The 144179-nt window shown below is 39.1% G+C and overlaps 1 protein-coding gene across 4 annotated transcripts; it reads right to left on the reverse strand.

Annotated features, from left to right (window-relative positions):
* Positions 1–39985: 39985 nt before the first annotated feature.
* On the reverse strand, positions 39986–116575 carry IGF1 (insulin like growth factor 1). 4 transcript variants are annotated; one of them, XM_008705695.2, is made up of 4 exons: positions 116337–116575; positions 111721–111877; positions 62050–62231; positions 39986–46763 (listed from the first exon to the last, which is right to left on the reverse strand). In XM_008705695.2, the coding sequence occupies exons 1-4, from the start codon at positions 116397–116399 to the stop codon at positions 46704–46706; spliced, it is 462 nt and encodes a 153-aa protein (XP_008703917.2). In that variant the 5' UTR covers positions 116400–116575; the 3' UTR covers positions 39986–46703. The 4 variants fall into 4 exon arrangements, with proteins under 4 accessions (XP_008703917.2, XP_008703918.2, XP_008703915.2 ...); XM_008705696.2 differs by lacking the exon at positions 116337–116575 and adding an exon at positions 114516–114571; XM_008705693.2 differs by lacking the exon at positions 39986–46763 and adding an exon at positions 58048–60556.
* Positions 116576–144179: the final 27604 nt, after the last annotated feature.

A 144179-nucleotide genomic window follows, 5' to 3' on the forward strand; every position in this document is an offset into this window, starting at 1 on the left:
TCTCCCACTCCCCCTGCTTGTGTTCCCTCTCTCACTGGCTGTCTCTCTCTCTGTCAAATAAATGAATAAAATCTTTAAAAAAATTTACATTTGAGCAGAGTTCTGATGATAAGAAGGAATTAAACATGTGGAGATTAGAGAAAAGGGAATTCTAGATAGAAGGAAAAGGAAGTGTAAGGGTCTGAATCTATATCAAGCTTAGTGGCTCTGGGAACAGCAGGCAGAGTTGAGGGGCTGGAGCAGAGTGAGTAAAGGGGAGAGATGTTGGGACTGAGGCTGAGGAAGAGGCCCGGTCAGAGGGCTGTGCTCCATGGCTTTAAGATTGGATTTTAAGGTGATAGTAGTTCTTAGAGAGTTTACATTGCCTGATTTACATTTTTGATTTTTGATTTCTAATCTGACTAAGGAGATTAGTTTTATGAGCAAGAATTGAGACGGGAATAACTAAAGGATATAAGACCTTTTTTTTAGACATTTGAGTTTGAGATAGATGTATATATCCAAGTGAGGAGTCTAATATAAATCTGGAACTTAAGGGATAGGTCCAAGTGGGAGAGATATATGTGGAATCCTTCTGTATACATATAGTATTTATTACCCAAGCTGGATCCAGGGCAAGTGGAGAAATGAGGTAATGCAAAGGAAATATATGCATCATTGCTTCATCCTAAAAGAGATTTTTAGAAAATGTTATCTTTTTTTTTTAATTTGAGTATAGTTGACACATAATGTTACATTAGCTTTAGCTGTACAGCATAGAGATAGATTCAACAAGTTTATATATTATGTTATGCTTTTTTATGATCCCTGTAATGAATAATAAGAAGTAACAGAGTATGACTTTAATACATTTTTTGTTTGTTTGTTTAATAGCAAACAGAGCAAAATTTAGATATTCAATAAATTTTATCTTTCAAAGGAGCCATTTGGGAGGGCTAGCCAATTGGCATAACAATGCTGTCATTCCTTAGAACTTTCTTGGAATGATTGGGACCCACTTTTAGATTTGCTTATGCCACATGAGAAAGTCAGCCTAACTTTTTCATAAAATTTTGTTTCGTTTTTGTTTAAAAGATAGAACTGGCTTAAAAATTCACCTGCTATTATACTTGTAACATTTTTAAAAATATAAAACCAAATACTTCACCATAGGGAGATGAGTTGACATCATTGATGATTTTAAAATGAGTTTGTCACTTGCTTTGGGGATTCTCAGAACAGCATTTGGATATGTTTTGAGCAATAAGGGGATGATTGGGATAAGTACACAACCTCCCATGTGATAACTTTGAAGGAAATGCTGTTTTTGGGTTTGAAGCTTTAATTTTAGTCATTCATTCACTTAGTCATTCATGAAAAAAAATTATTGTCTGCCACATGGCAAGTGGTTTTCTAGGCAGTGAAAAGGCAGTTATGAGCAATAAAAAGAATAAGACAATGATAATTTTCAGGACTTCATCTTTGGCCTTAAAGAGTACTACATCTAAACTTCAAAAAATCCCATTTCTGAAAATGGCTCCATTAATCAATTTATTGAAACAAAAATATTTACATGAAGGAATAACATTTAACTTTATTTTTGCCTTCCCCATCTGTTTTCCTATTCCTACCATATTTCCAGAAACCTAACTCTCAACCTCTGATTTTTAAGTTTAAAGTAATCTGTTCCTATATGTCATAAGATCCCCTTCAGACATGGAACACCTTATTATTTTTCTTCCCCCCCTCATTTTGTTACTAGGAGATGTTCACAAATTTCTGGGGTAGGATTCTAATTTATTAATTAATTCATAGTAGGGTGTAAATGACTTGATGCTGATTTACTATGGGCTGAATTTTTATTTTAACAACAGAACAAGATTTAGATCGAAGAAATACATCTGTAATGATGGAAAGTAAAGCATTTGCAAGTAGTAAAATGGTATATTTCTTGGCTGAGAGCCTTCTCCATGTCTCTGAAATCACAGCCTATACAGCTTACTTAAATTGGCAATCATAATCTCTAGGAACAAGAAACTTTCAGTTTCCCCTTGATGCTACTATTTCTTTTCCTTTTTAAGAGATATTCTGTAGCCCTCCAATGCCATATAATACATTAGCAAGCAATCCTCATAGCTTTGCTAGAGCAATGGACCAAGTTTTGCCTTGGCCTTTGTTTAGCTGGAAGGTGCCTACCCACTGAACTGGGGCTCTCCACTACCATTGCTCCTTCAGCCTTGTGCAGCATATTATTACAATCAGCTTCACTTGTTCCCAGTTCTTTCAGCATCTGTAGTGGCAGCTGGCGCATCTCCCTCTTCATCAGGAAGTGCATTCAAGGGTATCCGACTAGAAAGCTCCCCCAGCAAGCATTTCTTCATATTACAAAATGAAGAAGCAAGGTTTCAGTTGGAGGTATTCATATTTGGGGTCAAGTAAGGTAGAGTAAAGTTGGGGAGATCTTCCATCATCAAAATGTCTTCATCATGGGTGAGACCAGACCAGTAAAAAAAAAAAAAAAAAAAAAAAAATCCATTATTTTTTCTAGTGGACTGGCATTCCTTTGACCCTGGTTTAATCAGAAAAGGGATGAGCAGAATTACGCGATTGGCACTGCCCTTGTTTGTTTTCTAAATTCTCAAAGAGAATTGCTCTCATACCATGGGTTTCCCTCAAGATCTACAGTTCTGATTACTGTGGTTCACTTTTGTGTGGAGTTTTCTGTGTTTTGCCTTTGGACACCCATATCTATCTTTATTCCAGCAGTTAATAGGAAAATTCCATTGTGCCACTTGTGGTTTTGTTCTTTTTTTTCTTAAGAAAACAACCTCTATTATCCTCCACCTGCCTTTACCTCTTGTATTCTGTACTAATATGTAACTGCTTGTCAGAGAGGTGGTGACGGTGATCAGCACATGTCAGAAAACTGTCCTGGTTAATTAGAAAGAGCTATGGTTTTGGAGGTTTAGCTCATGTGAAAATAACTGTGGCCCAGAGAACTAACTTGTATATTTGCTCCCTGGGAAAGAGCTTTGGGACCACAGCTCTCAAGGTCATTCATTTTTGCCTTGTAAATTTTTAGTACATGCTGTGCATCTGGTAATGAGTGTTAGAGCCAGAAGTGTTGCTAGCCTTCAAAAGACTAATTGGAGCCTGATATGTTTAAGGAAACTAACAATTATTGAGTACTTAGTTTGTGCCAAGCAATATGCTAGGAATTTCTGCTTGTATTACATCATAAAGCCTCAGTTTTTTTGTGTATTAGTTGGAATATAGATTTTACTTAGTTTTATTTAAATCTTGTTTTTATTAATTTGGTCTGGAATGTTACCTATGTAGTTTTATACTAGAAGGAAAGTAAATTTGGTGCTCTAAAAGAGCAATGGTGGTAGTAAATAATTTGAAATTAGACCTGTTTGTGAAGTATATAAATTCAAAGTACACAAACAAATTTAAATTACAATAGGGCTAGTCAACACAACCAGACTCAAGTGAGTAATTCCAAGAATTTGGTACTGTGATAGTTAACGAGACTGTTCATCAGTATTTCCAGACATCCCCCTTGAGTGTTGCCCTGTGTCCTATAACATGTTAGTAAACAATCCTCATAGTTAGACTCTATTTTCCTACATCCTTAAAATTAGGTGTGGCCATGTAACTTACTTTGGCCAATGAAATATGAGCAGATTGACGAGTATCACCTTCAGGTAGAAGCCTTTAAAGCCAGTGCACAAATCACCATCTTCTCATCCTTCAGTTGTTATGACTAACAGCATTCCAAAGGGAGAGGCTCTGCCAACTGAGTCCTGAGTGAGGATAATATGAAGCCAAATTCACTACTGACTCAATACAGCATGAGTGAGAAGTCAAATTCTTCTAAGACATTGAGATTTGGGGATTGTTTGTTAATGGAGCACAACCTAGATTATTCTACCTAATAATGTAGGATCCATCCATCCAGAAAGTAGAAACCCCCAAAGTCCTTCCTAAATGTATCTGCTTTCCTTATCTGAGTGATATAACCAGAGGTTTGAATAGACCAGCCCCTTGTGATGACTGGATAGTATACAGGTAAAGGGGTCTGTGCCGTCAGGCTACCTCTGGTCATGTACTAGCCCTGCTATTTTCTACCTGTAAAGACTTGAATGAGTTACCCAATCTCTGAATCTCAGTTTCTTCATTTAGAAAATCAGACAAAGTTCCTACCTTACAAGGCTATTGTGAGGTGAATTAAAATAATGTATAAAAAACCCTCAGCTTAGAGGATACCCTTTTAAGATCTTGGGGAGGGAGGAAAATGGGGAGTTACTAAAAATGGGCATAAAGTTTCTGTCAAGCAAGATAAATCAGCTCTAGGATCTGCTGTATGATATTGTACCTACAGTCAAAGGGCACATATTGTACACTTAAACATTTGTTAAGAGTGAATCTCACTTTAAGTGTTCTTTCTAAAATAATTAAAAAATAAATGTTAGCTATCATTCTATTATCTGGTACCATTTGAGACTGGCTTTACGGATTCGGTCTTCTTACAGTCTAATTGTTTGGGTGAGTGATCCTCAAAGTTCCTTGCAGCTCTAAAACTCTATGGTTCTGTGGAATACCTTGCTTTCTAGTCCCCAACTTTACTTAGAGTAGCTTTAGCTGTGGTTTGAGTTTTGTGGTACATGAAAGAACAGATGCCAGCAGAGTTTCTTTGGCTTAGCAAGAAATCTTCTACCAAAAAATCAATTTATTCTGCTTCAACTTTCTCCTGTTAGTCCACTCCATCATTCCTTGAAGTTGCTCCAGAATTCTATTTAACTTCGTAGTTGCTTGCTTCTTTCTGATTCTGAAATATATTTTTATTTTTGGCCTTTGACACTGGACAACATAATTTTTCCTTTTAGTAGACTTGCTTATGTATATAGTAAATAGGACCAGGAATATGTCAAGGAGACTTCCCCAAGAGATCATGGAGGTTTTTGATGGTAAGTGTAGTGTACTAAGATCTTCTAAAAACACTGAAGTGGGGAGAGGAGAAACACTTACTGTTAGACACATATTGATTTTAACATTATACCAAAATATTTCATATGCACAAGTTTGTAGAAATATTTCTGATTTGCTGTGTATATTTGCCAGTACTCTCTCTGGGAAAGAATGCAGTGTACCCTGAAAAAGTAGTAATCATTGGCTAAAAATGTTTTGTTAAAATAAAAAAAGTGCAGTCGTTAAGTATTTCATTAGTGTGGTTGGGATCAATGACTGTGCTTTGAAATGCAGATGTGGATTGTGAAGCTGTGAACAGAATTGCACAAGGAAAATGGCATTGTCTAGGATGAGGGAAAAGGGCAGGACCTGTGTCAGATGTGAGCAGGTAGTGCCAAGGTTATATGTAGAAAAGATAATGAGGGAGGAGGATGATTGAGTTCCTGGGACAATAGCCTGAGAGCTTGGGGAACTGGAAAGAGTAGAGGGCAGGAAAAGTGACCCTGGGTGTGGGGGAGGTGAGAAAAACTCAGACAGGAAGAGGGACGAGATCAGAGAGGATGCAGAATCAAGGCAGGGCTGCAGACAAAGCCCTCAGGACCAAAAGCCAGAGAGAATCCCAGTTGTTTAGTCCAGAGACAGGAAAAAGGACATCCTCTAAAGGGACCTAGGTTAAGGGCTGGAGGGAGAAGATAGATAACAGGAAAGAACCCAGCTTCTCTGGGGACCCAAAGAGCAAAGCCTGCCCCTCCACCCACCCACCCACCCCCCCTCTCTATCCCTGCCCTAACCCTTCTCACAAGACAATAGCTTGAATCTGGAAGGTAGAAATGAAATAAACTGCCTAAAAAGGAGAGAGAACCTGAGCCCCCAAGCCAGGGGAATGCCAGGGAAGGCCTGGCAGGAAGGCCAGCATACTAATGGGGCCTGCAGTCACAGGCCTTGCCAGGAAGGGCTTATTTATACTTTGAAAGCATTCTTTTATTGAATAAGTGACTATGTGGAGTGGGAAGCATTGAACTTGAGCTGAGCTTACCAGCAGCATGGCATTTGATTCCAACTCTAGAAGCTGAGAGCCTGAAATTTCCTCACAGGTGGGAAAGTGCCTTGTCTGTAGTTGATGCCCAATAGGTATTGTGTGAGGGAGATGACTCCCTCCCAGATGTGAGTGAAGGTGGAGAGAAGGAAGAGGAGAGGTACCCTGTGCTGGAAAGCATGTGCACTGTGGCAGTTCCCTCTTTTCTACCCCCCACCCCCACCCCCACTTCTCAGATTAGGTGAGTAATGGGGAACTCAGATTGATAAATTCATCACCCTAGGGTTGCTTTCACATGATGGCATTGTATAATTTACTGTAACACTTCCATCATCTAGGCTATATAAGGGGGTCACTGAAAATCCAAAGCAGATACAGGAAGAGTTTGGAAAACAACCAATGCTAGGAAAATTTCCAGAATTCTCTGTCAATTCGGAGTTATGAATTCTTAGCTATTTTTCCTTTGCAGTCTTTATGGATCCCAGTTGACTCAAATCTGATTTAACTTTAAGGGACTTTGATTCCCCTAGTTTGGGTAACTAGTTCCTTGACTTGCATCTTTTCTTCTGAGGGGTTTTCTCAAATGTTTTTTGGGAGGATAGCCTTGGGTACTATTGCCTGAAACTCTGGTTCTCCACTCGTTAGCTATATCCTAGGGAAGTACCTTACTTCTCTGAACTTCAGTTTCCTTATCTATAAAATGGAGTACCAGCACTACCACAGGGAAATTCTATGAATGAATGACATGATATATTTGAAAAGTGCCATGGCCTGTGGCATACAGAAGGCATCCAGTAAATAGTTCCCTTCTCTCAGAAGGCCAGACATCTAGTATGTCTTACTGGGGGGTTTTGCCCCAGAAAAAAAGCAAGCCAGCATGGTGTAAGGGTGTCAAAGACTGCTCCAAGGAGACAACCTTTCTCCAAAATAGCTGAACAGGCATGGGTAATGGACAGTGTCATTGCTGCTTTCATTCTTCAGCAGTAGAGCTCTTCTGAGAACTCTGGCTGCCTGAAGAGGTCAGCCACTAACCCCTCCATGAGTATAACAGAGGACTGGGCATGAGAATAGGTGAAAATGGGCACTAGTACATGTATGTTTTACATAAGTTATACTTATCTGAGGTCAACTTAAAGGAAGTAGGTCTTAGCAAACCTGGGGATGATATCAAATAGGGTCATTTGCTAAATGTGGCTTTTCAGGAACCCACAAATCCTAACAGGAGTTACATTTAGGTGCTTTCCCGACCTTCAGCCACATCACCCTAGAACACCGTGTGGTGACCTCGTAATTGCACTAGCATTGCATTCCTGTCTTAGCCACAGTTTATAAAATAATTTACTGGATGCCACACAAATGTGACCATAGCGATGACTTATCTTTTAGCCCTAGGCCTGGGAGAGGCTGAGCACCTCCAGCCTGGCCGTGACCTCCCCAGGCCTGCAGTATTTGTGCTGAAGGCTGCTGTGATTCAGAGGGTCAGCAGTGTGCGTAATGTGGAATCCTGTACCTTCTGGTGGACCTTGAAGAGCTCATGCCATCTGCATGCAGGGAGCCACATTTACCAGGTTTCCTTGCCACCTGGTTTGCAGGTGGGTTTGGCTACTGTGACGTATTGGTGGAAGACCAGAAGGCAGGATGGACCAGAGTATTTCTCCTCCTTTTTGCTTCAAATGAGGCCTCCAGCACTAGCTGCTTTTGTTTGCTTGTTTATTTATTCAGTTTCAGCTCCTATCGGTCAATCCCATCCTCTGTGTTCACAGCTACTGTGGATTGGTCCCTACCATATTTCTAAATCTCACCCACTGGCTTCAGTTCCTTGTTCTGGTAATGCCACATCTTCCCTGTGTCCCTTCAGCCCTAGGCTAGTGTCAGCTTTCTGTTCTTGCTAATACCTGAGTTGCCTCACCTTGAATTCTTAGCTCTTTCATCACCTGTGTAACCAGTTCCTTTGACATTGATTCTGTTTGAAATGCTTCTGGCATGTCTGTTTACCTCGCTAGACACCAACTGCTACACCTCCTTCGGTCAGTGCTATTATATCTTCATGTTGGACCTGAGGCTCCCAGGCAAGGTTTGTAGTCTCCCAGGCTATACACTGGGAAACTAGGCAATGGTTCCTTGCAACAACTAGGTGTCCCTTAACATACCCTGGGTTTCATTTACCTTTGGGCTTATGACTCTGTGGGGAAGACAGAGTGCTTGTCATTTCTTAGTGAGCTATTTTATATAAACATTGGTTAAGCTTCTTGAGATTGTCCTTGTCTTCCCTCCCATTGGTTAAACTAATTTCTTTTGAGGTAAAAAAAACTGCTCTTACTTCATCATCTATTTCCCCTTTTCCTGGGTTTGTGTTACACATTCTATGTTATTTCTCTAGACTTTGATGCTAGAGAAAACCCTTAAATACAACAAATAAACACAAATGAACAAGGAAGCCAGGGATGCAGAGCATCAAGGACACACAGATCCATTAAAGTGATCAGCAGCTACATCCGATTTCCAGGGACAGCAATGGCTGCAGGGCTATCAACAAGGTACAGTGTTAGTGGTAGTGGCAATGGTGTCTCACCAACCAGGTTCTGTAGCATGAATTCGAACATGATCCGTGAATGTGTATCTTCTGAGCCTGGTTTGCTGACTTTCCTAGAGATTTTGTGAGCTACCCAACATCATTTTTTTTTTTTTTGGTAAATCATAAAAAATTTGTTTCTGATATTTATAGCTAAATAATAGATACAGAAATTGGAACCATGCACAGTGTTTTCTGATCCATAAAAACCATACATTCTGGTGTGCCCAGGTGCACTCTAATCTGATGTGCTTTCAAAATGAGTCCACAATATCTGAGTTCCATATAAAAATTCACCAAAAGGGCCTGTGTTAATTAGATGATTAATATGATCTGTCCTCTGAATGCCAGTAGGTCTTTGACCTCAGCTGTGCCAATGGTGCCCAGTGGGCTCATTAATTAATTGGCCATGGCAGCAGGAACTAACCTACTAGTTTAATTATGTGGAATTCCCTTCACTAAGGATTTCTCAGAATCACCAATTTGTCAGTATCAGCTCTGGTAACCAACCCTAACCATCTCAACTGATACCGTTCCAGTCATTCACATGGTGGCAGGTTCATCATATTTGACTTCTTTTGTGGAGGGAGAAGCAGTATGTCCTTACTAAAATAGATACTATTTGTATTTGGATTTGGATTTAGATTTGGATTTGCTTCCCTTCCTTCTGTGCTTCGGCCAAAGCCATCATCTACAGATACTCTGAATGCCTTGTTCACTGCCACAGTATCTCACCCATTGTTGTTTCTCACCACGAAACTCACATTTTAGGAAGGAAGCCAATGGGCTGATGCTCATGGAAATTTGTAGTCTCACCATAAACTCTGTCCTGGAAACACCTGGCTTTTTACATTAATAGGATTGAGATAAGACTCAGTTAATGTGCCAACATAAAGTCAACATCTTGAAATGTTGGGGTGTCATCTTAGAGGTGAGACTTATGTTTACTTGTGTTTGACTTATGGTGCAGACCCTTATAGAAAACAAGGATCCAGCGACCAAGGTGAAGAAATGGGAGTGCCACTTCCCACAATTACATTTAATATTATGGTCATTATACTATGACTTCTGGACAATAGTTGTATAGAAGCTTTAGTACTTGGAGGAGACATGCCTCTCCCAGAGGAAACAACAGAGACTGCCACTCTGCCATCCCCGGCTCCTTTTACCACTGGGCCAGGAAAATACAGGCCATAGTATTGGCTGGGGTGACTGATGTGATTGATCCTGGTCATCAAAGCTTTCTGATACAGTGGGGTCAGAGAGGAGTATGAATGAAATCCAGAGGAAACTCCTTGGACTTCCCTGTTCAGTCATAGGTTAAGGGAAGCTATTTCAATTCCCTCTAAGCGGGAACCAATGAAAGCTCAGATCCTTCAGGAATAAAGTTTTGGGTCATTCCACAGTACGAACACTGGCCACCTGAAGAGAAAGTAAAGGGATAAATAGTGGAGGGTAGAAACAATAAATATCTACTATGGTCTTCTTACCAGGGGAGTCATGCTTTAAGAGTAAACATGAAAAAAGTCGGAAGTTATCCTCATTTTCAGGAACATAAAGGAAATCCTCCGAATGTTTGCTTTTGCAACAAGAATAAAATCCAAAGTTTACTCTGATTTACAAAAGCCTGTGTGAGTTGGTCACTGCCTACCTCTCTTACTTCATTTCATTCTATGCATTGCCTGCCCTGTTAAAGCTTACCAGCAAAGTTCATTCTAGTCTTAAGGATTTGAACCAGCTGTTCCCCCAACCTGGAACTTCCCCCCAGATATCCACATGATCTCATCTCTCACTTTATTTGGATTTCTGCTCAAATGCCCCTCATCAGTGAAACTTTCCTTCCACCCCATATGAACTCTCCACCTCCTCAATCATGCTTTAGTTCTAACAACTATATTGCATGTTAGATAATAGACTTATATATGTTTATTGTCTGTCCCTCTCCAATGGAATGTGATCTCTATGAGGACAGAAACTTTTTGTTTATTATTATATCCATATAGCCTAGAATAATGGAGGTATTGAGATATTAATTGAATAAGTGATTAATTAATTAATTGGATAAATTATTATCTAATTTAGATAAAATGTATTACCAGATAATGGAAAACAGATGAGATGCCTGTATCTCTCAAAGTTCAGACAACTTAATAAGCATAACATAGAAGATGTTTGAAATTGCTCAGGGTCCTTTGCTATCGTCCAAGTTCTTTAGCCATTCAGAATTGGGCTGATGGCTTATTCTACTCTGAAAATGCTTTTATATTGATCCCTATTCTTCCCAAACTACTCCCAAATTTCCCTTCTGAGCACCCTCATTTCCTTTTCCAGCAACTATTGACTTCTGGGTGGTTTTTTTTTTTCCCCAATATTTTCTCCTCCAATATATCTTGCTTATCTGGCAGCTGCTTCATAAAGATGTTGGAGAGGGCCTTATATCTTTGTTATCACCCAGCATCCTGACTAATGTGACTGTTTGCTTCTGTGTATCAGCTTTTGAAGCTATTCTGAAGCTTTTGTTTGGTATTTTCATTATCAGAATGTCCACACTGCCACTCAGATGGCTGGCTCTCATGAAATATAGTATGGAGTTAACTCTTTACTGTCCCATCAGGACAGTCAAGGTGGTCTTCTTTTCCACTTGTTCTGTCCACATTATCCTGCTGCTTCAAGATTTGTCCAGAAATTTCTGCTGCTCTTCCATGCCTCACTGCTTTTCCCTTTGAGCTCATTTCACATATACAATTTCTACCTCACATTTAAACCCTTAATTACATACTGTTTGGCATTCTATTTCAGTAGTGGGGGTTCAAACTCTTTTCTGCCTCAAGAGAGTTACCGGTTCCCACATTCTCATTACCAAGATCTATCTCCCGTTAGTGATCATCAGTAGTGGAGAATTTGACATACCCTGCTGCATTCTATTTGAAAACTTCTGCCTATTTCATTTGTCTCAATTCTTTCTCAACTAGTTTGTAACTTCTAGGATCCTTGATTGTATCTCATGTTTCTACAGTATTTCCTCCAAATAGTGGCTTAACATCTGGGATAGTGCTAGGCACATAGCAAGTACTCTTTTCAACAAAAAGTAATTGATTGATAGATTTTTTTATTGATTACTAACTGAGGGTTATACTGAAATTTAGATGAGTCATTATGTGTGTGCGTTTATATATTTATATATATATATGCACACGTATATATAAAATGACATATATGTTATATATAATGACATATATATTATATATATAATGACAAATATATATATTTGAATACCTTTACCTCAATTCCAAACTTTCAGTAAGGCTGTTCTTGGATTGATACAATGATTATGTTTGTGGATGGGGGTCCTACAGCTCCATGTAAAGTCCAGTTTTAGTTCTGCAAGCATTAACTCCCATTTCAAATATGGCAAAGACCAGACACCCTGTTACCCTCAGGCCTTTTAGCCCAGCCTCTGGGGAAGTGTGAAGTGCCACTGGAGACTGAGTTCAACAATGTGGGCAATCAATCAAATCAATCAATTATAACTATGTAATAAAACCCCAGTAAAAACTCTGGACACTGAAGCTGAGTTTCCCCAATTGTCGATTACTGTATTTGTATTGTCACACATTGATGCTGGGAGGGTAATATGTCCTGAGGATGGCACAAGCTTTGCATTTGGAGCTCTCTGAAATGCTGTCCTATGTGAATTTTCCTTTTGTTGGTTTTAATCCCTGTAATAAATTATGACTGCATATATAATAGCTTTGAATGAGTTCTGTGAATCTTTCTAGTGAATGATCTAAACTGAGGGGGTGTTGGGAATCCCCCAAACTTGCATTTAGTGTCAGACATGAGTGAATTTTGAGAGACTGTGCCCTGAGACTTTGCAGTTTGGCTAACTGTGGTAATGACACCCCCATATTCCCCTCCTTTCTCAGAGTTTGAAACATGACCAGAATCACAAATTTACATTGTTGTAGTTTGGGAGAAACAGGGCTGACCTTTGCTTTTGTTCTGATTTATTTTTCCACCCACTCAGTCTGTGCTGGATTTATTTCTACAGCCTTTCTCAGCTTCTGTTTTCCTTTTCCACAATGTCCATTACCTTATACTCAGCCTTGCCCAGCTCTACACTTCATAGAGGTTGGACGGATAGGAAGAGCTGCCTCTCAGCTGTGCAATTCACTACACGTTCTCTAAAAGTTAGACATGGTGTTCTGGGACCTAGGGATGACCCATGCCCAGTGTTCACCAGACTTCAAACTTACCTCACTTCCCACCAGATATAGACTTAGTACCACCAAAGCAGGTCATCAGGTGCCTGGGGATGCTGGCTTTCCTTTGCATTAAAAACTTTTTCTACCCATTCTCAGCACTTCATAAAATTGCTTAGCCGGGTGTTTCATAAACCTGACTGATTATAAGGATCACTTGAGGGCTCTTGTTAAACTTTCAGATTCTCAGCGTATCTCATGAAGATTTTGTTTGTAGGTCTGGGCTTTGACTTGAAAGTCTGCATTATTTAAATTTAAATAATAAGTATACCAGTTATTCTTATGATTACTAACCATATCCATGAGCCTGGACTTCTGCTTCATATCTACTTCTAACTTTCAGTTACCATCCTATGTATTTTCCTTGTCCCTGCTCGTGTTAGGACACAAACCTGAATCTGTTTTGTATGCCCTCTGTGTTGAAGGAGTCATGCCCTAGCCTTGGTTCTGGGGCTGGCAGTCCTCCTACCCCACCTTGTTATGGCCAACACTCCTCTCTGGCACTAGGATCTTTCCTGTGCCTTATCCCAGCGTCTGTAGTCTTGCCACACATGGATGGATGGATATCAAATATGATGACCAACTCCACAAACAACTTCATTTAATTCAATAAACATTTACTGACTTGAGTTATGTCCCAGGCACTGTGCTAGGTGCTGGCGAGATGAAAAAAGGTAAATACTCATAGTTTAAAGGGTGTGACAGGCACATAAAGAAACATCCATAATACCATATGATAAATGCTTTAGCAGCAGCATGTACAAAGTGCTATGGAAACTCAGATGGGGAAGTGATTAATTCCTCCTGGGAAGGGTCAGGAAAAGTCACAGAGAAGAGTTTACATTTGGAAGGTGACCGAAAGTTCTCTCAGAGGTCAGGGTGAGGGGAAGGCATTCCAAGGAGAGAGCAAATCCGAATCAGAGCCAAGGAGAGTGAGAGTGCTCTCTGTGCTCAGGCAACTTGGACTGAGTAGCCTGGTGGACAAAGAGCAGTGTTTTTTCCAAGTGTGGTCCTCACGCCATCTGCACCATGATTCCCTGGGGAGTCTGTTGAAAATGCACATTTCAAGGCTTCCACCTCTTACTCACTGATTTAGAATCTCAAGGGTGGGGGCTAAGCCATCTTTATTCTTAATAAGCCTCCTAGATGATTCTTAAACCAATTAAGGCAGTGATTCTCTACTTCAGTATGCTATAATCACCATGGGGGCTTTACAAAATATTAATGCCTGAGTCTCACCTTCAGAGATTCTCTTTTATTGGATCTTGGGTGTGGCATGGGCATCAGGGCAAGCTCCCTTGGTGATTCGAATGTGGAGAACCATTCCACCCCACATTGAAAACCACAGGACCACAGCGTCAGATTCAAGAAGTTGAAATAGGCACACAGAGAGCTGCTACAAATATAATGGAGATGTAAGAAGTTAATGAAAGGGTTTGGGGAGTTTGGTTTTGATTTTATGGGGGATAGAATGTGGGGGTGGCTCCTACAAGCTCACATTTTCTGTAGATCTCATTAAATGGTGGTGGTAGGAAACAAGATCCAAACTGGTTTGTACACACTTTGTGCTGGGGGAAGGGATGTTCTCATGGGAGCTTGTCTCTATGAAGTGGCTCAGCTGTGTGTGACTGTGCTTTCCTAGAAACTGGGCACTGAGTATTCCTGTTACTATCTTCAGAGATGCATTGGGTATCTATACTGTGCCCACTGTTGAAAAATCCCTGTCTGTATCCCAGGTGAATTCTGAGCCATGCTAAGCTTCAAGGAGGGAAGGCTGCAAAGAGATTGATAGTGGGGGTTACACATTTTACATAGTCTTCTTTAAGCTCAGAGGTTAGAGGTCTATGCTTCAACCAAGTCCTTGAGATTCATGAGTAGAAAGAAATGTGTTGTGTGGATTATGGTGCCTTTGGAACACAGAGGAGAAGTTTTGGGGTGAACCAAAATAGCATAGATGAGGGAGAGGTAGGAGATAAGGGAGAAAGTACAGGAAAACAGCCAGTAACCATCTGAGACTGAGGTCCAGGAACCTTAGTGATCAACTTGATCAAGATAGAATGAGAAATTTTATGGGTACAGGTGTGAAGGGAAAGGAAAGGAGGTCAGAGGCCCAGTGCAGGAGCCACCTGAAGGCTCTACCTAGCAGCTAGTCAAGCAGACCTCAGTGACATCTCTTCTTCTTAGAGTTGGCTCCAGTTACCCCCTTTCCCTCTTATGTGTTCTCCATTCTTTTTCCTCTTCATTAACCCTCTGCATCCTCATTACCCATAGGGCTCCCAGGAATAACAAGCAAAGCCCACCAGACTCAGAAGTTTTTAAATGAGTCCACGAGTCATAGCCTTTGTTGAATCTTAGGGGTGAGACAAATGTGGACAATTCTTGGTCCAACTCATTTAATTTATGAAAGAAGAAAAGACCAGCGAGCAGAAGATCACACAACTAGTCAGTGATAGAAGCGAGACAGACCACTCGGTGTTGTATGTAAGTGATGAATCACTAAATTCTACACCTGAAACTAGTATTATACTGTATGTTAACCAATTGGAATTTAAATAGAAACTTGAAAAAGAAACCAACCAAACAACAAATAAACAAGACAGACCCATGTCTTCTGACTTTCTCTCTGAGTCTATGTCTGCTGTACTAAGCTGTTGTCATAATGGCGAGTTCTTAGGTTTTGCATGCTTTGAGTGAGAAATTTTGTATTCATCAGCTTGGTTCCTACAGCCACTTTATAAGAAGGCTACAGCAATTAGTTCCTCATGTTTGCTAAGTCAACTGAAGAAGAAATCTACTTTGCTTAAAAACACAAGTTTCTCCAGAAAGGAAGTACACATTTACAAAACAGGGAATTTCAGGCTCATATAATTTTAGGCCATATGATCAGATTTTTCATATAGTAGATTCTAGAATTATAGTTTGCCATTATCACTATGTAGAGTCCCAGAACCACTATCCTGGGACAAGGAAAGACTTTTATGATTCTGTGATTGAGTGTAGGAAAGGACATTATGTGGTTACATTACTTTGGTGCTGTGACCTTTGTTTTACTTCCTTTTGAAGTCTTCTGACCTTATCTGCTGCTGCTCTTACACTAGGATGTGGGAAACGAGCTCATTGCTTCTCTCACAAAGCAACACAGTGGTGCCTTTTGCTGTGGCTTTATGAAACTTGGGAACCCAACATAGTGTCTGACTCAGTGCCTGACACATAACAGGTACTCAGGTTATTTGATGAACCGAGTTGAGATGACATCTGCAGAGCTGCACTGAATTACTATGAGGGCAACCTTGGACAAGTCATTTCCATTCTCCAAGTTTACTCTTTGCTCCTACAAAATAATAGACAAGAACCAGACGCTTTCTGATGTTCCTTCCCACTCAGAGATTATATATATATTGGCATCTCTTTCAAAAAATCCCAGAAATTTGGACCAGGAGTGACTTTGAAGGTCAATTAGCCCAACCCACAGCTTGTTCAAGGCAGAGCCAGACTATTCAAAAAAGTGGAGATTTGGCAACTTTGTGGTTTGTGTAATAGTGAAAGTCAGCCAAAAAGAATAATTCAGATTAAAAATCATTTGAGGGCCAGAATTATTCCTTTTTTGCTCAATATCCATCAAGTCAGTGAGAAATAGTTATGTCTCTGTTTTGGTTTTCTTCTTTGTTTTCTATGAATGTATACCTTACGTACAGTAAAATGCACTAATCTTAAATGTACAGCTTGGTGAATCTTTACATATGTATTCATCCATGCAACTACTTTCCACATCAAAATATAGAACATTTCAACACCAGGGGAATGCTCTCTCATGCTCTTTCTTAGTCTTTGTCCTCTCTCAAGGAATAGAGATCTAATTTCTACCACCACAGGCTGGTTTTGCCTAGTTTTGAACTTTACATGAATGGAATCACACAGCATATAACCTATTATGTCTGACTTTTTCACTCAGCAGTGTGTCTGAGATTTATCCATGTTGTTTCACATGTCAGTTTGAGTTTTATTTTTACTTGCTATATGTGAATTGTATGACTATATCACATTGTGTGACAGTCATACAACTTAAGTATTTACCAGTGCAGAATATTAGCTACAGCCCAGGAGGAAAAGTCAGAAGACTTGGGTTCTAATCTTAATTTTACCAGTGAGTAGCTTTATAAACTTCTCTCTGGGACCATTTTCCTCATTTGTAAGTGAAGAGATTGGGCTAAAGAATCACTAGTAATTTTTCTAACTCCAAAGTTCAACAAATATTATGAGTCACAGACTCAATAAGGAATTGGTAGATAGTCATAATCATATATCTGACTCATATTGAGAACTCATATCAAAAAACCCATATCAAGAATGTGTAAGGGACTCCTATAAATCAATAAGCAAAAAAGAGAGCACAACTAAAAACAGGAAATATGCTTATATGCTGTGTGTGTGTGTGTGTGTGTGTGTGTGTGTTACTGTTGTTATGATGGAGGAGAAATTTGTTGAGTGGGAGATCTTGGGGTGCAATGACCATGTAATGAATATACTTAGACACTCAGAACCATTTGCTCATCTAGATACATGCTGTAGAAACTGATTTTTTAAAAAGTATCCCTTTGTACTATTTTCTGTAAGGGAGGCACCATATTTAAATGAATGCATGAAATGTACATAAAAGGGCTTTATAAACTGTAAAGCTCTCTGCAAATGAAAGGCATTATTATTATTCCAGATATAATATGAATGCAGCTGACATCAACCTCCATTCATCCCATTTGCAGGTGTAACAACCAACAAGGGTATTTTCCTTTGTTCCTTTGCCATGGCCATGGGAGACTTTCTAAACCCAATGCACAAATAACAGCTGTGATTTTAATTGAGACTTTTGAGTGGATAAGCAAGGTGTATACTGAATGCATAGCAACAGATAGGCTTTCACTTGGGCAGCCACATTATTATTTCCTCAGACTTTGAAAAGGGAAAGTTTTAACAGACCTCTTGGAAGTGACCCTTGTTTTTCACCCCACCTGTTCGCAGTTACTGTCACAGAATGCGTCATCTCTCTCCCACGCACACAGTGGGAAAACAACTTTGCCATGCAGAGCAAAGAGAGTATTCTGCTGTGTCAGGGACAGGAGAATCTGTATATGGTTCACTGTCCATTTCCCAATTAAGTTCCCTCCCTAGGCACTGGAGTTTCCTGCCCAGAAAGCCTGTCTGGTATCCTTATCATTTCAGCAGAAATAAGTCATCATTAGAGGCCACTGCAAACCAGAATTTTGCCAGAATGCTTGTGGTCTCTGCCTTGCCCTTTCTAAAGATTTTGCAACTCTGGTCTCGCCTTGGAAGGGTGAGAAATTGTCCCAACAATGTAATCAACCCAGATTGGTCAACCAAAGGGAATTTGCTTGTTCACTCACATTTGCTGTCTGTATCTTCTTGGATGAGGATATCCCCATGGCTCTGCCCCTTGACTAGGGTGACTAACTATTGGGTGTTCTCTTTCCAGAATTGGGCATAGATATGTTTTAGAATGTGTATTTGCCCATTAATGTCCCCGCTGTGGTGGATTTAGGAGCCCTATGATAACACACACACACACACACACACACACACACACACACACACACACACCACACAATAATAGATGTAGAGTGAAAAGGGTTTCAGAGTCCAGAAAACCTGGGTTTGGATCTTGGATTTATCACCACACCTGGATGATAAGCTTCAGTTGCCTCATCTGTAAAATAGAGATGAAAATACCTTCCTTGCTCTCAGGATTCTTGTGAAGTCAAGAGAGGCAATGCCTGTACCCCTTCCCAGAGAGGTCTGGCCCATGGTAATTGCCTCATAAATGGTGGATTGTTCCCTAGGTTGTGCAACTGGGACAGATTACCCAGTAGTGCAGGGAGCCCAAGTTCTGCAGTAAGTTAATGGCAGTCTTAGGCAAAAGTTAAGGCCCAGAGCTGTTTTCCACTCTGGAGCAAATCAGGCCATGTACAAGAATTTCTTCTGCAGGTTTTGGGAGGGGGCAAAATGAAACAAAAGAAAATGAAACAACATACTTCAATGAAGTAAATTATTAGGCTTTGATAATTTCTTAAATTGAGTAGACTCTGGTTGGCTGGCATGAAAGGGAAGTTTTTATTTTTATTTTTGTTTTTGAAACACTAACCTCTCTCTATGTTTCAGCGTTTCTTCCATGTTTAGCCACAGGCATCTATATTGCTTTGAGGAGAGTTAGGATCGTTAGATAAGGAAAGCAGAAAGAAAGAAACTAATAAAATATGTTTGTGCAGCCTACAACAGAAGCATAGATTCGAATGCCAGAACTTTTGATTTATAAGAGACAGGTTTTGTTGATAGAGGGAAAAACAAAAAAACAAAAAAACCTTGAGAATCCAAACGAAAGGTCCTTAAGGAAGCAGGCTATAGAATCCATGGCATAAAATTAGGTGCCATTTAGGGGACAGTCATATTAGCTGTGTTAGCCTTTTTTTGTCCAGGACCTTCTATAAACAGCAGCCTGAATGTCACCTTCACATGGGCTCTCAGAGGAGGTGAAACACCACAATGTCCCAAGATTTTGCTAAGCTCCTCCATAAGAGCTACCTATTTGTTTTTTTAAAAGATTTTATTTATTTATTTGAGAAAAAGAACATGAGCAAGAGAGCACAAGCAGGGGGAGCAGCAGAGGGAGAGGGAGAAGCAGACTCCCCACTGATGTGGGAGGGAGTCTGATGTGGGGCTCAATCCCAGGACCCTGGGATCATGACCAGAGCCAAAGGCAGCTGCTTAACCAACTGAGCCACCCAGGCACCCCAGAGCTACCTATTTGGATATTTCTCCTTTAGTGGCCAACGACACTAACAAGTTACCCCAAAACACAGCCACACTTCTCAGAAGGTGGGTGGAGATGTGGAGGGTGAGCCCCTAGCACAATTATCCTGAGTCACCAGTCATCTTCCTTACTTAGGTTTAATGTCAATTTGGAGAGTTAACAGAGCATAGTGATTAAGAGTGTGTGCCTAATATACTGGTTCTCTCCCCTTTTTAGATGGGAAACTTTGAGAAAATTTATGAGACTCTCAACCCATTAGTTTCCTCATCTGCCAGATGGCATAATCAGTGTCTGCCCCATAGGTTTGTTTTGGTTAAAATGAATTAATACATATGAAGAACTTAGTTAGAACAGTGCCTGATACATAGAAAAGTCCACTAATTGTTATTTCTAGTTGTTCTTACCATCTGTGTTCAGCCACACCAGAGCAAATTTCTGTGTGTGTGGTATAGATCCAACAAACTGGCAGTTTTTTACAATAACCAGGAGGTAAGTTACATTTCACTGTCTCAACTTTATAGATTTGTTCATTTGATTTTTTATTTATTCATTTATGCGTGCTTTCAAGAAATATTTATCTAGCCCCTTCTATCTGTCTGCCAGGCATTGTGGAAGGTGGTGAGGGTAAAATGACATAAGAGAGACATATTTCCACCCTCATGTAGTTTACAACCCAGCTAGTCTTTTCAAATGACTTTTTTTCCCTTTATCTGATCTGGGGACACAGGACAATCTCCTGAGCATATTCCCTAGTGCTGGCAATCTGGGGTCCTGGAGCAGGCCATAAAATGCATGGTATATGGGTTTAATAATGTCAGGGGAAATTTTCAGTTAATCCCTTGGACTGTGGGTACACTCAGGATTCAAAGGCCAGACCAAAATGGCATGAAGAGAAACAGAGAACTGGTAATTATCTGGTGAATTTGGGTCATGTGGAAAGCCAAACCAAATTACTTTAGCCAAGGAAAAAATGATTTTTTTTTCTCTTCACATGAATTGGTAGTTTTGGTAAGATTTTGCAGGGGTCTCCCTTCCTCTCTTTGCTTTATTCCACCAGGTATTTCCTAGAAACCAGCATATCGTGGGAAAGATCTGAAGACAAGGGCTTTGAGGGAAATGACAACTGTCCATTATGGGGTATTATTTTGGGAGTGCTGGTCTTCTTTCCAGTACATATATGGAAAATCAAAGCAAGGTTTTCAGTCACACTAGGTCGGCAGTGCTATCAAAAATCCAATCAACTCTCAGGTGCTCTAACTTTGAACTAAATCTGACAACTTTTCTTCATTTGTGAAACAAATGTTTTGAGTTAGATGCTTTATTTTAGTTCTAAATTGTATTATGAATTTGTATTTCTAAGGCAAAAAAGCAAATGAAGGGAACATGCTTTAATTTTTATGTTTTGAGTCATTTATTATCCTTTTAATAGAAGATTTCAATGTATTCCCCATCCAGGAAATGGTAATGGAAATCTCCTACTTCAACGTGTAATCTATAAAATCTTGTTAAATAGTGTAATGAGACTTTGTCACTTTGTCACCTAGCTGAACTTTTACAACTCTGAGACCCAAAGTGGAATGACACCTTCCCCAAATCAGATGAAATGCCCACATATTTTACTGTGTTCTTACCAAGAAAACCCTGCAGCCAAAATCCAGCTAGTCCAAGTCGATTTTTAAGCAAAGTGCATAACCAGAAATTGGCACAAACATTTGTGTATCATCCTTTCCATATTCAAAAGCTGTCTGAGACTCATTTGATTAAGCATAAAAATAACTCTGCGAATGTCATTAGAAAGGCTGATGAACATTCCATGTCTGGTCCCTTGAATTTGTATTCTGAAGACGCATTATTAAGTCACTGCTAAATAGTTTCTCTTGTAAGAACCTGATCGTGCTCTCTAGAGTCTGAAGGAATTATTTTTATATTGAGTTTAGGAGGTTTAATTTTTCTATTTCCATTCAACAGAAAGGAAACAGCTGGTAAATTAGGGAAGGCCGTTACAGTTTATTTGACTACGTAACCTCCACTGGCTTCTTTGGTTAATAGAACATCTTTATTCCAACCAGGGCCCCCTCCCTGCCAAATCTCCTCATTAAACTGAGTTGTGATTAGAAAAGAATAAATGACATTTTGTTTCATATGTGGCTCCTTCCAAGCTTCATCCTCCTCTTTAAGTTTTCCTTTTACACGACTTTTCCTTGGCCTTAAGCATTTCTTCTTCCTGGCAGCTCTTCAACACAGGAGGTGCAAAAGTTCTTGTGCAGTCTTATAGACTACTACTGAATGTAACATCTCCTTGCCCCCTCCTTGGACTCAACTGTTATCCATTCATTTATTCATTCCGCAAACAATTCTTACACACAAAATGGCCTTATGTACTTTAGATTCAAGCAGTCATCTCTGAGGATGATTTATTGGTTCAGACATGGAAGTCCTCTTTCACTTTATCAGATTTTTTTCTCTATTAGGTGGGGCAGTGGTGTGTGTGTGTGTGTGTGTGTGTGTGTGTGTGTGTGCTTCTTTCCAGAGTCAAGAAAGACCAAAATCTACCTTGCATGTGGTAGAGTGTGTTTCAGATGTGGACAGATGTTGACTGAAAAAGTATCACTTGAGTTTGTTAAAAATGGAGATTTTGGGAGGTTAGCCTGAAGATAGTGTAGGAAGATCCTGAACTCACCTCCCACAGACACAACAAATCTACAGCTACCTATGTAATGATTCCCTCTGAAAAAACCTAAAAACTTGTGTAATAGCATCTCCAAAGCAAAGGATAAAAGGACCATATCGAGATAAGAAGGAGAGGCAGAGATACAGTCTTGCTAAAAACCCCACCTCTGGCATGATGACCCACAGTTGTGAGGGATCTTACAAATATGGAGCTTGTCCCTAAGGAGCCAAGTGTTTGTGCTCCACATCAGGCACCCCAGCCCTTGGGATGTGTCCTGGAGAGAAAAGTCCCCAAAACATCTGACTCTGAAAACCCATATGGCTCATGTCCAGGAGAACCAGAGGGCTGTAAGGAATGAAGATTCCACTTTTAAAGGGCTCATATGCAGACTCATTTAGCCTGGGACTCAGTGAAAAACCAGCAGTTTGAAAAGCACCTAAACCATGTGATAAGATTAATTTGCTAGTCTCGAAGCATCTATTAGAAGGGCAGGAGCTTGTTAAAACTCTCTGGGGACTGAGGCACTGGCAGGTGCCATTTTTTTTCATTCTCCCTCTAACAGTGTAGCAGGGGGCCCACCTCTGTGCTGCTCCCATGGCCCTGCCAAAACCACACATGCAGCTCATACAGGGGATGCCCCTTGAGCACTTAGGTCTGGTGGCCAGGGGGTTTCTCTTTCTGGGCCCTATGGATCTGAAACAATCAGAGAGATTGTTCCTGGTGGGCTACCACTCCAAGGCACTGCACAAACAGCAGACCAAGAAATGCCTCAGTCCTCCTGTGAAAAAGGCCTATCAACCTGTCTTGGAGCTTCAGTCTGAGGGGCAGGCTCTAGGCTTACCACACATCTAGAGGCTCTTAAGGAACACAGGCCAGGGGATGCCATTTTTGTGCTCTCTCTTGACCACACTACAGCTCACGATTACTTCCCAGAAAGGAACTCGTACACTTGTCTGGAACCCTGATTTTTGCAACTGTTGCTGAGGGGACACCTCCAGATCACATGGTTTGAAGGCCAACAGTGTTTACAATTGCAACCCCACAGGACTGGATATGTTCACATATCTTAAAAGCTGTTTCCTGAAGTTCTAGCTTCCAATCAGCCTGAAATTAGGTGCTGACTAAGATCCTGCCTTCTGGAACACTTGACATAATAGTAATAATAGAGTTAGTAATAGAGTTCTATCAAGAATAAATCAGGCTGTTTAGACAATCACAAAAGTTCAGGAGACAACCAAGAGCTAGGGCAATGTTAAATGATAAGTTTCATCTTCTATATGAGGCTCCTCCTTCAAGACTGGGAGAGATGTTTCACCTAATACATTAAAAAACAAACAAACAAACAAACAAACAACCACAGAGAGTCAAGCAAAACGAGGAAACAGAGGAATATGTTATACACATAAGAAAAATAAACTCCAGAAAAAGACCCTAATAAAATATGGATAAGTAATTTATCTGGTAAAGAGTTCAAGTGGTCATAAATATACTCACTGAGCTTGAGAGAATGGATGAACACAGAGAGAACTTCAACAAAGTGATAGAAAGTATAAGAAAGTACCAAACAAAGGTCATACAGCTGAAGAATACAATAATTACATAAAAAGCAGCAAGAGAAAAACAACTTGTTGTATACAAGGGAAATTTATCTGTCAGCAAATTTATCAGGAGAAACTTTACAGGCTGGAAAGGAGTGATATATGTGATATATTCAAAGTTCTGGAAAGAAAAATCTCCCAACTAAGAATACTCTACCTGGCAAAGTGATCAATCAGAATTGAAGAAGATAAGCAAAGCTATGGCAGTTCATCACCTACAACTGGCCTTATAAGAAATTATATAAGTAAAGGCAATGGATCAATCAATTATAAAGCTGGTATGAAGGTTGAAAGACAAAAGTAGTAAAAATAACTATAACTATAATACTTAAGAGATATACAAAATAAGATGTAAAATGTGACATCAAAATCATAAAACAGGGGGTGCAGAGTAAAAATGTAGAATTTTAGAATGTGTTCAAACTTAATGCACTATCAACTCAAAATAGGCATATATATTTATATGTGATCTTCATGGTAACCACAAAACAGAAACCTATAGTAGATACACAGAAGATAATGAGAAAGGAATCTAAGCATTAACATTACATAAAACCACAAGGGAAGAAAGCAAGAGAAAAAGAAAGGAACAGAGAGGAACTACAAACAACCAGAAAAGAGTCAACAAAATGGCAGTAAGTACATACCTACAATAATTACTCTAAATATAAATGGATGAAACTCTCTAATCAAGACATAGAGGGATTGAATGGAAAAAAAGACCCATATATGTGCTACCTACAAGAGACCTACTTCAGATGTAAGAACACACACAGATTGTGAAAGTGAAGGAATGGAGAAAAGATGTTTCATGCAAATGGAAACCAAGGGAAGCTGAGGTAGTTATACTTCTATCAGACAAAATAGACTTTAAAACAAAGAGTGTAATAGAAGACAAAATGGACATTACAGAATGATAAAGGGGTCAATCCAGTAAGAAGTTATAACACTTATAAATTTTTATGCACTCAACTTGGGAGCACCTAAATATATAAAACACATATTAACAGACTTAAAGAGAGAAATTAACAGGGATACAATAATAATAGGGGACTTTAATATCCCATTTACACCAATGGATAGATTACCCAGACAGAAAATCACCATCAGCCTTAAATGACACATTAGACCAGATGGACTTAATAGATATATACAGAACATTTCATCCAAAAGCAGCAGAATACGCATTCTTCTCAGGTGCACATAGAACGTTCTCCAGGATTGAACATATATTAGGCCACGAAATAAGTCTCAAAAAATTTAAAAAGATTGAAATCGTATACATTATTTCTGACTACACTGGTAGGAAACTTGAAAAGAATTACAAGAATAAAATGGGAAAAAACCTCACAAATATGTGGAGGTTAAGCAACATGTTACCAAACAATCAATGGGTCAATGAAGAAATCAAAGAAGAAATAAAAATACCTTGAGACAAATGAAAATGGAAATACAAGATGCCAAAATATATGGTATGCAACAAAAGCAGTTCTAAGAGAGAAGTTCATGGTGATAAGGCCTACCTCAAAAACAAGAAAAATGTCAGATAAACAACCTAACTTTACACCTAAAGGAACTAGAAAAAGAGGAATTAATGAAGTCCAAAGTTAGTAAAAGGAAATAATAAAGATCAGAGCAGAAATAAATTAAACGGAGACTAAAAAGACAATAGAAAAGACCAATGAGACTAATAGCTGTTTCTTTGAAAAGGTAAACAAAATTGATTAATCTTTAGCTAGACTCACTAAGAAAAAAAGAGCAGAGCAAGGGTTCAAATAAAATCAGAACTGAAAGAGAAGTTACAACTGATACCAAAGAAATACAAAGGATCTATAAACAAGTATGTGCGAATACATTGGACAACCTAGAAGAAATGGATAAATTCCTAGAAGCATAGAGTTTTCCAAGACTGAATCAGGAAGAAATAGAAAATCTGAATAGACCAATTATTAGTTAGGAGATTGAATCAGTAATCAAAAACTCCCAACAAACAAAAGTCCAGGACCAGACAGCTTAACCAGTGAATTTCACCAAACATTTAAAGAAGATTTAATACCTATCCTCAGACTCTTCCAAAAAGATGAGAGAACACATCCAAACTCATTTTATATGGCCAGCATTATCCTGATACCAAAACCAGTCAAAGATACCACAAAAAGAAAATTACAGCCCAATATCCCTGATGAATATAGATGTAAAAAAATCCCCAAACTCAACAAAATATTAGCAAACCAAATTCAGCAATGCTTTAAAGGATTATTCATTATGATCAAGCAGGATATATTCCAGGGATGTGAAGATGGTTCAACATTCACAAATCAATCTATGTGATATACCACATTAATACAATAAAGGATAAAAACCATATGATCATCTCAGTGGATGCAGAAAAAGCATTTGGCAAAAGTCAACATCCATTTATGATAAAAACTTTCAATGAAGTGAATATAGACAAAATGTCTCAACATAATAAAGGTCATATATGACAAGTCCAAAGCTAACATCAAATTCGGCAGTGCAAACTGAATGCTTTTCCTTTAAGATTAGGAACAAGACAAAGAGGCCCTCTCTCACAATTTTTATTTAGCATAATATTGAAGTAGTAGAACAATTAGAAAATTAGGGGAAAGAAACAAAAGGTATTTAAATTTAAAATGGAAGAAGTATAACTGTTACTATCTGTGAATGACATGATTTTACATACAATTGATCCTTCAACAACATAGGGTTTAAAGATGCTGACCCTCTGAACAGTCGAACATCTGTGTATAACTTTTGACTCCCTCAAAACTTACTTACTAATAGCCTACTCTTGACCAGAAGCCTTTCCAATAACATAAACAGTTGATTAGCACATATTTTGTATGTCATATGTACTGTGTACTGTATTCTTACAATAAAATAAGCTAGAGAAAACATGTTATTAAGAAAATCATAGGGAAGAGAAAATGTATTTATAGTACTGTACTATATTTATTGAAAAAAATCCATGTACAAGTGGACCCACACAGTTCAAACCCATTTTATTCAAGGGTCGACTCTATAGAAAACCCTAAAGGCACTACCAAAAACTTTTAGAGCGAATAAACAAATTCAGTAACATTGCAGGGCACAAAATTAGTATAGAAAAATCTGTTATGTTTTTATACACTAACTACAAACTACCCGTAGGAGAAACTAAGAAAAAATTCCATTTATAATCAAAACAAAATGAATAAAATACCTAGGAATAAATTTAACCAAGGAAGTGAAAAACCCATACACTGAAAACTATGACATTGATAAAAGAAATTGAAGAAGACAAATAAATGAAAAGATATTCCATGCTCATGGACTGGAAGAATTAATATTGTTAAAATACCTGTATTACCCAAAACAATCTATAGATTCAATACGACCCTTATCAAAATTTCAATGGCCTTTTCACAGAAATATAACAAATCTAAAATTTGTATGGAATCACAAAAGATCCCAAAAAGCCAAACCAATCTTTAGAAAGAACAAAGCTGGAGGCATCACACTCCCTGATTTCAGAATATATTACAAAACGATAGTAATCAAAACAGTGTGGTGTCGAGATAAAAGCAGACACTATCTGTCAATAGAACAGAATAGAAAGCCTAGAAATAACCTATGCATATATGGTCAATTAATTTATGATAAGGAAACAAGAATATTCAATGGGGAAAGGGCGGTCTGTTTGATGAATGGTGTTGGAAAAAAAAAAACCAGCCACATGCAAAGAATGAAACTATATCCCTATCTTATATCACACACAAAAATCAACTCAAAATGGATTAAGGATTTCAGCATAAGACCTGAAACCATAGGGGCACCTGGGTGACTCAGTTGGTTAAGTGTACGACTCCTGATTTCAGCTCAGGTCATGATTTCAAAGTTGTGAGATCAAGCCCTGCATCGGTCTCCATACTGTGCGTGAAGCTTGCTTAAGATTCTCTCTCTCCCTCTCCCTCTGCCCTTTCCCCCGCCAAAACCAAAACCAAACAAAATAAAATAAAAACAAAAACAAAAAACAAAACCCGAAACCATAGAACTCCTACAAGACATAGGAGATAATTTCCTTGACATCAGTCTTGGAAATAATTTTTTTGGATTTGATTCCCAAGGCAAGGGCAACAAAAGCAAAAATAAATGACACCACACCAAACTGAAAAGCTTTTGCACAGTAAAGGAAACCATCAACAAAATGAAAAGGCAACCTACTAAATGGAGGAATGTATTTACAAATCATGTCCAATAAGGGCTTAGTATCCAAAATATTTAAGAGCTCATACAATTCAATAACAAAACAAACAAACCAACAATCTGATTAAGAAGTGGGCAGAAGATTTGATTAGATAGGCACATGAAAAGATGCTCAACATCACTAATCGTCAGGGAAATGCAGATCAACCTCACAACTGTCAGAATGGCTATTATCAAAACACCAAAAAATAACCAGTATTGACAAGATGTGGAGAAAAGGGAACCCTTGTGTACTGTTGGTGACAATGCAAATGGGTGCAACCACTACAGAAAACAGTATGGAATTACCTCAAAAAATTAAAATTAGCTGGCATTTGGTATCAAATGATACCATATGATCCAGCAATTCCATTCTGGGTATTTATCTTAAGAAAATGAAAACACTAATTTGAAAATATACATACACTTCTATGTTCATTGCAGCATTATTTAGAATAGCCAAGATATGGAGGCACCCTAAGGCCCATGGATAGATGAATGGATAAAAAAGATGTGTTATATATGTATACAATAGAATACAGCTCAGTCACACAAAAGAATGAGATCCTGCCATTTGTGACAACATGGATGGACCTTGAGGGTATTCTGTTAAGTGAAATACATAAGACAGAGAAAGATTTCACTATATGTGGAATCTAAAAAACAAAACAAATGAAAAAATAAAACTCATAGACACAGAGAACAGACCGGTAATTGCCAGAGGGTGGGGGTTGGTGGGGTAGGCAAAATGGGTGAAGCGGATCAGGAGGTATAAACTTCCAGCTATAAAATAAGTAAGTCATGGGAATATCATGTACAGCAGGGTGACTATAGTCAATAGTATTGTATTGTATATTGGAAAGGTGCTGAAAGAGTTTTAAAATGTCCTCATCACAAGAAAATAATTTTTTGTTAACTTTGCATAGTGACAGATGGTAACTAGACTTATTGTGGTGATGATTTTGCAGTGTACAGAAATAGTGAATTAGTATGTTGCACACCTGAAATGAATATATGTCAATTACACTTTTATTTCTTTATTTACATGGGAGAGAACACATATGTGAGCAGAGGGAGGGACAGAGGGAGAGTAAGAGGGAGAATCCCAAGCAGACTCCACACTGAGCACGGAGCCCGATGGGGGGCTCGATCTCATGACCCTGAGCTCATGACCAGAGCCCAAACAAAGAGTGGGATGCTTAACCCATTGTGCCACCCAGGAGCTCCATACACGTCAATTAAAAAAATGGAGACTTTAGAGTCCCAGTCTCTAGAAGTTTTGAACCAGTTTGGATAGAGCTTGAGGATTCTTATGTGAAACTAGCTTTTGCCCCATTGATGTACTTCCAATAGCAGTAACTATGGAACACATTAAAGAAACACCCAGAAGGCAGAATGGGAGGGCTTGACGGCTATAGGTGGCTACACGAAGGAAGGAAAGAAAATGATCAAAGATCACTCATTTATACCTATTGTTTCTCAGTTCATGTATTTACAAAAACAAAATAATACTACTCATTTAATTGATGGAGAAGCTTTCGGAATAGCTTTAATTAAGCAACACCAAACAATATTATCCAAATAATTCTTTGATTTCAAAAAATAAATGCCCAATAGAATGCACACTTTTTGATTGACCGTAAGTTTACTGAAAGTTGAATGAAAGTAAAAATGCTGTACATTTCTCTAGAATATTTAACCTATAGCCACAGACAAATGATCATATTGTCATATATATTTGTAATCCTCAATCTTAAATAGATATTGTCTGCTAATACATTTCCCTACTAAGATTGTTCTCCTACCTACCACAATAAATGTATTTTAGACCTTTCACTCCCACCTCAAACTTTTATTTCCCCCACACCCTATATTGTCCTCACTTTTTAAAAATTATATGTTTCAGGTATATAGCATTATAATTCAACATCTGTATACACTAAAGAGTGATCCTCCCAAAAACATCTAGTTATCACCCATCACCTTACAGTTGGCTGCCTTTGCCTCTTTTGCCCATCCTTAACCCCTTCCTCTCTTGTAACCACTGATCTGTTCTGTGTATCTATGGGTTTTGTTTGTTTATTTGTTTGGTTTTGGTTTTTATTTTAGATTCCATTCCATATGGGTGAAATCATATGGTATTTGTCTTATTCTTCTGGCTCATGTCATTTAGTATAATACCATCAAGTTCCATCCATGTTGTTGCAGATGGAAAGATTTCATTCTTTTTTTTTTTTATTTTTTTTTTTTAAAGATTTTATTTATTTTATGTGACAGAGAGACAGCCAGCGAGAGAGGGAACACAGCAGGGGGAGTGGGAGAGGAAGAAGCAGGCTCACAGTGGAGGAGCCTGATGTGGGACTCGATCCCGGCACGCCGGGATCACGCCCTGAGCCGAAGGCAGACGCTTTAACGACTGCGCTACCCAGGCGCCCCGGAAAGATTTCATTCTTTTTATGATGACCTTGAATTCTACTACTTCACAGAAAATGTAGACATCATCAAATATGCACACCTCATTTTTTTTTGCTATCAAATTTATAAGCCTATCTGCAGCTACATTTCTTTTTTCCACCTTCCCTCCTGTTATCATTGAGGAAGTACCCCCTCTCTTATCAAAAACCACTTTTTCTTCCCCCTGTAAGGGTCTCGATCTTATCCCTTCTCATCTTTGCGAGGACTTTGTTCTTCATGTTTCCCCTTTTCTCTCACTTTCATCTTTGATCTTTACCTTTTTACTGGGTCATTTCTGTTAACATACATACCTTCTGTAGTATCTTCCATTAAAAATAACTCTTGGGCTCACAGCCCCTTGTGTCTCTGACACGTTCTTGATCAAAAGTTCTCTATATCTTTTTCCTCATTTCCTCACCTCTCATTGATTCTTTGCTTTCACCTTAATGTGTATTCTCTCCTTATCCACCAAAATTACTCAAGAAAAGACACTGATATCTGCTACAAAAGTAACCTGCTAATCATTTTTATCACCTTTCAATTTAGTGGAACACTGACGGTCTCCTTGTAACATTTTGTTGACCTCGCTCAGTGGCACCTCAGTGTTCTGGTTCTCTTCCTATCTTTGTGATTGCAGCTTCTCAGAACCCCCTTCCTTTACCCAAACTCTGAGTAATATAGCTCCTTGGGGTTTAGTCCTGGGCCCTTCACTCTTCTGCATATTCTTTCCTTAGGTGTTTCTATCCATTTTCTTATTCTAAATGATCTTCTTTTCTTCCTCCCTCCTTTCCCTTACCCCTCTTCCACCCTCTTTTTCTTCCATCTATCTATCTATCTATCTATCTATCTATCTATCTAGTTTACTGCTATGGTCTGAATGTTTGTGTCTGCCCCAAATTTGTATGTTGAAAACCTAATGCTCAATGTGTTGATATTGGTAGGTGTGGGCTTTGGGAGAGGCTTGGGTCGTGAAGGTAGAGCCTCATGGATGGGATTAGGGCTTTTATAAAAAGAGACTCCACAGAGCTCCTTACTCCCTTTTGTCATGTGAGGATACAATGAAAAGTCGGCAGTCCAGAAGAAATCCCTAACCTGGTCATGTTGGCACCCTGACTTTGGAACTCCAGTTTCCAGGACTGTGAGAAATAAATTTCAGTTGTTTATAAACCACCCAGTCTGTGCTACTTTGTTATAGCAACTTGGATGGACTAAGATATTTATCAACTATCTATCTATCTATCTATCTATCTATCTATCTATCTATCTATCATCTATTTCCATAGAAAAATGTGTTGTTTTGCTTTCTATTGCACATATTATGCAACCATAAATATCATTCTAAATCTTCCTTTAGGCATCTATTCATGTAGTTTATAGAGATACACCCCATTTTTTAAAACTACGTTATAGTGTTCATTATCATGAATTCAATCACAGTTATTTGATCATTTCCCCGCTGTTGACATTGATATTATTTACGGGTCTTTATTTTAACAAATAATGCTGCAACAGATATCCTCGTGCTTTCCTTTATGCACACACTTGTCAGGGCTTCTCTAGGGTAGTAAGTTGAATTGATGGAGGATACAGACATTTTAAATTTTAATAATTACTGCCCACTCACCCTCCAATGAACTAGGATATACATCCACAAGCAGAATATGAGAATACCTGTTTTTCCATACTCTTGTCAATACTTGATATTACCAAGCTTTAAAATTTTGTTTCAATACAGGTTTCAGGGGTTTTTTATTTTGGATTAAATATACATTGAATGGTCAAATGTGTTGCTAAGGACAACTCCAAGGTTCTGAACTTGGTTGACTGAGTGATGGTGCCATAGACAGAAGTTCCAAATGGTAAATTCCTTTCAGGGGTGGGGGCTAAGAGAGGAAAATGGGTTGAAGTCAAAGTGATGGAAGATATCCAAGTGGAAATTTCCAGTAAGCCTTCAGATGACTAAGGGATTCAGAGAATGTAGTCTCTTTCCAAATCTTCTTTTCTTTTTGCCTATATAGAAAGTGTTTACTTTATGTGTTTCCCTGTGGCTCTGTTGATTACATTCTTATGTGTGGTTTCGAGCTTCTCTGGCTTCAAACCTGTATTTGTTTTGGGCATGGTTGGAGTAGAGTGCTAATGAGCCCAAGGTCATGGGTTTGATCCCCAGAAAGGCCAGGGAGTTTCATGGAGAGGAAAACTGTGTTCTGTGGTTCACAGACTTCACCCCTAATCTTGTCTACTTGTCTCTAAACTATGTAGCATTGGTCCCAAGGGGGCCCATGAGAAAGTGTGAGTGATTGTGTACAATCCATTCAAACTATTTAAAGAGTGGTTTCAAGTGGGTTTATCTGGGTTGCTTCTTCAAGAAATTTTGCCTGCCTTCCTCCTTCATCTTGTGGACAGTGATCATATTTTCAGAGACAATGTCATGACCAAAGGCACATGGAACTGTATTGTTTATGGCCACCCACATCTGTTTTCCCACATTTTTTTTTAAAAGATTTTATTTATTTATTAGACAGAGATAGAGACAGCCAGCGAGAGAGGGAACACAAGCTGGGGGAGTGGGAGAGGAAGAAACAGGCTCATAGCGGAGGAGCCTGACGTGGGGCTCGATCCCATAACACCGGGATCACGCCCTGAGCCGAAGGCAGACGCTTAACCGCTGTGCCACCCAGGCGCCCCTGTTTTCCCACATTTATTTACTTCTCAGGTAAAAGGCAGTGTGATGATCTAAGACTGTGTTGATCCAAGACTGTGCAAGCGTCTTCTTGGAAATATTTGAATATTATCAGTCTGACTTTGGGAATTGGCTTACGAATATTGTACAAATAAACCCTGGAGAGCATGAACATGCCCAAAAGACTCTCTTAGCAAACCTTTCACTGACAGATTTTCCTTATCTTATCAGGCTGTTCTAGCCTGCTGCATACTCTTACTGGGAAATACAAGTCTACACTCAGAATTCTTGCGAAATGGTCATACATGGATACAGCATAGAATGTGCTGTTTAAACGAGTGACAATGTCCATAGAACAACCTTTGGAAAAACCCACAGTAGACATCTTCTACACAAGCACAGAGTTGCCAGGATTTGCTGGGATGGCATCTGAAGTCTGTTTCTGTTGATACTTCATTTTCAAAAATCAATCCTAGAGTTTCTCAAATTGCTTTTCCAGTTGCCTGATACATCCCTGGGTCCTGCAGGAGCAATCTCAAAGAGGATTTGGAATAATGTTACAAACATATTGAAAGTTTCAAAGAAAATCCTCACAGCTTAAGAAGGACTTGAAAATAGGTTCACTTTTCTTTCAGGGACTCTATGTTTGCCACATCAGGGATATTTCTATTTGACATTATGGAAAATTTGAAAGGCTGAGGAGTAAGAGACCAGACCATCAAATACCATTTAATAGATTGCCAAGAATTACAGTGATGACTTAGAAGAATATGGTGTGGAACAAATATGACTAAAAGTAAAAGGTAGAGTAATTAAAGTTATATGCTCTTGAATACAAGAAAAGTGGTTAAAAAATTAATGGACTTTAGGTTGTACATAATGACACACAAGGGACTTACTTAGATTGTTTTCTTGAATTGATTATGGTAACAAGAGCATTATTTTGGTACTATATAGGGACAACCTGAAAATACCATATAAGTAGTTAAAAATCATTATATGGGGGGCGCCTGGGTGGCACAGCGATTAAGCGTTTGCCTTCGGCTCAGGGCGTGATCCCGGCGTTATGGGATCGAGCCCCATGTCAGGCTCCTCCGCTATGAGCCTGCTTCTTCCTCTCCCACTCCCCCTGCTTGTGTTCCCTCTCTCGCTGGCTGTCTCTATCTGGCTGTCTCTATCTCTGTCGAATAAATAAATAAAAATCTTTAAAAAAAAATCATTATATGGAAAGTTTGTAGCCCTGATGGCTGGGCTGGGCTGGGGTGAATAAAGAGAAAGGATCAGGGATACAGCAAGAAAATGCTAGCTTTGAGATTTTACATTTGCCTTTGTGGTGCAAGGAATTTTAGATTCAAACAGTACTTTCTACCTGATTTTGCTAAGTCAGACTCAAATTAGGGAAAAAATCTCTTGGTAAGTGTCAGAAAAGTTGAGGCTATGAACCAGAATGTACAGAGAAAAGAGTATGACAAGGCGCATCTGGGTGGCTCAGTCAGTTAAGTGTCCAACTCTTGATTTCAGCACTGGTCATGATCTCAGGGTTGTGAGATTGAGTCCCACCCCCACTCCCCTCTCAGACTCTGCACTCAGCATGGAGTCTGCTTGAGATGCTCTCTCTCGACTATGTAACCTGGGAAACAAACTGAGGGCTTCAGAGGGGAGGGGGGTGGGGGATTGGGACAGGCTGGGGATGGGTATTAAGGAGGGCACATATTGCATGGTGCACTGGGTGTTATACACAAATAATGAATCATGGAACACTACATCAAAAACTAAGGATGTACTGTACGGTGACTGACATAATAAAAAATTATTAAAAAAAAAAGAGATGCTCTCTCTCCCTCTCTGTCTGCCCTTCCCCCTGCTCTCTCTCTCAAAATAAATAAATAAAGAAAGAAATAAATTATTTAATAATAATTTAAAAAGAGTGTGACAAGCCAATGGAGATGTTCTACTTTGGATATCTTAGATCTTTAATTAATTCTCTTATAACTAATAATAACAATGAAAGTAGTGATACCGAAGGTAACTGTACAAACTGTACAAACGTTAGGAACCACACCACACAAGAACTGATGAGCAGACCAATGCAGGACTGTGCCAGTGTTTTAATCTAGCCATAGAGAAACTGAAAAGATGAAAAAAACAAGTTAACACAAAGTGATGAGTTTCCCTAAAGGTTAAGGTATTAAACTTAAGACACTTCCCTTTATTCTAAGATTATATCCATGTTATTTAAATAAATTCTCTTGTAGTGACATAATGATCAATGTTTCTTTAAAAAAAGTCCTTATTTTAGCCAAATATATTTTTCCACCTTAAGTCAATTTATACTTTTATTTTTGGAAATTTCACTCTTTTGAGAAATCTAGAAGTTTAGGGACTTGCATGATAATGTTTAATCCTCAAATAATATGAGGTAGATTATATTGTTATTATTACTATCACTTTGCAAAAGAGGAAACTGAGCCTCACGGAAGTTGTTTTAATTTGTTCAAAGCATCCAACTAGAAGTGTCAGAACGACAACACAACCCATGTCTGCCTGATTTCAGTGCTCCTGCTTCTTACCACTATGTTATTCCTTTGGGTGTTAGGGTCCAGTGAAGGAAGGAGAAACCATTCTAGGTATTGTAAACAGGGCATATTTAATACAGGTGATGGAAAAGATGAGTAGCCAAATAAGAGAGGGGAGTCAACCCAGAGATCAATATCAGGAAGTCACTACCATCCCTAGGACTAGGAGAGGAGGTGGTGTTCCCATCTGAGAAAAACTATCTGGATGGGTCTAGATCCCCTCCAGCAACAGGGTGCTACTCAGGATGGGGGCAGGGACCATGGAGGGAGGAACTGCCATGGCTGCCAACAATGCTACTTGAAGCAGAGAGAGAAAATGGAGTGTGTGGGGGGGAATACCTTGGCTTCTTCCCTCCTCCTGCCCTGTTTCTTTTGTTAGTGCCTCTTATTATTAGGCAAACCTATTCAGAAACCAGAGAACACAGGGACTGGGAAATGTTCCTTGTGAAACAGAGTCAATGAAGGGAATATTGGGAAATGGATATGAGAGCAAACAGATAAACAACCAGTATATTATAGCCTAAATATGTAAATTATTTCAGTGTACTTTTTACTATGGCAGTGAGGTCTAGAGATACCAGAAGAGACTTTTCAATATTAACAGTGTAAGAGAATTTATTTGGCTATGGGAGAGGGGGTGCGCATGTTTCCATTTCCAAATGACCTTTAAAGCAGAGAGAGGCAAAAGAAATGAGAGAATTTTGGTCTTGGGGTAACCCTGCCTTTGAGTATTTTAGGTTCTATAAGGGTGGCTGAATTAGAAGTTCTGGGCCAAATAAGGTGGCAGAGCCCAACCCTGACTATCATTTCTGCCCCTGTCATTGTGTCTCTTTTCCTCTTTAGAGGAACAATCACTTTCTCCTCACTCTCTCTCCCTGTCTCAGAGACTTGGAGTGGGAAGGACAGTTCCATATTTGTGGAGTAGAATGATGGATTCAGCCACTGCACTTATATAGAGACTTGTCATGAATAGAGACGAGGACCTCCTCACCCCCCACTCTCCAATTTCCATTTAGAGAGAGAGACTATTACTAGTGTTTCCCCTGGAGGAGGTTGGGGGCTAAGCAGGAGCCACTGAGTTAAATAAACAAAGTAGAATTAGGAAATTATAGGGCAGGTACTCCAGTTTTAACTTTCCTGGTAGTAGCCATTAAAAAGGGAAACCTCCAGGGGTGCCTGGGTGGCTCAGCTGGATAAGTGTCTGACTCTTAGTTTCAGCTCATGTTGTGATCTCAGGGTCCTGAGGTTGAGTCCTGCCTCCGGCTCCATGCTCAGTGTGGAGTCTGTTTGGGATTCTCTCTCTCCCTCTCCGTTTGAATCTCCCTCTGCTCTCTCTCTCACTCAAATAAATAAATAAATAAAATCATTAAAGAGAGAGAGAGAGGGAGAGAGAGAGAGAGAGAGAGAGAGAGAGAGAGAGAGAGAGAAACCTCCTTTCTAGGCCACATTTCGTACTTTGCTTGAAATCCAAGGTCGAATTTTACTTCTAATGTACTGCTGCAATTGTCTCAAATCCAATTTACATCTGTTCCTGTTTTTACTGATTGCTTTATTCTTTTCAAAATCACCTCATCCCATCACACGGTGAAGGAAAAGAACATTTAGAAACCAGATGTTATATTAACCATAACCATTATCCTTTATTGGATCCCCCAAAGATTTAATCTCTATCCATAAACAGGTGAGGAAGACACCAGCTTTCAGCTCAGCTCTACACTTTAAAGATGCCTCACTGAGAAGAGGGCAAAGGCTCTGTCATCCACCTGCCATTATGACCCAGAGAGGATTGTAATTGGTATGTATAGCCCAGTAGTTCAGTTCTATCAAACCCAAAGCTCTCCTTTACGGAACAAATTTTATGATATACCCTTTGGTGTCCCAAAGAGAAATTTATAGATAATGCTGACATATGCAATTTAAATAAAAATCTAAATGATGCCTGAACCATAATATAAAGGAGAACTAAAATGAAAACAGTTTATAATAAGTTAACACGCATTACAAGATAGAAAGGCTCAGGCACAACTGTATTAGAACGTGTAGTGAAGTGGTGAGATGTTTACACTTATGTGGAGAATCATGAATGTGACAGCTGCAAGCAGACTGATCCGCTCAGAGAATGGAGAGATTCAAACAGCACAATTAGCATTGTCATCAATGATATTTTTTCTAAAATAGTGGACAACACTTGGTAAAAGTTCCAAATGAAATAAAGTACCACCTTCCTCTTAATTTACATGGTAATTGCATTCCTGGAAAATTCAGTTTCTATTAAAATCATGCAAAAGTACTTTGATTTTGTAAGTAAATTGGAGTTATAGCCTAGGCTTAGATGATTACAAATAGGTTTGTCATCTACATGAAATGTCTGAAGCCCTAACCCCTTGCCCAATTAAATGCCAATAATACCTTCCTCACTCATGAATGATAACCTCAAATGATCCCACACATTTCCAAAATGCCATCTAGGACTAGCATTATGCCCTTTGGAACTCCCGAGAGTGGTGTAACGAAGGCCCTTTCAAAGGGCAGAGATATAAGAACATGGGTCTCATGAAACTCACTCCCCAAATCCACATTTTTGTCTGTGGAAGCCCTGATTCAACCATGTCCCTTGACAAACTGTCAAGAGAGCAACAGGCATATTGTTGCCAAAGCTCTTGGCGGGGTTCTTCCTCATCAGCTTCTAGTTTACTTATGTGGAAGTGGTTTATTTCTGGATTGATAAGGACCCAAATCACATGCCCTTACTGAGGAATCCTGAGATTGGTTTAACATCAGTTATTACATACACCATGTGAAGGCTATCAAGAACCGACACTGCAGTGTGAATGAGCAGAGAAATGGCAGCAGGTAAGGTTGAAAGCCCAGTTAGATACATTGGTTATTGAGCAAAAATGCTTATTTATCCTGATAATATAATATTGATAAATAGTTTATCACTCAAAGGTGCAATTAGCTTTATTTCTGCCTGTAGTATGTAAACCAAATTTTAATAGGAACATATCTGTCACCGTTTGGAACTGTCCTTGTGCCTGGATTGGGGCATGAATTGCAAAGTAGTAAAAACACAGGTTTTGGTGTCCTCAGACACAGACTCAAGCCCATCCTGCCTGTATGTGACCTTTAGTAAGTTACATAATGTCTTTGAGTCTCCATTTCCCCACCTGTAAAATAGGGTTCATAATAGTGCCTGACGCATAGAATTTTTGTAAAGACTAATGAGATAATAAAGGTAAACCACTTGACATAGTGACTGACCCATAGTAAGTGCTCAACAAATATGAATATTATTTTTATTTTATTTTATTTGTTTTTTGGGGGGAAGGGGCAGAAGGAGAAGGAGAGAGATTCTTAAGCAGGATCCATGCCCAGCATGAAGCCGGACGTGGGCTCAATCTCACAACCCTGAGATCAGGACTTGAGCTGAAACCAAGAGTCAGATGCTTAACTGCCTGAGCCATCCAGGTGTCCCCCTCCACCTCCGCAAGTTCTTTCTAAGGGAGACGATGAAGTGTTGGATAGGAAGTGATTCCAGGGAGAGTTTGCTGAAGAGAGGAAGGAGTCTTACTAAAATGACAAGAGGCACATGAACAGCCAGAAATTCCTTAATGGATTTTAGTTAACAGTGATGTTTGACATTAACAGCCAATTTCTGCCATGTGCTTACTTGCCTCCCACTTCATCATCCCCAAAACCTTTAGTGAGAGCCTGTACCCAGTTTAGCCTAGTGTGAATGAAGGGGGAAAAGTATTGTCTAAGGAGAGATGCAATGCAGTTAGAAGCTCATGGCCATAGGCAGCAAGATGTTGAGCACAAATAGGACAAGGAGGTTGGGAGCATAGGGTTAAAGAGAGCTGGGGAAACTCTGAGGGAGTGAGGGGAGTCAGGGTGAACTGCACATGGGAAAATAATAAACTGGTATTGCTAGTAGTTCCTTAAAATCAAGTACAACCCTCCTGAGCCTTTTTTTTTTTTTTATATTTAGGTAACTTTCCAAATAGTTTATGGAAGTTTTAAGAAAAGGAAAATAGAATGAGATACTTTCAAACAACAAGAGGGAAATTACTTATCTTTCCACCTTGTGCTTCTAGAAATGCTGCTGTGAGTTTGATATGCAATAAAGATTTAGAAAGATTTATTGAAATAAAAACTCAATGCTAAGAGACCACAATTTTAATCTCACAATATGGGTGAATATTGAATGCTACTTGTATATTATGTACCCTATTTGATAGAAGATCTTGTCCCAGACCCTTTGTGTCATGGATTATAACTCACTGTTGGGTTACAGTGAGTGGGGTCAGTTAATTACACCTGCTTTATTTTTAATGCATATATCGTACAATTCATACATCTTTTACATAGTTTGTACAAGCTCTTTGAAACATTTATTTTTAAATATAATCTGTAAATTCTATAAGATATCTCCATTCTGGTGTATGATTAGTTTTATTTTTCTGGGTAAGTTTTCTTGTTTATTTGTTGCAGTGACCTTAATTAATAAAAATGCTACATAACAATAGAATTCTTAAGGAATGACACATTACACCAACATTGTCCAAAAGAACTAATTAATCAAACATTAATTTTAATGTAATTACTAAAGAAAGATATATCATTTTATTATGACGCTCTAGCCATACATTTTTCCAAATATGCTTACTTAACAGTAAATGTAAGATAATGATTCAGTTAGTTACAGTTTTAGAAGTCATTGATATTCCTCTGCCATAAATGAATAATGATTTCAAATACAATCAGAGTTAATTTAATAAAAAATATGCTTTTGAACTAAGACAGATATAACGAATGACCAATCATTATTTCCCGGTTTCAAAGTAGCAGGGAAAAATTCAGTGTCTGTAAGTGCACTTATCACACTTGGCCTGTAAGTGTGATAAAACCATACGAAGCAAAACACATGATGTAATCCCAGTTCTCATAGTTCATTAACTCTCTCAGTAACAAGAGATCTGACATGGTATTTGGGGCCTTTATGTAAACTGAATACAAGCTGCATGGTGTTTGAAAGTTTTTAATATTTTGAATAGACATTATAATGATACACAGACACAGATAAGAGATGTGAGTAGACAGTTCAAGGTTTCAGAGTCCCTCCTGCAGTGTGTTTAGCAGCAGGTACAAGATAAATATCCAAACAAAATCAGAGTAAGGGATTAAAAGAAGTGACTTTGCTCTGGGTAGGTAAATGGAAGGGATTTTTGACTTTTGTTTTTATTTTTCCTACTTTTACATCAGTGCATTTTGGGCAAAAGAAAATGAATAATGTTTACTTTTAGGATGCGGTAGGCCTGGGCAATTAAACAAAAGGCAGATTCTAAGGCTTGCAAAAGGTCATTCTGAAGGTGTCAGGTGATTCAGCAGGGATTAAGTAGGAGAAGCTATCTCCATCTTAACTCACATTTCAATTGGGCAGTAACATTTGGACTTTTGTGTTCCCCTTTTAAAATTAACACTTTTTTTTCTTCAAAGACCCTATCAATGACAGCTGAAGAATGGGGAGATAGAGGGACCATGTTTAAGATCAATGTATAATAAATTAGGAGGGACATTGTGGAATTTTTTTTTAAAAAAGGTCCCTTTAGTTCTAGGGTGTCAGCTTGGTCACCCTCTATAAAATTTTGAGGCAAATACCAAATGAATAAGGACTGGGAGGAATGGAGACAGTTTCAAAAATTCCCTGGGCCTCTGTCTTATCTATGAGAGGTTTCCCAAAAAAAGTATTGTTCTAGATAGGACTTGGTTATTTCAATTGGTATCTTTATCCTGTACCATATGCACTTTAAAGCTTCAGACAGTCCTCTCATCTCCTTTTTTTTTTCAATAGAAATCACACAAAGAAGATATCTATGTATCAGTTTCTAACACCTAACAGGAAAGTCTTTTAGAATATTAAAATAGCAATAAGCAAATATGTACTATAGGATTAAACACTAGCATTGAAACAAACAAAAAACAAAGAATCAACAAAATTTTCTTCTTGTTTTTGCCCCTTCATATTCTGAACTTCATGATCATTGCAAGAGAGGGGCATAAAGAATTACAATTCTTCTATTAAAAATTTTTTAAATAAATGATGCCATAATGGATAAATCAGATTTATCTTTTGAAAACATTGGTGCGAAAGCCCAGGTGATTTGAGTGGGAATGCTCTTTCTTATGAAGAAAGCCAAACAGGATCTGTCTCTAATAAATTAGTACACTCTTTTAAGATTAAAAAATAGCAAAAACATTTTAAATAGTCTGATTATAGCTTCAACAAGTCAAACATACACTTCTATCTAGCCTATAGTTTTAAAGAGTCTATGTGGGTTTAACTTATCATCCCTCATTCCAATATAAAAAAGAAGAAAGAACCAAGTCATTTTGAACATTAAGATATTCATAAAGACTGTATAAAGTAAAAAACAAAAACAAAACAAAACCCAAAAACAAAAACAAACAAAAAAATCTTCACAGATTGTTAGCCATCTCTTTCAACGATTTCTCATAAATTCTTCTCTTTCCTTATCAGTAGATAACCCCCATCTCATAAGGAAATACTTTCCAACACTTCCCAATGAGATCAGTGATTGCTTTTTATGAGAGCTACTGCTCGTTGAGATGTTTAAATGAAGGAAGAGTATCTTCTATAAACCAGTAAATGCCAAAGAATGACTTAAGGGGGATGTGGCAGAAGCTATTTTTAGCAGATTTAATCTATGCATTTTTTTTCTCTTTGTTTTTATTTTCTCCCCTTGCTGAATATCTGTTTTAGAGCAGAGGGCACAAAAATCAATAAGTAACTTTATCATGTTTTGTTCTGCCATTTGCCTATAAGGTCTTTTTTTTCCCCCATGTATACTCTATGCTCTTGATAGAGGTGTTCCGATTGGATAAGGTATTGCTAATTTTGCCGAGTTTGAGAGCCAGCGAATAACAGAGCCTTCTAACTTTACAAACATTCCATCTTCTGTCCCTACACCCCCAAACTCACAATTTGGTGAACAGTACACTACTTGTGAGTGATAAAAAGTTGAAAGGTGGTGGTGACTAGACCTCATGCTATTTTATTAAGCCATCTATCTATAGAATTGTTGTTTTCATACTTTAAAAAAATATGTCTATGCTTTCTTTTTTTTTCTTTTTTTTCTTTTTTTTTTTTTTTTTAGTCAAGTACTTTCTTAAAGAAACAATAGCACCACATTGGCATAGCCGGCCAAACAATAAATGGGAAAGCAAAATGTGCTACATCTTTCATTTAAGCAGTCTCCCAAGTGCATAAACTAGGAACAGAAACCCTGGAGCCACAGTGCATGAGATGGTTTCATCTATACAAACATTGACATTCCAAGGAGGGGATGGATTCTCAAGGGAGGCCAGGCATTTTTTTTTTTTTCCCCCGATAAGCTTTTTCAAGGAAGTGATTTCTTCTCAGTATTCCACTGGACTCTCAGATCGAGTGTGTGCATGTGTGCACGTGCGCATGCATGCGTGGGGGAGTGTTACAAGTTTTTCTTTATTTCTAGAAGAGTAGATTCTGATGGAAGGATACCTTAACTTTTTCAGTGGAGCCTCCTCATCTTAAAGTGTTCAAATGATACTGTTAAATTATTTGGGGGAACTGGGAACAGAAATTTGATCCAGGTATTCAGTATTGTCAGTTAAAATAGAACTAAGCTTGAAAGCTGAAAGCTCATGCTTACTGATATTTACAAGCTATTTCATAAACATTTTGAAATTGCCTCATTTGAAAAATCCAAAACAAAGCTTATAAAAGTTTTGAGATGTGAAGTTTTAGGTGCTCCTTTCTATCGATCCCGGGTCATTCTGCGGCAGTGTGGAGATCAACTGACTTGAAGTTTTACATTGATTTGTCTTCTAGTTTTATTTTATTTAAAAGTAGGACAGTGAGTTAGTGAAATTAGTTAATTTTTAATTCATTGACTTATGATACAGTTGGAGAGGATTATGTGTCAGAAAAAATTAAGAAAGATATGGCATTGCATATTTAAGCTTTCCTCACTAGGGTAGTTTTGGCTGTGAATAGAATTATTAAGTGAATCAAATAAGTCATAGACACTCTTAGAATTGCCATATCCAACTGCATCTGGAAGCCCATAGGTCTGCAGAGGATTGCATGTAAAGTGTTGCTGGGAGACAGTAATTTTAAAAGGTATACACAAAGAACAAGAAATAAGAACCAGAAGTGCCATTTTGGGAAGAGAGGTCCAGCATCTAAATCCATAGAACACGTCTGTTTGAAAACAGATAAAGGGTAAAAATGACTTTCAGTTTCTTTTGCATTTGTCTATAGTGATCACAGCATTGCTCAGCATGTCAGAGGTGCTCAATTCAAGTAATGCTGAGGGTCTGAGGACTTAAGCACTTATTGGCTTAGCAGGGGTACCCACTATATAGGGCTTCTTTTTGCATATGTTTGAAGATCCAGGAAGTCTTAGACTTTTTCTGGTTTCTGAACCTTGAGGTGAACCAGTGGGAAGAAAACTAGTGGGAAGAAAAAAGATTCTATTTTTGTTTTCCATGTACAATTTTCAAGAATAAAGAAATACCATTTGCATGAAGTAATCAAGCCTTGTTGCTTTTCACCAAAAAGTTTGAAGGCAGATAAAAACATCTGAATGATGGATGATTCATTTTTCTAATAGAAAATCTTAATATGTAGATGGGAAACGTTTTCTAGGTCACCATGGGCCTGTCCTTACTGTTGGATTTTCCTGATATCAGTTGAATGGATAAGACGCACCTGCAGAGGGCCAGAGGTCACTCTCGTAAGCAGACATGAAGGAAAATTTCTAGTTCTAAAGGAAAATTTTGCCTCTCCACTAGCAACTCTAGTCAAATATATTTTAACAAAAAATTTTTTAAAAAATGTGTATGTAAATATAGCTAAGGATGAGAGCAAAATTTATTGAAGAAAGTGATTTTGTGATTTTTTTAGAATTAGATATTATTTCAATATTTGAAATCTTAGGCCATTTTTTTTAGATTGCCCAAAGAGAAGGAATAGCTAGCTATATTGTTCAAAATGAATAGAGTATCATTTATAATATTACAAGAAGTATTACTAGATTACTAGTAACTGCCTGGAAGAGTCAATGAGTGCTAAGATGGAGTAGTCGCTCTTTCACTGGTGGAAGTCTTTTCGTTTTTCTTTTCCTTTCTCTCTTTGCACTTTGTATTCATAAATCCAAATGCAGAATTCAGATCAAATTGTAAATCAGATATTTCTAACTTATTTTGAAAGGGTTTTAAAAGAGATGGAGTTGGCAGCTTTTAACAACCAGAATAGTTGGATAGTTTGTGGGGTAGCTTCATTGACAAGAATTAGCATGTCAGAAACATTCAGCTGATCAATTTCCTAGCTATGCCGTGAATGGGTTGTTTCTACAATTTGTTGCATCCCAGCAACTGAAGGACTCTGACCTTGTGCCCTTATAGCAACCCAGGATAAAATCTGGAGCTTTATCTTTGTAATCTTCATACCACCCCTGTGAGGTAGGTAGATGGCGTATTACCCCCATTTTGTAGATGAGGAAACTGAGGCACAGAGAGGTGAAGTGACTTGCCCAAAGTCACACAGTGGTGAGTCCATGACAGAGTCGGCAGATGTTTGTTTCTTCAGTGAGAAATAGAAGCCAGGACTGTTAAATTCCTAGCCTTCTGTTTTTTCCACTCCTCTCTGGACTCCCCAATCAAATTTACATTAGCGGACTTTGTGTCTTAAGTTTTTCTTGGAAGGCATAATTGGGGAATTTTGCCTTCTTTCCCAAATGGATGGATTTTTAGTACCCTTCCCCTTTGTGTCATCTTCGGCTCCAGGTTTCTTTTGTTTTGCTTTCACCTTTTACCGTTTTGGCCAGACTCTTTCATATAACAAACTACAAAATAGCACCATTGTACTAAAAAACAGAGTTTTACATACTGTTTGTGATATATCCTGTATTCTTGATATGCTAAATTTACATAGTGCTCTATATGGAAAAAATAAAAAGAAAGAAGTTACTAATCAGGTTGCACACTAACTCATCATTTGAAGAAACTGTTGGGAGTTTGAGACTTTCTATGCTTAAAACACATGCCTAAAAATGATTGGCCTCAAAATTGAAACTACTTGCATTTTTTTAGCAAGATGTGGAAAAATAAAGCTTTGTGTCTAAAATAAATGCATCCAACTTATATTTGGTACAAATGCCACAGATGGAACTTTTGGGTTAAAATCTTTTGGGTGTGCTACTTGACTGCTTGTTGCTGCTCTTGAGGAGGCCAAATTTGGCAAATATAAAGATGATGAAGTGGGGGAGGGGTGGTGATAGACAAACAAGATTATCAGACACTGTAAAACAAATGGCCTGTGTTGGCGTAGAAAGAAGTGCAAATTAAAAAAAAAAAAAAAAGAAGAATAAACCACTTAGACAAGACTGCTGAATGAATGGCTCCAGCAGCCAAGACTCAGAAACAAATTTAGTGCAACTGGATCTATACAACGCCCATGCATTTGTGGCTCTTGAGAGGCAGGGACTAAGATATATTTATATATATATATTTTTCTCTATAGAACATTATTGATAAAGGATCAACAGCAATCTACCAACTCCAGGACCATTTTTGCAAGGTGCAAAGCTTTTAACAATTACTCCTAAAGACAATGTTGGAATGTTTACTTGCGTATTTCATTGGGGGTGAATGCCCATCTTTTGAAATGTTATCAAACTTATTTTTTTTGGTAGGTCTTCTGGTGTTTATCAGGTAACTCCTACAGAGCAAACGATCCTGCCGGTGACATGTCATTCTTCACAATTCAGGAAGGTCTTCCTACATTCTGTAGTTCTTGTTTCCTGCACTCCCTCTACTTGCATTCTTCAAATGTACTTCCTAAAAATAAGGGAGAAAAAGTGACATTAACTTAATGAAGTTTTACATACCCTACCCATCTATTTCTAACACTGGGTCTCAACCTTTCATATTTGATGTCTCATCAGTCAACCTCACAGAGAGCTTGGGCCCATTTTTTTCTAAGAAAGAAGTACGTAACTAGGTAGGCCTTTAGTTTTTAGTTTAGTCAAACTTTACTCAGGCTACTTTTATGTGTCCCTGGTGTCATGGGGACTACAAATTGTTTTATAATCACATAGAAATGTGTTTCTATTCATCTGCCGCTATCACGGATTTGTTGACTGGAAGGAGACTCTGAAAAATCCAGAATTCTGGCCTGTGGCATCTTTTCCTATAAGAGGAAAAAAAAAAAAAAAGGAACACATTCTGGGATCATCCTCTGCTGTTTTATTGCATTTTATTCTGGTTTAATTTTTGTAAAAAGGAGACGTTTTTATTTTTTTTCTTTTTCTCCTATGGAGAGACGGAGAGTTTTAGAAGTAGAAGATTGGGAAGTTTTATAATTGACTTAGAATCTGTAAAATCACAGATGTACTGAGCTGGGTTCAAATCCCGACTCAGTTTTAGTTACGTGAACTTGTGCAAGTGGCAATCTCTTGTGTCTCAATTTCATCTATAAACTAGCGTAATAATAGTTCCTACCTTGTAGGATTAAGAATTAAAGAATTAGTATGTAAAAAGACTTATAATAGGTCTGGCACATGGTAAACACTACATAAATATTAGCTATTTATTATTATTATTATTATTTACTCACAATTATTTCATCTTCATTGGAAACCATTCCTGGACTAAAAACCCTGGGTTCCTTGCTTTGGTGCTACCATTCACTTATTAGCAAACAATACTGTTATCCAAGGTATACTGAGTTTTGCTTAGAATAGAAGCCTTATACATTAGAGACCCGTCTGTCTGTTCACTGTTATATCCTTGTGTCCAAAACAATGCCTGGAATATTGCAGTTGCTCAATAAATAGCTATAGAATGAATTAAATGACTATAATGGGCCCTCTAATAATGTGTAGAATCAAGTCATTATACTTTTCCTATAGTTATTATTTTATCCTTGAATATATTTAAATAGTAAAGTTTATTATACAAATAAGAAGATGTGGATTAAATCTGGGAGGAAATGGCATCTGCACACATAAACATAAGGTGCTTTTTCTCTTGGTTTCACCTCTAGCCAGGAGGACCTTAGAGGAGGACATAATGAATCATTATTGGTACAGAATGAGGTTCAAGAATCCATAATACCCCTTTTTCCCAGAACATGTTTTCATCATGACGAAAAAGAAGAGTTCTCTCTATGGTCTCTGGAATCTCCAAATTCTTTCTTCTGGCTAAGGTAATGAACTCTTAATCCAGTCATTCTTAGGAACTTATAGGTCATTGTAAGGGACTTTGGAAATTGTTCAGATGTGAGACCTCCAGTGCGTGAGAAGCTGGGACAGAATTGACTACCATCCCTGGAAATAATACCTATTGGCTAAGGCCCATGGGGATTTGGTAATTTTTCTTACACATAATTTTCAGCTCTACCTGGAATGTTAGAGTTATCATCAAGTCCTTCAAAAAAGCTAGTTAGCACTTTGTAAGTTGATGGTCAATATCCTGTACTGACTAAATAGAAGGAAGATAGTGTCATTGTATAAATATGTTTATTAAAATAACTAGCTCAGTGACCATTGAAAACTTGTGGGAAGAAGTTTGGCATTTGTATAGGATAGCTTGAAATGCGTCTGTTAAAAATCCTGGCACTTTTTCCCCAGATACCATACAACTTTACCAAGTCCACTTAACATGCATTTGTTGTTATACAAAGCATCCACTGTTAAGTTACCAGTAAATTTAAATTCCTAATCTTACACGTTATTCTGCATTCTTAAAGGGGTTCTCCCGAGAGATGGAAGAAAAACAAATGGTTTTACAGAGTTGGATCACTGTTGTCCCGAACTCCTTGAAACATTTCTGTTTAGTATGCAATGGACACTGCAGATGGTATGTGGCTCATCAAAACCCTCAAATGGCTATTATTAAGGATGCCACCTCTCTACCAAACTACTAATCAAATTAAATAACAGATCTAAAAATATGCTAATTTGAGTTTGCCCTGTTTTCTCTTTAACAGGCATACCAGCTTAGAAAAAGAAGATTTTAAGAATCTGGATAATGAGCACACTAGGAAATATGCTCAAGAATGAAATAGTAACAAATCAAAAGATGAGGTGTTTAATCTCCAGTCTTTCTCTCAAGCCAAATTAATCCCAGATTTACAGAAGAAAAATTTCAGGTATCTTCTATATGTCTGTCCCTCTTCAAATTCGTTAGGGCTGTAGCAAAAAGGATTGAGGTTAGCTTGGTCAACCATATGGATCTTATCCTTTTCCCCAGCAGAGAGATTCTTCTTCTTTTCTCTCATAGCAGAGGTGTAAAGTGTCAGTCTGAGCCCAGGGATCCTCTGGCCTATTTCTTCTGGATCTGTTTCGGCCTTGCAGCAAAGCCATGGGCAGAAACTCACTTGAGTAGAGCAGACACTGCTCCAAGTAGCATGGTTCCCAAGCACACTCGCGTAAGGTGGAGGCCATTCAAAACCAGCTGGGATGTTGTCTGGTTTGCATTTGGCTCTCTTCCCAGGCTCTCACATGTGACTTCTTTGTTGCAGACAATGACAGTGACAAAACAAAAGCACTCAGGGATTTGGTCTCAGTCGCATCTGTTGCTTTGCTCATTGTCTTAATTTAATTATGCTAGCCACCCTTGACAATGGGCAGCAAGTGGAGGCATGTTAGAAGCAGCCGGAGCTGGCACCCACCTTCAATGCACTTCTTGAAGGGTTATGAAACTGTCCCACATGCAGCCAAGCAAAAACTTTTCACTTCAACAGCTTGTCCAAGACAAACAAACCAGCTGAAACTGTTTCTAGTATGCAACTAGACAGATTTTTGAAAGGAAAGCAGTAGTGAGTAAATACTGTTTCCTATTGACACCAGGGAAGGTAAGATGATTAAAAGAAAAAAGAATGTTGTTCCTTTAGCTCACTCAGGTTGGTTGAGAAAATTTATCACTCTGAAGGAAATGTTAACCAACTCATCATGGAATAAGTTTCAGAACATCTTAATATGTGATATACATTATAAAACATTGTGTGCCATACACAGATATTTAGGAAGCTGGAAAATGCCTGAAGTATTACATGACATTCACATTCTGCCATTGTCTCTTGGCTCTTATCCTAGCTCCTGGCTTTACAGAGGAAAGAAATCCACAAACTTTTTGATTAAAAAGATCACTGAGAGCTAATAACAATGGCAGTAACAATAACCTTGATTAACATTTGCAGACACTTTATAGTTTACATGTTAATCTCCAGTAAGGTGATATTATTTGTATCAGTCTTATTTATAACCTAAGGCTTGCTAAGATTTGGTGACTTGCTTGAGGTCACATAAGAACAAACTGATAGACCAAGGACTAATAATTAGAAAATTTATTATTTTAATAAACTACTTCTATCCCTCAGGGCTGGGCACTATATTATATATGTTAATTGGACGTATTTTTCTTATTTAATTCTCCTAGTTCTCTTGGGGATGGATACTATGTCTTGCTCATTTTACCTTTAAAGAATCTGAAGCTTAGAAAAGCTAAACAACATGCCTAATTTCTTATAAGGAAGATGTGACTATAGTTGGGATTTGTGCCAGTTTCTTCTGATTCTTGAGCTCACCAGTTAGCCAATCTACCATATTGCTTCCCCAAAAGATAAAACATTATTGGGTGCTTCACAGTCCAAATATATTTCCAATAATAATAATCGACAATGTAATAAACTGCCCATAATCCCAGATGGTGGTATATGCTTGTTTAGAGGGTAAGGCAAGACTAAACTACGGAGGGGTACCGTCGCTTACCACAAGAGTGAGCTGGGCCCCATTTATATTATTATTGATAGGAATCTAGTAGCACAGTATTCATTTAGCAAAAGCTAACTCTGTGGATATTCTAAGCCCTTCTTTTTGCCCCACCTATCTTAATGAGATTTTGCCTGAGAAACAGTATCTAAAAGAAGGATGATAATAGTCTCTTTAAATTTCAGAAAGGAAGCAGTGATGTTTTCAATAGACTATGTTTCCATCTCAACTACTCCAAACAAGTAAGTATTGTATGACATAAAGTCTAAGAAAAGCCTGGCATCCTATAAGAAATACTGAGAAAATACTGTCCAGCATGGAATATTAGCAGCCTATTGTATAGCATAAAGTCCTAACGCAGCATTGACCTTCTCCTAAAAACGGCAAGATGGGGGGAAAAAGAGGAACAGATAACTGGAAAGATCGCCCAGATATCAGCTCTTTACCTGTTGAAAAGGATGTGCTCTAGCTATTTTCCTGGTTTGGCCTGGAGACATATGAAATTGTGGAGGACAATTTAGATGTTTCTGTATCAACTTTGATATCTCTTTACTTCAGGGAATCACAAGTTCAAATTCCAAGAGAGTTGGGTCAGCCTTTCATCTCTGGGAGCCAAGAGAGTAAGTGTCATGTGATCTACTCAGTGCTTTGGGATGTGACTTTTAAAACCAAAGGACAAAGGTGCACATTTCAAGAGACTTGTGCTCCTGGTGGGATGGTTGCCTTTGTAACAAAGTAAAAGGTATATAGATTGGGCATAATGTCAGTCTGCTCAGCCTCTTCTTTTTTTTTCTGGAAATTACCTCATCCTACCTTTTCTGTCATTATGGTGGGAATGGTCATTTTTTCCAATATTACCCTTTTCTCTGGCCATGTTCAATGGCCCAGAGCTGGCACCTTCCCCAATGCCAAGACTGACTATGGTGGGAATACAAGGTAGACCCATTCCTGGGAAATACAAGATTCTTTTATTGGCAAACTTTTGGTTCAAGGACTCCCCAGTGGCTTTTCTGAACATTTCCTTAGACTCTACAGCAGTCCAAGACATTTCCACCCAACACTCTCTCCCCCTGCCCTTCTCCTTCACTTAGGGTCAGACTTGCATTGTGTTCTGATGGTTTGCCCAGGCTTTCTGGTTCCTCCCCTATTTCACACAGGTATTTCCCCTAATAAAATCCTGCTTATTTAACCCAGTTTCATCTCTGTTTCCCCAAAGACCTGGGCTTACAAACCTGATTTGGATCCCACCTCCCCACACAGGAATTAAGGGACCTTGAGAATGATCACTACATTGTTCTCTCCTCTGTTTCTTCTGTGAAATGAAAGGTTTGGGTAAGAGCACCCACCTCATAAAGTTGTTATGAGTGCAGGTGATCACCCTCACACATTTACCTGCCACAGCTGTGTGTGAGAGAGCCTATTCTTTCAAGGGCCCTTGATTTTGATCCATTTTATGAACTCATTTATTAGCAACATCAGTCTGCTCAGGCTTCGGTGCTATCAGAGTCCACTCTGCCTCTATCTTTGTTAAAGCATTGATGTGCTGTAGAGTAAATTATGTCTGTGTTTATTTCCCCACTAAAAAGTAAGCTCCTTGAGGGCAGGCAACATGTTTCCTTCACCTCTGTTTCCTCCCCAGAGGCATGGTGCTTCGAGCAAACATAGCAAACCAGGAAAAGCTTGCAGAATTGTTTAAATTTTCTATAGAAGTAGTAGAATAGAGTTTAAATAGCAACCCTGGCATGGCTTCCTACTTCCTGCTGTGCTCTCTATGGGGACAAATAGCACAGAGCCCCCTCCTGTTTTGGAACTTAAAATTGGTGGGTTGTGGTACAAGAAGTATCAATGAAAAAATGCAGAAGAGTGAGGGCAGTGCATGGTTAACACACTGGAGTCCATCTTGAGTTTAGATTCTGGTCTGGCCACTTGTTAGAGCAAGACCTTGGTAAGACATTTAGCCGTACTCAGCCCAAGTTTTAAAATCTGTATAATGGGGATAATTTTAGTATTTACCCTATAGACTAATGGTAAAGATTAACTGAAATAATTCACTATAATCTTTTCCACAGGGCATGTGCTTAATAAATACCACCTATTCTTACTGGCCACTGCCCTTTTTATAGTTACTCTTGTCAAAGCACATCCCATAGGTGGGTGTTGCCTTTCCCTGGCTGGAGAAAGGGAATCTACTTACTAAGTGCTCAGAGCTCCCTTGAATGCTGGGATAGCAGATATATACCTTTTTTTTCTAGAGACTGGTGCATCCCTAGGAATCCCTAGGATTTAGGGAATTTATATTTGTCCCATAATTATTCATGGATTATCCAGATTTAGCAACTTTCTTACTCTTCAAAGGATACCACCTGACTCTATTTCAAATATTTCTGTCTGTGATGTAAGAAATCACTACCAAAATTGTTTAAAAGCCTGGAAAAAAAAAAAAAGAAAAGGAAAAAAGTGCTGAAGGGTATTTTCCCTTGTTGGCAAGAAGTATTTACGTTGCCTTTAATAGTCTTGAAGGATGTTGTAAAACACTTCAGGGTTCAGACTGCTTAGACTGTTGATTTTATGGGCAGCTTGTTTAGTTAGCTGTTTGTGTTTGTGTTACATTTTTAAATTAAAAAAAAAGTTTAAGCACACTATCTTTCCCAGAGGGAGTTGATTTTGGAATTGCTGAAAGTTTCAAATGTTGTGGTATTTTAAAAAGTGAAACACCACATTCTAGCAATTTCACTGATATGTGCTAAAGATTCAGCACATTTTTACCTAAAAACTGGATTTGATTATTTTTTTTTCCTCAAGCCTCCAAAATGCCATACATCTGACATACAACTTATGCTGGAGTACTTAAAGTAGTGTATGAAGTGATTTATATTGCCATGTTCTGAGGAGATGTGAGGCCCAGGGTTGTACCTTTTGGTGTCATTTCAACACCATAGTGATGAGTTCACAGGATTGGTAGGAAAGGGTGTTGCCCTCCTCCACTCATTCTTTGTGTGTGTGACACATCTGGGCAGAACACTCAAATGCTGTGTTCTAAATTTTCCTCCTCGCTGAATTGAGAGAAATTTTGGAAGTTTGGAAGGCTTGTCTGAACTTTTAGGATGAACAAAATAACACTATGACAAGTTAAAGTGATTTGCATCTGTTTGAGGTTGATGGGAGCCTTTCAGCATATAAAAGTAAACACGCATGGTGCCAGCAGAGCTTTTCCAAGACAGAAAATGGCGCAAGAACAATTCATGCGTGTATACAGTTTTTAGAAATCAGAATTGCTTCATTGTGCCAAAATCACTTCTACCCTTATCCTAATATTCATTTGAAGAAGGAAATAAATGTCATTATTTACAGAAAGACAAACCAGAGCACCCAACAGTGGCCTAAGTCAACTGATACTGACAAAGTAACAGTAATAATGCTATGTATCTATTGATTCATCTGTAGTTTTCTTATTTTCTAGTCCTGCAATGCCTCATAGAACTATTCAAGCATGCCACATTCACACCATGATATAAATATTGCATATTCCCAACTCTACAACAGTCAACTGATTAGGAATCCTTACCCAACCCTCAACCTGCCACGGTCTTGCACCTAATCATTTGGAATTTTTGTCTTGCCATAATTGTTATTTATAGCTGTGAAAAGAGCACATCATATTTTCACAGATGGCAGGGATGGTTGGTCTTTGATTACTTGACATCCTGGAGCTGACCAGACAGAAAGCCCCATACAAGCATTTATATATTTTACACAGAATTTTATAAAAACTTTTGGCATAAGAATCCCATCTTAGAAGACTGGGCCACTTGGTCAGTTTGGGTTTGATGTAAAATCTCTTGGTCTCTCAGTGGGAACTTTGGGGTTATTTTACCAGACAGGAGAATTGCCATCATGCTCAGTCTTTCATAGGTCTTGCTCTTAACATCCCAACTTCCTATGGAAATCCTGACCCTACTAGTTAGAGAAGCCAGGGACGATGGTATAAAACATTGCCACCTTCTTTCCAGAATGACAGTGATACATGCCTACTCAAATAAATGTATGTACATTTATCTGATCCAATGGGAACAAAAGTGTATGCCAGAATGAATTGAGGAAGTTAGAGGTTTACAGTTATGGAAAGGGAAAGTGGTGGAAAAGGCATTAGATAGTTTTTTACCAATAACCCCAATTTCTAATAGAAGTAAGTATAGGGGATGCTGGAATGAAGACAGTCTGGATGCACTGAACTTTGATTGTGCTGGGTCAAGAAAGTTTCTAAAGTTGCAAATTGGTTCTATGTGAAAGTTTCTGTTTTCTGATCTACAGAGCCATTCTCTTTCTCTGTAGATCAGATTAGAAGTAGTTGAAATCCATGGATCCTTAGAAGATACAATAGAAAGAGAACCAAAATCTTTCTGCCTCTTCAATAATGTTTCCTTTATTTCCTGAATAATATTTAAGACTAAACCTGGGCCTTGGGGAAGACAAAGGAATAATGTGATTTCTCTTGAATGATGATTAGTTTTCACGTAAGAATTTGCCTTCACTGAAAGAAAAGCCAAGAAACTGTATTTACCTATAATTTTGGAAAGTGATTCACCCCAAATCCCTAGTGGTTGCAACAATGCTAAAACATAAAACTATATAAACACACACACACACACACACACATACACACACACACACACACAGGGAGAAAGTAGAGAAAAGAATCCCTTTTTCCTCAAAACTGTTTTCTGTAGTTAATTACAGATTGTAAATTACCAGCAAGGACATTTAGAATTAAAATTAGTTGGATGGATTCTTATTTCTATCAAACTTCCTCTTTTCAAAAGAGTTATTTTCCTGACCAATGGGTCTTAGAACTGTAACCACATTAGCTAATAAAATAAAGATAGGTATTTTCCAAAATGTTTTCTAGCTCTTGTTACTTATCTAGCAGTAGCCCATCAGATCTGTAATTGAGCTTCTTGTATATGGTGAGAACTTTCCTGGCTGCTCGCTGGAAGTATGAGATACGGACTCACAGGTCCATTGTCCCACATCTCGCATAATTTCCCTGACGTCCTCAATTTCTATTTCTCTCTTTTTGAGTTTAAACATAAGTCAGTATTTCTAAATAATATCTTTTGGTTGCTGGGTAAAAGTGAGGTAGCACTAAAGGCATTAAGGAGTCCCATCAAAGATGAACCCCAAACATGTGGACATCAGGGAAAGGTGCTCAGATTTCATTTAGAGCCCTGAGGATGGAGAAACTGATTTTGACCTGGAAATTTAGTGGTCACTGAAGAACATTTGCTAACCTCTCCTGTTCCTTCTTTAAAAGTGTACTTGTCTTGCTGAGGTCAATAAATACTGTCACTGATTTTCATAGCAATTAGTAGCTAGGCTTTTAATCATTTTGATGAGCATATAACCTGAGGAATTCTTCACTGAAAGAAAAGCCAAGAAATTGTATTTACCTATGATTTTGGAAAATGATTCACCCCAAATCCCTAACCTCATAAAAGGGCATTCTGCTTTGTCTAAAACAACTGACCTTCTTATTGCTACCAAAGACATCAACTTTAACTTCAAACTATCAACTTTGCCCTTGGATTAAAAGTCAGCTCCCTGTTACCTATTAAATAGTGAAAAAGTCTTATTCCCTTCAGACAGACAAGTAAGAGAATAGACCTCATCTTTCCCCATGGATGCTAATGGACTTGAGAAATTGCAAAATGTATTACTTAGGAAAACATTATTTCTTGTTGGTGGTTGGTGGGAGGGTGGTCAAGGCTTGAGGGGAGGGGGGAAGGGCTCTTGGAGGACTCCTTTTTTTGCCTCTTTTTCCACCCTTACATCCTAACAACACGCACATTCGAAGCTGTATGAGGTTTTGTTTGTTTTCAAGAGATGTTTGAAAGAAGATCAAATGCTTGTGAAAGGCACTGGATCGGCAGCCCTAGAAACTGAAATGTCCCGGAAGCTGTGTGAGCCCGGAAATATCCCACATTTCTATTTATTTTGGCAATTTTACTTAAAACTAGTAAGAGCTGGAGTTCATGCTACAATTAAATTTTCCTCAGGCACCATGAAATGAAAACACATATTACATTTGATTTTAACTGGTTGAGAAAAATGGTGGTTTTCTGAAAGTTCATTCTGTGACCTTGAAATAAAAGTTAACGGTTCCTCACATGGGAGAGTTGAGCTTCCGCTTACGTTGGAATTATTCATAGAACTGGGGTTCTCTGGGTTGGAAGGGCTCTTAGGTCACTGAGTTCCCTTCTATCATCTGCTCAAAACCCTGCTACCACCTCACCAAAAAGTGCTGGCAAGCTTGGCTTTGAAGGTTTTAGTGATACAAGACTCACTTCCACTTAGAGATCTATTTATTTTTCAAATGGCTCTAATTTTCAGAACTAGATAAAATAATATTAACTAAAACTCTAATAGTGATTACTATGTGCCAGGAACTATTTTAAGCAATATAATATGTATTTGTACATACACGCTCACATACACATTTATATAGATATTATCTCAGTAAATCCTCACAACCATAGGAGGTAGATTCAAATAGTACCCTTGTTGGACAGATGAGAAAACCAAGGCACAGGTAAATGACATGATTTGCTCAAGGCCACACAACCAGTAAGTGAAAGTCAGGATTTGAACCCAGGCAGCGTGACTCTAGAGTCTGTATTCTTAACTGCTATGTTTTACTGCCTCTTCAGTCTTTATAATTCTCCTATATAATCTGCCTAGTACAGAGGTTGGCACATTGTAGGTGCTCAATCAAAATATCTTTTGACAATTTTATTTCAGGATCATGATTCCTTCCATCTTCCCATTAGTTTTACATACAGTCATCAATTTGCCTCAAGAAATGGTAGAAACAGAATTTTGAATGATTATTAATACTCTGCCCACTTCAAAAAAGCATCAAGGAGAGCAATAGTGCATAACATTCACTATAAAGTACTACTCAACCAGTTACCACCTTTAGCAGTGGGTCCTTGAACCATTTCAGTTTAAGCTCTAAAAGGAAGTTCCAAACATGCAATGCAAGGCTTGTGTCAGTGCAACTCCTTTGCCCTCCTCCATTTTTTTTTTTCGCTGTCCTTGCCTCACCGTCCTATGCAAGGACGAGAGGAATCATTTCATCTCAGCAATGCTACTTATTTTTATGGTCTGTCTTTCTCTACCGCTATTCAGCTACCTGTCTCACTTATTTGTCCATCTGTTTCCTCCATCTATCCATCCATCCATCCATCCATCCACCCACCCACCCACCCATCCATCTGGCATTATATGCCATGTATCACTAGGTACTTGGTATTGACACTAGGAAGGAGGAGATGGAACGACAATAATAGGTTCTTCCTGTTTACTTAGTTCATATTACTCAGAAATCATATGTAGGCATTCAAGATGACTGCTTTAGAGTTGATAAAACCCATTCCAAAAAGAAGTGTATTTTAATCCACAGTGTGAGAGTTAAGCATTTTTTAACTAGAAAGTTCCGTTTGTTTTTTTTCTTTTAAAGTCTTTGCCTCCCTTCTTTTGAATGAAGTTTATCGTAGAGTATAATTATAGTTTATCCAAAGCCTTGAGTCATAATTGACATTTACTTAGTCAACAATGAAACAGGGAAGAGATAATCCCCTAAGGAAACTTTCCATAGGACATGAATTGTTAATTCTTCCGTGGAACTTGAAGAACCATCTGTATTTGCAGGCTACTCTTAGGTGGTGGTCACGATAAACATCAGCTTATGCCTGAGGCTGGTCTCAAAGCATGGATGTCTTAGTGGAAGAACTCAGCAACTCCTCAGTAAGGTGGCTGACTAGATGGGCTTTGGCACCAGCCTACCCTTGTCTATTCAGATAGGCCAGGCTTTTGCAACCATAGCAGGAGTGGCTTAGCTCCCATCTGGGGCTTGACATGTTTCTGACTGGACCTTTTCTTCCTGGGTTGAGCCTTGGGCATGGCCTTATATGTTTTATTATGCTATATTTATTATATATCCTGGGTTTTCACTGCACCATAGAGGAAGGATGATCCTGAAGTAGAAGCAGCAGGGGCATGGAGGGCCAGGCGGAAAGGAGGTTCCTTTATACCATGACATCTTCAAAGTAGGTTACTTGGATGAAATGCTTCGCTTCTTGGTTTAGTCATCTTCTTACCCCAAGTGTCATCATTTGCTTGGCTGACCACTTCTCTCCTACACCCTCTCTCAGCTCTTATAATTCACAATTTGGATGATCTTGAGACTTTTTGTTTTATATCTATGAAGACTCTAAGCCTACTAGTTAAATCAAAGAAGCTGAAGGAGAAGATTTACAAGACCTAAATTCTATATTCTACTTAGCTTTTTTTTTTTTACCTTCAGGGAAATCCAGCCCCTTGCTGTCACTCATGCCCTTCCTTCTGGTGGAAAACTATTAAGTTAACGGAAGATTTCATGTGCCATCTATTTCTGTCCTGTCTTTTCCTTTCAAAATGGTTTCTTAGTCCATGTTGATTATGTGCTCTTCTCTGCTAGCCAGAAGGAGGGCAGCTTAGAACTCAAGCATGCTTTTACCCTTTTATGGATCTCAGTATTCTTGTCTTTAAAATGAAGGGATTGAACCAATCAACTTCAGAGGCCTTTGTCCTACTGTGTCCATGGAACAAAAACTCGCAGGATTTCACATCTGAAAACCTAGATTTGTGTGTTGTGTGTGTGTGTGTGTGTGTGTGTGTGTGACAGAGATAGACATACACACAGAGTTTTATAGGAGATAGAATTAGAAGGCAGTAATCAGACATCATAAATCTTCTGTTATGGGCTAAATTGTGTCTCTCCTCGGCCATTCATATGTTAAGGTCCTGTCTGTCAGTACCTAAAATGCAGTCCTATTTGGAGCTAGGGTATTTGTCGAGGTAATTATGTTAAAATGAGGTCAACACCTTCATCTGAACTTCCAGCTTCCAGAAATGTGTGAAAATATCTGTTGCTTAAGCCACCCAGTCTGTGGTACATTGTTATGGAAGCCCAAGTAGACTAATACAACTAATATATCTTTTATATCTGATTCCAAAGTGCAAAAAAAGAAGGCAAGGTTCAATGACTCCTCTTGTAGGTTACCTCACTGGCCTCACAGGTCTTTAGGCAAATATTGAGTGCCCTTTGGCCTGAACCTGGACTTGACTAAGAAACCCAGCCTCCAATGACACTGCAGGAAAGGACATCTGGGAACTTCTATGACACAATTCAGTCTTGCTGAGAATTTTGGGCTAATATTTAACTCTGGACATATATTGACATGGGCAATTTTTCTATAATAGCTTCACACAAAATTTTAAAATACATATAAAAGCCTTGATTTTTATCTTAATTCTTTTACTCTTATTTAATTGGTTTTTTTGGGAGGGAGGGTAATGTGTCTTATTTGCCTCTTTTATAATTTGTGTTCTTTTTTTCATTCTTGCCACTGTATTTCTTTGGACTTCCTTGGGCATTACATTTCTCTTTTCCATTCTCTCCATGTTTGTTATCCACATTCTACAACAGGTTCCTTCTCCTTCCATCACATGCATTATCTAGCTCCACCAGGCCTACTGTTCTTCATTCCTCTATAGCACTTCCCACTTTTCTTTATCGCTGTCTGCTTCTCTCTCATCGTCCTTGCCTCTGTCTGCTTAGTCCTTCTCTCCTCCAGTTTCCTTTTTTTGCCTCTGTGTTCAGTTTCTAGCTCCAGTCTCCCTTCTCTGCTCTTTCTTCTTTCCTTTCATCTGCTGACTTGTTTCCGTCCCCACCTTCTGTTCCCCTCCTGGGCGTTTCTTTGGCCCACCTTTCCTTCTCCTCTGAGACTTCGTTTTCTTGGTGGTAGATGGGGGACGATACTGTAAACATCACAAAAATAATTGCATTGAGAACAGGTGGTTCCCTTGATGTGTCCCAGAAGACAGAGCCTTTGAGTCAGCCCAGAACGCCTGGGCTCCATGTGGTACAGGAGATAGCATTGGTGCTGGAGGGATGTCTAGGCCTCAGTCACAAGACCCAAACTTTTAGAACTCTGGGACTCATCTCTGACCCCCACCCCCTCCCCAGCTAGAAATTGTGAGGCACTGGGTCACCTGGGAAGAGAAAGAATTAACCTGCCTTTGTCCCCTCAAGCATACTTCTCAGCCATATTCACCTAAGTTACTTCTATGATGTTTTCTCCTTGACTTACCCACTGGCTACTATGTTCTCTGTGCACCAGATTGTGCCCAAGCCCTTTCCATCATTCATGGTGGCTCCCTGGGGTCACCTCTCTGCTAAGCTCCCTGGTCTTCCTCCAGCCTTGGCTGCAAGTGTAGGACCAGGAAGCAGCACATGTGTCACTGTGAACTTCTTGGTTTTTCTTCTTATGCTTTCTGCACGATGCTAGTTTTGGCTCCAAAGAGTAAAACCACGGTTTTTTGTTTTTGTTTTTTGGTTTTGGTTTTTTTAACAGTGTCCCCAAGGAGACCTACTTGGGCTTTACTCTCCTTACCCACCCTTCCTCACTTTCTTTTTTCTCCTTTACTTACCCCCTATTCTTCAGTTCTTATTCTTTCTACTTCAGGACTAAAATTTAATTACTTTTCATTTGTTCACTCATTTATTCACTCATTCAACAAAATTTATCAAGTGACTCATGCATTAGATCATTTATGTACTTTTGATTGCATAGACAGTAGTTCTAAGGTTTGTTTGAAGTCTAGGTCATAGAAAAAGACACCTACAGATTTTGATCATTAGAAATTTCTAGGTATTCTTAGAGCCAAACAGCAATTACTATGTTTAATGGGGTTTTTTAAAAGTTAAGCTTGCCATTGAATGTGAATTTCAAATAGTTCCCATTTTAGCATATTTTCTTTCCTTGCACCTTTGCAGAATACCAGGACTTGAAAAGTTACATGCTTTTTTTATTAATTACAATTATGGAAGGCATTAGCACTTGCCCAACAGTTACTTTGTGCAGGTTATGAAAAGAATTGCATGTGTATTTATTAATTCTTGAAATTACTTGATGTGGTAGGTATTATTATCCCAATTTTACTGATGAAACTAAGGTTTGGATAGGTTATGTTATTTGGCCAAAGGCTCTCAGTGAAGCTAGGACTTCAGTTTTGTCTAATACCAAAGCTCACATTTAGTGACTCTTCTCCATTCAGGTCATCCAGAGCAGCAGAAAGAAGAATTTGCAATGTGGAGTGACTAAAGGGATGGACATCTGAGGTGAGAATGGTGGTTTTTTGACCTGTAAGCCAGGAGACTGTGAGACATAATTTCTGTTTGGCCTACCCACCAGGGATAAGATACCTCAATATCTTGAGGATGGTGGATCCCTCCCCACCAGCTGGTTTACCTTCTGAGCCTTGGGCATGTCAGTGTGGCGCTGGGCACGGACTGAGCGGGCAGACTTGGCAGGCTTGAGGGGTGCGCAGTACATCTCTAGCCTCCTCAGATCACAGCTCCGGAAGCAGCACTCATCCACGATGCCTGTCTGAGGTGCCCTCCGACTGCTGGAGCCATACCCCGTGGGCTTGTCTATGCAAATCAAACACAGAGTGGCCTGGCTTTAGTGGGGAATCTGCTATCTTCACAGTTCCACCCAGCCCCTGAAGCCTCTCTTCTCCCCACACCTGGTCAACCTACACATCTCAGACTCTTACTGAAGCTTCCCCAACAATTCCTGACCCTACATATCCTTCTAGATTCTAGTGTGTCTCTGGACTCAGCCCCACACTCCTTAGCACTAACTCATGCACCATGTATTTTATTTCTGTTAATTCTCTAGTTCTCAGAAACCTGTAGTCAAGGAACTTGTCTATGCTCAAGCCTAGTTTTTCTTTATATATTCACTTCATTTGGAGGCTGCTAGGAATATTAATTAAAAGAAGATCATGTTTTAAGTTTTCTTCATCTTTTTAGCAAATTTGCATAGTTTTCATGTGCAGGATGGCTCAAGTTTTTGCTCTTTTGCTTAACTGCTTCCATTGTGACATCAGGTTGAGTACCAAAGGGGTTTTAAGTCTGGAAAGGGCTCCTCATTTTACTGATGTGGAAATTGAGACTCAGTCATTCATGCAGTAAGGAGTTGAATCAGGATTCGAACTCACATCTTTCCCTGCAGAGTTCAAGTGCCTCAGAGAGCCCAGGAGACCTGTTGTGTAACTATGGATAAGATATTTAAGCCTCCTGGGCCCAGTTTGCCCATCTGTAAAGTAGGTTTAATAATATCTTCCTTTTAAGGATTCTTTGAGGATTACATGAGATAATGTATGAAATGTGCTTAGAACATCACCTGACAAAAGGAGATCCTAAATAAATGTTGGTTCACTTTCTCTGAGTACCCTTTTCCAGGATCTTATATAATCTGTGAAGAAACAGCTTTAGTATTAAGTGCATCCAGAAGCCTTGGAACTTGGGATTGATAACAATACTAGTATGATGGGGCTTCCTCTCCTATCACCCTGGAGAGACCAGAACAATCAATTCTGTTTTCTTATAGAATAACTACTACACTGAGACAGAATGAACTAAACGTCCATCTTTCATGTGATTCTAATTGCCCAGAGGGCACATCATGAATCAAATTTCTTTTGATATTTGCAAATCAGTTAGACATCTTTTCTTCGCAGGTAGGTTTTGGTTTAGTTTTATTTTGCATTGTTTTGATTCGGGCACACTTTTTCGGCTCTAGAATTGAAAGAGAGGGCAAAACAAGCTTACATGAACTTGCCACAGGAACTTAAATGTACCTGAGTTCTTTGTAAACTTTTTGTTAAAGTAGAACTTCTGTTAAACCAAATCTTGCTTATATACCAATGGATAAAGCAGACAAAAGTGAAACTGCTCTGGCTCAGGCAAAGGCAGGGGGAACTGGATCTTGGCTTTCTCTCATCTCCCTTACCTCCCTTGAGAAGTGGGGGGCTTGGCCTTCTGCACTGATATCTAGTCTTCATGGAGGACAATTTGTGAACCACTGAGCTTGAAGAATCCAGCTAATCAATCTGGCATATGTTCATTCTTTATTCCCAACACAGAAGACAATGTTATATTTTAAATAAGATCTTATATTTGTGTAATAATGACACCATTCTTCAGGATGGCATTTTGAAAGTCAAAATCCCCATGTATGTTTTGAACTCCCTAGTTAGGGAAGATCAGACCCATGGTAATGGCCTGCTACCAAACTAGTATGGCTGCCTTGCTGCTTGAAGGGCCAACTGTTCATGGCATCTTCTACAAACCCAAATGTTTTCCTGATGTTTGGCACAGGAGCCTGGGGATGCTTCCTCCCCATAAGGCAGGTTTATTGTCATTCTTAGGGCAGCTGGGGGTAGTAACTCAGTGAGGGTTCATTTGTGGTCTCTTTGGGTGGGGTCTGCTTCCTCACTTAGGGGCAAACCCTGTGGGCACCTCATGGTTGAGGGGTTTGGGAGGGACCAGGCAGCTGGCCCCAATCGAAGCCTCAGTAGTGCTTTCACTTGCCATTGGAGAATCCACTAGTGCAGAAGACTCTCTGGTTCTACTCGCCAGCCAGGCCCTGGCAAGCTGAGACTCGGTCAGTCCCCTGGGCAATGTAAACAATGTCTTTTGGTTTTTTTTTATAATCTTTTCCTGGGACTATAATTAGAGGAAAGACGCAAATGGGCTTACATGGTTCTTTGTAATCCACAAAAGACTTCTACATACTTTTTGCTAAGTGGTTATTTCAAGAGGTTGAAGGGGTCAGCCAGTTAAGAGTAGCTGATATACTGGTTTTCCTCTTGGGGTGGGAAGGAGAAGGTGACTTGACTTACTTGAGGTATCCCTGTTGTTCACCATAGGTAACAGTTGCTCTTTGTCGAAACTATACATTTCTTAATGGGACATACCTGGGACTTTTTGTTGTTGTGTAGTATAGAACAGTAATTTGATGTTTAAAGGTGGGGTGGTAAAGGTGGTTCCAAAAACCTTCAATCTTGGCTAACTCAGAAACAACTGATTTCAAAATTTATGCTTATGGGTTGAAGATGGAGAGGGATAGGGTTTGCAATTCCAGGACCTCTTTAGCATTTCCATTTCATGCATCCCTAATGTAATCTTCCTTCTGGAGGAAGACACCACTCTTAGTCTTGGGAATGCAGAAAACACTGTATGTATTGCATATTCCCTTCTTGGCAACTATCAATAGCCATGAAACTCACCACAGGTCTATTTCCTTTTATGAAGTAGAAAGTAATCATCAGCACAGCAAAAAAAATAATAACACACACACCCAAAGTTGCTTTGTCACCTTTCTGAGATGAGCTCAGAGTTTTACATGGCTCAGTCTATAAAATAGCTGTGCTTTTTCAGTCCATAGATCAATGAATTTAGGAACAGAAGTTTAGGACTTTCCTGCAATGCCCCATAAAAAAAGTTTACCTTATGTCCATATCTTTTAAAAAAATATTGTTGAAATAGTGGTATACAGACTTGGATTTTACCATAAATGTAACTACTGGTTATCTTTAGTTACTGCAGTTCTAGAGAGATGTTTTTCTTTGTCTATTCATAATATCTGCAATGGACTAATTGTACTTCATTGGGAATATATGAATATAACAAGTTTTACCTATTGCCTTTTAAAGTTTAATTCATCCTTTGAAGTGTCCTATAGGCTTGGTTTCTGGTTCTACATCAAGATATGTAAGTAAAAAAAATTATTTCTGACTAATTGAGAGGCCGCAGTTGAGGGTCAAAGTTTTGTCCTTTATCTTCAGATGCCTCATATTACTTCTTTTTTTTTTTTAAATTGAAGTATAGTTGACATACAGTATTATATTAGTTTTAGTTGCATAACATAGTGATTCAACATTTATAAACGTTATGAAGTGATCAACATGATAAATCTAGCTACCATCTGTCACCATACAAAGTTATTACGATGTTATTAACTATTCCCTGTGTTGCACATTGCATTCTTGTTTTTCATTTGTTTTATAACTGGAAGTTTATACTTTTTAATCCCCTTCCCTTATTTTGCCCACTTCCCACCCCTTCCCCTCTGGCAACCACAGGACTGTTTTCTGTATCTATGAGTCTGTTTCTGTTTTGTTTGTTCCTTTGTGTTGTTTTTTAGATTCCACATATAAGCGAAATCATATGGTATCTGTCTTTATCCATCTGATTTGTTTCACTTAGTATGATACCTCTAAGTCCATCCATATTGCTACAAATCACAAAATTTCATTGTTTTTTATGGTTGAGTAATATTCCATTGTATATACTATATACCACATCTTTTTTATTCATTCATCTACTGATGGACACATAGGTTGCTTCCATATCTTGACTATTATAATTAATGTTGCAATGAACATAGAGGTAGACATATCTTTTCAAATTAGTGTTTCATTTTTTTCAGATAAATACCCAGAAGTGGAATTGCTGGATTATATGTTCTATTTTTAATTTTTTGAGGAACCTCTATACTATTTTCCATAGTGGCTGAATCATTTTGCATTCCCACCACCAGTACACTCATATTACTTTTTTCTAGAACCAAAATAAAGACATTTGTTGCTATGGGCTAAAATCAGAAGTCTGAAACAATATGGTTTATTAGAAAGGCTGTAAAATCATTTGTTCCAGTATCAATTTTGAGAAAAATGGAGATTTTTAATCACCTGTAAATTATAGCTGTTGTCAATATGATTAATTTTTAAATGAGGTGGAATGAACTTTTCTATCCTTGCCTTTAGGAACTCCTCATTAGGAACTATGTAATTCTGCTCCTGCATGCAGAGTCAGAATTGGTGGGTGAATGGGAAACAAATATTGCTACTCAAAAGTGTTAAATATGGGACAAACTTCTTTTAAAGGTAATGTATTTCCCATTGCTAGAAACAGTTAAGTAAAGGCTGTATGAACACCTGCCAGAGATCTTAGGAGCATATTCCTGTATTGTACACAGTGTATGACTGCCATGATCCCGTCTACTTCAGATATTCTGAAGCAAGTAAAGAAATGGAGGAGAAAACCCATCTAGGCCAAATACTCAGTATGGTTGGGAGCTACTTACACTGTCTTCAAGAAAGAAGTTCAAATATATATATATATTTAAAGATTTTATTTATTTATTCGACAGAGATAGAGATAGCCAGCGAGAGAGGGAACACAAGCAGAGGGAGTGGGAGAGGAAGAAGCAGGCTCCTAGCAGAGGAACCTGATGTGGGGTTCGATCCCATAACGCCGGGATCACACCCTGAGCCGAAGGCAGATGCTCAACCGCTGTGCCACCCAGGTGCCCCTCAAATATTTTTTAACTTAGAAAGTGAAAATATTTTTTCTATTTATTACTTGAGTTCCCCAAGAGGCTTAAAATATTTTTCCTCACTTGAGACTACCACAAAAGAAATAGAATAGAAAAAGAACAGTCCTTTCTACAAGTAGGTACAGTCCCAGAGTTCTGTGGTACTGGCATTATGAAGTGACCATATACTCACTCAACCATTAGCATGAACAGATAGACATGTATAAAATTTCACAGACTTTTTCTTGCTGACAGAGTCTTGACATTGAAAATTTATATATTTATTTATTTATTTTGTCAGTAGTTTTGCTCCAAAGCTTGCACACCAAATATTGCTTAGCAGACAAGTTGGCCACCACCTAACCTAGGCTTTGACTCCACTATGAGTAGACATAATGCGTAGTCACAGTGCACTGCTATATCTTGAAAGTTGGCCAACAGACAGAATTCCAATGGTTAAGCAGCTGGCTTCTATAATAATAGCACTTCCCTTTAAATAATGCATGGTCAGTGGAGTAATTCAATAATCTTCAGGGCAAACTTGCTAGTTACAAGGGTTTTGGGCAGAATTGTGGCATCATCAAAACCACACCAATTAGCTGAGTCTCACATTTTGTCATGGATGCAAGCAACTTGCTTCCCTCCATCTCTGAAGGAGAAGGTGTAATGCTGAGATTAAACTGGGGTCATCACTTCTAGAACAAAGAGCTCTAGTCATTCATTACTGGTAGAAATGGTACTACCTCTACTGTGCTATGCATGCATGTGTTTCTTATAGGTTTCTTGGGATGCAGTTGGAATGCTGTACTCAATTTTAATTTGCTTTGAAACTTCCCCTCTTATTGAGAAAGCTTTACTTTAATTATTTTAACCCTATCAATGGAAAGAGGAGACATTGATTTGAAGAATCAGTATTTAAACAACGAAAAATGCTAACATTTTGCAAACAGGGAAATATCCAGTTCTGAAGACACAACTTGCTACTCTTTGGGTTCTGAGGAATAAACCTAGTCTTTAGAAATTGCTAACAGGAGTAGGTTCTAAAGTCAATCATATTTTGAAGGCAGAAAAAAAGAAGTAAGACAATTCAAGTTGGCTATTTTAAAAAAATTCACAATTATGTGTTTGATGGAAAACACACATGAGGTTATTAAGTAATAAGAAACTACTTCCATTTAACTTTGATTAACTGAGGATTGATTTCAAAATTAACTACTACAATAAGAATCCACAGAAGCCAGAAAATTAAGTTTCTTACACCATTTATCCAAAACCTCCAGACATGTTGACAATTTAGAGTAACTCAGAATAACTAATTTCTTAGGGCAACGTTTCCCCATGGGCCACCTTGTCTAATAAAAAAATCATTCAGTTGACATAATTTTGCATGGTATTCTTAGGAAAGTTGGGTAAAATATGAGTAATCTTGAAGTTGTCTCTACTTTAGCATTTTAATTGCTATTTTCATTGGTGGAAAAGTGAGAATCACTTCTCAATCCTTCCTACACATTTTATGGCTTTATATGGAAAACTAGGCTCCTTTCATGAATTCCAACATAAGGAAAATTGAGATAAGACTATTTATCCAAACACAAAATATGATACATTGATGGTTAATATTTTCTGAATTCATAAGATTTGCATTTAGCTTAAAGCCTTTTGATGAGTCAATATTTTACCTTTAAAAAAATTCTATGGTAATCACACTTGAATGAAAACAATTATTGAGATACATGTTGTCATGTGCTTAGTAAAGATACAGAAAGAGGCTTTCACTTCTGTAAACTAGGCACATCATTATGTACCTAGAATAACATACACACACACACACACACACACACACATGTATCAGGGAGTAAAGTGACTTACCATCAGTATCAAGGCTACTGCCAAACACTTTGAAATTAGGACTATTTTTGAAGAAGTTTTTTAAAAAATGTATACCTATTGCCTGCCTTATATGTTGCTAGTGGACTCTATACATTTCTGCTTTTCTGCAGAAGGATCTTTCCAAGTAGGACTGACCTTTGGCATCTGTAAAAGTGAACACTGAGAAAATGTCCACTTTTCTATGAACTACATGTCATGAACTTTTCTGGAAAACCTATCACATTTAGGCATTGATTTCATTTTGGCCTATGTTAATTTTTAACTGCTGGTATTTGCTGGTCGCACTACTTCTCAGTTGGACGAGGCCATCTTTTCTAGGAATCTTGGCCCTATTTGACCCACCCCCCACCCCCACCACTCAGCAACTCTTTCTCAGCTACTAAATCCCCACAACCCCAAAAGACAAAAATCATCTCATTACCCAATCAAGTCAATGTTTGTGTATCTGTGGGTCTGAAAGGAATGAAGCAGAGATCTATGGGGCTTTCCCTTTCTTTAAACCCTCCTTTCTTTTGGAAGCCTCAACTCAAGGGCAGGTGTAAAAATAGTGCTATTTAGCCCACCTCTATCTCTAAGACCAGGAAGCTAAAGCACAAGGCCCAGGAACAAGAAAACTAGCGATTCAGAGCAGAAACATTACCGTTTTAGGACTCTGGAGAAATGGGCCAACAGAGTGGGAAGCAACATGATGTATTACTTTAGCCTGATACAATGCCCTGGAGGACGAGCGTCTTGCCAGGACAGCACAATTTACTAGCTTAGGTCTGATTCCAGGGCTTGGAGGAGATAGATGTAGCCAACAAAATTATACTTTGGCAAGAGAAATGCTTTGCTGGACAGAAATGTTGTCCTAAGGGAATGGTTTGGTTTATCAACGTCTAAGGTAAAAGATAATCAGATGCCAAGAGGTCATTTTTATGTTTGAATGACTTCATTCGGGCCTGCTATATAAGTTAGCTACCATTTTCTAGTTACATAGTTTCAGTTATTTAGAATATATTACAGGATTTGGTATGATCTGCCTGTGACATCAGTCATACCAATGAAGGAGGCAATATGTGGAATGGCTAAAAACACAGGCTTTGGAGTCAGACAGACCTGGATTCTGCCACTTATTCACTGTTCACCTTGGGCAAGGCACCAAATATTGTAAGACGCAGAGGCTATCTAAATTGGACATATGTAAAAGAGTACCTCCCAGGATAGATGGGAAGATTAAGTGATAATGTATGTAAAGTATTTTGTACAATGTCTGATATGCAGTAAAGTCTAAGTGAATGTTAGCTATTTTAAGTAGTATTATTATGGAGTTGAGTTGGATAACATAGCTAACTAGGCAGGTATCCTCTTCCCCCTACTCTTAAAAATGCATCCTTTCCAATGTTTGGTTGTAAAAGATCCTTTCTAGATAAAGGAGGACTGTTTGCCATTAAAATAAATGAATAACTGTTCCTTTGAAAGGACACCCAAACTATATGTTGTATAGATTGTTCTAAATAGTTGTAATCTAGAATAGACACTCTGACAATGGATGCTCCTATCAAGTCAAACAAGTTAAAGTCATATGGGCTTATCTTGACCTCTTGCTACCTTTGATTTCTCCCCAATAATTATTCAGAGTTACCATCCCCATCCATCCACTTATTTCAAAACAGTGTTTCAAGGCATGAGATGGGTGTGGGCAAAATAGATGGTTAGAAGTGGTTTCCCAATCACTTTCAACCAGCATATGTGTTTTTCTCCTCTCTCTTCGCTTCATGCCTCAGCTCTTTCTCTTCTCTTCTTCCTCTATATCTTCTTCTCTCCTGCTATTGACAGCCACTGATGTTTTTACTCACTGATGAATTTTAGGACAAAAGTTGATGCTATGCAGACTCCATAGTAGGCTAGGAATTAAAGTTTAGTTCCCTCCTTGGAATAACTGAAAACTAGGGCTCCCTCTCCTGCCAACCTCACTTTGGGAATAAGCAGTCACCAAGTATACAGTGTCACCAGGCCCACTTAGTCACTACTCCATCTTGGTCCCATGCCTGAATGAGATGAAAACAGACAGCAAGAGAAAGAACACGAAGGGATATTGAGGAATTATGTATATGGACTTTACTTATCTCATTTTTTTGAGAAAGACTATGACGGAAATTGTAAGATGAGTCTGGCTCCAACCTGGAGATTGTAGCTATGCTACCAACATTATCTCCTATACTTGCATTGTTATTGTTCGTTTACTCTTTCAAATGTGGTAAGAGAGGCCTTGTAGGCAAAACATAAGGCACTGGTGAATAGAGGGTAACACCCCTCTCTCTGGTGCCACAGAAAGATGAATCAGCCAAAAGGGTATTAAAACACATTCTCTTTATTTTTAGTTTCACTCTGAAGTCTATCATTTCTCTTTTCTTTGCAACTTGGCACCTGCTCTGCGTTCTCAGGGGCCCTGTTCCCTGTCAGTCTCCTCACTCAGGCCTCTGTGTTTTGCTCAGGGCACATCTGGAGATTTTCCCAGGGGTGGGTGTGACATGGTCAGGATGGAAGGTGAAGGGGTGACAGCTGCCAGGGCAGTCTGGCGTGTCTGAAGGGAGAGTTTTGGGAGGTGGAGGCCCCGTAAGGAGAGGCACTGGGCCTGCATCAGGGAGTGAGCTGTTGGAAGGCAGCCTCCACAGCAGCAGAGACAGCCTTTGGCATTACCGCAGAGAAGGAACAGCCAGAGTCAGCGACAGACTGAACACAGGGAGAAAAGGAGGAGGAGGGAGGGAAAAGGTGGTTAGGGCGTTACATGATATAAATAACCACATGGTGTGCACTTCAGTGCCAGTTGGGTTGTGTGTGATGTCCTTTTCATGCCGGTGTGTGTTCAACAAGGCTGTTCCTGAATTGAAAGGTCCTATAAAATGTTTCTGTAGCACCTACAAGAGTGCCGTATGCAGAGAGGGAATAAAAAGAAGGCAATGCGGTATGATGAAAACAACATTGGATTTTAGCCCCAGATCCTTTGTGTAAATTCACAAATCACCCAAACTCTCTGAGATTCAGTTTCCTTATGTTGATAACCAAAGTACTGGATAGTATCAAGCACTCCTTCTAACAATATGACCCTAAGGATTATCTGGATGGTTATGTTACCCACTTTCTAATCAATAATGTACATATGGCATATCAGTGCTTCTCCCTAATAATAGGGAAATATATAGTGAAGAGAAGTTTGATGAGAGAACCAGGAGTTTCCATTTTGTCAGGTTTAATTTTAGATGAAAACAGGATTCATATGCCGAATTTAAGGAAATCAGGGATCAGTGTTGGATTTGATGGAGGAAAATAGGGAAAGTCCAATATGGAGGGGGGTGTGAGTAAGAGGAGGGAACAAGACCATCTATAGGGATTGAAGAAACCAGTTCAAGGAGGATACAGGTGTGAATTAGATGCAAACAATGAATCATGGAACACTACATCAAAAACTAATGAAGTATTGTATGGTGACTAACATCATAATAAAAAAAAAGGGTAAGAAAGGGAGTCATTTATTGGAGCTGTTGAAATAGTAGAGAGAATCAAACTACGTTCTGGAAATCAGGGTCCTGAAGGCTTTGAGGAATAAGTGAGGGATGGCCTTCACTTATGTGGACACTTGGAAATGAGAATTAGTGTGAAATAGTGGGTATAGTCTTTTACCATTACTCTTTACAAAGCTGCATCTTGAAAAAATGAATAAGTGACAAGCCCTGGGAGGGTTGCTAATATTGTTGACCAGAATGCTAATAAACTTTGTAGCACTCAGAGTGGCCAATTTTTTATTTCACTAGTTTCCTTGGTGTCTGTGAATGGTATATGAATCCTCTGTGAGATATTCAGTTCCTTCCAGGGGGACACATGCATAGTTTCCCTGGAAAATTCCAGCTACAACCATATGCTGTATCATCTCTGATAAAGTGAATGAGCTTCCAGACAGGTCGTCATCTCCGCTATTGGTACCTAACATCTGCCCAGGGGACAAAATTAGAAGACGACCATTAAAAACATGGTTTTTCAAACATCACCCCCTTTTTTGGTAAAATAAACTAATGTTAAAGTTATTAAAATTTTAAAATCTGTACAAGGAGTTCTCAAGCAAGGTGTAATATTATTTATCAAAATACCAAGCAGGTATGCAGACTGAGGCTGAAAGGTTTATTTAGAGTGTTTATGTTATTTCAGGAAATTTCAGCTAAAGTCTGGACTCATGAGACCATCTTTTATTTCTTTTTTTTCAATGGAACTTTGCTGCTACAATTTTTCTCCCTTTTCTCTTAATATTTGATAGCTTAAACATGACCAAAAGACTTGAAGTGCTTTCCTCAAATTATTGTATTTTAGAATTTCAAACATCTTTGGACATGATAGCAAACTTAAGGTCAACTAAAGAGATTTCTTAGTAATCTGGCAATCGCTAAGCCTGTTAGCTTTTAACCACCCACTCATCCCAACCTCCTTCCCCCAAATATTATTTTTCTGAATTGAAGAAGTAAATTATGAATAAGGAGAGAGAGAGGTGTGGTTAAATTGTGGCCTGTCTCCATGATAAACACTGTTCTTAATTTTATTTCATCTAAGACTGATGGCATGCCTACCTCTTCAAAACTTATGAATGCTATTTAGCAAATATTATTCTCAATTAAGAAAAATCTCTGATTCTCTTATTTATTTTACTAAATTCAACAAAGAAACATACTTTCATCTTGTGATATTGGGAAATCACAAAAGAGAAACCAAACTCTTTTATTTTTATTTTTTCTCACATAGTCAAACATGCTGTGAATAACCACATTGCTCCGCTCTGGGACCCCACTCTGAAGCAGTGGCCTCTTGACCTTCTAGCCAGTCACTCACTTCCATGAATTTACTTTCTGAGAACTAGAGACAGTTGCCCCATAAATTGTTTTTCAGTTTATCACATAAACCAGTTTATCCATGGTTGGGGAATTAATTAGCCTCATTAGGAACAAGCAACCTGAGGACTAATATGTCATATTGGGACAGGATACTGCTTGTGGGACATTTTATTTCCCTTAACACTTGTCTTCTATCTGCTCTCTTTGGCTCAGATCTGATTTGAGAAGGTTGCATGGAGGCACTGCTTATGCTAATACTTAGGCAAATTAGCTCTGTCTTAACTCCAGCAGGAAGTGAGGGCCCAAGTTCAGAGGCTAACAGATCTCTTCTGATGCATAGTCTTTTAGCAGGGCAGCCTCTATTTTCTCTTCCCAGCTTTCCAGAAAGTATCTTCTTCCCTGTAACCCCACACCCAAGCCTCTCACACTTGTGAGAAAGGAGATATCAAATCCATTGACCTCTTGATGGGTATGGTCTCCATAATCTCCACTATGTCAATTAGATGCATATTTGTATAAAAACTACATATAGAAACCTTCAGGCTGATGAGAAGAAATGATCCTCAAGGTCTTGTAGCAACTTCTATATACTTGGTATGAGAGGAGAGTAGTAAAGCTTTTTAACCGAGTAGTGTGTGTTCTGATAAGAGAATGTGGCGAGAGCTGCATACATCCTCATTTCTGAACTGTGAGTTCAAGTCATTGATGATGACTTCTTAAAAGAATGATAGGAAAAAGGGGGCTGTTGGTCTAGAAACATTTTAATAACTTCTAAAGACTTGCTAACATTTATTTTTCTTCTCAAACAACTTCTTGTCCTCCTCCTCCTCCTCCTCCTCCTTTGCTTCTGGTTCAAGATGATACTCTGGTAAAGGTCACTTGTGAAGTCCTAGTCTTCACATATCTTCTCACTGAACCAGTGCTCCCACGGTCCACTGAGATCTGCCCTTGGCAGGCATTTCCCGCAGTCAGACTACGAATCGTCATAAATTCCTTGCATTCTTCACAACATCTGTGCCTTCTTTTGCCACATCTTTTTTCCTGGTACTCAACAGGCCACAAATTACCCTGGACTTCTCTTTCCAGGCTGTTGATGTCTTAACACTCTCTTTTCAAACCAAATTCCTCTCTTGTCCTTGGCTGTGGCTCTTGGCTTCCCAGACTTCTCATCTCCCTCATCTGGGTTAGTCATCTGTAGCATCACCAGCAGTGTCTCTTTCTCCTAGCCTTCTATCTGGCCTAAAATTAAGCGTTTCTTCAAATGTCAGAGTTACTACACCCAACCATGCTACCTGGTTGGATGCTGAGTTAAACTCCCTAATATGATTGAAACACTATAGTGCAGACAGTACCTCCATACAGCAAGAACACTCAAACCCAGAGGATGCTGATTAGCCAGTGGAAGGGAAAGAACTATAATAAGACCCAAAGATACAATCAAATGAGGTTGCAAACTTTTCCATTAAAAACAAGTTTCTCTTGAGAGTGAAAGGCAGCATTTCATTCTTTCGTTCGTTTTATATTTAGACTTATTTCTTTGACATTTAGAACAATGGGGGCCTTTGCAATAAAAACATTACCCATAGCTTCCTTTTGTTGAGTGCTTTCTATTAAACTACTATCGTAAATATTACTTTTCCTGTTTTTTTTTTCCACTTACATCCTACAGCACTACATGGAGTAAGCATTATTACTATATCCATTTTACATATGAGGAAACTGACACTTAGCAAGGTTAAGTAACTTGACCCAAATCATACAGCTAGAGAGTTGTAGAGCCATTTCCCTTCAGCTGAGGACACCTTGAAAATGGGAGAAATCCCAGGTGAGGAAAAACTCTGAAGTTGATACTGTTACTGGGATTCTCGAAGGCATGTGATGTTAATATCCATGAAGGATGTGGGTAAGGCCGTTTATGTCCGTCAACCCCAGGGTTTGAGCACATGCAGTAGATAGTTTTACACTAGCTATTCTAGAGAGTGTCAGAGGGAATGCCATGGCTTTTGCCCTTGAGAGAGAAGTCTATGCAATCCTACAGTTTGGGGTGCAGCTGGGTATGTGATGCTCACATCTCACTCAGTATACTGTGATTCTTTCCAGTTCCAGAAGGGGCAGCAGCCAGACCATCTTGTTTCCAATTCTTTTGAATTGCCAAAGTTATAACAACTTTAGCAGAAATTGAAATAAAGAAATTTTACCCATAATCTTGGTATCTCAACAAATAATATTATCTTTGCTAAATTTTTTTTCTAGTTCTCATCCAGATGCACACATCACTTTGACATAGCTTCAGTCACAGCCTAAAGTTAATGCAGTATTGTGTTTTCTTTGCTTAACATTATATTGCAAGCGTTTTCCATATTGCTAATAATCTTCATAATTATAATTTTAAAGCAGCACAATTTTTTATTGAGTAGATTTTTCATCATTTATTTCTTTAACTATTTTCTTGTTACTAGACATTTAGGCTATTTCCAGTTATATCATTATTTTAACTAACATAACACTGTTTTTGTGCACATAACTTTCTACTCTCTGAGGTAATTTATAAGATTAAATTCCCAGTTGGGACACCTGGGTGGCTCAGTCAGTGAAGCATCTGCCTTCGGCTCAGGTCATGATCCCAGGGTCCTGGGATCGAGTCCCACATCGGGCTCCTTTCTCAGTGAGGAGTCTGCATCCCCCTCTGCCTGCAGCTTCCCCTGCTTGTGCCCTCCCTTCTTTGACAAATAAATAAAATCTTTCAAAAAAAAAAAAAGATTAAATTCCCAGGAATGGAATTGTTAAGTCTCAAAGGATGTTGTCAGACAATCCAATTTTGATGAAAGACCTTGATTTTGCATAAAGACCAGAAGAGAGGACCAAAGGACTAAAACAGAGAATTATATCCACATATTTTCTCGGGATTAGAAAAGACACAGCCAAGGTGGAGCACAAACAGGAATCTTACCTGCATCCCATGAATTAGAATAAAAGAACTGATTTCTGTTTTCAATTACTAGTGCAGTTTCCTCTGAAGGAAACATGGGGTGTAACCAAGACTTGGGCTTGGCATCCAAAGGTTTGCTAAGTAGAAATAAAACCAGGGAAAATGAAATTGATGACAAGAGACCCTGGTTCTCAACTTTCAAAATTACCAAGTACCTATGAGGTTTCTTCTCAAGGTGGGGAGAGTGGGAGCTCAAGGAGCCAAGACAGCACCACACCCCACTGTATGGAGTAGGGAAATTTGTATTGTAAGTAACAAAAGTCTCTGTTCTTGTTCTCCTTCTAAACCCAAGTTCTCCATGGAATACCAGGCTCTTGCCCAATCCACTTTGGGGATATCCCTGACCATCCATCCCAAAATTTGGCAAACTATACCTGTCCTTCTTCTCCCACATTATTCTTCTCCTGCTTATTATCATTTAATCACAGATGTTTATGGAGCACCTAAAATGTTCTAGATACTGCTCTCAGTACTGAGGATAAGTGAACAAAACAGACAAAAATGGGGTAACGGGTCACCATTCCCTTTATAATCCTGATTACTGTTATAGCCCTGAAGGAGACTGTGTGCAGGGATCCTGAACTCAACAATTCAATGACAGTTGCCCAGAGCAATCGAAGTCTGAGTCTAGCAATAGGAGTTTCCTTCCGGCCCTTGTGAAAATTCCTGTTTGAGGACTTCATTCCCACCAACCTCCCTGAAGGTGTAAAATGATTACTTTATATGTCATAACCAGCACTTAACTACCTATTAGCCTTTATTTTCTGTTTTATGAAGACTGGCAATTTTTGCCAACTTGATTTGAAGCATCTTAAGAGCAGAAACTGTCTCATATTTCTGTGTCTAGAAGGACAGCACTGGGCACTAATCAGGAACTTCATAGATGCTTATTGATTAGTTGATTGGTAAGTCAAGTGCACAAACAGTACACACAGAGGTGCAATATGAAGACATTTTTACCTTGGTAAGAAGAAATCCAACATCAGGACTAGTCTCTGTGTCTCTGTTTATCTTAACTAATGTAGCAGTAAATATCTTCATTGAAATAACTTTCTACTCCTTGAGATCATTTATAAAAATAAATTATATTAATAATGGGATGATAATAGTATGTACCTCTATCAGGTTGTGATGAGGTAAGGCACAAAGAGAGCTTGGAACAGTGAGCAGCACAGAGCAAACATGAAATGTCCCCTCCCATCACCATCCTTAGCACCACTACTCATAGATTAGTTGTGAGGCTGTGCAGGGAAGTTAGAGCTCCGGAGCCGGTTTGCCTGAATTCAGATGCTGGCTCCACCATTTCTAACTATGTGGGCATGGGTAAGGTACTTAACATCTCAGTTTTCATCCACAAAAGGGGATACAAATAGTACCCACATCAAAGGGTGTTTGACGAGTGCATGAGTAAACATTTACCAAATGTTAGTTATAATTATTCAGCAAAAAGTCAACGAATATTGCCTGGATTCAGGGTTTAGAATACTGATGAGGACAAAAGAGACACAGTCCCTGCCTACACCCTGCCGCCCCCCCCTACTCCCAAGGAGCCTGCAGTTCATAATACACTTCAGCATTATTGATTTGTATAGCTAACTCCAGAGCTAACTGCATAGAGTGCCTTGCAGTTCAGGAATCACATTCACACATATTCTGTCCTTCAGCCATTTCAACAACCCTATGAAACAGAGCTGGGAGCTACAAAATGGGAATAACTCCCATTCCCATTTTGTAGATAAGAAAACTGAAGAGTTCAAGTGACTTATGAATCTGGAAGTTCCTTTGATTTCAAATGGTAAAATCTCCCCACCCACAACTTATCTCCACTAACCTCCATGCAAGGATGGATTTCAGATTTATAAATCTGTGGGGATTCCTGAAGCAGCCAGTGTACAACATGACTAACAAACCAGGAGGTGGGTGGTTACACAATGATGCACATCAAGGCTTCTCCTGCATCAGTATCTTCTGGAGGGCTTGTTAAAACAACATCACTGGGCCCCACCCTCAGAGTTTCTGTTTCAGTAGGTCTGAGGTGGAGCCTGAGAATGTGCATTTCCAACTAGTTCTCAGGTAACACTAAGGCCAATGCCTATGTGTGATGTAGACTTCCAACATGTGTATATAATATATGATTTAATAGAACACTAGCAAGAAGGAAAAGGCCAATGAGGACAGGAGTTCTGGGAAAGACCTCTTATGCTTTAAAAACTCCAGAAATACTTAATATCTCTTTTGATAATTGCCTAATAAAGGTATCCACATGTTAGTCTGGTAGCAGGAACAGTTTTATTGCAAAAAGGAAAAAAAAAAAAAACCCTCCAAAGTAAGAAACTAAACTGAAACGAAAAACACATGTTGACCTTTTCCCCTTCCCTGCATTTTTTATTTGCACAGTCTGTGTCATTCTGACTTTCAGCTAGCACCTGAAGACAAGCCAGGTCGCAGGGAGGGAAATTAGAGCCTTAACAAATTCCCCGACCACATGGAAAGCTAGAAACACAGGGACGTCCTCTGATATTGAAAGCCACCTTTTCTAAGTACCAGGTTCAATTTATTTTTAGGCTTTCAAAATTGTCAGGTGGGTATTCAAGCCAATCTGCTCAATTGTAAAACTTACTTCAGAAGACAGACTTCCCAAGGACCCAAATCTACCTTTTCTATGCCTTCACCCTTTATAACCACCCGGGGTAATGTAGAGAAGCCAAAAAGGTGGGGTGGGGTTTTGGCACACCTTCAGGACGCACATTATCAAAACATCCTTTCATGGATCATTCAAAACTCATGGCGAAAGAGAGTGAAAGGGAAGTATGCCACTGATGATTGCCTATAGAATCAAGGTGGTTATATAAACCAGAGGACATTCAGTTTTGCAAAAAAGAAAAAAAATCATAATTTGTTATTTGTCAGTCAGGCTACACATAATCATCAAAATTTTTCAAGCAAGTGTCAGGATCAATCCTGCTGAGGAAACAGGGTTAATTAATCTAACTGCCTTCATACAGAAGTGGCAGGAAGAGGGCAAATGCTGCTCTATTTCTTTTCCAAGCTCTTCTCATGAGAGTGTGTGTGAGGCTCCCATAGCTCTAAATCAAACGGTACCCTGCAGGCAGGAAATCCATATTGAGAGCATGGGGAGGAAAGCAGGAGCCACTGCTGGCTTGGCAGTTATAACCCTCCTCCAGGTCCCTGTTTCCATTTCCCTTTTAAAGAAGAAGTTGGGTTTTTAATAATTCCCCTTCTAGTCACTTCCTTCTCATTGCCTTGCTAGGTCATTTCAGTGCACGCCTTCTTCACAGATCTATTTCTGGAAAAGATCAGAAGGAAAATGATCTCATTCACTAATTGGGAAGCCAACTGGGTATCCCCAGGGTTGGTTGGTACTTCTTTGTTGGGGGGGTCTCTCCACTCTCTCTGGCTGTTTCTCAGGCAGCAGCCACCATAGGACCCTCTGGGGAGGTGACCACAGGCACATGGATACTTATTAGCATCCTTTGTGGGCTAAGCACTCCACCAAGGCTGAACGAGCTTGGGAAAAGGTAGAACACCCAGTCTCAAGAAATCCACAGGCTAATAAAAAACATGAACTGAGAAGATCATAATCTGAGAGCAGAAACTTAGAAGTTTAACACTGACCAGGTCCTTAGAAATCTTCTAGTCCATACATGTGTTTTTGTAGGAGACCTGTGAACCCTCTGCATGATGTGTAATTATGTATGTTTGCATATTTTCCTGGAAAGAGGAAATTCAAGATACTCAAAAGACTCTCAAAATGCTCCATGATCTGTAGAAACAAGAGGAGTACAGGCCCAGGCTCATGGAGAAGCTCATTTTGTTTCTGTCATACCATTCAGAAACATCCAAGGCTATCCTGCATACTGGGTGCTTATGATTTGGAATCATATCCCCAATGCCAAATCCAGTGTCAAAAGACACCAAAGGATCCAAGACATCTCCTCAGCCCAGCTTTCATCACAGAATATTCTTTCACAGATTCCATGCCAAAAGCTTAGGGAATAGCTGTAAACATCCCATTTGGTGGAGTCCTAAAGTTTATCAACCTATTCAAGGCTGTAAGAAACCCTGGAGTGAAGAAATCTATGTGATGGTATTGAAGTCCACTCTCTCCACACCTAAGGGACCACCAGTAGATCCTTCCGATGGAACTAAGACACCTGTATCCTGAAACTCATCATTCCTTTTGATTAAAGAACATGAAAGAGTCCTTTGGAAGTGTAAATAATTTACTAAGGTACAGAATTTTCAGCCATTAACTTTTGCATCCCAGCAAAAGTTAGTTCTGGGTCTGAGAGAAGAGACCATGAGGAAGGTTTGGTTTGCTAAGGAGGATTGGTTCAGAATAGCAGAACCCTGCTAGGCTGTAAGGTCTTCAGAGCCCCCTCCTTGGGGAGGTCTCTCCTGTATACCCTCTAAGATAGCCACCACTATGATGTCTATCATCCCACTGTTTCTTTTAGAACACTTACCAGGATTTCACGTAGTACTATTTATTGGTTGACTTGTACTCTGTCTCCTTCCCCTCTACTTCCCTTAGAATGTGAGATCCATAAAGGCAAGAGCCTTATATGTCCTGTTCACTGTTACAGTCCCTATACCCACCACAGGTTTGCAAAGAGTAAGTACTTCAGGAATACATTTTGTATACACTATATGTATATGTTACTGGATGGATAAAGAAATTATGATTTATCCATCACTATCCCCAGTGCCTATCATTTGTGCTTGAAAAGATATTTGTTGAATAGATGACTGGAGAAGGGTGGTCTGTGGTGCTTTTCCTGCTCAAACCATGCTTGTGGATATTGGGAGAAAATTGAGACTACTTCCTTGATAAAATAATAGACTAGAATGTTTTTCAGATTGCACTAAGCCAGGAAAAGATCTTCAAATATTAGAAGGTAGGATTAGAATTTAAAGTAACCTTTAACAATGTAGAAAGGGGGAGGTCATTAAAAGCAGGAAGATGTTTAAAATGGACAAAAACGAGCTCCAATTGGCAGAGACAAGTACTATAGCAAAATAGCTGTGGGCCCCAACTCAGCGGGAAAGTGCTACAACAAAATTGTAATATGAGGCAGGCGTATGTCAAGAATTATGAAATGAAAGCCTAGAGAGTAATCCTTCTACAAAACTTGGCATTGCTGAGGTTTTAATTAGAGTGGGAACTCAGATTTCATCCTCCTATTTTAAGACTCATTTGGAGAAGCTGGAAAGAATCCAGCTAGGAGTAAAAAAAAAAAGAAAGAAAGAAAAAGAAAAAGAAAAAAAGAAAAAGAAAAAAAGATTAACTGAGTGGAAAATGGAGTTAAGATTTAGCCCCCAGAAAAGGCTAATAGTTGACTGACACGACTGCCAGGTGTAAGAAGGATTATTATCACACAGAATATTCTTCCTCATCTCCACTGAGGACTAGACTAGTGCTATATTGAAAGTGTTTCCACTTAAATACCAGGAAGAATTTCTTGATTGTAAGAGGGAAACATGCTGACCCAGGGCGCTGTGGGAAGTTGCCCTGGAGATCTTTAAATGTAGAATGACAACCATCTGCCTTGGAAGGCTTAGATAGACAGGGGACTGGACCTAAGGACCTCTTGGATTTCCTTCCATCTTTGATTTTGTGTTCAGAATCACAGCCACTAAGCACCCCCATTCTACAGTAATCCTCCATTCCCGTCATGAGACAGACCCCGCACTGTCAAAATCCGAATGGCTTCCCCTGAGAGGAGCTCGATTGTTCTCTTCTGAATGGGAAGGAAACTGATAGTGTTGCTTCAGCTGCTTCCCTTCTCCAGCCCCCACAGAGAGAGGCCAGTTCTTGTCCTGATGGGCCTCCCCAAATACTGGAATGGGCCTGTTCTCCATCTTGTGTGGGATTAGAAAATGTGGATCCAGTTGGAGACAGCTGATACCTCCAAGAATCAAGGAACATCAGAGCTGCAAGGCATTTCAGAGCTAATTCAGACCGATCTCCTTGCTACTCAAGTGAGAAAATGGATATCTTGAAAGATTAAATGACTGTCTCCAGGTCACATAGCCAGTTCTTTCCGTATGGGACTAAAATCAGGCCCTCTGGCTCCTTATTCTACACTGTCTCCTCACTATCTGTTTTTTTTTTTTTTAATAAAGATTTTATTTATTTATTTGACAGAGAGAGAGACAGCCAGCGAGAGAAGGAACACAAGCAGAGGGAGTGGGAGAGGAAGAAGCAGGGTCCCAGTGGAGCAGGGAGCCCGACACAGGGCTCGATCCGAGGACCCTGGGATCACGCCCTGAGCCGAAGGCAGACGCTTAACGACTGAGCCACCCAGGCGCCCCTCCTCACTATCTGTTTGTACTTCAGTTGGAAAGAACATTTTTAATCAGGTAAAATCTCTAAAAACATATCTGGCAGCTGAACTGTAGCTGAAAAAAATGAACAAGGAAGAAGAGAAATTCTACTAGTACATTATAGTTACCTGGCATCACTATTTAGCTTGAGTGAACAATGATAGTCACCTGGACTCTCTAGAAGATCAATTTCCCATATGTAAGTGAGGCATTTGGACCAGGAACATTTTAGGGCTTATTCCAACTGTAGCATGTTTTGATAATAATGAGTAAAAACACAGTTGCTGTCTAAAGAAATGAGTTTTTGGGGAGATCATTTGTGATGTAATTGGATGATGCTCAGTTCTTTTGAGACTCCAAAATGGCAATTTTATTTCTTCCTTCTTATTTTAAAAAAATAACTTAAAATTGAAATCCTGGGGTGAGGGGGAATCATGCTTTGGCTGTCATGTGTACAAGGAAACTTCCAAACCTATTTCTTTGGGCTGGTGTCTCTCTGAGCTTTGAACCAGCACCAATAATGAGCCATGGGAATTGTCTCCTGAATGCACCATTATGATTCAGTATCTCTAAAACCAAAGTCAACATCTTTGCCATTGACTAAAATCAACCAAAGTCAAATCTTCCTCTGGACTTGTCTACGTCTGCACCATCATCCTCTTGTTTATCCAGACTCAAAATAGTCACCTTTGTTTTCTTGTTATTCCATTCCCCCTTTATCCAAGCAGGCAAAATATTGCATCAAGTCTTATTTATCATAGCTCTCAGGGCTTCTGCAAAATTCCAGGCACTCACAACTCTCTTGCCTCTAGTTTTTTCCTACCCTTGATTCATCTTTTGATGGGCTAGAGCAAAGGGGGAAGGTGACAGAAGAAGGCAGTTTCAGGAGTCAAGAGTGACAACTAGGAGAAGGAAACTGTGGCATGAACTAACTAGGGAGAAGCCTGGTCCCCCAAATATTCAGAGCTTTTGGGCAGTGCATGGACTTCTCATGGAATGTAGAAAGGGGTCACAAGCCATTTTATGTAGGTAGTGGATAAAAGTATGACCCAAGCAGACAAGAAAACCTGGGCACATCTAGTTTATACATATGCTATTTCATTTAATTCTTAAAATAATCCTATGACATGAAGGCCATTATTATCCTCATCTTACAGTTGAAAACACCAAGGCTTAGAAAAGTCTATTAATATGTCTTAAGATCACCCAGCTATTAAGTGGCCAAGCCAGGATTTAAACTCATGTCTGCCCAAGTACCAAATCATTCTACTACAGTACTTTTCAGTCAGAATAGTAACTTCCTGACTAGATAGAAGACAATGGGAGGATCTTAATGCATCTTAGAGCATTTTCTAAGAGGAACTTAGTATGAAACAGTGGAAAATAAAGCCAGGTATACCTCTCAACCCATTTACTTGATTTGGCATAGTGGGCAATGCCAGGTGGTATATATATTTCTTTACCCTTTTCCAGAGTGACTTTCCACAGTAGTTTGCTTGACCTGATAGAGTGAAGTGGAATGAATACTCTTTGTATTCTAAAAAGCCTACTATCTCCTTCATCATTTTAGGCTCCTTTTTGAGCATTGCTGATTCTAATTGCCATCTCTTGCAGTGCTGAGTAGTTTATTAATTGCTTTTGCCTTGTTTGACACCATCCAACAAAGACAGAAAGGAAAGGACAACTAAGGATAAAGACATTCTCTTGAGCAGGCATTCATTTGCTCTAACACATCTGGCTAATGGATAGGATGTGAAATTATTCAAGAAACATGGCCACCAGGAGCTTTGTTAATGTTTTCGTGCCCAACTTGGTCTAAAGCCTGGAACAGAGCAGATCAGTCTCTCATATGTGGGCAGAATGATAATAATAAATGTTGGCCGAGGATCTACTCTGTGCCAGGTACTGTGCTATGCACCACCAGCCATCTTACATCATCCTATAGAAACCTAAGTGGGAGGTGTTATTCCCATGTGTGATAGCGTGGGAAAAGGTTCAGAGATCACACAGCTGATTATGTGATACTGCCAGAATTGGCATCTGGATCTGGCTGACCCAAGATCAACCTTTGATTTTTGCAGTGCATATGTGAGCACCTAAGTGATATGACTTAAAGATTTCTGGGATGGTCCTTCTGGCAGGGATTCCTTTTCATTGCCCAATATCCATTCTCCCTCTTTCTGTGATAATGGAAACATTAATTTTCAGCTGACTATATTTCCCAGCATCCCTTGAAGCTATGTGTGATCATTCGCTCAAATTCTCGACAATAGAATATAAGTGAAAGTTTCACAAGACAACTTCTGGGATCCTTCCTAAAAAGACAACCAGCATGTATCCTTTCCTTTTTAAAAATCTTCCTGCTGACAGGAATGTTGTTCTAAGATGCTCCAGCAGCTATCTTGGGCCATGTAGATGAGGGCCACACTATAAGCATGGTGAAACAGAAAATTAGAAGGAGCTTGGATACCTGAGCTGCTCTGTTCAGCTGATAGTTCAGCAGCTCTGAACTATGTATCTTGGGACTTCTATGTGAGAGAGAAATAAACTTCTATGTTGCTTAAGTCAATCTAATCCTGAAACTGTTACTTGCACAGAATCTTAATGATAACCACTTCTTGAAAGAGCAAAGTTTATTGAAGGTCACTGGCTTATTATTGGTTCCTCAAATGACCCCATTATGGCTTTTTCCCATTGGATTAGGATATATTTATACAGAGCTTCTGGGAAGGAAGGTAACAGATCACTCAGGGTGCATGAATGGAGTAGGACGATGTATAAAATAGGCAAGCCTGAGGTTCCTATAATTCTGTGGCAGGGCTTACTAGGTGCTGCTGCAGAGGGTGGGGCTCAGGATGAAAGAGGCAGAGCAGAGTTAGGACCTCCCTTGCTCTTGACAATATGGAAGAGGCCCAATTTATACTTTGTCTACTTAACAGTTTAGTTCAGGGACTGTTCTTTTCTAAGAAATTCACCCAGATCTGTGATTACACAGAACGAAAGTTCAGGTTACATCAGTATTGGATTAACGGTGATGATGACACCTTTTTATCAGCAATACTAGACTGAAACAGGAGAGTGAGGGTCAGATAGATAAAGTATTCTCCCAATGCTGCCTCAGCTTCACAGGGGAAATGGGGAGCACCCTCCATGAGTAGTTGTTCATTGATTTATTCACTCATAAATTCATTTAACAAACTTATTCATTGTCTACTATGTGTTGGGCATACTTTCTATGGATTAAATGTTAAGAGAATATTAAGGAAATTTAAATCTATGGTGACAAAATAATTTCTAATCTGAATAGTCTTCCTGTAGAACTAAGATGAAATTCAATTTAAAAATAAGTTACTTTAAAAAGGAAACAAAACTTTTTTGTCACCTGCCATTTTTAAGATGCACCATCCTAAATGTTTTAGGGTATATGAAAATAGTTGGGTATGGCAAAACGCTTGTTTTGCAGGAGTTTATGACCCAGCAAGGGATGAAACAACCCATAAATAACCATAATAAAAAGCAGAATAAGGCTAAGTGTCTGAGCAGGTACAAGGTACAATGGAGGTTCAGAGAAAGAACCCTGCTGAATCACTAAGGGGTGACCTCTATTCATAAGAGATGACCATCTCATGGATTGGTATAACACCCCATTGCTATGCTTTTCTGCTCGCAGACTGGGGGGGCAGTAAAGTTGGGGGGGTTCAGCAGAGTTCTTCTGTCAAGATGTTGAAGAGCAGAGGGATTTTATGAGTTTGAAGTTTTTTTGCAACCCTGTAATTCTACAGTCCCTCTATCTCCATCCTTTTTTTTTTTTTTTAAAGATTTTATTTGTTTGAGAGAGAGAGAGAGAGAGACAGAGCACAAGCAGGGGAGGAGGGGCAGAGGGAGAGGAAGAAGCCAACTTCCCACTGAGCAGGGAGCCTGACTTGGGGCTCGATCCCAGGACCCTGAGATCATGACCTGAGACAAGGTCAGATGCTTAACTGACTAAGCCACCCAGGTGCCCCCCTCTATCTCCATTCTTGACAGAAACTCTTACCCTCTGGTCTACCAAGGGTTTCTAAGTCTTGTCATATTTCTAAGTCTTGTCACTATGGTAGAAATGAAGCACAAACATGGGTAGGCATAGAGACCTCTGAGGGACTACACCTCATGTGTTCTTCTTTTCATCTCTAGTAGATGTAGGGTAGAGAGAAGAGAGAGAACAAAAGGAAGTGTTCAACCACATTAAATGACAAGTCACAAGATGAAGACTTAAAAAGCATTTAGTAAAGTGATAAATTTTTCTGAACTGAGAAAATCCATCCAGAGTGTATCTGTTTTACAAGTGTGGATTTTCACATAGTAGATTCTTTAAAGAGGAAGTACTCTTTTCCAGGGCTTTTATATTATTTCCCTATCACTCTTTCCCTCACTGAATTTCATGCTTTTCTTGCCCAATTCACTCATTTGCTGCTTAAAGCTAAAAATCTCCTTACTTTTACACAACTCTCATAGAAATTGCTCCATTACAGAGTAAAAGAGCAACACAAAGAGCTAAGTGAACTATTTTGGCTGTGACAGGAACCGTATTTGCCTGTTGGCACTGTTTTCTGACTTTCTTTGTGAAGTCTCTCTTGCTCTGATGGCCCCAGCACCTTTCTGCATGAACAGAAACACAGACACCAGGCAATGCTCCACTTGGAGACAAATGGACTCCCAATAGCTCTAGGACTAAATTAGACCTGATAAAACACTGCTTTTCTGGACTTCTCAATCTCTTTCACCTCCCATTTGAAGGCCAGGGTTTTCAACCATCTCATTTAGAGATTATGATTTTTACTTTATTTTGGCAAACACAGATAAAGGACACATTGGCTCTTCTTTCAAGTTCATTTGGTGCACTTGAAAAGTTCTCTCCTATTCCTGATTTTATTTTATCAAGTTCTACATGCTGTTTATCAGTATTCTATCCTTCTATCTATGCATCTAATTTTGATTCATTCTTTCCATTCTAATAAGACTCCAGTAAGACCTTGGGTAGATTTTCAGAAGAAAAGTCTTGGGTCATTTCTTCTAAACTTTTGTTAATTACAGGATTTGGGGTCTAGGGATACAGAATCACAGAGGTTTAGCCTTGAATGAAGCTTCAGATGATCTTACTACAGCAGGTTAGTCTGTGATAGTGTCAGAGAACAAAGAAAAGGATTTTGGAAAACCAGATAGTCTACTGGTGAGAAAAATAAACAAGGTCAAAATATACATTCTTATATCTTATCAAGTGAGTCAGTTTCATATCTAATTTGATATGATTTGATCAATGATTCCCCATATTAAATCTGGCTTTTCTATTCCCAGAACTCTTCTAGGTAAATCAGTTGGCTCCTAGATTGGGATTGAGTTCATCAATGAAGTTGTATTAAAACCTGTGACTTCCTTATAGATTCAATCAAGGACCAGAGACCATTGCTTTCTCTTGCACAAGGCACTTGGGTATTTATCAGACAAGTAATTTGAGACCTACCCAGTGTTTCCTACTATTCTCTATTTTGTTTGTTTACACAGAGTAGGTAATAAATTTCCAGGAAGCTGGCACTTCTAAAAGCTTGAGATCAAGGTGCCAAGACATAGGCCCATTGACATTTTATGGTTTCCTTTACTTAACACCTCAGGAACTGTGGCTTTCCCAGGACAAGAGACTCCAGTGTATATGGAATATCCCAGTATGTGTAGAAAAACAGAGGGGAACAATGAGTCTGACTCCTGTTAGAAACAAACTAGTCACACAATTTAACCTGCCTCCTTTGTCTGGGATAAGAAAAGGAAACAGCAAGAGCCCAAACTGAACCTAACATCGAGGTTTCCTTGCCACAATGCATCTAAACCAATGCCTTTAACAGTGGGTATGCCCGCTGTAGAGGGCAACAAAAATAAGAGAGGGTAAGAAGAAGATGGGAGATTGATTAGAAAAATATTCCAACAGTTAAAAAGAAAAGAAAGCTTGGGGAATGTACTGTATAGTTCTCCCCCCAGACAAATGCAGGACATAAGAGTCTCACAATTCCTTGTTCACCCTTAGCACTGGACTTTAGCACATTTGTGGCTAAACTCTAAGCACCTAAGGCAGGAAACCTGTCAGTTTGGTTCAGCACTAAATCCCCAACACCTGCTTCAGAGCCTGGCATATAATAGATGCTCAGTAAATAACTGTGCACTCATCCATCGCATTTCAGCACTCAACTTTACCTATCTCAATTTGTGTAGTGTTGGCCTTGACAATTAGATAATTGTAGGCCATTCCACATGCTTGTCTGACATCCTTCCAAAGGCATCACATTGTGCTTACTTGCTGTTATTGACTCTCTGAGCTTGGAGGTAACTCACGACAAACATTAAAAGGATACTTTTTAAAAAAGATAAGACCTTCTCTTCCTATTGAGTAACCTCACCTGTGGGAGAAAGAAATCACGCCAGAAAAGAGTTGGGTGAAAGAGGAAGAGATTGGGGCTGGAATCTGCCTGAGTTACCTGGCCCGCAGTTATATCTAAGCAGCAAAGCAATTTAAGGACGTGGGCCGTAAAAAGAAAACAGCACCTGCCTTGCTGAGCAGTCTAGTCTGGAAATTGCTGGGTTAGCAACACGTTGCACCCTGTGAAAACTTGCAACTTCAATGTGAAAAAAGAGAGGTTTTAATTAAATTGGGTGTTTTTGAGTCTCCTGCAGAGAGTTGGGATTTGGGGGTTGAGAAACTGAGAACTTTTTTAGGATAAAGGGAGACTTCTCAGAAATCCTGGAACCCCACAGCCCTTGGTAAGATACTTCTTCATCCACGTGTGGCCACGTTTTAGCCTGTAAAAGCACTTTTAGAGTTAGCATTCTTTTGCAGCCAAGCAGGGTAACCCTGGAATGGTATTCTTGGTCTGTGGCCTGGGATTGTCCACACTGTGCTTTTCCAAATGGTTTTTGATGGACCGTAGGATATCAGGGGTGGGAGAGTTCCCTGTAGGGCTCAAGATATCTTAGTCTTTTGTTGTTTTTGTTGTTTTGAATTTGGAAAGATGGTATAAACGATATAAACGAGGTATGGTAGGATTAGGGGACATTTCTCCAGGCTTCAATCAGTGGACTCTGATACTCAATTCAGCTATGTTGATTGAGCACTTCCTACTTGTAAAGCACTATCCCAGGGTCTGTGTATATAAAGGGGGATATGTTGACAAGTCTGGCCTATAGAAGTTTGTAAATGAGCACATACTTAACTCTAATATAAGTAAGATTGGAAAAATTACTGCAAATACAAATAAAGAGGAACTTGGAGTAGGGAATGATAAATTCTTACCAAGGGAGTTGGAAGAGATCTCACTGAGGATGAAATATATGAGCTTGCCCTTAGAGGTTACCCAGTATTTCCATAGCTAGGGAAGATGGGATGGAAGAAAAAGCAAAGAATAAAGGCATGCTATGGGCAGTATGCTGAAAGGCTACCAGGTACAATGGATGCTGGGGTCAGTTGCCTGAGTTAAAACCATGGTTTTGTCTCACTTAGAAGCTGTGTGCCTTTATACACATTATATCCTTCTCTGTGCCTCAGTAGTCTCATGCTAAAGTGAGGATACTGATAGTATACACTTCACAGTTTTGTTGTGAGGATTTAAAGAACTAACACATATTAGTGCTTAGAATAGTACCATGCATATAATAAACACTTAGAAAGTGCTAGTTATTATTATTCTTCAATACAAATGTTTCTCTAACCTATCCCTTTGGGCTTATTTTACACTATTCTCCACTAGCCTACTACCCCAACAACTGGCTGGATGGTTTATGCACGTGCAAAGATGCCCTATATTTTGCTGTTCACGGCTTTTCCACTAAGTTGTTTTCTCTGCCCAGAATTTCTCCATCTAGCAAAATCCTCTCTATTCAAAACCTCTCTTAAACACCAGATGTAACTTCTAGACAAATATGAGTATCCTTATTCCACTTCGCAGGCATCATAGCAAATTTTTGGAAGCTTCCTTTCTGAAACTTCCCATTAACCAAAGCTACTACTGACCTTCTGGAGTGATTTATGAGGTCTGGGGAATATCAGGGTTTTCCCTTCCTTTTCCCTTGGGGGAGTAAAGGGTAGATTCATCTCCCTGCTATTTCTAGATTTCCCTGAAAGATGACAGCAACACAAAAAGAACAAGGTAAACCTGGTCTCTTGAATGTGCTAATGTTTTACTTAACCCAATCTGAAGGCCATTGTCACCTTTGTGAATCAAACAGGACTCAGAGAGAGCTCTTCATGAAGTTCCCAAGAACATTCTGGACCAGCCTATTTTAGAATGGAGAAGGGTCTCATCTCCTCAATTTGAAAAAAGCATTTCATAGATTGAGCTAGAGGAGTGATCCATGTGGATGAGGATGGAAGATTCCCCCATCAAAGAATCAGCAGGTTCAATGGCCAACATTGGAAGGAGAGTTGGGGTGTTGGACAGAATCCCAAAGACTTGATTGGGAATGCAAGGCTGAGTGGAAAGAAGCCTTTCCTATTTTCTGTTTACCTATCTGTTTGGGAGCAAATGGACAATCTCAGTCTCATGTTTTCATATCCTACTCTGTCAGAGTCCACCATAATGTAGTGCTCAGTGGAGAAGTTCAGAACTGAACCTGCAAGGCCTGCAGCTTCGTTCCCATTCAGCTCTCTCAAGCCTGGAGAATTTTGGCTGGGAGTGTGGGGGAAGGGAATAAGAAAAAGGGAGGACATGGCCCCAACCACCCACTGTGCCATTCCTGGGTTTTGATTAAAGAAGAAAATATTGGCTCTGACATTCTTGATTTGCAAGATCCAAATGTATTTTGACTTTTTAGAAGAACCAAGGGCTCATGTTTCACGGGAATGATCCTGCTCAGAACTTCTGACTCAAAACCTAAAGCTGCTTCTCGGTAGTTGAATGTACAGCAAGTGCAGTTAGCAAAGTGACATTGCAATGGCTGTGAGTTGCACAACAGCATGATGTCAGCCTTCTGATGAGAGCTGGGCTGTTGAGCAATGCCATTTGGAAGAGAGAGGTCACACACAGAAACCTGTCCAACAGTTCTAAGAATTTTATATCTTTAAAAATATTCAATATATTTCTTTATGTGTTGGGGCCCAGGCTTTCCAAATCCCTGATTAGTGTTTTTCCAGAAATCTCCCTTGAATCTTGGGTCAGGCAGTGAATTTCCAGTTGACAAGCTAAGTTCATTTTAAAATATCCTACAGTGAAATCAGGGTAGGGCATTTAAAGTGTGTGTGTGGGGGGGAATTCCCCAGAAAGGTCCCTGCTCATTGCATCTCCCCTCTCCTCCCAATTACTCTCACCTACAGCCTCTTTCTTCATGCTGAGTCTGGGATAACTGAGATCAAGAGTCTCCAAGAGGCAAGGTAGTTTAGACTCAGGTAAGGTTTTCCATCCCTTCATGCTAGCAGGCAGGAGACATGCATTCCATTGCATTCCATCATGCCTGGTACGGCAGCACCCTGCTGCTCCATCCACAAACCCTCGTCCCAGGATGAACCTAGCAGACAGCTTGGATAGGAAGCTGCCACTTCTCTCCCTGGCTCTGGGAAGAGATGAGTCATGAACATGAGCAGAGGATGAGGAGTTGGCTAACCAGACCTAAAGAGTTGGGATCCCTCTGGATATTGCTCCCTGTAGAATGAAAGGAAAATGGCTGCATATCTGACAAGTGCTCAGTGGCAACAGCCTATGATATATGACCCTTCCTCTACTGATCGTTTACTTTGGCCCTTCAGTCATTATGCTAATATGTGTTTACTAAGGACATGTGATTTGGTAAAGAATTTCCTTCATGAAAAGGCAAACTTTTGTGATAGGGTATGGTGACCATCTTGGGAGCCTCTGAGGAGAGTTTTACCTCTTTTGAATTCCTAACACTGATAATCAATTTGTTCAATTTTTCAATTTAAAAAGTGGTGTGTGTGTGTGTGTGTGTGTGTGTGTGTGTGTGTATTCTAATCTAGACGATAAGGAGAGATCCTGAGGAGGTGATGAAGTATGAATAAATGTACTTCAAAGACTAAAAGTGGATTCTAAACACAAATGTCTTCATTTAGGGAAAATCAGAGAAAATACCTCAGGGAGGAAAAGGTATCAAATCTAACTGTTAGCATGTAATAATATTTTGTCAGGAGTTTTTCCCTCATTTCAGTTCAACTATAGACTTTCAGCTAGAACTAATCTTCTAATCAAAAGGGAACAAATCTATTTATAATTGACATAAATGATAGTCCTATTTATAGTTCTCTTTGGTGTTCCATGTTTCTCTGTGGGAGATTTTCCCTGAAACAAAAGCCTACTTTTTGAAGCAACTGTGTTCCAGGGACAGCATTGATCATTTCTGTTGCCCAAGAGATATATTTAATTAACCTCTTATCACTACTCATGGGATGGTGGAATATGGGAAGCACTGACCAATAATACAGCTACTCCTACTTTTGCCCTTGTAATTCCAGCAAAAAAGCATACACGACCCAAAAAGGAATGGCTGTCCCAACCTCTAGAGGAAGGTGTCTGGATGTCATCTTGGCTAACCCAGTTGCAACTTTAGAATGCACTCTAGCCTAGCACTCCATCAATTCAAACAACACCTCATTCAAGTTATCTCTAGAAACCTGTAGCTGGCTTTGATTCCCTAGAAACTTTGTGATGACTCCAGAGGTATTATCTTGACTGATACTCACAAATGCCCCCCCCTTTTGAAGGCAGAACAGGGCTGACAGTACCCCATTTACAAGCAAGAGAACTGCCTAAAGTCACTCAGCTTATAACTAGCAAAGCCAAGTCTCCTTAGGGTGTTCAGGTCCTCACCTCACAATCAGAGTCCATTTTGACACCTAACATCATCACTTTGATAAAAAAAAATATATGTATTATTCAAATATGTCCAGATACACATAGTTAGATTTCTGTTTAATTTGGAAAAATACCTGTTTTGAGGAATACTTGTGCTGAAAGAAAAGGAGTGAATGATGCCCATGTTCTCTGTGTCAGATCCTGTCTGACCTGGGAGATACAGAGAATCAGGTGGACGGGGAACCTCATGACTCCAGGTAGGATTTGAATACATCATTGAACTTGAGTTGGAAAGATTGGCCTGGCAACTTCACAAAGGGAGAGATTTTTTCATGTACTTCCCATCAATTCAAAGTCAAAGCAGCTTGTTCACCCAGTATTTCTTGCCTCTCTCAAGCACCAGAGCACATCCATACCTCTACCTAGTTAAGGACCCAGGCAGAGAGAAGGTACATGAAGGTGACAAATTCCATCTTCCTTTTAAACATCAATGGAAAACCTCACAAGACTATATGTATAGAGAGAAGAATGAAAATTCTCAGTATTCATCTGGAAATTTAGTAAACATGTTTTGACATCTGCCATGTCCAGGAGGAATAGAAAAAAAGAATGCCATTTTTATATTTTATTAATTATTTTAATGCTGTCAGTTTACCTTGATGATAATTCCTACACATGGGTAGAGGTTGCATTCTTAACCAGACTGAAGGCAACTTAAGGCAGGCTTTTACGTTGTATCTGGAGAACATGGTGTGTGCTTGTTAATATATTAGTTGTCTCCACTTGCATTCTTGTTTTAACTTTCTCTTGATTTCTAGCATTATCCTGGGTACATATTAGTCCATAAAACATTGTTTAATTGAATTACATTTTAGAAGAATGACTTTCTTCCTTCTAGTTCATATTTTACAACCAGTTATTCTGATCAAAATCTGTTAAGTTGGAACCATTTCTGGAGCCACTAAGTTCTGACTCCATAACCTTGCATCTTGTTGATGGGTTCTTCCTTCTGCCAGGGAAAACAGAAATGAGAGTGCCTTTCTGGGTGTTCAATAACTCTGGAAATGGATACCTTTGAATGCAGTGTGCAAAATTCTTTCTGTTTCATTTTTTCAAGGGTATTTGTGCTCTACCTGGCACTGGCTCAACTCACTGTTTCAGGCCTCCTCCCCCAGCCCCCTTCCCCCCCGTCCCCCGCCCCCTGCTGGAATAGACTGACTCCTGTAATTCTGACAAAGCTGAGCATACCAAAGGGTTTGCTGATGCTCCTTGTGAGACATGCAATAGGGATTTAATCAGAAGATCACAGCCAGCTTCCAACAAAAAGGATCATGTTCTGTTTACCTAAATTCCCTCAGTAGTTTCCTTTAGATACAGCATTTCTCACTCCCTACTTGAAAATGCTTAAAAGTCCATGGAGACCTTTCGACTCAGCCATGTCTGCATTTCAAATGAGTTACTACCTTCTTATGGGCACACACAACTAATCTGGGCTGGAAGGCCAAAGAAAAATGGATAGCTTAATTAATTCCATGCGGGCATGGACTGTGTTGTATATAAGGGGGTATGTGGGATTTTACAGAAGATTAATAAAACAGCCCTCACCTTCGAGGAGCTTATAGCCAACCAGATGGTATAAAGCATGAACATTACCAAAAAACACAATATAGAATAGATTATAAATGTTGTAAGAGTAATAGTATTGTTATATAGCGGAAAGAGAGTTGACATCTGGCAGAAGGTTTTTCAGAGGAGGTAACATTTGAAAGAAGAACAGGAGGAAAGCCCAGGGAAATAATATATATAGTAGGAAATCACCTAGGTTAGATGTTGAATATGTAGGGAGCATTTGTAAACTCAAATGCCTATAAAAGCCAAGCAAATCATGTAAAGGAATGAGTGGACCACGGCAATGCAATAGAAAGTGGTGAAGATTTTGGTGCTAATGTAGAAGTAACAGTCATTTATATTGACAGATAATTCAAAGTTTTGTAAAAACACTGCATTTGCCAAACAAAATACTTCTGAAGATTGGATACAATTTACAGACTGCCAGTTTGTGAGCTTTGCTGTAGGGAAATGTGAGGAAATACAGTTGAAAAGTTAGATAGAGGTCTTATATAAAATGCCTTACTGTCAAATTGTGGAGTTTGGATTCAATTTACTTAGCCATGGATGGTCACTGAAGTTGTTTAAAAAGGAATAAAGTGATTAGAACTGTGCTTTAGAAAGATTAATTTCATGGGTGGGATGGCTGGTGTCAAGCAATATTGGACACAGAGTGATCATTGAAGAGGCTGTTGCAATAGTTTTGGTGAGTGATGAGGAGGACCTAAATAGTGATGGGAATGGAAGGAAGGACACATGTGTAATCTTCCAGTGAATTGGTAACAGCTGTTCTGGATCTCGGTGCAAAACAAACTACAATGCTACAACTCACTTTGTCTGAAGAGTTGGGTTTGATGGTCTTCATTGTCCTAAACACTTGGAGTGATTGCGTAACTTGTCCATTGCATTGGCTGGGAACCTGGTCTTTCTTGCTTTACAGGGTCACTGGCCAAAAGTTCCACTTACTCTTGAAGAAATCTCCTTTTGATGATCTCTAAATTATTGAATGTTCAGTTTTTCAGATTTGGGCTCTTCCTTCACCAGGAAGACTTGATCGTCTTTTAAATTTTACCTGAGCTATGTACCCTTGCTAAGTTTGAGGAGAGCAATGAAACACCTTAAAGAAAAGTTTTGTGTCGTATTTACATGAATCAGAAGTGGCTAGTCTAATGTGTGGGTGATAGTGCAAAGGCAATAAATGAGTGTTGTGTTGAATAAAGAAGAAAGGTGTATGGTTAATATCCAAAGAGATCTTGCGTATCTGGGGAAGGGGTGGCACAGGTCCATGTATGCTGAGGCCCGATGGGTATATAGATGAATAAAGCAAGCCTGTAAGGCACTGTGGTTAGCTGGAGGGTCATATATCCCACCTAACAATCTCTAGCCAATGGCTGCTATTCAGGAATGCTGGCCAGTAATTCTAGATCACCTAACTTTTCAAGAGAAGCTGTTAATCTTTTTTCAAATTTAAGATCTCTTGGTTTTTATAATTCCAAAATTTAAAAAGTATATTTGCTGGTGCAAACAAAACATGTTTGTGGGCTAGATTCAGGTGGGGTGGGAATAGGGCACCATTTTGTGACATCTACTCTAAAGTAACTCCATGAGGGTAGTTAGTGTCTTTACTCATTCCTTTCATTATTAGTGTTTTGCTAAGCAGAGGGCACTCAATGAATGGTGTAGGTTGAAATACTATAGGGAGGGAACACTTCTATCTTATCCAAGCTTGGGGTTCATGAGTGCTATTTAATGGGTCCTCACACACAAATGAGAAATCTCTTTGAAGGCATGGGTTCGTCCTCTCTTGGGTAGTGCTTAGCACAGAATAGGTGCCCAGTCAATGCTATAATTAAATAAGTTAGTGCCATAATTTTACTTCCATACATTTTACTAAAGCTCTGAATAAAAGTAATGAAAGAAGAATTCTAATAAAGAAACAATAGCTCTATATCCAGTTGGATTTCTTAAAGGATTTTAGAGATTTCCATGAAACAACAGTAAATGTTAGTTTTGGAAAAGGTCTTAGAGAGTATCTTGTCAACATTCTTTCAGTGGGTAGAGTGCCAAGGAGTAAGGGATGTTGCATTAAAATTCTGTGGATTAAGTCTAAATAAATTAAATATATAATTGTGAGCTAAGTCTAATACCACCAGTTGAACTGAATATAATCAAGAGGTGACAGATACTTAAAGTTTAAGGAAAATGTATATGAAAAAAATGTGAAAACTATATCTATGACTTATTTTTTTCCCTCTGGAGAACTGTGAAAAGAGATCATAGTGACCCCATTTCAGAAGTGGAATGTCATGGTTCAACTTATTATTGTTCCAATGGAAATAGGTTTTGAGACTCATGGGACTATTCACCAAATTTACCAAGTCATTTAGTGGTAAACCTCTGAGTAAATCCAAGATACCCAAAGTACCTCATTCAAAGCCCTCCCTCTTTTTTCTAGTGTCATTCAAGGAAAAGAAGTTATAAACTGTCCCTCTCTTACTTTTACCTGCCTTGCTGTGGGATGAGCTCTTTCTGAACAAGCATGTCCTTTAGCTATCTGAACTTTCAGTGATGGGTTCAGGTTAGGGAACTTGCCAAGTTCCAGAAAGGGTCTAGTGAAGGCTTTCAACTGGGGACCCAGCTGCATCTTTGCAAAGCAGTTTTAAAGTTTTCCCTTCATCTTCCAATAGGAAACAGAAATCCACTTAACTCAAAACCATTTCTTTTAAATTCCAATAGCAAACCTAATGGAACTAATCAACTGAGAGTCATAAGAAATAATACTAGAACCTGGCTAAGCATGACAAAGGAAGCAATTTGATATGAGTAAAACACACATTTGTCCACTCAATGCAATTAGAAATATTTTTTTTAAGGACACTTGCTTGGCTGTTCTTATAAAATGTAACTATTGAAAAAGAAGCTGGCAAGATCTGAAGGATTGGATCTCAGTTCCTGGCCCCAGTGATGGGTTTGGAAATTGCAGCCACAGCAATTAGGAGTTCCAATTTCCAGTTCACAGAAGGTCAGGCCTTGGGGTTATCCTTGGAGCAGTTCTATACTTCCTCCCAGGAAAGGTTCTACCAACCTGAAGGAACTGGGGACTTGATACGGTTGAATCAGCATATATATTGTTAATGATCACAAGCATGTTTGGCCCCAATAACACTTTTCAAATATTCAGTGGAAGTTCAGCTCTGACTAGCTTGTGTTCTCTTTCTTAACAGACGAGTCACCAATCAACATGTACCTGTTATTCCCTATGATTCCCTAGACCAGGGCTCCTCAAATCCCGATGTGCATATGAATCCTCTGGGTATCTGTTTTAAAATGCAGATTTTGTTTTAATTGGTCTGGAGTAGAGCCCCTGATTTTGCATTTCCAGCAAGCTATCAGGTTGTTTTGAGTAACAAGGCCTTAGTCTTCACATACTAAACTCTATTTTTACTATGTGACATGTGTGACCCTTAGAATGTTTGTTAATCAAACCAAATTTTCCTATCATAAACAAGAGACTATTTCTTGCCACTTTCCATGGTCTTCAATAACTTCTGGTTTCTTCTAAGAGACTTCTCTGTTCTTTATTATTGCCATTGTTTTTTTGTTGGGGGAGCATATCGATATCATTTATATTGATTGAAATCAATTACCTGGTAAATGACTTTAAGACACTAAGTGATCAGTGCCTACTTCAGAACCAGCCAGAAGTGAGTCCTTCTGTGTCTTTAGCTTACACAGCATAGTGTTTTCTTGAAGTGTTACTGAACACTTGTCTGGCTTTTCTGGTAAGGGAGATTTCCATAATTGCATGCAAAGCACTAGTAATCTACAGAAATGCCAGCCAGATTTGTGGCACTAATACCTTTTACAAACCTTATGATTCAAATGACTCAGGGCCCACAGACTGTCTATCTTAAGGTAAGCCTGAAATGATGCTTATTGTATGAGTATGTCATTGATCTTCGTAGAATCTATCCCCAAATATCTGTTCCATAGTGGGAGGCAAGAATCAGCAAAAAAGAAGGAATCTTTGGAAAGCCAAAAACATCTCTACACAAAATTGAGAGAGCGGAATTATAAGGTGAATGCAATTAACTGGCAGTCGTGTCTATGCCGAAAACAGAATCATCCCTTTAATAAGGAACATTTGCTGTCCTTGACAAACTCACAGTGAAATGGTTGGATCCATAGGAAGGAACATGCTGAAAATGGTTTCAATATGATTCTGTTTTTTCACTCAATAACCATTGATTGAGGATGTCCAGCCAAAAACAATGAGAAAATGAGCCAACAATAGTCTTACCCTTTGACCATATTAGATATAGTTGCAGCTGAAATTTGTTATATGTTTCAGTAATAACAAAGCATCCATATGGAACAAATATTTGGCAGTATGGCAGCTGATGAAACCAGGAAAAATTAGACAAATTATCAATCACTCGCTCCCAAATTACCCCAAAAAGAAATTAGATCAATTTTCAGTAGCTTTGCTTTCAAATTTCTTCATTCCATGAGTCACCACTACCTTCTGCCAAACTAAATATGTCTATGAACGGCTGGAAACTTTAATGGAAAGAAACATAAAACTCAAAATACGTAGGAAAATTTAAGCTTCTTCATGGAAGACCTTCATGGAAGACTAGCAAGTCAGGAATGCGTGGAGACAGAAATAATGCATCGACAATACCTTTTGTTTTGGGTGGCTTCTGAGTTAACAAGCAATACAAAATGCATAAACTAGGCAACCGGCTGACATGACCTAAAATTAAAGGTATCTCTAAAAAGAAATTAGCTCTTTACTATTTTCTTTTAAACCTCTAATCAATCAAACTACTAGAATCTATGAAGATCCATAATCCTATAGTCATGTTCATCAGATTTGGAATAAAGAGACTTGATGATGGGTGATAGAAGTTGGGAAAAAAAAGTTTTCTGGTTGGTTAAGGGCTCAGATTTTCAAACACTATTCTAATGCATTACACCAGAAGTGACTGACATAGCAGTTCTGAGTTGCTAGTACTACCTTTATGTGAATTAATCAAGGTTAAGTTTAAAGTGTCCTCTTGTGCCTTAAAGAGCCCTGGTCTAAGCGAGGTGACAGAATTGCAGTTCTGGCTTTCCCACTAGTATACTTTGTGACCTCATGCCCATTATGTTATTTCTGGACCTCGCTTCCTTTATCTGAGAAGTGAGTGTACTGAACCAGATTGCTCTATATGGTTCTTTCTAGATCTGCAATTCTTCAATTATGTTGTGGCAAACAAAAATTACTTATTCTCTGAGGGCTGGTGCTCCAGCTGTTATACCTACCTTGGGGGCTTATTTGCCAAGGATACCATTTGTTATGTGCCTTCCCTTGACTACCATCACTCCTTTTAGTCTGAATATCTCAGATGAGATAGAGAAGAACTGAGTGGAGGTTCTGTTTGTAAAACCATTTCCACAGATGGAACCTCTTTGTGAAGGCTCTTTTGGTAGACCTTGAAAATTCTCTGTTGACTAGAATTAGCTCACTGTTGAGCTAGGAGAAATTTTTACTGGGGCAATAGTGAAGGGGTCCCAAGAAATGATATCTCAAATAGGCTTTTTTATTCTATACCTTAAATCTCAGATCCTTAATGGTAGCAGTAGCAGATGGAACGTCATGGAGGTATATTCTGGGGACTGATAGAAAGAAATAGCTATTGGAATGACTTTGTCAACGTCAAGTCAAGCAGTTTTATTAAGTGCCCAACACTGGAGGCTATGGAGGACAGAAAAAAAAAAAACAAAACCTTAAAACTTTATTTTTCTGAAAGAGCTCAAAATAGAATGAAAATTCATGGCAGCAGTGACCAGTATTTGATTGTGAGGTTCAAAAGTGTCTTTGCTAAGTCAAATATTGTGTCTCTAAGAGCTGTTGGATGTGAGCCTCTGAGATAGAAGAACCACATGCCACATGGTCACTGGACCATATGGTGATAAAACTCAATTTTTATTTCATCAAAGCCATGCCTCCCCCCCCCAAAAAAAAATTCAATTCCCCTAAGTCAGGGTGAGATAAGGAAGCAGTTACACTGGGCAACCTGAGAGTGCACAGATACTTTTCTGATTAGTGAGTACATTCCCTCTGCTGAACGCTGCATTTTGAGGCTGAGCAGAAATCACCAATAGCTGACTTGGGAGAATGGAAATCTTTTGCCTACATGTGAAACCTCAGTGACTACCTAAACACTTTGAGGAGACAGACTCTTTAAGCAAGCTTAGTGTGTTAACATGATAGGCTCTGTCTTTTTTTCCTGCTTCCTGCAATGAGGGCATGAATAGTAATACTGGGTGAGCTGAAAATCCATTAGTTAACTCTTGGGCAGTCTAAATGCAAAATGATATGTTAATAGAAGTTACCAATATACTTTTCATTCTAATTAATAATTTTGAGATGATACACTGCTAAATTAACTTTTCTAGGTTATAATTATTAAAGAACAATTGAACTAATAGGTTAATGTCATTAATAACTGAAGTCGAACCACTGAACTAATTTGTGGTGATGATTAGAGGGACAAGGCAAAGCATTCAACTCAATCAATTACCAGTAACATATTTGATGGCCCCTTAGGTTTTCTAAGCCTTCTATAGTTGAGCCTCAAAGCAAGTCTGAGGTGTAATATTTTAACTCCCACTTTACTAATAAGGAGAATGTAAGACCCAAGGATATTAACTAACTGTGCCAAGGGGGAAAGGTGCTATTAAGTAGGGGAACTGGGTGAGGCTCAAATGTGGAACTTCTGGTTTCCAATGTAATACTTCATTGATCTTCTTTCTGTTTTCTGCGGGGGTTGTTTCTGGGCAATAAAATGCCTCTAATGATATTTAGATAAGGAAGACACAGAAGGTATGAGAAAAATTGTGGCCACCATACCTGAGCCAGGCCTTTCACTTATGGGATATTGACAGCTATTTATTATATGATTAAGAAGGAAACGACCGTAAGTATTGAGGTCATAGATAACGGGCTTCTTTTTCATTTGCTCCAAGTGGTCATAATCATATTTCTAAGCACAAAGTTTTGCTTTACACCACTTCTGCCTTCCTTTACTGCTGTTACTAAAATGAGTTCCATAGCTATAACATAAAATGGAGTGCCGACAAATACCTTCTAGGTAGCCTATAGGAAGAGCTTTTTATTTTCAGAGAAAAGTTTTTAAGACCACAGTGAATCTTCTCATTGTTTACTCAGGGCAATGGAACATAGACTCCTGATTAACCAGTGACTGATAATTAGTTTCTCTGTTACTTTCATTCATGGCTTTCCCATCCCTCTAGTGGCTTCTCTTTTGGAAACCTCTAGTGCAGTAGTTCTCAACGAGGGTGATTCCACATCCTCACCCTGGGGGCATCGGGCAATGTCGAGATGCTTTTGATTGTCATGACCCAGAGGGAGGTTACTGGCATCCAGAGGGTAGTAGTCAAGTATGGTGTTTAACATTCACAATGCAAAGAAGAGCCCCCCCCCCCCCAATAAAAAATTATCTGGCCCAAAATGTCAATAGTGCTGAGGTTGAGAAACTGTTGCCAATGGCACTCTGGGGGAGGTGAGTCGGGAGTATGAGAATGAAGTAGGATTTAAAAACATCCACTTGGTCTCACAAAGGGGCTGGGGCTGGGGCTGGGGGCAGTGAGGAAGGAGAAGTGAAGAGGCCAAAATCTATAGTATCCTCAAATCAGTTTAATACAGAATTCTAACTGTTGGTGCTCCTTTCCCCAGTTTCATAGATAATCAGGAGTTGTTGGCTGCAAGTGGGTTGGCTCAGTGCAGACTTTCTTAATCACTTGCCTCTGATGAAAGAGCCATTTCACCAGGGTAAATGGCACAGAGGTAGTACCATCTTCCCAGCAATATTCACAGAATTGACTCTATGACTAACCTGATTTCAAAGTTTAAAAAGACCCTCCAATAGCCTTTTTAGTACCTCATAAAGACCACAGATGAAAGAAGAAAGTCTGAAGAGATTCATAGAGTATTTGCTTGGAAGGCTGCAAAAAAATCAGGTGTAAATTTCTTTTGGCCTGGGGCCGTGAGAGAAATCTCCAGAAAAAAAGCTGATCCAACAACTCGTCAGACTGTTTCAGATTTTCCAGGATCACAGCTTTGCTAAGTCATTCCAAAGCAGCTCTACCCAAGTTGACATTGGAGAGAGTGACCAAAGAGTCAGAATAATATAATATACAATAATAGTCTAAATTATGACCTTAAGTGGACTTGGAATGTCTAAAGCACATCTGAAGGTTTTGTGTAATGTATAAGAAAGAGGCAAGGAATTACTTTGGTTTGTGCAAATTTCTACAGGAAGGGAAAAACATTAAACTTAAGTTTCAGGTGAGTTTATTGGAATGAGAAAGCCACCAAGATCTATATTCATTTGGGTGAGCTTGATTGGAGGCCTCTCCCAGGCCATTTTAACTTATCTGGTAACTTTGACATAGACATGGTTCATTGCTGCCAAAGGCCAAACACTGCATTGGAATCAGAAGAGAGAATCAACAGTATCTTTTTCTATTTCTGACACTAAGTAGCAGTGTGACCTTGGACACATTACCTGTTTGTGAGTTTCATTCTTGATGTTTGACTATTTTTCAAGGGTTTCCAGGCTTGCAGCAGTCTTTATTTTTACTTCCTTTGAATAATCAGGTTTTTTTCAGAAGGAGATATTAGAGAGATGTATACTTGATCAATAATCAGGTTCTTGGGTGTCTTTCCAGGGGCTTCAGCGTGTTTTTTGTTTTTGTTTTTGTTTTGCATGGAAACCCTATCCTGTAGTCCTGTAGTATGCATGAGCATTAAATGCAAAAGGTTTTAATTTAAGAGACTGTGTGGTCTCTACTGGTTGCACAATTTCTCTTTGTGTCTGTGCCGCTGCTGATCAAATATTGCAAAGCCATTAATTACCTTAGGACAAATGCAGAGAGCCACGTGCAAAAGTTCTGGCCAATTGCATAAAGCAATATTGCCAGATATAAAGTAAGTGAAGGGTTTTTCTTGGTATTTAAGGTTCAGTGAAAAAGTAAGAGGGGCAGTTATGCCAAGAATGAAAAGCCAGAGCTTGCCAAGTGCTTCTTTAAGTGGCTTTAGCCAATATGAGACTAAACAATGCATTAAATAGGCATACAACTTACTGCAGTTAAGGAATTGCACGTCAAATAACAGCTCTTTGCTGTTTTAAACATGATCTCACATATAGATAAAGACAAACAAAATGCTATGTTGTCATCTTCTTAGTCTAACAGCTAATAAGTCCTGAGGATTTGAACTTTCCAGGCAACCAAAAGTAATTCTTTGTGATGTAAGAGCTTGCTGATGTTTCACAGAGAGGTGTAGGATGGAACTCTGCCAGGGCAGCAGCTCAGTGCAAGAATGATTTTTTGCCACCATGGTTGTCAAAGACATCTGGCTGAATAAAAGAGCAAAGGCTTTGTGGCCCATTATTGAGAACAATGAGAAATCTACTTGAGAGAGATCTTGTTGTACCTGTTTTCAGTGTCTGATTCTTTGTTATAGGCTGTGAAATGGGAAGGAAGCCTGCTAGAGGGATGAGGTCGACTCTTAACAGAGGCCCTGAGGAAGGCCGGCATGGTACGTGACGTCTGAAAAAGGTATATGGTGGCCCAGGGAATTTGAAGAATACCAAAACTCTCTTCTGGATCCAAAATGCCTAACTTACCAGCCACGTAAGATACGAGACATCCAAAACCAAAAGTGTCAAACAACTGCTTGAGTGATACCTGCACAGGTGGAAGCCTTATATCCAGACACCTGACTACTCTCATAACTCCTTCCATGGTTAAGCTGGAGAAGCCTCTTCCTCCTGGCACACTATCTGGATTATGGAACCTGTGACCACCTCTCCTTTACCACCTCTCTCCCATAACACCCAGAGAAAGATTCCTGGTCCAAATAAACAGCCCTTCTTCAGTTGGTCTTTGAGAAATAATAGCTGTAAGAAATGAGGTACTTGAAGGTTGCTGGCAGAGAAGGAAAAAAACTTGAAGTTGGCTAGAAGAGGAGCTCCCCCAGATCATACTGCATATCTTGGTGCTCACAGGTGACCTGCAGTGTTTGGTCTGAGTAGGGTCCAGTCTCTTGAACAGCAGCAGCCCATAATCAAAGACTTTTCTTGTGTGCCCTGAAGAAATTCAATTAGTATTTCCTAAATTTTTCTGGAAGATAAAATGTAGGGTCATCACATGAATATCTCCCTCATGCCTCCTTTCAAGGAAGTGTTCAGAATCAACTGGGTTACTCTCTCTCAGAAGAGGACTGGGATTTTTGGAAGCATCTCCCTATGCCATAACATTTTGGACCTCTAAACAATGTAAATGGCCAAATGAACATGCTTCTTGGAGACAAGAGACCTTAACTTTGGTTCTAGATCCATCCAGTGAGGTAAGTCACAAAATCTCAGTGTCTCACGTTTCTCATTTGTCCTGAGAAGCAATAATTCTTGCTTTCCAGGGGGTAAAACCAAAGTGAGAGAGCTGATGCAAGTGGATTTTGAAAAAGTAAATATAGTAGTCAAACGTAAGACATTCTTCTTCTTACTGATATTGCTATATGCCTATTACTATTAATAATAGGTTTTATCAGCTACCCTTAAGGAGAGAAAATGAGTATATAACTAATTGGGCTGTTCAGATACCTCAACCTTTGCAATAGACTGCGACTGGCCCCACAAGAGAGTAAATAAGTATTGCTAACATGCATATGGTGCTTACTATGTGCCAGGCACTATTCTAAGTTAATATGTTCTAATACATTAACTCATTTAATCCTAATACCAGTTCTATGAGGTAGGCCCCACTTTACAGATGAGGAAATTGAGGAACAAGGAGGTTAAGTAATTTGCTCAAGGCCACCCACCAAATAAGCTAGAATTCAAACTCTGAATTATTGGCAACAGAGACCATGCTCTTGGTCTTGAACCATTCACTCTTCTGCTGCTTATAATTCTCCATCAGGGAGATGGTCTTAAAGAATATGAAAATGTCAGGAAAATGCAAATTATTTTCTAGTTTTGCACAGAAACTATCACTTTTTTAAGTTGTCCTTTGGTTGCATAGACTGTTCCTCTTGGGCATATTTAAAGAGTAGTAGCAAGCATTTAGGATCAATATAAAAACTCATTACTTTTCTTTAAGAGTATCTGTGGCCTATTAGCTTAGTGGTGCTAATGAGGCTGGGGCCATAAGGTCAAACCCCACATGTGCCAATTAATTTCAAAGAGAAAAGCTTTTCCACAGCCAGAGACTGTACCCTTAACTTTGACCAGCTGTCATACAAATGCATGGCTGGGGGTGTAAGGGGTACCAAGCTATGGAATATGAATGGTGTAGCTCAAACCCAGCCCCACTCAAAGCTAATGATGTATATCTTTGAATGCCCTGAACTATAGGCTGGCAAAAGGCGGTTGGCCAAGGTTTAGAAGCCTACAGATTCTTATTTGTCCCATCTGATTCAATAAATGGCAACTAAAAACTGACCTACCCACTTGTTCTCACATCCAAGAGAGTGAGAAAATGTAAAGATGAGAACTGTCAGCTGGTCCTTCCTCACAAAGAAACATGGCAATCTGCTTGCATGAGACATGTGCTCCTTTGGCCAGATGACCTTCGTATATTTGGTCCTGTCTGAGCTTCTATTCCATTCCTGAGGGGTTGGAACCCAGCTTAAAACAAAACAAAACAAAATAAAACAGAAGCTGGCTACACTTTCTTTAAGTAGGTGGAATCTTCTATCTTTGGGGGCAAATGGAAACTCTTTAGGGAAGATAAAGGACACTAAATGTTCTTGGGTCACTACTTAAATCTAAGGTTCCCCTTTCTTGAATAGCACCAAATCCTTGTTCATTACAACCTGGACTACGAGTCTGTTAAAGTTAGAAGTCATTTACTTTAACAAAATCCCCTTGTTTTATGGACAAGGACATTTTGACCCAGGAAGTTTAAACGCCTGCCAAAGTCATACAACTAATGAGTGACAGATCTGGGAGCAGTTTTCTGAGGACTATATTTCAAATGAAAGAAGCCTGAGTTAATAATAATACCTAGATCTAGGAAGGTTGTTGCAATCAATAACAAATTCATTGCAAAGTTTCACTTAGCCTCCATAAAGCAGTATGTTTTAACACTGAAGAATGCCCTTAGTTTACTCAGACCTGTTCTTAATAACTATGCATTGGAAGTATGTTTTACAAAAGCTATAAATCTGTGATAGCTGAAAGGGTATCCAACTTTCTTTTCTAATTGATTTACTTCTCCTTTTTCCCAGACCGCTGAGGTAAAGCATACACAGTTTATTTAAGAGACTGTTTATAGACTCTTAAAACTAAAAAGGACCCCAGAAACTTGCTTTCTTTTGGTTGCTCTTAATTGAAACCATCCAAGATGGTTGGTTGTCTGTCAATTTTTTAAGTATCTCCAAAGAGAGAAATTCCACAAGCCCCTAAAGTACATGTTAAAACGGTTAATCACTATGACTGTCAAAAAATTATATCTATGGCAAGCTCAACTTCTTCTTTTTCACTCGCAGCTCTTTTCCTCTTGCTATGTCTCATGCAAAATGAGGTTATAACAAGCCCTTCTCTATGAGGGCTCCATCAATCTGGTGAGATAATAGCTAGCTCTTTCCCACTGTGCCACTTCATTACGCCACCATTTTTCTCACAGGACTGTGAGAGCACAAGACTGGCTGATACCTTCTCTTACTATGATGCATAGGGAAGAATTAGTAATTAGCTCTTCATTGGAACTTTCATTTCATAAAATGTCTGGGGAAGCTGCATTAATTATAGAGGAACTGTTCCACTTATGCTGGAAAATTTGTTCACAAAACAGATAATCTAGAAGTTTGCTTCCACTGTGTTGTAGTGAAGCTTGTGCTTATAGAGAAATATGAGCTCATTCACACGCTGGGTCAGTCTATACAAAGTAAACATTAAAATTTTTTTTATTCAGAACTGTTCTGTTTCTGATGGGGTAAGAAAACTCCCCTTGTTAAACATTCTGACCTGACAGAAAAGATAAATATGGAGGCAATTTTCTTTTAGATGTTTGAATTTCAAATGAAGATCAGAAACTGCTTTTCACTATTAAAAAGAGAAAACAACAATGAAACTATACTTTCAAAATGGATTTGAAGCAGCTTAAAATAAAAGGCACGGCCGCAATAAAACTTTGAAAATAAGGGTAAAAACAATGAAAAGAGTTAACTGACTGGGGATAGAGGTGAGGAAGACTGCTTTCCTCTAAATAGTATTTCAAAGACCCATAAATGCTTAGAACTGACTTCTCCACACACACTAAATCTCAGGGGACAAAAAGGAAACTCAATAAAATTTGTTGACAACAGTTAATGCCTGTTAGAATAGTTGGCTCAGACACAAAACAGACCGTCAGTGTAGCTTGGGGATGATGACCAAAATGTAGCCTTTAAGTCATTGTTAGTATATGCCATATTCAGTTGAATAAAAGAAAAACAATTTTATTCAATAGCTGGGTAAATAGGAGATAAGAATTATCCAAAGTACTTGACAAACCTAATTCTTTATGGTTTAGAAGACTAAGATCCCAAATAAGTAATTCCACTCCATTCAATTGGATTCAATTCAATTCAAGCTTGTCAGTTCAATGATCAAATATGAGCCTCTACTATTTCAGTCATTGAGCTAGTTACTGGGATTCAACGGTAAATAAAAATAGTCTTTGGCATCAAGGAGCCCATTGAGAGGGTAGATCCTGGTTAGATGATTTTAAATGGGACAAAATATTCAGGAAAAGCATAAAAGACTATAATCTATTCTCCTATGATTATTTTTCTCTTATGACACTTGATAATACTTATGTGTATTTTTTTAATCTCCTAACTAGACTATGAGTTCTTTGAAAGCAAAGTCAATTTCTCATTCATTTCTAGGCATCTCATTCATGCCTAGTACAGTGTCTGACATATAGCAGATGCTCCATTGAAGTTTTAAATTAAAAAATTTAAAGAGGCTAACTTCTCTTGGGCAAAAAGTACTGTCCAGTTGACTAGAAAGTTAACGAGAATACTTTTGGTCTATGTCAGACAAAGAATTTACATAAGGCATGGAATTCTACAAGGCAGAATTTATGAAACATAGTCTCAATGACAATACTGACAATAGTCACAATCTTTGAAACCACTTTCTATCCAAAGTCATAATCTAAACATCAAAAGTTGCTATATATAACCTTTCCCTTTCAAGTTATTAGAATGGAGTTGAAAAATATTTGCTAAAATTTGATCATTGTAGTAACAATAAAAGAACCTTTTTGGTGCCTTGAAATTGGTTTCCATCATAGTTGCTCAATACTATTGGCTGTCTGTTTGCACATATATCAGTATTATATGGTTACTTGGGACCAAATCATTATTTACATTCCTGTTTTTCATTATCTAATGCAAACATCACAGGCACAGAATGATCCAGTTTCCTTGCACTGTACATGGAAATTTGGAGCACATCAAGTTGAACAAGACAATTCACCCTGGCACATAACAGAAGACATAACATAATTGTGGGCTTGGCAATCACCTTGATCCTTGGATCAAAGGAAATTGCACAAATGGATTATCAAGGCAAAAAAAATCCTCTTGGGCATAATATGTGAGAATTACTTTTTCATTTTTTTACATGTGCATCAGTAGCAGTAAAGCAAAGAATAATGACAACCCATCATTGGGTGATGTTGATGTAACACATTTGCCTTTCACTATATATTTCAAAGGTAAAACAAATCTGCTATTTGAAAAGTACCCACCCAATGAACTTATTCATCTGCACTACAACAGAGAACTGGATAAAACTGCTTTATTGCCAGAAAAATGAATTCACTCTATTAAAGCATTAGCTGGAAAAAGAGGGTTGTTTGCCCATTCAAGTAGTAAAAAGCACTTCTCATTCTGTCACATGTTGTTTAAAGACTATTTGTTGCCAAATCTCTGGTGAATACAGATCATCAATCCCCATCAGCCTCTCTCTTCCCATCTCCCAGACTCATCCCAGACTGCTATATTCAGGCCCCTCCCCCCAGCCTCTCTCCCTCTCTCTCTGTCTCTCTCTCTCTCTCTCTCACACACACACACACACACACACACACACACGCACACGCACAGGCACACAGGCAGACACCACCTTCCCTGGGAAGAAGATGAGAAAGACTTGAAGTGTGTGAGTCATCAGAGGAGCTATTCAAAGCTTAGTGGGCAACTGAGGTAAGCTGTCTACACTCGAGTGATAATGAACCTCTAAGAATGATTCATGCTCACTGCGGACCTGAACATCAGTTTCCTGGAACCCTCTAAAATTCCAAATAATTATATAGAATGAGCAATTGGCTTTAAATCTTTCACTGTCCTATAATATACAAGGAGACAGATGCCTCCGAGGTAGATTCTGTAAGTGCTCAGTTCCCCCAGGCAACATCGACTTATGTTTGTGTTTATTATTTGCAAACATTGACTGGGCTATCTATTTTTTATTGACTGTCAGCTTTTTAATCACCTGAGACCTACTTATGGGATAAGTAACCCCACACTTGTCAGAAACTCTTTTCCAGATGGAGATATCACTGGAGAGTCCCAGAGAAAAGCTAAGTCAAAGGAAGGCAATAACAAAACATCAAGGTCAATTTGCATAGAGGACAAATTAATATGGCATTTCAGTTTGCATTCAGAGAGTACCTGTGTTTTTGCAAATGTGCCTTTGAGCAAAGTTCACCTTCTGTCCCTGGTGATTTCATATCACAGGGAGACATCTGGGATGTGCCCCCTTAATTCTTTTTCCAAGTTCACCTTACTGTTCTATTCCAAATTACCTAGCTTTTAAAATAGGCCTCCATATCTCCATATGTTTATATGGGCACCCACGGATCTAGAAAACAAAAACCTCAATTCCCCAGGGTCATTCTGTCCTTTCCTTTCACTGAAAGGAAAGGAATAGTGAGGGTAGAACACAATAATTTTGGGAAAGCTCAGCAGGAAGTAGTTAAAAGACAAACTGCTAAGGAGGAAAATTCCATCCTAAATCTGCAAAACCTGCCACAGCCCCGCTGAAACACTAGGCTTACTTTAAGGTGAGGAATCTCAGAGGCTGAGGAGGGCTGCCAGCCACGGGCAGTCATTCAGTTATTCACACACTCCCTGCGGTTGTAAATCCACAGAGCAGTGAGAGGGAGGGCTACTTACTGAAATAAAAACCCCTGTCTCCACACACGAACTGAAGAGCGTCCACCAATTCAGCCCCACAGAGCGTCTCCGGTCCAGCTGTGGCAGAGCTGGTGAAGGTGAGCAAGCACAGGGCCAGGTAGAAGAGATGCGAGGAGGACATGATGTGCATCTTTACCTGCCAAAAAAATAGAAGGATGGTCATATTTCCTCCTTGGTCCTTGCAAGGGCCGTGGGGGTGAGTCAAAGGTGCATCACCCCTAGCATTCCATTACTGCCATTAGTCAGAACCACCCTGCACAGAAGTGCAACAGAGTGCATGACGGACCACAGGGTGTTGTGGACTGAGCATGTCTTGGCATCAAACAACCTGTGTTTAATCCCCTTGCCACGTTGGACTTCACTGAACCCCTTCTTTGCAGATTCCTATTGCAATTCAATGAGATAAAATATCTAGAAACATTTACTATGTAAATGAAAAATGCTATTATTGCAGTAGAATCCCACACCACCCAGAGATCCTGGTAAACCTTTTGAATTATCAAAGGTTAAACTATGCTCAGTCCAGATTTGGGGCCAAATACGTTTTATTAATTTAAATTCTCTAAAGATTGGCCATCTACAGATGGCATATGTGTTCATTATGGACCAGAATATTAAGTTAACTAGGACATCATTCCCCAGCTACTGATTAAAGATAATTTACTGTGGATAAAAAAGGATTTGTGAAAATACTATATGTCATTACAGGGTTTTTGTTTTTGTTTTCACTTGAGAGAAACAGAGAAACAGAGACAGAGAGGAAGACAGAGAGAGAAAGAAACTTCTTACCTGGGGAATATCGGCGGTTAACACAACCACAAGTGGAAGTGAAAAAAAACCCCAGAAACAGGAAAAATAGGATTTAGGAATGAAATTGGCTCATGCTAAGTAGACCCTACATCTTCTGTATTCTAATGCCCTCTGTGTCGAGTGCAATATCAAATCAACATATGTGGGGAGATTGCCTTCCATGAACAGGGCATTGGGCTCAAAACCTGCAAAAGATTTTTTTTTTCCTGTCACAGGAATTCTGACTTTATGTCTTGGAGGGACTTATCTGTCTCTGTATCCATTTTATAGCAAAATATATTGAAGGAGCCCCAGTGATAGCCAAATGGCAGCCTGGCCGAAAGCAGGATTTCTGTGGCTCAGGACTCCATCGTCTCTCAAAGTAGTAGAAACAACGCTAACGTGATCACTAACTTTTCCGTATCGCTACTTATGGCACAAAGATGTGGTTTCTTCCAGGAAGCCTCCCAAGGTGAGTAGCTTCACAACTCTCTCAGATGCATTTACTTTCAGTGGCCTTGGTAGAGTCACTGGTAGGATGTAAGTGAAGGACCTTATCAAAAGTGTCATGGAGTTACACTGGAAGTGATCATTGTAAAAAGAGGCTTTTCTGAACCTCACAGTAGTGGCAGGCCCATTCAACCCCATCCCTTTTGGAGAAACAGACTCAGTCATTTGCCTTCCCTGCCCCCCATGAACTCTCAACTTTATGGCTCTCTAAAACAGTGGCAGAGTTTGCTCCATCATTTTAATTAAGATTTCCATTTTTGTGGCCAGACCTTCAGCTCAGCAACTGGGAAAAAAAACCTTAAGCCCCTAACTCTCGTTAACACAACGTAAATATGTAGTTAATGCTTGTAAAACAGTTGAAGATGAAAAGTGCCCTCTATTTGCAAATTATCATAAATAACGGGCATAAAATAGAAGAGGAGGAGAAAGCTCCACTGAATACTTCTTCCTTTTCTCAATAGGACCTCCACCCCCACATAGCCAAAGCCACCAGGACTGCTGGAAACAGGTTCTCATCCAATCTACCTTTTTGTTAGTTATAAAATAATTGGTGGGGGTTTTCCCCTTCAATATTTCCAGTGGAAATCTCAATAGTTCCAACCTATCTGGACTTCATTGCCTTTTTCAAAAGAGCAAACTCTGAATTGATCTTACAGAACATACTCCACACTCTGGCAATGGGCCAGTTCTAGAATGCATACTATTCTTCCAATCTTATTTCTCCATCCCTCCCTTCTTTGTTGAGTTTATAGTAATGCTGAAGGCCAAGCACCTGCAACTGTAGATGGCTTGAAGTTCTTCAGTTCTCGTGAAATCCATGGGAAGAGGTAGCCTTAGTGAATTAAGAACTTCGTGAGATGTTAAAACTATATTTTTAATAGTTATTTCTGGCATAACACATATAAATTCAACAATACATATAGACCACTAGCATTTCAGAATATAAGATTTATTTTTTATAGCTTTTTTTCCCCTTTTCTTTCTTTTTTTTGCTGAGTTGTGTTGTTAGATAAATATCAGCACTTGCAGTTCTAGGACAAGAGAGAACCTCCATTGCATTTTCCTTTAGTTCAGGGAGCAGTCCAGTACACCCAGAGAGAACCAGAGAATTCTATCACATTATGTTCCCCCCAAAGAAAACAATAACAAACTTGCTTAGGGGTTAAAAGTTTGAAACAAGTGGTCCCATATGTCCGTCCTTTTCTTGGTCTTTTATTTTGCCAAACACAAAAGAAACAAAGAGAGAGAAAGGAAAGATATAGAGAGAAAGGAAGCAAGAACCAGAAAGAGAAGAGAAAAAAAGAAAGAAAAAGAATTCAGAGCACTATTTCTCAAAAATCATTTGCAAATTCAAAATTTAAAAGACCTTTCTTTTTTATCTTAAATAAATGGAATATCAATTGATTCCAGATTTCTGGGCTACAATGAAAATGCCCAGCAAAATTTGAGGGCAATAGTCATAAGAAAATACTCACTGTAGGTGTAACCATTTTTTGTTTGTTCCAGATCTTTTACAGCAGGTCAGGGTGGGTATTATGAGGCTGATGTGAATAGAAAACTGAGGACTTAAAAACATGTGCTGCTTTGTGGGTGGGGTTTGTGAAAGCGTCTAGTTACATTTGGACACCCAGGCAGGTATGCCATTAGCCTGGGTAAACTGCCTTTTGTCCATTCAGACAATGAACAGATTGCACAGCTGGGATTTGAGTCCATCTTTCCCCCCCGCAATCAAGGCACCAATTTCCATTGTGTGCCTATTGTAGCCGCTCTGAACAGGGATCCCAAGCTCTTGTCCTCTGCCTTACCCCCTTCCCTCTGACTCGAACGCTTACAAATATCTTGACACTCACAGTACAATCAGCTTGTGAGTTCTGCCTCTAGGCAGGACACCTTTACTTATCGAATTACATCTGAAGGACCACACAGCCCTCTCAAGCTCCAGGTACAGGGGAAAAGTAACAACATTGCTAGCTCCACTTCTGAAAAGTTCATTTTGGAGACAGTTTTCCAAACTTGTAATTAATACAGAGATAACACTCAACAACCCCTTTTATGATCATCTAAGTAGGGAGACAAAAACCTTAGCTGTCAGACCACATAGTATATTATTTATACTATGTATATAGTATATAGAGAGACCCCTATTTATTTTAAAAGCAAAGTAGCCAGCATGTGTCTTGGCACCTGGAAGGTAGCAGGATCAGGTGCCTGACAGAGATGTATCTTAACTCCTAAGCCACTTACTTGACTAAGAAAAATCCTAGTGGTGGAGTATTTGAAAGCAGCGAATGAATGCTGCACTAAGTGGCAGGGACGTTTTATGAATTGAGCTCTTAGGCAATTGCATTGAGGAGCCAGTGACAGCGGCTTAAAAATGCTTGCAAATTGGAAAAACACAAGTCTTGAAGGATATAATTTTGCTGAGAATGGAAACTTGAACTAGGGCCAGTGATTGGAAACGAGAAGTTGGCATTAACAGCGGCAGCCAAATTTACCTAAAGAGACTTTACAACACCGAGTATAAAATCAGAGTTTTACAACCCGAAATCCCAAGTCCAAACTTCACCCATGAAAGTCCTTTTCCAAAGGGAAAACTTGGACATGCAGTTGCTAGAAAGTTTCCGCTTTCCATATATACAGTATGCATTTGTTTAAATTATACGAATATGCAGGGTCAGCAAGAGTTGTCAGGTTCTTTTTCAGAAGAGCAAATTAAACTTTGCTCTAACTTTGACTCTCTGGGCATAAGTGCAGAGAGTTTTGGGACCTTAGCTCCAAAGATCATATTTAAAAGCTTTAATATCACCTAAAAGGTAACTCTTCATATGCGGCATACCTTGTAATAAAAAGTCCTAACAAGTTTTACACACACACACACACACACACATACACGCACACACGCACACATGCACACACATGAACATGGTCTTAAAAATAAAACATCTGCACCTGCAAAAAAAAAATCTAAAAGTTCATATCCATGCTCTATAGCCCTTAACCATAGACAGGATTTAAAGGAATCTTCTATAATGATACCACTGAAGCCCTGCAGAAGTGGAGGATTTAGCATAAGTACCTTGCAATAGTTTCTACTCATACAGATATCTGTGCAAAGGCATCCATCTCCCGGAGCTAGTTTTTCAGATCCCACAGAATTGCATATTCAGCAATTTATAAATAACTCCCAGTTCCGAAACAATGAAAATTCTAAAGTGAATAACATTTCTAAGCAGAAGCAAACAGTAAACAATTTAAAGAAAATTCCCCAATGACTTCAAAGAGTAAGAAATATTTACCTTCAAGAAATCACAAAAGCAGCACTTAAATAATTGAGTTGGAAGACTGCTGATTTTTCCCATTGCTTCTGAAGTGCAAAGTCTGGAAATGAATTGGTTAGCAGGAATAATGAGGCAAAAAGAAATCCAGAGAGATGGGAGATGTTGAGAGCAATGTCACATTTCAATTTTGAGGACTTTATTCCATTGCGCAGGCTCTATCTGCTCTGAATTTAGCAGTGACAGTGAGATTTAGCAAACAGAAGAGGGATTTAGAGAAAATCCTCACATTTATCTACAAAACACAGACACTGTAGACAGGAAACAGCTGGGGGAACATTTGCCTTCTCTCTCTCTCCCTCTTCTGGCAAAGTTATCGAGTAAGGACTTTTTTGGGCATGGTGACAAATAACATCATACCTTTGCATTTTAAAACTAGAGCACAGAAGCATTTTTTTCCCTTAAAAGAATGTGTGTTAGTGACAGGGTTAGCAGACGTTAATATACTGATGCTGCCATAGAAAATAAGGATCTGTTCTCTGATTAACTTTCTACTGGGCATGGAGACACACACATCTGCTAATACACCTTACCGGTATTAAAGGAACATACAATGGAGGATGGGCGAGCATTTTTATATTCTAGAGCAAATGCAAAATTAAAAAACAGAAATGAAGAAAAAACCATCTCGAGCAAATCCTACAATTTTAACCCTGAAATGACTGGGGTAAAGTAGGTTGGAAGACAGCACTGGGGTGACCCCTTGTCCTAGTTGCCAAGCAAGGGGAATGATCTCATTTCCTAGAACCTAGAAAAGGGGCAGGCAGCATTGCAATTGGCTCCCTTTAGGACACTGTCTCATGCTTTTTGCCCGCGACAGGGCAAAGACTTTGCTGAGCTATAAAGCCAACTGAAAAAATAAAATCTTGTTCTTCCTTTCTCTACTAGGCTTCCTATCACCACCCCCAGGCGAAGGGCACCTGAGGGGCAAACTATTTTTCCATTGTTCGTGTTTTTCTGCATAACTTGAACCTGTGTGTGTGTGTGTGTATGTGTGTGTGTGTGTGTTTTCTTTCTCCAATTTTTGTGTATTCTAAATAACACCAGCTGGCTAGCAATACCCTCTCAAGGGTTATGATGTCATTCAAATCCCTTAACTGGATGAGTGGCCGGCAACATGGTCCAAGCCAGCTGTTTTGCTATTTATAATGTATACTTGTCTTTGCCATTGAGAATCAAGTTCTGATCTTTTGTCAATACAGTTTGTACCGATTCCTCTTTGGTTTTGCGAGTTAGTAGATAAGAAAGTGGATTATGAAATAAGGTTGCAAAAGCCCAGATCAGACATAACACTTTGCCTAGATGTCTATCCAAGCTTGGTTTCCCAGGGTTGGTGGAAATAACCTGGACCTTGCATTTCTCTCTGGTGATTCTCAGGGGACTTGATGAGACTGACGCAACAACTAAAAACAGAGGTCTGCTGGATACCTTAGTCTGGACCTTTATGTTGTCCTGTGGGCAGAAAATTGTTAGCAGAGGTGAGTGCCCTCAAAGGAAAACCTGGTTGGTTTTGAAAGGGAGCTGGGTTTGGTGAAGTCTTCCATGTAGCTAATAACCTGTGGCAATGTTTACCTTCCAAAAAGAAGAATTAGAAATCTGGAGTTATGCTGTTTTGATGGCGCATTATATTCAGCATTATGTCTGCTATGTGCCCAACACACGCATCATAGTCAAGGTCCTGCCAAGTCTTTCAGCTGAGTGGCAGAGCTAGAGAGGAAAATGTCACTGTCATGTGGTGGGTATGTACTCTTAAAAATACGGACGATGCACAATGAAAGGGAATAAGACATTCTCTAGAAAGACAGGGAAGTGAAACTCTTTTGAAAATCCAGAATGAGGGATGTGTCACGAGAGGGTTTGGGGTACAAGGCTGGGAATTCGGTGGATATGATTTGACCTGAAGAGTATATACACACACACATCATCAAGAGGTGGCCTGGTAGGCAGCCACAGGCATGCGGGCAATTCCTGTCCTTAAAGAATAATCCAAATCTTCCTTTAATGAGCTCCCCTTCCTGCAGGGGAATTTATGACTTGTTATCAAAAATCTTTTCTGCAGCCTTTGTGGATCATGCCCTTTGTGAAAAACAAAGTCCATTCGGTCGTGGACTATAATGATGTAGATTGTGTTAAACCAAAGAACTGTACCTATTGCCCAAGTAGAAAGAACTGCATTTTCCAAGTGTGCATTCAGGTGTTGGCTGGAGTCTTGGCGCTGAGTGCCTTGCTCCACCAGTGGGCACCTTCACAGTGAAGGCCAGGACGTGCCTCTTGCAGTTTTAGCATATTGTAATCTTTCCAAGATGTCCTAGAAGCTCACTGCACTTCTCCAAGGCTGTCACCCGGTCTGATGTACTCTCTCGGTATGCACTGTGCACAGATCACCTTATCCCCAACCATTTCGTGTGAAAGGCTGTTTGGGATACAGAACACATACTGTTCCATCAGACACTGTGCTCCTGCGATATCGACACACTGACTCACAGTCTCTTGGTTTTATAACCCCAATTACCCTTAAAGGATAATTGGGTTTTAATTTATGTCCCAGTTTTTATGTCACAATCAAAGAAAACTGAAATTTCAGTGAGTCGTAATTATCATCAGCTGTGCTGTGGAAACATTCCGATGTGAGCTCTCAGTTTCCAATAGGGAAAGCAATTTCCTGAAGTGATTATTGTAGACTTCGATGTGGAGAATGGTCTGTATTTCTGGGTAGGGTGAACCAGCGACAGAACAGGGCAATAATTCCTAGAGACACGGCCATTTTCTTTGCTAATTCCAGGAGTCAATCTGAAAGGAAAAGGGGCAATAAATGTGCCACATGATTACCTTTTAATAACTGAGAGCTGTACTTGTTTAGGAGAAAAAGAAATGAAATGTGTCTACTACTAGACAGACTAAGGTGGTAGTAAATCTAATCCCAGGAAAAGTTCAGGTCATGCAGTCCCACTGGGAGAGAAGCATACAGGGTCAGTCTAAAATTACTGAATGATTATGTAGTCTCCTGCCTAGAATAATCTGACAGTTAGGTATGGGAATTGTGTGCCACCAAAATAGCTAACTGCAAGGATGCGCTCATCATGAGAACATCCACTCCTGGAAATTCAGAGATTCACAGTTTCACCTTTTGCATGTGTAATGCCTGTGGGATATAAATAACTCTCCCCTAAAGCCGTCTTCTTGAGTAGTGTATTTGCATAAAGCTGCAGCCTCAGAAGACTTCTGACACCTCTCTTAAAAAAAAAAAAAAGAAAGAAAGAAAGTTGTTCATCTCCTTAAAGAACAGGCTGACTGAGATTCACAGAAAGGGGTGGGCAAGGCCCACTCTTCACTCTTTTTGCTCAGGCCCTGTTCCCAGTGTTCCCCATGTCAACTTCAGAGGAGCTCATCCAAAAGGCAATCTCATATCCATGTGCAATAGGGCATATTAACAGTTTATTTCATTAATGTCATTGCTGACTCCCAAGAAAAGCTCAGAGTGGATATTTAAAGGGAAGGGGAATTTAGGATCAGATAAAGGGTGAGGTCTAAGATTCTAGGGCCACCCACCAGGCGAACAACTTAGGCAGCTCCTGGATGTATGTCTTGGATCATGAGTTGTAGGGACAGTTGGTCTGGGAGTGTATTCTGCAGTGTTTGAAAGCGAGGGCTTGTCAATTCAGAATGTAAAATTCAGAGAAAAAGGCCGGACCTCAAAAATACAACATGCTGCTGACAAGGGCACCAATGTCAGCTCCAAAAGATCTGCTGAGAAAGATCTGTTACTCCTCCGAAAGATCTTTAGCTCAAAGGAGCTGCTTTAAATCCTTAGAGGAGCATTTTCTCCACAGCTAGGGAAAACAGTAACAGGGAGAAGAAATCTTCTCACTAAATAAATCAGTGCTTTCTTTTCAACATTAAACTTGGATCTTATTTCTTCTAAAATGTCAAAAGGGCAAATGCTGAAAACAGTCAGAAGCAAAACTATTGTGGTTTGGGGAGCAAAAGAATTCTTCGTAATGGCAGACAAGGAGTCACTGCATGGGTCGAGGATGGCTTAGTGGAGTGAGAGAACCTGAGGGCTCGCCACAATTGCCCCAAGTTGAATAGAAAGCGGGGAAAGGAGACACCAATTCCAAAGTTCAGGGGTAGTATCCACATACGCACTTTCTTTCAGAATCGAAAAATGTGCGCGCCGCCTAGTGGCCTGCGGGGAAACTGCCACGGCAATCTTCACGGTTAATGGGTGTTCGGGAGGATTGGGGAGTTCTGAAAACCTCTGGATTCAAATATTCTTTAAACTGCACTGATCTTTAATCTTTTCATCTGTTTGAAATAAATAAGCTGAGTATTTGATTCGCTGTAATTTTAAAAAGGGGAAGAGAGCTAAGGGGAGAAAGAAAGACGATAACTCTCAGCTAGGGCGCGAGTGTCTTCCCTGTGGCTATAGTCCCAATGCTGAGCTTCTGGTTTGGGCTCAAAACATTTTGTTGATTTAATGAAAGTCTGGATAATAAGTGACGATAAAAGTAAACTATCTCACGTGAAAACTATCATAAACTCTCTTGAGAGTGAATAAGAAAAATGAAGGGCGGGGCATCGACGGATAGAAAAGTGACTTGTTTAATGAAACAAATTTAGGTGCTTTCAAATGGATCTTGAATCCAGTCTCCCTATAGGCTCTGTGCTCATCAGCCTTCAAAATGTGGGTTTTTCAAACTGAGGGCCTCAGAGGGGAGGGGGTGGGGGAATGGGATAGACCGGTGATGGGTAGTAAGGAGGGCACGTATTGCATGGTGCACTGGGTGTTATACGCAGCTAATGAATCATTGAGCGTTACATCGGAAACCGGGGATGTACTGTATGGTGACTAACATAATATAATAAAAAATCATTAAAAAAAAAAGAAAAAAAATGTGGGTTTTTACACTGATGGTCAAAGGGCGTTAAAGAATCACACAAGCGTGGAAGTGGTCTCACTGTCAATTCTTTCTACCCTGAGTTTACCAGGGAGCAAATCTCAGTTTGGTACTAGTGTGTCTTCAGTTTTCTCTAAAACTTGCTGATCTTCCTATTTGATTATTACAACAAAAAAACACCCTGAAAACAGAAACTATGGACCTTAAGTCCAAAGTCATCGCATGCAGTGGTTTTATCCAGAATTTAACAGTACTGTTTTATTTTCATGGTGTTTATTTTTAAGGATAACTTCTATTTAGGGTAAATGATGCTGTTTTTGAAGCAGATATCTAACTCTTAAAAAAATCAATATAAGAAAAAAATTTCTTAAAGTAAGTAACTACTACTACAGGTGGCCAACAATTATGACCAAAAAAAAAAAATGTGTAATTGGTATTTGAATATCTAGTGTTTGGGAATCACTGAAGTAGAACATGCCATGTGTCAGGGGGAAAGTACATAGGCACAATGAAAAAGCAGGGAACAAAGACCCTGCATATTAAAAATATCACCATATGAATGTATTAATTACATTTTTTGATAATTTAAATATTCTCTAAGCTCACACTCATTTTTATTCTAGTCTTTCATAGAGCTCAAAGATGTTGAAAAATGTTTGGAGGAGTGAGTAGCATTTGAGTTAGGTCTTGAGGTATGAGTTCACATCCAAGATGACAAGAAAAGAGTAAACACTGTTCTGGGCAGAAGGAACAGCATGGACAAAGTTGTGTAAGAATGAGGAGGTTCCCAGTGTGGGGCAATGTGGGGATGAGGCTGTAGCCATGTTCTCAGATTCCTGCACTATGGAGGCCCTTCGGTCTTCTCATTTCCCCACCAGTTAGCGCTCACTTAGCTGGAAGACTGGAAAACAGTCTTAATTCTGTCATGATCCCCTTGTATAAAAAGATATGTATGTAGCTGAATCTGTGATTAACTCTGGGAATGGCATCATGTCTCAAGGTACACATGGAACAACAGACCTGGATTACATTATAACATAGGTCAATTTGAGAGCAGTGCTAGGTAAGAAGAACTGAGGTGTCTATTGCTCACTTAATGGTCTTTCCAGAGCTTCCATTTTGAAAGATTAAATTGTGTTTGTACTTTGGTAAGTAAATTTTAATAGAAAAATGAAATAATTATACTTGGTAAAGATTTTGCAGAATAAAGGTTGATGCAAAAAGGTCTTGTTTCTGGTGAGCCCTAAACTTGCTAGAAAAACTGGTTCATCAGAGCATCCCATTCTTCATGTGGGTTGGTTAGAGAAGTTTTGTTGTATTCTTTGAGAGCAGGGAACACAGCCTCCAGCCTTAATTCTTCACTTAAACATGGCTGCTAGGGAACATATCAGACTGCTTTCTGTTAAGGTTACCTGCATAAATAGCAGTTTGAGTAACCAATTGAAGAGGAGATACAGATTCTAGGGGAGCACTTGGTAATGACCCATTTGATAAGCATTTACCCTTGTAGACTGCATCTTATCCTCTACCAAGCACAGATCCCTGATCCTGGAATGAAAGTCAGCTGTGGACACCTTGCAGGCATTCAGATAGGTCTACAACACATTTTGCTCCTTTTCATAACACATGGTGTAGTCCTCAGAGTTCTCTAGACAAACAGAGCCAATAGGATCAATATCTATCTATCTATCTATCTATCTATCTATCTATCTATCTAAATTTATTTTAAGAAATTGGTGCATGTGAATGTGAAGGCTTAGCAAGTTCAAAATCTGCAGATAGGCCAGCAGGCTGAAGACTCAGAGGAGAGTTGCAGTTTGAATCCAAAGGTGGTCTGCTGATAGAATTCCTTCTTCTTCCAGGGAGGTGTTCAACTAATTGGATGAGGCCCACCCACTTTATAGAGGATAATCTGCTTTTACTGAAAGTCTACTGATTTAAATGTTTATCTCATCTAAAAAATTACCTTCACAGAAACATCTAGAAGGTGACCAAATAGCTCGGTACCGTGGCTTAGCCAAGTTGACATATTTATTAACCATCACACCATTGGTTCTCCAAAGGTATACTCACTAGTCCTCCCTCACTAAAATTGAACAACAATAGTCCTTTCCCGGTTTCAGAAAAGAAAACTCAAGTTAATGGATTATATTTCCCAATTCTGAGTTTCCTCCCATACATTTTTCTTAAACCTTTGTCTCCTGTATTCACTATTCACTGATTATTGATAAAAGGAAGTCACAGGGCACTTGCCTTGACTATGTCATTATATTTTATGAAGATATTACTCATCGGTGCCCCCCCAAAACCTGTTTTTCCCCCTACCACTAAGAGGAACAAGTGTGCATATAACACACATACACACACTCATATACCCCAAACACATGTACACAGAAACATCTGGGCTTAGTTTCTCTAGATAATAGGAAATGTATTCATTCCCTTATTTTAAAAATAGCTGTTTAGATCACTGGAGAGTATTTTCAGGCCTAGGGTGGTGTTTGGGTAGGGTGAAGTCTTGCCTTTTGGCAAAATGGAGAGAGAAGTTTCCTACATGCTTCTGCCTCTAGAGACTGACTCCATGCCTGGCTTTATGGGGGTGTTGACCCTTTCAGTAGCTGGACCACAAGTGATTTTAACTTTCTTCTTAATACTTTTCTGCATTTTCCCATTATTAGTATTTTCTATATTCAGGAGGTATTACTTTTATAGTCATGAAAAGTTTCAAAAATTATTGAAAACATCATTGATAGGTGCTATCTGTCCCTAGTATTGACTGAATATGTAGCATATATGTGTGTGTTTGTATATCTAGTAACTCGGTTTACCTCTGTAAATCTTTTGAACTTCTACGATTACCGTCTTGGTCTTGGCTTACTTACATGACATGTATTTGTACTAGCTCATCAAACCTCACCCTCATTCTTCCACCTTCCCTTATAATGTCTAAAAAAGTTTAGCCTCCTTCTCTCAATTTGCCCAGCACTGTTCTAGATTGGATTAATAAATTTCCTGGATTATTGCACGGGCTTCTAAACCATCTTCCCTCATGTCAATCTAGTGAATTCTGGTTTCCTCCTCAAATATCATGTTCATGTATTTCATACCTCCTCAGAGTCCCTTGGCCACGTCTAAGTCTATCTCCTCCCATTCAAAATACCCCCTTCTTTAGCAGCCTCCTCTCTTGCTAATGCCCATCATGGCTTCTTCATAACCTGTTGTCCATCAGCATATCCCTAGCCCCAGCATAGTGCTTGCTTTTTAATAAATATATATTTGTTAATTAATAATGATAATAACCACTAACAATGAGTATGTGTTGTATTCAGTTCTTTATTTCATATTACTTTCATTGTCTCACTTAATTCTCACACACCTCAATGAAATACTCTATTTCCCCTTTCATTTCAAAGTGCCTGGTGCAGTTCTTGGAACATAATCAGATTCTCAAAAATATTTGTTGAATGAATGAAAAGAAAATTGAGCTAGGAGAGTGTAATGATTTGCCTAATGTCCCATAGCTGGTAAACTACAGAGCTGGGATTCAAATTCGGGCTGGTCTAATATACAACACTACATGGTTTACACATCTTTAGTAGCTGGATGATCCTATTCAGTGTTTTGTTATATGACCCCTACATTCCCTATTATAAAATGTGGTACTTTCATTGCTGCTCAACAAAGGGATAATTAATTCTAAACATGAATTTAGAATAATTGTAATAGTAATTTCCAAAATAGCTAGTCTGAAAAGTTCAGAGGTGAACGCTTAAGATGGAGTCTTGTTACAGCCATGTTTGGAGCATTTTAGGAAAAACTAACAAAGAAAGATTATGCTACCAGCCTGAACTGCTGCCTTAGAAACATAGAGAAAAAAACAAGTCCCTACTGGTTTTTCACTCTACAATGTGCCTCTAATAAAGCAAAACAAGTAACCAAAGTTTCTTACATAGACAATTACTCTCAAGACACAAATGTTGCAAGAGTCCAAGGCAAAAACTCAGGCAGAGCTTGCCTCAGACAGGAGGCCACTTATACTCTTCCAACTGCAATAAGAACAGAGTATAGATTTTCTGGGATGTAGATGTGGGCAGCTGTAGTAAAGCAACTTACACTGTCAAGCCTCTATCTACTGAATCCTTCTCTGATTTATATAAACTTTGTTTCAATGAGACATAAACACCTTAACATTTCCTATTTAAGGGTAATTTATGCTCAACTTCTTAGACTCTCAGAGGTTAGGGCAAACTCAATCTTTGGGCAAACTCAGTCTTTGTTTTCTGTACTTCTTAAGGTTAGGGAAACATCTACAGGTTGTCCTGGGTTAGAAAACATAATAAATCCCTCTCAATCTGCCTTAGAACCAGTACAGCTTGAGGGTTCTCAGAAAGTATAACGGGAGCTCAGGATGAATTAGGGACAGTTCCTAAAGTCTTATGGACTTTTCTCAATTCAAGGTAGGATGGTTTGACCGGACTATACGCTCACTAATTAGTATTTTGGCCTTTTGTTCCCAGTTATTTTGTGTTTGTTTGCATCACCCTTTCTTTCCACTCTTTTCCCGGCTAATGAATACTAGCTGAACTAGTTCCCTTTAATCAACTGCTCTCTGGCTTTCCATCCCTGATTCTTCACAAGGAAGATGGTGACTTCAGATTTGGATCTTGCTGGGGCTAGATCACTGCCAATCCAACTGGCAGGCTCCTTCCCTGCTTGAGTTCCCATCAAGGTAGCAATCCCATAACCTGGAATGCCTAGCTTCTCTGCAAGGTGCCAGGGTTGTTAAACTCACTCCACTACTTTGGAAAGCAAGAGACATCCAGAGGCATTTGTAGCATTCGCAGGGTTTGGAGAGAGGCTGGGACTGTTAAGTGAAGGCATCTGTTTTTCCCAAGAGGCTATCTTCTTCAAGTTTTCCAATATCTAAACTTTTTCTACCCACTCATTTTTGTGAATTTTTCAGAAAAAGCAAGTGTTGCCAAACCAAGGACAATTTGCCAGGTGTTGCCCTGAAAGACAGTCTCAGTGGGGCAAGGGACTCTTGCAATCCAAACCTGACCAACTCTTAGGACCCAAACACAAAATAGACAAAACATAAAACCCAACATTCATGGGGGAATGAAGGGAATCTTTTCAGTGGGAGAGAAGAACCAAGAACAGATGCTAAGTATAGTCAGGAATAACCAGACAATAGCAATCGTCAGCATCTAGAACCAGTGGTGATAAATTTTCATTTTTTGCAGTTTATAAATAATAATTTTACAGGATCCTTGTTGAGACCTTTTGAAAAATTTTAGTGGCAACCATGTCCCAAACATGCCAAACCCAGGGCTGTGTTATCCTACACAAGAGAGATTTTCTTTGTGAAAGGAGAGACATTTCTGAAACATAGGACTAGAAGATGCAACTCATCAGTTGGGGGCATTCCAGCCACCCACACTGAAGCTGGAGTCACCCCAAACTGTAGAAAACATTCTCTTATAACTACTAAACTATGCTGCCTTGTTAGTAGTTAACACTAAAATATGCTTACATAGCTAGTGTCAAGTAATTTGGTTTAGTCCAGAAAATGGGCAAGAAATGCCACGGCAGGGCCGACATGGGTGCCCTGAGTTAGAGCATCACTTTGAATGAGACCATTATTTACTTTTTAAAGTAAATATCATGTGGCAAAATCATGCCTTATACAAACCCGCTGAAGTGTGTGATGTAACCATGTTAACACGTTTTTATAGTCTTAGAAGAACGCAACAGGATTGGGTCTATCAGTAATCATGTAAAGAAGCCGAGTATACATTCCAGATGTTCATTATGTCCCAATCATCTGCTGGGAGCAAAGTGGAGGCTTTCTCATTGCCCGGGAAGTCTGATTTTAGTAACTGAGACAGAGACACACTTGAAATATGATATGTGTGGAATTATAATGCTAAATCCCATAGTTTTAGTTAAGTAAGTGTATGTGTGCAAAACAAAACAAACACGTAAAAAGCGGTGGGAAGAAAAAGAAAAAGAAAAGAAAGAGCAAGCAAAGGAGATACTGAAGGACCTTTCCATCTGAGATCTTTCCCAGTTTAGCCTCACTGTGCCATGCTCATTTCCACTGTCAAACAGAACCTTTGCTGGAAAGGTCTAGGGGCATGGAGTGCAAATGCAGATGTAGATCACCTTGACCGTATCACTGAGTAACCAACCTTTGTTAAATCAGACCTTTCAATGTCCTGCATGATCAGAGCAAGAGGCTTCTATTTGTTGTGTTGCTTAAATTTCAAAATCTCCTCCAAAAGGAGGAGTTCTAAGCAACCTCTAAAGAGTCATTTTAAAAACTATTTAGACTTTTAGACTGTAGATATCTGCTTCACAATGTTCTCTATCCTGGAGAGTAATGTTTTGAAATACACCAACTTTTTTTCTTAAGTTATTATGAAATTAATACAACTTCCAAGTCCTTTCAGTTCAATCTGAACTGATCTTTGCAAGCAAATGTACCTCTTGTTACATAACTTCATCTGTCCCTTGGGCCGAGTTAGACTACTTGCTATACTCTAAACATGTTTTGCCCCATTTGTACCTGTAGCTCCTACTAAGTATCTTCACTCCTGCCTCAACCCCAGCACATTTATCTTGATAATTCTGGTGCATTTTCCACCTATCCTTCCTTAATCCTCCTGTCATTTCTTCTATGCCCTCCTCACCCCTGTGCTAGCTAGAAGTGATGACTCATCTCTGTAAGCTCCCATATCACTTGTTCATCCCCTTCTCCTCTTGTATGCATTTATGTAGGTATGTAGACATTTATTTGTGTATTTATTCCTTCATTCATAAAGCAGTCATTGAGCACAATAGGCAACACACTAAGAAATGGAAATACAACCTATATTCTTCTAGCTGTAGTCTTCTATCCAGTACCTGGATTAATTGATCATGTCACTGACCCACTTTGAAAAAAAGCTTCCTAGAAGCACAAAGGGAAAATGTGCTGTGGGCACTAACTGGGCTTTAACTAAGCAACATGAACCCAAAGTAACTTTTTTTGTGTTTTTTTTTTTAAATGCAGGTAGAAATAGGTTGGACTCAAGAGATGGTAGACAATTTTAATTTGAAATAAGATTAGAAATATAAGAATCTAGAGGTAGTTCTCTAAAAAATTGAACATATAGAAATCACCTGTTATAATAATCATGGTGTTAAGAAACAATAATAAAAACTAAAATCTCAAGTTGCTTAAACCTTTTAGCTGGCAGAATAAGCTTAATACTATAAGTCAAATCAATGTCCTCATTTGAAATTATAGTTTGAAAGCACAGGGTTAGGAAACAAATATTCAAATGTTCTTGAAAAATGAGCAAGCAAATAGATTAAGAATAAATTTCAGTTAACTCATCTAAATGCTACAGATAAAGATTTTACTGTATTTGCCATGGGCCACATAAAATTTTGTCATGCCTTCCTGGTGACATTACTTGAACACAGTAAGTCTTTCAAAGCCATCACTGTGGTCTGAAGTCTCCACAGAGCAGATGACTCTCCAGTATTTGCATCTCAGTTGGTGCGCTCCTAACCATTATGCCCAGCCCAAATCCCCAAGCCCCAAAGGCCAAGGAGCTCAAAATCAACCATTCTGAACCACATCTCTTTCTGTGTTGGCATCGGACTTGTGAGCTCTGCCACACTAAGTCAGTTTCTGATTCTAGAGAGGTAGCAGTTATGGTTCTAATTGAATGCAGTGAGCATTCATGGAACCTCTCCTATGTGCCCAGCTCCTTTGGTAGCACTATAGGGTCACAAAGAAATATAAGATATGATCTGTGATGACCTTGAGGAGCTTGCTGTCTTGCTTAAGAGACACTAAACACAAAAAAAATTAGAGATGATATGATCATGAAGTCTTAAACTGAGCATGGGATCAGTTTCTAGATTATGTGATCATTGATATGTGTTTATTGCTATGGTGAGCAGAGAGGGGAGAATGGGCCCTTGACCTTGGCTAGCAATCATTCTTTATTTTCCTTATCTGTTCACTCACTTCCTCTTATAGATGGCTGTTTTCATTTTCTCTTCTTTCCCAAATTCTCTACTACCTTGGCCAGCGTCCTCACTTTTAGTTGAAGACCTGTTTCATCAAAAAGCTAGAAGCTTCATAAGAGACTTCCTACAGGCTCCTCCCATAATACTTTTCTATCTACCCATTTTTTGTTGCTACATATATTGTTTTCTTTTCCACGTGTAGGTGTAAATATCCATGCTCCTGGTTGATACTAACCACCATTTGTATCCGCTCTTGCCTATTCAAGGACCTCACTCCAGAAACTCTTCCCCCCTCTCCTGTATTCTCTATTAGCCTTCCGTCCTGCATCATTCTCACCGGCACATACATAGGCTGGCTTTTCTCCCATCTTGATTCTACCTTCCCTTCTAGCTGCCACCTCATTTTTCTCCCTCCTTTTACCACAAGCATTATTTTGTTGAACTTTTTCCCACTGAATTTGACATATATATGGAGCAGGGGAACTCACAGTTTATCAGTGGTAAGAGTTTCTAAAGGTCTGATTCCAACTGTATAGAAATGAAGTATTTTCTTTAGGAAAAAAAGCATTTCTCAAAAGTAGGTACAGTGAGAAGAAAATTGGGATAAAAATAAGGGCTTATGTATTGTAGTGTGACTTCATAGCCAATATTCTAGCAAGTGGGTTAATGCCCACAGGCCTCAGTTTCTTCATGCAGCTATAATTTCTTGGAGTTCATAAACATTTAGAACACAAAACATTTAGAACACATTGGTGAATTAGATACTGCTGCTTATATAACTGAATTATAACTATGATAATTTTAGTTTATTGGCAGCAAATAATTTAATCTATCTCATAAAACTGCACCAAAATTGTGTTAGGTGTAGGTGGATAGCTATTTGAGAAAACTCATGAAAAATCAGAAGCTGCAATAGACGTAGCTCAACTGGTAAATTGCCAAGACGATTTCTAAAACAGCCAATCTGTAGACATCTACATGAAGCACATAAACCACTTGATAAATACATACCTATTCTCAGCCTCAAAGACAGGCTAATCAATGTCATCTTTTCATCTTACTACTGAGTATTTGAAAACTTGGATGGCAAATACAGAAAACCATGACCACCTTCCATCTTTATGATCAAACCTTATTACTTGACATCATAGAAGAAACTACAGAAATGCAAATCCGACATTTAAAATAATTACTATGCATATTTTTGTTGGAGTGGGGGGGAGGAGGGTAGTAGCAACAAAAGCACATATCTGCTATCACTGCTTAATGTACCATATTTCAAGACAAGAATCAGAAGTACAGATTGAGAGATTCATGGCATTTTAGAATTGGAAGGGACCCTGGAAACCGCCTCAAATCCGACTGCCTCTTCATTTGATACCTTACTGAAATGGAGAAAGGGAGATCTGATGAGGGATATGTACAGAATAATGAGCTACAGTGATCTCAACTGGGCAAGAGAAAAAGAAGGAAGAAATGTGTATTTTTGCTACATATATTCACTCGTGTGGCACTTTGTAGAAGAGCCAAATGGTAAGGATGACCTCTTTGACACGTTGATGGGCACTTGCTTGGGAAAAAGATTTTTTTCTAGATTTGTGTGCCTCAGAAAAGACAGGTAACACAAAAAGAAAGGAAGTATAGACAAAGTTTTTTGGGTTGAAAAGCCAAGCTTCAAAATGGTCCAGATTGGGGCATAGAAGCATCATGTTGGAAAGAGTAAATAATAGTCTCCCAAAATAAGTGTCACAGAAGTGGAGACAAGACCTGAGTTTAAATCCCAGAAGTATTGCCAAATAGTTCTATGGCCTTGGACAAGTTACTCATTCTCTCTGACCTTTCTTATCTACAATCCCAGGTTGAAACAGACGGGAACTTAAATCCCAGCAGCATCATTAACTCTTTGTGTGACCTTGGCCTAGTTATCTATAAAATTAGGTTATGGATACCTACATCACAGATGGAGCACACAAAATGCTAATAGAATAGATGTTGTTAGTATGAGAAAGTTTGTGTATATTTAGTACAAACCACTAACATAAAGTTTTCCAATTTGGAATTTACTTTCGTTATCTGTATACAGAGTTTCCTGATGGCCTCTTTTTAGTAGAAAAGTTGGGTCAAGGTCAAGGTGACCTGTTTCAAACTGATTTGGGTAATCCCAAATTTATGTCAGTCTTGATAAATAAGCTAGCTAACATGAATGATTGCGAAGCCCTTAGGAAATATCACCTACTATAAAATGTACCATCCCTGTCATTAATCCACAGTGGACACCAAATCTGAATATCCAACCTAATAGCTATCCAAAAAATTTCAGATTCTTTAATTTCTTCAAACCACAAATAGTCACATCAATCTCTCTGTCATATTTGTTAGCTTTAATTTAGAAAAACATTACATTAAATATTTGTATTTATTTTATTTTGATGATTTGATGACAGGAGAGTAGCAGCTGTAATCTTTGTTCTGCCATATTAACTCTCCAGACAAATAGCTGAGGTGAAGTGGGGAACATACATGAAAATGGGTCAGAGGAAGCAAGATACAGAGGCTCAAATCTCTTCCCTCCATACATTTAAGGAAAACAGCCTCACTTAAAAATAAGAACAGTCCCTGAAAAGGTTACAGTTTATGCAGAGATTAATAGGAATTGCTTTGGGGTTCCTTACAAGGCTAATAGAGCTTCTCATGCTTTTTAGCAAGACCATGTTGCTTTCCAACACTTCCCACCTCACTACTGAAAACTGTTTCAGAGACTGCTCTCAGAAAACAGACCATAGTCAGAACTGGTTACTGATCTCCCTCTAAAAGACCACATGGACTAACCCCATTATGTTTTTGATCCTGTTTACATTCCAGGTCACATCTCATCGTAAGTACTCTTTATCCTGCTCTACACATTCCTTAATCTGACTTAGTCTTCTATATTCCTTCCCTAAACTCTTCTGCTGTGTTATCTGGAACTCATGACATGTCATCAGCAAAATCTCCCATTGCTTCATCTTTTGCTTCCCCTTTTTACTCTAACTGAAACCCATCTGTCTCTCCGGAGGATAGTGATTTTTCCCAGTCTTCTCTTGAGATTGTTTTATTTTTTTGTGTTATATTTCATAAACAACAGGGTCTGGGGACGATGGATAGGTGTCCTCTTTATTCCCTATGATTACTTTCTGATTTTTGCTCTCTCTTCCCAAAGCTACTCCACTTCCAACTCCTCGGGAGCACAAGCTATCAGAATATGCCACCTTCTTTGACACCTTATTGCTATTACCTATTATCTTCTTGGTCATTCACCTTTATGCACTGAAGATTTGTTGTCTGGATCATTGCTTTTCCTTCCACCATTGCTCTTGTCACCATTCTCAAGTTCTTCAGCATCCATGTGAACAGTACATCTGACAACGTGGCCTTTGAACTCCTTGACCTCCTTGCATCCAATCATCTGTTCCTCCACTCTATCTCAGCTATCACCTTCTCTCCACACACACATACTATACCCCAGACATTGATATTTCAATTACCACTGTCTTGGATATCTCAGTTGGTAGGGCATCAGACTTTTAATCTGAGGGTTCAGGGTTCAAGTTTCTGTTTGGGAATTTGTGGCATTTGCCACTTACTTAGGTTACCAAATATTATCACTTAAAATTCCATTGCTGAAGCATGCATCCACTTTAAATTGAATTCAATCCATTTTTTTCATTATTTTCAGAATATGCTAGGTAAACATGTTTTCAGGAAAGGAAAAAAATCATCTCCAAAATCCTCATTTTAAGTATATTACAACCTGCATACCATTCTCTATCTTTCCAGCTCATTTCTTTTAGTACTCTTCCTCTAACCATTCTTTACCCCATTGGGATATCCAGTCCTTTGATTCTACCATATTTCCCTATTATTCCCTTATGCCCTTGCTTCCCTCTCTACTCAGTTTAGATTCTATGACCCACCACTTTAATCCATCCCCATGTGTATATATACCTTGTCCATCACTCCTTCCACCATACTTGTTAGGCAAAACCCCAATTCTAAATCTCTGTGGACTACCTGGGTGCAGCTGAATGTAGCTGAAGAAAACACTTAAACAGGCTGAACAGCATCACATTTGATTTTTTTTTTTTCTTTTACCAGAAACATCAGGTCAACCTACAGTGCAGTACTGCTTGGAAATCCATGACCTTTCCAGAAATAATGTGAAGAATGTTGGGGGAGGGGATAAGACTGCAAGAAGAAGATTGGGTGTGATTCAGAGGAGAGAGTCAGAAAAGAAATGATGAGCCATGGACTAGAGAAGTGGTCACAGGAATGTGGGTCAGGGAATATTTTCCAGAAACATTTAGGAGGCAGAATTGGCAGGATTTGATGAGTGAAACTTGACTTGAGAAATTAGATAATCAGCTTTGCTCATATCAGGAACCACCAGGTAGAAGCTAGAGACAATGGACAAATGAGGTCATTCTAGATTTAAGATTTTACCCAGAGTACTTCATTGGATGATTGGAAGTTCATTGAAGCTTCATAGGAAGTTGTTCATTTCTGTTGTTCATAAATTGTTCATTTCTTTGCACTCAGACCATACTTCCACAAGCTTCCTACTTAAGCCTTCTCAACAATGGTCTTTGTAGCTTCTCTCCATTCCTGTTTGTGAGGTTTCCATTCTATTATTCTTTGTTATTTGTAACCTCCAATTTGAGGGGATGAAGAGAAGATACTGATCCTTATTGGTTTAAAAAATCATTCATTTAAAAAGAAAAATCCATTCAAAGAAAACTGAGTAGGAAGTTAAAAGTGGGGAATATGCTAATTTTAGTTTGGGACATTTTAATTTTCCCATTAAGTGACAGGATCAATAGGTAATTGGTTATAATTGTTAAAGATGTAGACTTGGAAATTGTATCTATTGTTTTTACCCACCTAGAATTCATTATTCCTATTAACATCCTGATAGTCTCTGGGAAGTTACCCCTGTCCCCCTCAGCAGTCTCATCACTCTCCACCCCTTTAACATGTTACATGAACCAATAAATGCTATCTTTTGTTTAACGTTGCTCAGCATCACTTAAGTTGAATTGCATTTTCTGCCATTTATAACCAAGAGTCCTGATTAACACAGGTTGTAACTGAAGTGTTGTAAATAGATGACATCACATGGGCAGGGCAGATAGTGAGATAATAGAGCACCAGAAAAAAAACCCATATTTATGGATGAATGGAAGAAGGAGACTAAAAGAAATAGCTTAACATGTAAAAGAAGAACCAGCACTATGTAGCTTACAGAAACTAAGTGAAGAAAGAATTTTGCAAAGGGAGATAAGAGGTTAGAAGTCTTAAACTTAAACTCAGAGTCACCTTGAGGGCTTACTAAAACACAGATTGCTGGGCCCTACCCCAGCAGTTCTAATTCAGTAAGTCTTGAGTGGAGCCCAAGAATTTAAGTCTCTCGGGAGTTCCCAGGTGATGCTTTTTTTTTTTTTTTTTTGGCTGATCTGGGGAACACTTTTGAGAATCACTGCTAGAGAGATTTTTGAAGAAGGTGACCTTTGAAAAGAGTTTATTGGAATTGAAAATGTGGAAAAGGAGAACAGTATGTGCCTTTGTGGTGGGTGGATGAAGATGTAGGGAGTTACGAATGATTGGAATAAAAGCAATGAGGATAGGCAATTATTTCAAGGCATCAGATTACCAAAGAAATAAGAGGGAGCCAGTTAGAGGGAATGACAGAAAAAATGCCTTTTATTTAAAAATGGGAAAGATCTGGGCATGTTTATTTGTTAAAAATAAAGGGCTATAGTAAGGCCTTGAGAAGGTGACGGCATAAGAGCTACAGGAGGTGAGCCCTAGGGTAATGAGTTGGAAAGGACCAGAGAAATAGGTGAGGTTCTTGAGTCCTCTCAGAAATAAAGAACAGGAGTTGGTGCAGATGTGGAGAGATTTATGGATGGAGAAGCTCCATTTGGATTGCCCATTTTTTCCCTTAAAATAGGAAAAAGGTTCATGTGCTTAGATTAAGGCAAAAAGCAGAAGATCAGGGGTTTAAAGAGAAAGGAGAAAGTTTGAAATAGCTGCTGAGAAAAATGGGGGAAAGTTAAGCACAGACAAGTACAGTTATATTCAAAGTATCCAGGGCCCAGCTGTGGTTGGAGTCCATGATTATAGAATGGAGGGACTTCTTCCCAGCAAAGCTTGGCAGCCTGGTTTAGGAACAGAGAGGCAGACTGTGGCATTTATCCAGGATAGGGGTGACTTTCCTTCTTGTTCTTTTAAGAACAATAATACCTCCATTAATTAGTGCTCCGGGAATAAAACTCTTTACTACGAAAACAGGCAGTCTGAAAAACAAAAACATGTCCATAAATCATGAAAGCAGAACATTTGTAGCTGTATGACAGAATTGCTCACTACACAGTTTCTTTTTGTCCTGAAATCTCTGAAGAATATCTTCTGTCCCAGGTCCCCTTGACCTACTTCAAGGGTCTGATATCTCCTGTTCTCTTCAACCCCAACCCTCCACAAACCTGGGGAGGATTTGATAATCTGTCTTGTTGCTGCTGATTACAGATTTTTGGAATGCCTCACTTGTGTGTTTCTTTGGTCAGGATTATGCATTTTCAATGCTTTTGCTCCAACTGTGGAATGATATTGGACTTACCTTTCTTAAAAGAAATTTAGGTGTCAAAGGAGGAGGAATACAGGTAATGGGGGTATGTCTGATCTTTAGTGTTTTGTATTGTATCCAGGGGCCAGCTAAGTGCCTGAAACATAGAAAATGCTCAAAAATTATCTATTGAATGAATGAACAAATGAATAAACAATAAAACTGATGTGAGTTGGGGTGGGGATGGAATTGAGGTGGGGATGGGGAATAGACATTGTTGGTGGAAGTGCAAATTATCACAACATTTGTGGAGGGTGCTTTTAAATTGTGTTTCCTCAGAAATAAACCCTGAGACAAAGATTTGAGGGCAAGTAGTTTACTTAGGAGGTGATCCCACGTAGCACTGGTAAGGGAGAGGAAAGGGAAGGAAGTCAATAAAAGGGTATATTAATGAGAGATTTACCATTGTGGATAGCTGAGGCTCGGTTCCACTGGGGACCTCTGTATAGAGTTGGTCCCAGCCAAAGGGTGAAGAAAGTGGGGGCATTTATTTGTCATTGACTGAGGAATTCTCTTGGGTATGTTCAGTCCCCAGTTTTTCTGGCCTACCTTGTGAGTGCACAAAGCCCACTTTTATAGCCAGAGAAAAACTTCAAAGAATTGCAAGTGCGTGCAGTAGGAAATCATTAGTGACTGAGGAAGGGGTATGGTGGGGGCATCAAGAGCAAAGTTAGAGAGCCTATCCAGCATAATCATTCAAAATTTTAAACACCTATACCCTTCTAGGCAGTAATTCCAATTCTATAAATTTATGTACTTGTTAAATGCTTGCATCTGCACAAATAACATACATGTATACATACAAGGATATACAATGCATAATTATTTGTGGTAGCAAAAGTTTGGACACAGTCTCAGTGTCTATCAGTGTAAGAGGCTGATTAAGAAAATTATTGCACCACCATATATTGGAATCCTATGTGGCTGCTAAATAATTAAGGCTCTCTCTGTACTGATACATAAAAATCATCAACATGTATTATTAATATAGAAAAACAAGATTAATAATGGTTTGAATACTTTGCCACCATATGTGGAAAAATGTGTGTATATATGTACGTGTATATATGTATATATATATTTATATATGCATAGAATATCACAGGAAGGATATTGAAGAAATTGGACATGATAATTCCTCTGACATGGAAAATGAGAATGAGAGAAAGGCAGACAAGGTGAAAGAGAAAAAAACCTTATTTCTTTACTATAATATGTTGTACTGTGTAATTTTTTAATGTGCTCAAGTAGGAATTATTTTAAGAAATTAAAATGGTAAGTGAATTGGAGTAGTTGTGTGTGTGTGTATGTGTAGATTGTAGTTAATGAAACAAAATAGACACTTTTCTCCCTACTTCCATTCCCTACCTTCTAATCACAAGGGAATTGGATCTCAAAGGGTTCCAACAATTTTCTGGAACTCTTAGATGCCCTAATGCTGAGATTACTCCATTCCCAGCCAATCATGAAAACAACCTCCTCCAGACTTCTTTTATTGTTGCATGTTTCACAGGTCTCTGCTTTCCTGTGAACCAAAGAAATGGTGACTGAAAACTGTTTTTAAGACAAACACAATCAACAAATAAGTTCTGGCACAAGCTGGACTAGATGTTCTTGATAATACATTGCCAGCAGAAATATTCTCATCCTTGAGGGAAGTCCCCGAGTGGTCATGACACTCTGGGGCAGGGAAGCCACTCCTCAGGGGTGCCCAGAATGTGTTACTATTTGGCTGGGCAGTGGCGTGTCACAGAAATGTCTAACACAGATCTTCATTTTGAGGAACTGGTGCTTTCTCTGGTGTACTGGGGTCTAGAGGAACTGTTTTTCCCTAACGAAACTGGTGAACTGCATAGTTTCTTCTGCCTTCTCAGCCTCTCCTCAGAAGAGAGGATTAATCAGCTAGTTCTCAGTTGAATCAGTACCGGCAGCCACATTTAGCATAGACTGACCAGATGAGATGGTTTAATCTTTGGCAGGGAGTTGGGGGAAGGTATGGAATTCCCATTTTTCAGATGCCTGGATGGCTCAGTCAGTTAAGCGGCTGCCTTTGGCTCAGGTCAAGATCCCAGGGTCCTGGGTTTGAGTCCCCCATCTGGCTGCCTGCTCAGCGAGGAGCCTGCTTCTCCCTCTGCCTGCCACTACCCCTGCTTGTGCTCTTGCTCACTCTCTCTCTAGCAAATAAATAAAAAAATCTTAAAAAAAAAAAAGAATTCCCATTTTTCTTAGTTGGCACCATTGAAGAATAAAAAAGATCATAATCACATCCAGATCATTGCTACAGCAAACCTTAAATGCTCTTCCTGTTTCTAGTCTTGCCATTTTAAAAATCATCTTCCAAGATTTGGCCATAGTGATCTTTCTAGAATATGGATATAACACTGATGATCCATTTCTTAAAACCCTTCAGTGGAACCCTATTTTCCTATAAAGTAAAATACATTCCATTAACCAGGGTACTGAAGTCACTCATGGTCCAGCGTGTGAAACCTTTTTCTAGCTATATCACTTACCAGTTCCCATCCTTTTGTATTTTTAGCAGTGTCTATGGCTTTCTATATGCTGCTCATGTTCACCTGCTTTTCTAAGCACAGAGACACATTTCCTGGTCTTCTGGGTTCCCATGGATGTGTTAGAATCCTTCTCTGCCATAGTACTTATTGCACTGTATTACAATTTCATGTTTGTCTATAACCTTTATTAGATGGTAAGCTTTTCTAGATAAAGACTGTCTTATTTTTATATTCCCATGCAGTAGGCAATCAATAAAAGTTATCTACATAGGCTAACTTCCCTCTACCCTATTCCCATCAAGTGCCTGTGCTTGAATGCCTTCAGCTTATGTCCCTTTGTAGACATCTCATTCTATTTTAATGATGATAAGAATAGTGTTGCAGGCTGGGTTCCCCAAGAAAAAGATTCTGAAATGGAGATTTGTGTGCAGAAAGTTTTGGTGGAGGTTTCTCAGGATCTGCATCTGTGGAGGAAGTGAAAGGTTTCTCGGGAAACTTTCTCTGTGTGGAAAGTGCACTGGGACAGAGGATGTACTATGGCATGGCAGCAGCAAGGCCTTAGCTGACCACAGAGAGTTCTGAAGCTGGGGAAGCCCTACAGAGTTGGCCCAGCCTGGGGGAAGGAGACTGAGCTTCATATCTCTACATGAACCAGATGTTGGATGACCCTGGAAGGAGTCATGACCTTAGGCAAGGTGTCTCTTTTCAACCAAGAGCAATTACTGTGGAAGCCTGAGGACTGAGAGCTGTTGGTGAGCAGCACACCCAGCACTTGGATGACTATGACTTTCTTTCCTACAGGGGAATCTGGGCAGTGCAGCACTTTGTATAAACTGCAAATGTGGACTCTGAAATTAGAATGCCTGTATTCAAATGTGAGCTCCACCATTTGCTAAGTGTTCCAGTTCTCTATTGCTTTGTGACAAACTACCCCAAAACTTAATAGCTTTAAAACAACAATCATTTATTTATAGCATAAATCTGCAATCTGGGTAAGGTTCAGTGGGGACAGCCCGTCTCTGTTTCACATGGTATCAGCTAGGGTGGCACATTTAAGGTTGGAAGATCTACTTCCAAGATGGCTCACTTACATGGCTGGCAGTTTCAACAGGGACCTCTCCACAAGAGAGCTTGGGCTTCCTTACAGAATGGTGGCTGAATGCCAAGTTTAAGATAACTAGGCAAAAGCTGTATCACCTTTTATGACCTAACCTCAGAAGTCACAGAGCATCACATTTTGATAGAAGAGAGCCAAGGCTACATTGTAAGAACATGTGAGATTGGAGCTATTGTTATGCCATTTTTAAAAGAAAATACAATCTTCCGTAATCTACTTTCTGGTAACAATAATTAACATTTGTTCTTTATGCAAAATATATTTATACCCATCTCTAGATCCCCAAATCTCATCTCATTATGGCATCTGGTGCAGTCATTTGAATACTGCTCTGAAGACCTGTGACTAAAGAGGCAAGTTATCTGCTCTTTTCATGCTCAACATATAATTTGGGACAGGCATTAAATAACTTCACAGACAAAGAAATTTTCTTTCAGAGAGAGGGAAAATAAGAAACACACAACTGTTTGGGGCCATAATAATTTTGGAATCCAGCCAGATACATATGTTAGTTCCTTGATTAGGGCTCATCCTATTCTCTCTGGGAATGGTTCTCCATGGCTCTTGGTTCTACCATCTGATTCTTGGTTCCAGCTCCTGAATTATCCTCTATTTTCCATAAACTGTAAACCATGTTTGCAGTTGAGTATTTTTCTTAGTCTACATTCCAGCCCAAATATCTCTTAATTTTGTATAATCTCTGTTCCTTTCAGCCCAAATTAGTTGTGCTTCCACCAGAAAAATTATCTTAAAAACATTGTGGGTTTTCTATGTACCATACTGATGTTTACCCATTAGACAAAAGTTATACCCACAAACTTATTTGAAATAGGCTTTTAATATTTGATCCCCTGTGAGTCTACTGAATGACATTGCCTTTAAGATTTTTGGAAGCCCTTTGCTTAATGGAGAGAATTGGTGATCTATGCTTCTCATATTCTCAGAGGTCCTTTAGTCAAGGTCTCTGAGGCATCAGCTTAAATATTTCTTAAGTCCTAACAAAGGGATTTATAGTCACATCCTGTATTTAATCATCTTTGCCTTGAAGTCATTTAAAGATTTGAAAATCTTGGAGAGGCTAGGAATGAGACACAGTTTTATTTTCAAACCCTGCAAATCCTGGCTGATTTGTATATAATAGTTTGTTCTTTAGCTGATCTGTCTCCTCGAACATTTTATCATAGATCGTGAGAAGAAGTAAAGTGACTTTTCCAATATTCTCGGTGATCCCTTTAGCTAAGTCCTTAAATTCGTTACGTACATTTCCTATTGGTCATATTACCCTATGTGACTGACCTGTCAAATTTTCTGCCACTGCATTATATGGATACCCTTTCCTCCAGATTCAAAATAACACTGAATTCACTTTTCCTTTTGATACCTTCTTGAGGTTTTTAGGCTTTCACTAACACTCTTTTCAAGATACTTTAGATTTCTGCCCTGTTCGATCCCAAAGCCAGTGTGGTATATTTCAATTTTCTCACCTATTCTCAGTACCAAATTTTGTCTATTGCTCCATAACATACCATTTCAAACTTATGGGTTAGAGTAAAACCAATCATTTGTTTGGTTCATCAGCAGGAACATTTCATCTCTGAGCTCCTCCCAGTTGGGGTGGCCCATCTATTGTTGGATGATCCACTTCCAAGATGGCTTATTCACAGGACTGACAACTTGGTGCTGACTGACAATTTCTCTCCATTTGTGTTTCATCACAGGGAGACCTTAGTTTCCTCACAGCATAGTGTCTAAAATACAAAAGCAATTGTCCCAACCAGGGAACCAGGGAACCAGGTGGAAGCTATATCACTTTTTATGAACTTGTCTCAAAAGACATATAGTTCCATCATGCCATAGTCATAACTTTGCCCAGAGTTAAAGGTATGAAATGTTGACTCCACCTCTTGATGAGAGATGTCAAAGTCTCATTGTATGAATAGCATATGTAATGGGAGATGTTGTTATAACTATATTTGAAAAATATAAGCGACTACAGGCATATTATGTAACCTCTCTGTGCCTCAGTATATTCTAACAGCGTAGTACCTGGGAGAAAACACACTGCTGGAGGGTGGAGAGAACTTGCCTTCTCCTTTTTTCCTTTATATCAGGGTTCCGCAAACTATAGTGCAGGGTCAAATCTGATTCACTGCCTGTTTTTGTTGATTAACTTTTATTGCAACACAGCCATACTCATTCACTTATGTATTAACTATGGCTCTTTTCACATTATAATGGCAGAGTCTAGCAGCTGCAACAGAGACCATATGGTCTGCAAAGGCTAAAATATTCACTATTTGTTCCTTTAGAGAAAAAGTTTGCCAGTGCCTACTTTACATCCTGTTCAATCATAGAGAATGGGAACTGAGAGTCACCATTGAGTTAGAGAGCCTTGAGCACACTATTCTATGGATGTTGCTGAGACTCACAGAGGACTAAGTGACTAGTTAGAAGCAGGTAATGACCATTTTTTGCTATTTACTGTATACTTTGTTAATGTGTTTCTAAATATTTTACAAACATTCTCTCCTTTCATCTAACAGGAAGGTCTTATTTTCATTACCAATTTATATCCAAGGAAAGTGAGAACTTAAGTAATTTGTCCAATTACATAGGGACAGAGGGCGAATTCCAACCCAGGTCTTCCTGACTTCAGAACCCATGCTCTTAACCATTGGAGTTACCTTTCTCAAAGCGCAGTTTTCATTCTATTCGCCTCAGAACCCCCAGTCTGAGACCCACTGCACTGCACATATGTCATACTCAAATTCTCAACCCTGGCTTTACATTGGAATTACTTGAGGAAGTAGTTGAATATACATGTGCTTGTAAAAGTACAAACTTTGTCTTACTCCATTTGGGTTGGTATAACAACAGACTACGTGGCTTATAAACAATGGAAATTTATTCTTCACAGCTCTGGAGGCTGCAACATCAGGGTCCCAGCATGGTTGAGTGAGGGACCTCTTCCAAGTTGCAGACTTTTTATTGTATCCTCACATGGTGCAAGGGGCAAGGGATCTCCCTGGGACATCTTTTATAAGGGCACTAATCCCATTCACAAGGATGCTGTCCTCATGACCTAATCATCTCCTAAAGGCCCCACTTCCTAATACTATCACCTGTGGTGTTAGTATTTCAATGTATGAATTCTGAGGGGACACAAACATTCAGGCCATGGCCAACCTATAGATTGAGGAAATCTATAATGGATCCTGAGGCATCTCTGTTTTTAACAAATTTCTTTGGTGATTCTGATGCTCAGTCAGGGTTGAGAACCATTATTCCCTACCCACTAGAACAAGGTCCCCCTAACTCTTATTTAGGAGTTCAGTGGACAGTATTTTTGTTCAACTCACATCTTTCCAACACCTCCTCCTTACTCCGTCCTACAATTGTGGCCTCAAAGAGACCATGTGAAAGACAGTTATGACTGCTGTGCCCAACACTGGGGGATTTTAATGCAGTGACCAGAAGGAAGGCATATCTTTTCCCACCTGGCCTGACTCTTCTTCCTAAGGCAAGTTCTCCTTTGAAGCAGGAAGAGCTTCATGGGTAATGACCACCCAAATCCTCACTCTGGAGCTGTGGAGAATTAGAGTAAGAAAGGAAAAATGGGGAAGTTTAGGAGAGGAGAATGTGGCTGCTTCTATGGGCTGGGGAGCAGTTTCTGACCCAGCACTATGATGTGGAGCTTTTTACATTCAGGTTTCTTCTGCCTTCAATATTAAGTGTATTTGCAGAGGATCTAAAAATGGAATAAAAATGCCAACAACAGCTCTAACCAGTCAAAGTCAAAGAAAATAACAACTTTTTAAGTCATCACTACACTCATGAGCTCATTTGAACCTTGGAACTTTGAAACAGTACAATTGCATCTCCATTTTACATGTGGAAGTTTGGTTTTATTTATAGGAGATGTGATTTTTACATGTTGTCACAGAAGTTTTGGGTGCTGCACCATTGGAAGGGTAGGAATTTAATCCCTGCTCATCAGGAACAAGACTGGCAAGAAAGAAGCTTTCTAATTAAGATTCTCACATTCATAAATAATTTAAAGCATTACTATTATCCTGGGAAGCGGCTTTTGAAAAATTATGCATTCTTTGGATGTGGGAAGATACGTTTTCTTTCCCCTTTTGCTTATTTAACCTGTTACAAAACTCGACAGTGTTTCGCACAGTTTGACAGTCCTTTGAATTTTTAAGAAGTTATTTTGTAAACTAGATGTTAAACCAACTCCCATAAGTATGTGTGTTGCCCTGGAGTGATTAACTACCCTAGTTTGTCCAGGACTGAAGGGCTCCTGGGACATAGGACTATGACCGCTAAACTGGGAAAGTCCTAGGTAAACTGGGATGATTTGGGACAGGTCAACCTACTGGTTGCCTACTGTTCTTGGGTACAGAACACAGCTATTTAATGGATCTCCGAAAAAAACAACTACTCACGAACATTTCATGACCAACATTTCTCTCTTTCCTCTTTCTTCATCCTTTCCTTTTAAAGGAACAAATACAATTCTCTCCTCTTGTGGAGAGGGGTTATGTCCCCTTTCCTGAAGCCTTGGCACCAAACCATTTCATGGCCCCA

Source organism: Ursus maritimus, unplaced genomic scaffold, assembly GCF_017311325.1.
Source record: "Ursus maritimus isolate PB19 unplaced genomic scaffold, ASM1731132v1 scaffold_21, whole genome shotgun sequence".
Classification (NCBI taxonomy): Eukaryota; Metazoa; Chordata; class Mammalia; order Carnivora; family Ursidae; genus Ursus; species Ursus maritimus.

Excerpts from the sequence above, each read along its gene's own strand:
- IGF1 (XM_008705693.2), bottom strand. The coding sequence starts at position 116,399 with ATGGGAAAAATCAGCAGTCTTCCAACTCAATTATTTAAGTGCTGCTTT. Across the intron at positions 111,878-116,336 it reads GCTTTTGTGATTTCTTGAAG|GTAAAGATGCACATCATGTC; the intron begins GTAAATATTTCT and ends TTTTTTTGGCAG. Across the intron at positions 60,557-62,049 it reads ACATGCCCAAGGCTCAGAAG|TATCGTCCCCCATCTACCAC; the intron begins GTAAACCAGCTG and ends TGATGTTTACAG.